A 144,179-nucleotide genomic window follows, 5' to 3' on the forward strand; every position below is an offset into this window, starting at 1 on the left:
GCTCCAAAAAAGGAGCGTAGAGCATATTTACCGCAAATGCAACTCTCGATACCAGAGTTGCTTACGGACGCGGCCGGCATCAAAAACGTGCTCGTGCACGATTCTCCCATAGGAAACAATGGGGCAGTTTGAGCTGAAAAAAAAACCTAACACCTGCAAAAAAGCAGCGTTCAGCTCCTAACGCAGCCCCCATTGTTTCCTATGGGGAAACACTTCCTACGTCTGCACCTAACACTCTAAACATGTACCCCGAGTCTAAACACCCCTAACCTTACACTTATTAACCCCTAATCTGCCGCCCCCGCTATCGCTGACCCCTGCATTACACTTTTAACCCCTAATCTGCCGCTCCGTAAACCGCCGCCACCTACGTTATCCCTATGTACCCCTAATCTGCTGCCCTAACATCGCCGACCCCTATGTTATATTTATTAACCCCTAATCTGCCCCCCACAACGTCGCCGACACCTGCCTACACTTATTAACCCCTAATCTGCCGAGCGGACCTGAGCGCTACTATAATAAAAGTTATTAACCCCTAATCGCCTCACTAACCCTATCATAAATAGTATTAACCCCTAATCTGCCCTCCCTAACATCGCCGACACCTACCTTCAATTATTAACCCCTAATCTGCCGACCGGAGCTCACCGCTATTCTAATAAATGTATTAACCCTAAAGCTAAGTCTAACCCCTAACACTAACACCCCCCCTAAGTTAAATATAATTTTTATCTAACGAAATAAATTAACTCTTATTAAATAAATGATTCCTATTTAAAGCTAAATACTTACCTGTAAAATAAATCCTAATATAGCTACAATATAAATTATAATTATATTATAGCTATTTTAGGATTAATATTTATTTTACAGGCAACTTTGTAATTTATTTTAACCAGGTACAATAGCTATTAAATAGTTAAGAACTATTTAATAGTTACCTAGTTAAAATAATAACAAATTTACCTGTAAAATAAATCCTAACCTAAGATATAATTAAACCTAACACTACCCTATCAATAAAATAATTAAATAAACTACCTACAATTACCTACAATTAACCTAACACTACACTATCAATAAATTAATTAAACACAATTGCTACAAATAAATACAATTAAATAAACTATCTAAAGTACAAAAAATAAAAAAGAACTAAGTTACAGAAAATAATAAAATATTTACAAACATAAGAAAAATATTACAACAATTTTAAACTAATTACACCTACTCTAAGCCCCCTAATAAAATAACAAAGCCCCCCAAAATAAAAAATTCCCTACCCTATTCTAAAATACAAATATTACAAGCTCTTTTACCTTACCAGCCCTGAACAGGGCCCTTTGCGGGGCATGCCCCAAGAATTTCAGCTCTTTTGCCTGTAAAAAAAAACATACAATACCCCCCCCCAACATTACAACCCACCACCCACATACCCCTAATCTAACCCAAACCCCCCCTTAAATAAACCTAACACTAATCCCCTGAAGATCTTCCTACCTTGTCTTCACCATACCAGGTTCACCGATCCGTCCTGGCTCCAAGATCTTCATCCAACCCAAGCGGGGGTTGGCGATCCATAATCCGGTGCTCCAAAGTCTTCCTCCTATCCGGCAAGAAGAGGACATCCGGACCGGCAAACATCTTCTCCAAGCGGCATCTTCTATCTTCTTCCATCCGATGACGACCGGCTCCATCTTGAAGACCTCCAGCGCGGATCCATCCTCTTCTTCCGACGACTAGACGACGAATGACGGTTCCTTTAAGGGACGTCATCCAAGATGGCGTCCCTCGAATTCCGATTGGCTGATAGGATTCTATCAGCCAATCGGAATTAAGGTAGGAATTTTCTGATTGGCTGATGGAATCAGCCAATCAGAATATAGTTCAATCCGATTGGCTGATCCAATCAGCCAATCAGATTGAGCTCGCATTCTATTGGCTGTTCCGATCAGCCAATAGAATGCGAGCTCAATCTGATTGGCTGATTGGATCAGCCAATCGGATTGAACTATATTCTGATTGGCTGATTCCATCAGCCAATCAGAAAATTCCTACCTTAATTCCGATTGGCTGATAGAATCCTATCAGCCAATCGGAATTCGAGGGACGCCATCTTGGATGACGTCCCTTAAAGGAACCGTCATTCGTCGTCTAGTCGTCGGAAGAAGAGGATGGATCCGCGGCTGGAGGTCTTCAAGATGGAGCCGGTCGTCATCGGATGGAAGAAGATAGAAGATGCCGCTTGGAGAAGATGTTTGCCGGTCCGGATGTCCTCTTCTTGCCGGATAGGAGGAAGACTTTGGAGCACCGGATTATGGATCGCCAACCCCCGCTTGGGTTGGATGAAGATCTTGGAGCCAGGACGGATCGGTGAACCTGGTATGGTGAAGACAAGGTAGGAAGATCTTCAGGGGATTAGTGTTAGGTTTATTTAAGGGGGGTTTGGGTTAGATTAGGGGTATGTGGGTGGTGGGTTGTAATGTTGGGGGGGGGGGTATTGTATGTTTTTTTTTACAGGCAAAAGAGCTGAAATTCTTGGGGCATGCCCCGCAAAGGGCCCTGTTCAGGGCTGGTAAGGTAAAAAGAGCTTGTAATATTTGTATTTTAGAATAGGGTAGGGAATTTTTTATTTTGGGGGGCTTTGTTATTTTATTAGGGGGCTTAGAGTAGGTGTAATTAGTTTAAAATTGTTGTAATATTTTTCTTATGTTTGTAAATATTTTATTATTTTCTGTAACTTAGTTCTTTTTTATTTTTTGTACTTTAGATAGTTTATTTAATTGTATTTATTTGTAGCAATTGTGTTTAATTAATTTATTGATAGTGTAGTGTTAGGTTAATTGTAGGTAATTGTAGGTAGTTTATTTAATTATTTTATTGATAGGGTAGTGTTAGGTTTAATTATATCTTAGGTTAGGATTTATTTTACAGGTAAAATTTGTTATTATTTTAACTAGGTAACTATTAAATAGTTCTTAACTATTTAATAGCTATTGTACCTGGTTAAAATAATTACAAAGTTGCCTGTAAAATAAATATTAATCCTAAAATAGCTATAATATAATTATAATTTATATTGTAGCTATATTAGGATGTATTTTACAGGTAAGTATTTAGCTTTAAATAGGAATTATTTATTTAATAAGAGTTAATTTATTTCGTTAGATAAAAATTATATTTAACTTAGGGGGGTGTTAGTGTTAGGGTTAGACTTAGCTTTAGGGGTTAATACATTTATTAGAATAGCGGTGAGCTCCGGTCGGCAGATTAGGGGTTAATAATTGAAGGTAGGTGTCGGCGATGTTAGGGAGGGCAGATTAGGGGTTAATACTATTTATGATAGGGTTAGTGAGGCGGATTAGGGGTTAATAACTTTATTATAGTAGCGCTCAGGTGCCGACTCGGCAGATTAGGGGTTAATAAGTGTAGGTAGGTGTCGGCGACGTTGAGGGGGGCAGATTAGGGGTTAATAAATATAACATAGGGGGTCGGGCGATGTTAGGGGTAGCAGATTAGGGGTACATAGGGATAACGTAGGTGGCGGCGATTTGCGGTCGGAAGATTAGGGGTTAATTATTTTAAGTAGCTTGCGGCGACGTTGTGGGGGGCAAGTTAGGGGTTAATAGATATAATACAGGGGTCGGCGGTGTTAGGGGCAGCAGATTAGGGGTACATAAGTATAACGTAGGTAGGCGGTCGGCAGATTAGGGGTTAAAAATTTTAATCGAGTGGCGGCGATGTGGGGGGACCTCGGTTTAGGGGTACATAGGTAGTTTATGGGTGTTAGTGTACTTTAGGGTACAGTAGTTAAGAGCTTTATAAACCGGCGTTAGCCAGAAAGCTCTTAACTCCTGCTATTTTCAGGCGGCTGGAATCTTGTCGTTAGAGCTCTAACGCTCACTGCAGAAACGACTCTAAATACCGGCGTTAGGAAGATCCCATTGAAAAGATAGGCTACGCAAATGGCGTAGGGGGATCTGCGGTATGGAAAAGTCGCGGCTGAAAAAGTGAGCGTTTAGACCCTTTAATCACTGACTCCAAATACCAGCGGGCGGCCAAAACCAGCGTTAGGAGCCTCTAACGCTGGTTTTGACGGCTACCGCCGAACTCTAAATCTAGGCCATAGTTTTCCTAAACAGTGTTATTTACCATATCTACACATTGAATAACATTAGTTAATACATTCATATAAATATATACTGGTGTGCATAACATTGTGATATTCAGCTCCAAATTCAAAACTTCATAATATATCCTATTCCTAATTATGTTACCATATTTATTCTTGGCTACATTTGAAAAAACATGCGTTCCTCATTCAATTATAACTCACTTTTAAATTAGCCTGTAGGAACAGACACAAACCCATATATATATATATATATATATATATATATATATATATATATAATATATATATATATATATACATAAAGAAGCCAATATGAATGTTTATGTAAGGAAGATATATAAAAGGAAAATATAAATATTGGAATATGTTTAAATACGAAAAAAAAAAAAATGAATATAAAAATAAATGTAAAAAATAAGCAAATATATTCGAATGAAGAATGGAGAGAATAGAGCTGAAAATAAATATGGACATAGAGATGTGAACAGACAATACTTTGTTATTGCTATACAAATCCTGTTCTTTACTCAACATATAACTTTTACATTCCCAATCCAAATTTAGACCTCTAGGGACCCTTGTATTCAATTGGACTATCCAATATACCTCTTTTTGACCTAGAAGCTTAATTCTATTACCACCCTTAATATGCCTTTTCACATGGTGTATACCCTGGAATAACAGTGATCTGCTGTCTCCATGGTGTTGGTTGCGAAAATGTAAAGCAACATGGGTATTCGATTTGTTATCCCCTATTGATCTTAAATGTTCTAGGAACCCCTTTTTCAGGGGCCTTGTCGTTTGACCGACATACTTTCTATTACAAAGTTTACATGTCAGTAAATATACGACATACGTGGTATTACAGTTAATGTAATTACTTAATTTAAAACATCTTTTATCATCTGTGGATGTAAATGCGTCGCCTAAAATTGCATGAGTACAAGATTTACACCTTCGACTACCACATTTGATAAAACCTTGTTTTGGAGTCAACCAATTACTTATATCTTCTGTGGGTAACATTGATGGAGAAAGAATGTTTGACAGAGTCCTTGACTTTCTAGTCACAAATTTACACCCTTTCTCCACAATCCTATCCAGAGTTTCATCCACTCTCAAAATTGGCAGTGTTTTTCTAATAATATCACAGATAATACTTTGTTCCCTACTGTAAGCTGTAATGAAAACAGGCTTCTTATGGAAGTCATTTTTTACTTCTATTTTCTGTTCCATCATGTCTTCCCTTCCCTACCTGTTCTTTAGCTTCAGTCAAATGTTGCAAGGTATATCTTCTCTCCAAAAACCGCTCTGTAGTTTTATTAGAATGTAATTCGTATGCCTCTTGTGTGCTACAATTAGACTAGTCTTCATATACTGGCCTTTTGGAATGGCCCTGATTACATGTTTGGGGTGACTTGAATTAGCCTTGAGAAGAGAATTACCGGCACTCTGCTTCCTGTATAACTCCACCTCCATTTTATTTACTAATGTGTTCTCAACAAGGTCTGAGAAGGTCTCAACAACACATCAAGGAAAGGCATCTGCTCCTTACTCATCTCCATAGTGAATTTTAAATTTAACTGATTCTGGGATAGATAAACAAAAATGTTTTATACCTGTGCCTCTTACCCCTTAAACAAAAACACCAAATCATCAATGTATCGACCGTAGTGTATAATGTTCTCCCTGAAGGGATTACCATCGCCAAAGACCCTGGACAGCTCCCACCAGCCAAGATATAAATTGGCATACGTGGGGGCAAATTTTGCCCCCATGGCTGTCCCCTGTCTTTGTCGATAGTAATCCCCCTCAAACAAGAAAAAATTGGAAGTTAACAGATATTCAATTAACTTCAAAATAAACTCTTTACAATTTGCATCGTAGTCCGTGTATACATCCAAACAGGATTCTATTGCTAACATGCCTTTATCGTGAGGGATTGCTGTATATAGGGACACTTCATCTATAGTGACAATATAGCAAACATCTGACTACTCCACCTGTTCTATTTGTCTAATTAGATCAGTAGTGTCCCCTTATATAACATTTCAGGCACAAAAGTATAGGTTGTAAAAAGGCATCAATCATTGCACAAAGGGGCTCATTCAAGGATCCAATTCCCGCCACTATTGAGTGACCAGGGGGAAATGTAATACTCTTGTGTATTTTGGGTAGGTAGTGAAAAATTGGTACAATCAGGTGTGCTACCAATAAGTAATCAAAATTCTCCTTAGTTAATACACCAATCATGACACCCCAGTCTAAAAGATCATGCAGGATCTTTCTATATTTAAAGGTTAGATTGGTCTGCAACTTCTGATACACATCTATATTATGTAGCTGTCTGTGTGCCTCTATCATGTAGTCGCCTTTATCAAGGACAACTACATTGCCACCCTTGTCCGAGCTACGTATGACCAATGTCTGATTTGATTGTAATTGTTTCAAAGCGATTATTTCCCTGTTTACTCAGATTATCATGTTTAAAAGCATTCTGCTTACTCATCACTCTCTCATGCAATTCAATTAATTCCTTCCCAATAGTTTTTTGGAACACCTCTACACTATTATTCCGTGCCTGTGTGTGATAAAATGAAGATTTCATCTTAAACCTTTTTAGATACAAATCAGTATTCTCTACATTACTGGTAACACATGAACCACATTTATCCACAAAAGAAAAGATATTATCAGTCACCATTTCATTATCAATCGCACTCAATGCTTCCCTACTCCCTGAAGTCTCAATGTTATTTCTAACTGATTCAGATGAATAAAAAAAATGTTTTTTCAGCAACAACGATCTCACAAATTTATTGATATCTATGATCGTCTGAAATAAATCAAAATTTGACGAGGGAGCAAAGTTAAGACCCAACGACAGAATCTTAATCTGTGTGGCAGTTAGATTTACCAAAGATAAATTAATTACGTTTTTGGACTCTAGATATACTTTCGACTTTGATTCCTCCTCTGCCTCCGGGGATAGCAATGCTGTTTCCCCTGTTGATCTACACTGTCCCCTCTGCTTGTTCCTGTGTTTGCCACCCCTGCGTACCTTTTGTCTTTTCCTTTCACATTTGCCTGCATTATACCCTTCGGGTTTTTTGAAATCCGGGAAATTATTGCGGCTGTTCCTTCACTAATGTCTGGAGTTTGTAATACAAAGGTGGTCGTGCTATTTGATTCTTCAGTGCTAACATCAAAATCTGAAGAATCATAGTCATACTCTGTGTCTGTGTCATTAAACCTTACTTTCTTAGTGTCCTGTCTACCTAGGGCACCCCTAAACCTTTTCCTCCCTGCTGTATGTGTCCATCTGTAAACATTACCTTTCTCATAGTCCTCCTTTTCCCTAGATATCTTTATCTTTTTGAAATACCATAAATTCTCTTTGAACTCATCCATTACTTTTCTAATTTTATCATCACACCCCTTAAATTCTGGCTTAACAGATAAAGTTTTTATCTAAAACTTTCTCTCCATTGATGTCTATGGGGGAAAATGTGCACAAGCACGTCAAGTCAGGCCTTGGCTTTTGTGCGGGATGGAGATTAACGCACAGCACAAGAAGGTTTATTTGAAACTTGTAATGGCAGCGCTATGTAGAGTGCGATACCACTAATTTTGTTTGCGTTATTTATGCACCGGGTTTAGCGCACAACTTGTAATCTTGGTGAATATTAGTTACCAGAGTTTATATTTGTGCTTTAACTTTGAGACACATACCATTCTGAAATCTGTATTGTTATTATGTTTGTCATTGTCACTACATTGTGCTTTAATGTTATTATGCAATTACTCTAATGTTTCTCTTTTATGTGCATTTTAACTGTATGCCTAGATAAAAACGTCAATAAAAAATATTAAATAAAAAAAAAAAATAGGAGGAGGTATTTTTCTTCCCATACCCTATGTGGAAAGCAAATTGTCATCATCCAATCTTAAAACATAATTATATGCATTTACAATATTTGAAGGGAAATAGCCAATACTATCCAACTATATTTTTCCAAAATCCACAACTTAATGGAACATAAAAATCCCTACATATAATTTAAGTGTCTTTATAGTGAGTCATTGGTGGTACACAAATAAGGTACCTATATTGGCTACTAAAGTGGCTACAGGCAATATGGGAGTAATTCACATGAGCATACATTTGGAGCATGCATTTAAAGCGCTGTTAAATTTAATGGAGGCAGTTAAATTAAAGGGACAGTGTAGAAAAAAATTAAACATTCATGATTAATATAGGCCATGCAATTTTAAACAACTTTCCAGTTTATTTATATCATCAAATTTACATTGTTCTCTTGGTATTCTTTGTTGAAAGCTAAACCTAGGTAGAGACTCATATGTAAATGTTAAATCCCTTGAAGGCCACTTCTTATGTCAGTGCATTTTCACAGTTTTTCACAGCTAGATATTGCTAGTCCATGTGTACCATATAGATAACATTGTGCTCACTCCCTTGGAGTTATTTATGAGTCAGCACTGATTGGCTGAAATGCAACAGAACTGAAATAATAGGGCAGTCTGCAGAGGCTTAGATACAAGGTAATCACGGAGGTAAAAAGTGTATTAATATAAAGATGTTGGATATGCAAAACTGGGGAATTGGTAATAAAGGGATTAGCTATCTTTTTAACAATAAACATTTTCAATAGACTGTCCCCTTTAAGTAGTTTATGTACAGTTAACAACTAAGACTTAATAGGCACCCTAATCTAATATAAGATCTTGTATGCCCATTTCAAAATGCATACAAAAGAAGCATTACACAACTAATACATAAACTGCCCCTGCAATTAAGCTTGATAAGGATCATGACAATGGATGAAGAGGCATATTATTAAAGGGATAAAAAAGTGCAAAATGAAAATGCTCCTATGTGTTAGAACATATAACTATTACACTATTGCTTACATATATCTATGTGTTTCACCCCTGTAAAGCGGTAAACACAGATAATGGGCTCCATTTATGCTGCTTCGGAGGCCGATCGGAGGCCCATTATTTTCAGGCTTGCCTAAAACGGAAGTTACGAAGCATCAGTCATAAGACCACTGCTCCTTTACCTGTCGGTGGCGGAAGTAAAATCATCCCAATCCAATCGGGATGATTGACAGCCCGTGCTAGTGGCCACCAGTGAGCAGGGGGCGGCATTGCACAAGGATTTCACCAGAAATGCTTGTGCAATGATAAATACTGACAGCGTATGCTATCGGCATTTATTGATATCGAGTGGACATATGATAAATCAACCCCATTATGTCAGATCCAGAGCAGTAATTCAGTGTTGGATGCTATCTAAATACAGCTGGTGATCCAAAGACAATGAAATGTTTCTTAACCATGAACCATGAAGTTTTGATTTTGATTTTTCAGGTGAAAATAATGTTATCTACATAGTGCTGAAAAGCACATGATCTCTAGAAAGATTAATGTCTCCAAAAATGACTGAAACAACCCACTAGTCCATATGCAGGGTGCCCGATAGCTAACCATCACTTATATTTAAAGGGACATAAAACCTAGAATTTTTCCTTTATGATTCATATAGAGCATACCATTTTAAACAACTTTCCAATTTACTTCTATTATCAAATTTTCTTTCTCTTGTTATCCTTTGTTGAAAAACAGGAAGCTAAGCTCAAGAGTGTGCACATGTCTTCAGCACTATATGGCAGCAGTTTTGCAAGAATGTTATACATTATCAAGAGCACTAGATAGCATTATAATGATAATAGAAGTAAATTAGAAAGTTGTTTAAATTTGCATGCTCTGTATGAATCATGAAAGAAAATTTTGGGGTTTCATGTCCCTTTAAGACAAAGAAAATATTCTAAAGCGAATGTTACAAAGATACATCAGAAGCCATAGAAACAGTTTGCTGTATCAATGTGTAGGTACAAAAAATGCACAGTAACTGCAATCCATGTATGGATTTCAAGCCAGGAAAAATCATTCCTAACAGATAAACAATATACTTTAGTCGTAAAGGGAACTGGAGAACAAATCAATGCAAAAGGACATTTCAAATTAAGCAATACTCAAGGCTATACACATGATATATGGATCAGTGATAGATATGATTAAATGTAAGAGGTATTTGATGTACCATACATAAGCACTTCTAAATATCCTACCCAAGTTGTCAGTTAACAGTAGCACTTGTGCATGACTTGCCAAGGGTTATGGGCATCTAGAGAGGGTAAATGTCCCTTCATTTTTGCTGAGGCAAAGTTTTATTTTTGTTTTTTGTACCCCCATGGAAAAATGTATGCAGAAGCTGATCCCAATGGTATATATGAGGCTAAAACATTGCTTATTTGAAGACTGCTTATACCAACTGACAATGGGCCAGATTACAAGGGGCACTTTAATGATAGCATGGATGAGATAACCAATATTGCTAGACCGTGCTACCATTACAGCTCAACTTTGATATTAGAAGTCCATGGTAAAGTGCGTTAACCAGAGAAGGGTTAGTTAATGTGGCCGGCTTCGATCAAGCGCAGCTTATACTTTCAATGGATCTTGTGACCGCGCTAATTTGTGGTGGTATTACAAGTTGGTACTTATAGTGTGCAAACGAGCGAAAGCCAAAACTGCGCTTAGAATATTTAGTATGACTTCAGACCTGAAGTAAACTGGTAAGAGGCCCATTTATCATGCTCCGAATGAAGCTTGAGGGCTAAAGACCACTGCTTCATAAATCGAGTACGATCGGGTTGATTGACACCCCCCTGCTGGCGGCCGATTGGCCGCTAATCTGCAGGGGGCGGTGCTGCACAAGCAGCTCACAAGAGCTGCTGGTGCAATGCTGAATACGGAGAGCGTATTGCTCTCCGCATTCAGCGAGGTATGTCGGACCTGATCAGCACTGTTGGATCAGGTCCGACAGACCTTTATTAAATAGACCTCTAAGGGTTCATACAAATTGCACAAAACACATCAAAAACAGATTAAAATAAAGTTGTATACACATATATAAACTTTTTGTTAAAAAAAATATATAATATATAAATATATTTATATTATATATAAAGGGATATGTTATATGGCAAAGTGTCTAAATATGTGTATATGTACAAGCCATATATATATATATATATATATATATATATATATATATATATATATATATATATGTGTGTGTGTATATGTGTAAATATACAAAAGTATACAGATATATACACATGTATACACATATATAGACATATACAGTATATACACTTTTAAGATCTTCACATTCAAATACCTTGAAATATGCAATATAATTGTATTCATTTTTTATGTGTTTTTAATAGAAATACTATGGGTGTCACGCCGCACCGCTCTAGCTGTTGCTAGGCAAGCGGCGCCTGCTGTTCTGCTCGTTGTCTAGGGTAGAGGCGGCTCCTGTATGCGTGCGGCGGTGACGTCATCGTCGCCCGCTCCTTTCACTCTGAAGCCGGTCAGGATCTCCTGTGGCGCGAATCCTGCGCCTATGTAAATTGCTCACTTTCTCCTATCACTGCCCAAGTATAGGTGTTACTTAGTGTGCTCCTGGGTGTGATAGCTTACTGTATACTGGATTGCCTTACTGTTAGTGAACTCTGCCTGTCTGACTACTCTGCTTGCTTAACCCCTAAAGAACTAGATTGCCTTAACGTTATTGAACTCTGCCTGTCTGACTACTCTGCTTGCTTAACCCCTAAAGTACTGGATTGCCTTACTGTTATTGAACTCTGCCTGTCTGACTACTCAGCTTACTTAATCCCTAAAGAACTGGATTGCCTTAACGTTATTGAACTCTGCCTGTCTGACTACTCTGCTTGCTTAACCCTAAAATACTGGATTGCCATACAGTTGCTGAACTCTGCCTGCCTGACGACTCAGCCTGTTTAACCCTTGAACAATTGAATTGCTAGACTGTTACCGAACTCTGCCTGCCTGACCATTCAATTGGTTTATTCCTGAACTGTAATTATTGGATTCCCTTTGTTGCAGATTCCTGCCTGTTTCTGGTCCTTCTATTGGTTTACCCTTGAACTGCCATACCGCTGGATATCCTACCTGTTGCCGCCAAAGACTACCCTGCCTACTGTGAGTACCGCTTACCTCATTTTGCGAACTTTCTCTGCTATGGGATATTCCCTATCATTCCAGCTTGACGCCTGGATAAGAAGACTACTGGCCATGGACACAGGCACTCCTCCTATTGCTAGGGATATGGCAGTGTAACTGCAGCACGGTGATGACATCATCACTGCCCGCCCTGTCTTCCCTTTGTAAAGGCCTCAGTCTCTCTCATCTGTGCCCAAGTATAGGAGTTACTTCTTGTGCTCCTGGGTGCTGTATATCTGTATGCTGAATTGCTGTATTGATTCACTGTTGCTGAATTCTGCCTGTTTGACTACTCTCTTTGCCTTAACCCCTGAATTGCTGGATTGCTTAACTGTTGATGAACTCTGCCCATTTGACTACGCTGTCTGCCTTAACCCCTGAATGGCTGGATTGCTTTACTGTTGATGAACTCTGTCTGTTTGACTACTCTGCTTGCCTTAACCCTAAAATATTGGATTGCCATTCTGTTGCCGAACTCTGCCTGCCTGACCATTCTATTGATTTACCCTTGAACTGCCTTACCGCTGGATTCCCTATCTATTGTCGTCAGAGACTATCCTATCTGTTTCCAGTCCTTCAAGTGGTTTAACCTTGAACTGCCTAACTGCTGATTCCCTGCCTGTTGCCATCAAAGACTATTCTGTCTGATTCCAGTCCTTCAAGTAGTTGACCCTTGAACTGCCTAATCACTGATTCCTACCTCCTGCCACTAAAGAGTACTGCTTACCTCATTTTGCAAACTTTCTCTGCTCTGGGATATTCCCTATCATTCCAGCTTGATGCCGGGATAAGAAGACTACTGGCCAAGTTTAGTCTGATAGTGGAATATCCCACAAGAATTACATTATACTTGGGCCATGGACCCAAATGAGGTAGCAAATGCAGTTACTCGTTAGGGTCTGACGCTGGGATAACATACTGCACAATTGCAGAGTGTGGATTCAAAACTACAGGCTATAACCACTTTGCTCTCCTCACTGGTTGCTGAAAAGAACGCTGCTCCTGTTGTTACACAGCCAGTACCTGCTGCTAGTGCCGCAGCTCCTTCCCCTGCTTCTGGAAGTATACCCCGGATACCAGTGCCTGACAAGTATGATGGTACTACCGACTGTAGGGGTGATCCCCACACCTTCCAGTCTCATTAGTCAAAGGTAACTTTTATTATTTCCTTACTGAAAGACAAGGCCCTAGCTTGGGTCTCTTCTGAACAGAGCGCTCAACTTCTGAACGATGCTGATGCCTTAACTTCTGCATTATCCTCTGTATCAGGACCTCTGACCACGCTGCTGCTTGCAGAGTACTCACTCTTGGACCTCCACCAGAGTAATAGAACTGTGGCACAATACGCCATCGAGTTTTGCACTTTGGCACTTGAGACCAGTTGGGATGGCAGTGCTCTCAAGGCAGCCTTTAGAAGAGGTTTGCATGAACGCATCAAGGACGAACTTACCTATAGTGATGTCCCTACTTCCCTGAATGAATTCATAGCACTTTGTATTACTCTGGACTCTTGCTTTCAGGAAAGACAAGCTGAGAGAGACAGAACTCTTAGAATCCTTCCTTCCGTCCTCCACTCGTCCGGTCTCTTAGACCATCCCTCTACCCCCTTCAGCACCTCCAGTTACTCAGTAGAGGAACCCATGGATCTCTCCTCCCTCAAACCCACAGAATCTGAAAGACAGAGATGAAGGAGATGGAGATGTGCTTCTACTGTGGTTCTAACTCACAGCAGCTAAAGAACTATGATACCCTGCCGGGAAAAGCCAATGCTTAAGAGGATAAAACTGGGGTACCTCTAAGCATGGTCACTACTAAATCCCTCAATCTTCTCAAATCCTGGTACCTGTTACCACCCTCTCCTTTCTTCAGAATTCTGTCCATCACTCAAGGCCTTTATTGATTCAGGGGCAGGCTGGAATTTTTTATTGGATCACGTTTCATGATTCAGCAGGGTTACCTCTTCTGCAGAAAAAACACTGTCTTAAAATAACTGCTCTGGATGGCACTCCCCTTGGATCAGGTTTAATCCATTTTGAATCAGCACCCTAACCATGACTGTAGGAGTCCTTTATATCGAACAGTTGCAGTTCATGTCATTCATTCTCCAGCACAACCAGTAATCCTTGGTTCTTCCTTGGGCTCCATATACACAATCCACAGTTGTACTGGACTGAGGGACAGTTGGCCTCCAGGGGGTACATCCTGCTTCCACTCCTGTCTGGCTAAAGTTACTCCTTTATGCCACATTCCCCATTGCCAACCTACAGACCCCTTCAAGTCTTCCCTCAATTTACGCAGATTTTACTGATGCGTTTGAAAAGAAAGGAGCTGATGTGCTGCCACCCCACCGTCCTTACGACTGCAAGATTGAACTTCTTTCCTGAGCTCCACTTCCTAAAGGGAGACTTATCCACTCTCCAAAGCTAAAACAAGGCCATGGAGGAGTATATTCAAGAGAACGAGCTAAAGGTTTTATTCGCTCTTCCTCTTCTCCTGCTGGGGCTCACTTCTTTTTGTCAGTAAGAAGGATGGTGGCTCAGACCCTGTATCGACTACAGAGCCCTTAACAACATCACTATCAAGAATCACTATCCTATTCCGTTAATCACTGAACTTAACGATTCGCTCCAGAATGCTCGCTACTTCACTAAGTTGGATCTACGTGGGGCATATAATCTTGTTCGTATATTCCCAGGGCATGAATGGAAGACTGCCTTCAACAAAAGATCAGGGCATTACGAATACCTTGTAATGTATTTCGGGCTGTGTAATGCCGCTGCTGTCTTCCAGGCATTTGTCAACAATGTCTTCCATGACCTCCTCAATCGCACTGTCATCGTCTATCTGGATGACATCCTTATTTTCTCCTCCACCCTTGAGGAGCATCATGAACATGTGAAACAGGTACTTCTTCGCCTCAGAAACAATTCCCTGGTAGCCAAACTGGAGAAATGTGAATTTGACCAAGTTCAGATGCAGTTCCTTGGCTATGTTATATCGAAGGAGGGTTTTGCCATGGATCCTTCTAAGCTCACCGCAGTCCTGGAATGGCCTCAACCCACCTCACTACAGAGATTCTTGTGGTTCTCTAATTATTACCGCAAGTTTATAAAACACTTCTCCCAAATAGTTGCTCCCCTCACTGAGTTAACTAAACGGAACAGAGACTGCAAAAACTGGCCTCCTGAAGCCGTGGATGACTTCTCTCACCTGAAAAAGGTATTTTGTTCTGCTCCTGTGCACCGCCATCCTGACCTGCAGTTCACTTTAGAGGTTGATGCCTCTGAGATTGGAGCTGGAGCAGTCCTAACCCAAAGGGATCCTTTATCCTCCAAGTTGCACCCTGTAGCCTTTTTCTCCAAGCGCTTTATTCCTGCAGAGCAGAACTATGACGTAGGTTATCGTGAACTCTTAGCCATTAAAGGGACACTAAACGCAAACATTTTCTTTCATGATTCAAGTAGAGAACACCATTTTAAACAACATTCCAATTTACTTCTAATATCTAATTTGCTTCATTCTTTAGATATCCTTTGTTGGAGAAATAGCAATGCACAAGGGTTAGCCAATCACATGAGGCATCTATGTACATCAACCAATCAGCAGCTACTGAGCCTATCTAGATATGCTTTTCAGCAAAGTATATCAAGAGAATTAAGCAAATTAGATAATATAAGTAAATTAGAAAGTTGCTTAAAATTGCATGCTCTTTCTAAATCATGAAAGAAAAAAGTTGGTTTTCATGCCCCTTTAAGATGGTTTTGACTGAATAGTGTCATTGGCTAGAGGGTACAGACAAGCCCATTCAGATTCTCACTGACCACAATAATCTGATGTACCTTGAGACTGCTCCTAGACTCAATCCTCGATAGGCCAAGTGGGCCTTGTTCTTTTCCCGTTTTAACTTTGTGGCCTCTTATCTTCCTGGGACCAAGAATAAAAAGGCTAACGCCCTTTCCTTTCAGTTTCCTCAGTCAACTGATTCCTCTGATGCTCCTATAGAACACATCATACCCCCCTCCTGTGTGGTTGCTCAACTTAACACCTCTCTTCTTCAAAGACTGCAATGTGCCCAGTCTCGAAAACCTCCTGAAGCCCCCATGGCTCCTGATATCTTCTTTGTACCTCTGAAACTACGCACCCCTTTGCTATCCTGGGCTCATGATAGTAAACTTTCAGGACATCCTAGTTTAGTTGAAATAATTTTTATTGAGTATAATACAAAATGAAAAAGATTTCAATGGCCGTACCATAATCAGCCACCCCAACACTGGGTATTATATATCAATAGTCTCTCTAGTATCTTATAAAGTCCCATGTATACAGTAGACTCATGGTAAATTATCCGATTGCAACTCACAGGACATCCTAGTTTAACAAGAACTTTTAAGCTTCTTTCCAAGCATGTATGGTGGCCTACCATGAAGACTGACACTCAGGATTATGTGAAAGCCTGCACGACTTGTGCTGCCAATAAGACTCCTCAATCCTTGCCTCCTGGCTTACTCCAGCTATTGTCCATTCCCAAACTACCTTGGACACACATAACAATGGATTTCATTGTGGACCTCCCTCCTTCTGATCATCATACAGTTAACTGGGTTGTGGTAGATTGATTTTCCAGACTGGCTCATTTTGTACCCTTAAAGAAACTGCCATCTGCCCAAGAGATATCATCTCTTTTTCTGTTACATGTGGTACGACTTCATGGCATTCCCGTGAATATTGTTTTCGACAGAGGTCCACAATTCATCTCTGTCACACTCTTCAAGGGAGCAGGTTCAGGTGTTGGAAGCTGTTGTGCAGAGGTGTCAGGTTCTGGGGTTAAAGTTGTGTTTTGTCTGCGTGAGCCTTTCCTTTTTGACATAATTAAACAGGTACAACGTTTTAGGAAATAAAGGTGAAGGTTTTATTGATAGGTTAATTAGCAATGCAGAGAGATGCAAACTAGATAAAAGTCAAACTCTCTGTGTAGTCAAGAATACAAAGTAACTTGATTTAGACAGTCTTTAAGCAGGCAAAAATGTAAATAAACTATAGACAAGAAACTTGGCAATAGCAGGCCGGATACGTAGATATGCTGTAGACCAAAACTTGGCAGTAACAGGCAAGATATGAAGAGATGCTGTAATCAGGTAACTGTAATAACAGGCAGAATACTTGCATAGGCTGTAAACTGGAACTCTATAGTAACAGGCAGGAATGTAGATCTTTGTAATAACAGGCAGGATACTTTCATAGGCTGTAGACTGGAACTCTGTAGTAACAGGTAGTAATGCAGATTTGCATAGGCTGTAGACTGGTAAGTTTGTAGTAACAGGCAGGAATGCAGGTCTTTGTAATAACAGGCAGGATACTTGCATAGGCTGTAGACTGGTAACTTTGTAGTAACAGGCAGGAATGCAGATCTTTGTAATAACAGGCAGGATACTTGCATAGGCTGTAGACTGGTACTCTGAGGCAGTCCTTAGGAAATATCAGAGAATTAGCCAAGGTCAATTGCCAGCAAATCAGTCCAGAAATGAAACACAGTGCCAAGGGAAAATCCAGAAGAGTAGTCTCAAAATGAAGCAGTAATCAGGCACCAGGAAATCCAGCAAAGCTGAATTCAAACAGGAATCTGGCGCAGAGGCTCTGTCATTATGCAACACACAATCTCAAGGCCCAGAACTGAAAGTAAACCTGCCTAATATAGCAGGCTGCTGATTATATGATGTGTTACAGCTGGTAGGCAGGTGGAGCAAATAGAAAACCAATATTCTCAGCCTGTGACCAAGCTATCTGGTGGCGAAGAGGTAAGCCAGCAGACTGGGAAAGAATGGCAGCAGAAATAGAAAAAGATCCCAGGTTCAATTCTAGGCTGGATCTTGACAATCTCTGCCATTTGGAGAGCCTATTGTATTGATTCACTGTTGATGAACTCTGCATGTTTGACTATGCTGCTTGCCTTAAACTCTGCATTGCTGGATTGCTTAACTGTTGATGAACAATGCGTGTTTGACTACGCTGCTTGCCTTAAACTCTGCATTGCTGGATTGCTTAACTGTTGACGAACTCTGCCTGTTTGACTACGCTGCTTGCCTTAACCCCTGAATTGCTGGACTGCTTAACTGTTGATGTCCAGAAATCTGCGTAAGTACAGATTTCTGGAGTCGCCAGTGACTTACGCATTAAAAACCTGACTAAGTTATTAAATCTCCCATACTGTCTAACACGCCTCCCAAACATAGCCCGACGCGTATACCCCTCTATCCGCAATCCCCCCTCTCACTCCTAACAATAAATATATTAACCCCTAAACCACCGCTCCCGGACCCCGCCGCCAGCAAAATTATCTATATTACCCCCTAATCTGAGCCCCCTACACCGCCGCAAGCTACATTAAATGTTTTACCCCCTAATGTGAGCCCCCTACCCCGCCGCCACCTACATTAACTATGTTACCCCCTAATATGATCCCCCTACACCGCCGCCACCTATTTAAACTATATTACCCCCTAATATGATCCCCCTACACCGCTGCCACCTATTTAAACTATATTACCCCCAATATGATCCCCCTACACCGCCGCCACCTATTTAAAATATATTACCCCCTAATATGATCCCCCTACACCGCCGCCACCTATTTAAACTATATTACCCCCTAATATGATCCCCCTACACCGCCGCCACCTATTTAAACTATATTACTCCCTAATATGATCCCCCTACACCGCTGCCACCTATTTAAACTATATCAACCCTTAATGTGAGCCCCCTACACCGCCGCCACCTATATTAAAATTATTAACCCCTAATCTAATTCCCCTATACCGCCGCCACCTATATTAAATTAATTAACCCCTAATCTAATCCCCCTATACCGCCGCCACCTATATTAAATTAATTAACCCCTAAAATACTAAAATTTCCCTACCACTAAACCTAAGTCTAACCCTACAAATAGCCCTGAAAACGGCTTTTTGCGTGGCATTGCTCAAAGTAACCAGCTCTATTGCCAGCCCTTAAAAGGGCTTTTGTGGGGCATTGCCCCAAAGTAACCAGCTCTTTTACCAGCCTTTAAAAGGGCTTTTTGTGGGGCATTGTCACAAAGTAATCAGCTCTTTTGCCTGTAATCTAAATCCCCCTACACCGCCGCCACCTATAATAAATGTATTACCCCCTAATCTAATCCCCCTACACCGCCGCCACCTATATTAAATATATTAACCCCTAATCTAATCCCCCTACACTGCCGCCACCTATATTAAATATATTAACCTCTAATCTAATCCCCCTACACCGCCGCCACCTATATTAAATATATTAAGCCTAATTATATTAGGGTTAATGTAGTTAATATAGTTATTATATTATATATATTAACTATATTAACCCTATCTAACTCTAACACCACTAACTTAATTATTATTAAAATAAATCTAAATAATATTAATAATATTAACTAAATTATTCCTATTTAAAACTAAATACTTACCTATAAAATAAACCCTAAGATAGCTACAATATATTTAATAATTACACTGTAGCTATTTTAGGGTTTATATTTATTTTACAGGTAACTTGGTATTTATTTTAACTAGGTACAATAGCTATTAAATAGTTAATAACTATTTAATAGCTACCTAGTTAAAATAATTACCAATTTACCTGTAAAATAAATCCTAACCTAAGTTACAAATACACCTACACTATCAATAAATTAAATAAACTACAAATATCTAAACTAAAATACAATTAAATACACTAAACTAAATAACAAAAAAAACAAAACACTAAATTACAAAAAATAAAAAAAATTACAAGAATTTTAAGCTAATTACACCTATTCTAAGCCCCCTAATAAAATAACAAAGCCCCACAAAATAAAAAAAATTCCCTACCCTAATCTAAATTACAAAAGTAAACAGCTCTATGACCAGCCCTTAAAAGGGCCTTTTGTGGGGCATTGCCCCAAAGTAATCAGCTCTTTTGCCTGTAAAAAAACAACAAGCCCCCCATTACAACCCACCACCCACATACCCCTACTCTAACCCACCCAATCCCCCCTTAAAAAACCTAAGTCTAACCCCCAAGTGCTCCTTACCTGTCCTGATGACCAGCGGAGAAGGTCCTGTTCCAGACGGAGAAGTCTTCTTCCAGGCGGCGACATCTTCTTCTTCCAGGAACCAGCTGGCGCGGAGCGGAGCAAAGGAGTTGAAGACCGATGACCGCCGAGCTGAAGACCATCCATCTGGAACTGAAGACCGGCGATGCTGGAACTGAAGATCGCAACGCTGGAACTGAAGACCGGAGCCGGAGCGTGGAAGATCCTCTTCATACCATCGCCGCCGTACACTGAATAGGAATTCAAAGTACGCGATTAAAAATGGCGTCCCTTGAATTCCTATTGGCTGATTTGAGCTTTCAAATTCAAATCAGCCAATCGGATGCGAGCTACTTTAATTCTATTGGCTGATTTGAATAGCCAATAGAATAAGAGCTACTGTAATTCTATTGCTGATTAGAATAGCCAATAGAATTACAGTAGCTCTTAATCTATTGGCTATTCAAATCAGCCAATAGAATTAAAGTAGCTTGCATCCGATTGGCTGATTTGAATTTGAAGGCTCAAATCAGCCAATAGGAATTCAAGGGACGCCATTTTTAATCGCGTCCCTTGAATTCCTATTCAGTGTACGGCGGCGATCTTATAAAGAGGATCCTCCATGTTCCGGCTCCGGTCTTCAGTACCAGCGGTCTTCAGTTCCAGCATCACCAATCTTCAGTTCCAGCATCGCCGGTCTTCAGTTCCAGATGGACGGTCTTCAGCTCCGCGGTCATTGGTCTTCAACTCCTCCGCTCTGCGCCAGCTGGATCCTGGAAGAAGAAGATGTTGCCACCTGGAACAGGACCTTCTCCGCCGGTCTTCAGGACAGGTAAGGAGCACTTGGGGGTTAGACTTAGGTTTTTTAAGGGGGGATTGGGTGGGTTAGAGTAGGGGTATGTGGGCGATCTTAAGTTCCAGCATCGCCGGTCTTCAGTTCCAGATGGATGGTCTTCAGCTCCGCGGTCATCGGTCTTCAACTCCTCTGCTCCGCTCCGCGCTGGCTGGTTCCTGGAAGAAGAAGATGTCGCCGCCTGGAAGAAGACTTCTCCGTCTGGAACAGGACCTTCTCCGCCGGTCATCAGGACAGGTAAGGAGCACTTGGGGGTTAGACTTAGGTTTTTTAAGGGGGGATTGGGTGGGTTAGAGTAGGGGTATGTGGGTGGTGGGTTGTAATGGGGGGCTTGTTGTTTTTTTTCAGGCAAAAGAGCTGATTACTTTGGGGCAATGCCCCACAAAAGGCCCTTTTAAGGGCTGGTAATAGAGCTGTTTACTTTTGTAATTTAGATTAGGGTAGGGATTTTTTTTTATTTGGGGGGGGCTTTGTTATTTTATTAGGGGGCTTAGAATATGTGTAATTAGCTTAAAATTCTTGTACTCTTTTTTTATTTTTTGTAATTTAGTGTTTTGTTTCTTTTGTAATTTAGTTTAGTGTATTTAATTGTATTTTAGTTTAGATATTTGCAGTTTATTTAATTTATTGATAGTGTAGGTGTATTTGTAACTTAGGTTAGAATTTATTTTACAGGTAAATTGGTAATTATTTTAACTAGGTAGCTATTAAATAGTTATTAACTATTTAATAGCTATTGTACCTAGTTAAAATAAATACCAAGTTACCTGTAAAATAAATATAAACCCTAAAATAGCTAGAGTGTAATTATTAATTATTTTGTAGCTATCTTAGGGTTTATTTTATAGGTAAGTAGTTTTAAATAAGAATAATTTAGTTAATATTATTAATATTATTTAGATTTATTTTAATAATAATTAAGTTAGTGGTGTTAGAGTTAGATAGGGTTAATATACACCTAGATTTAGAGTTTTGCGGCCGAAGGGGTGCGTTAGCTACGCGTCTTTTTTTTCTAGCGCTGCTTCTAAATAACGCTGGTATTTAGAGTTCTTTGAAGGGCTGCGTTAGGCTCCAAAAAGGGAGCGTAAAGGCATATTTACCACCACTTCAACTCTCAATACCAGCGTTGCTTACGGTAGCGGCTAGCTGGAAAAATGTGCTCGTGCACGATTCCACCATAGGAAACAATGGGTCAGTTTGGGCTGAAAAAAAACTAACACCTGCAAAAAAGCAGCGTTAAGCTCCCAACGCAGCCCCATTGTTTCCTATGGGGAAACAGTTTCTAAATCTGCACCTAACACCCTAACATGAACCCCGAGTCTAAACACCCCTAACCTTATACTTATTAACACCTAATCTGCCGCCCCCACTATCGCTGACACCTGCATTACACAATTAACCCCTAATCTGCCGCTCCGGACACCGCCACAACCTATATTATCCCTATGTACCCCTAATCTGCTGCCCCTAACATCGCCGACACCTACATAATATTTATTAACCCCTAATCTGCCCCCCAGCGTCGCCGCTACCTAACTACACTTATTAACCCCTAATCTGCCGACCGGACCTCGCTGCCACTATAATAAATGTATTGACCCCTACACCGCCGCACTCCTGCCTCACAAACACTATAATAAATTGTATTAACCCCTAATCTGCCCTCCCTAACATTGCCACCATCTAACTTCAAGTATTAACCCCTAATCTGCCGACCGGACCTCGCCGCTACTCTAATAAATGTATTAACCCCTAAAGCTAAGTCTAACCCTAACCCTAACACCCCCCTAAGTTAAATATAATTTTAATCTAATTAAATAAATTAAATCTTAATAACTAAAGTATTCCTATTTAAAACTAAATACTTACCTGTAAAATAAACCCTAATATAGCTACAATATAACGAATAATTATATTGTAGCTATTTTAGGATTTATATTTATTTTAAAGGCAACTTTGTATTTATTTTAACTAGGTACAATAGCTATTAAATAGTTATTTACTATTTAATAGCTACCTAGTTAAAATAATTACAAAATTTCTTGTAAAATAAATCCTAACCTAAGTTACAATTAAACCTAACACTACATTATCAATAAATTAATTAAATAAATTACCTACAATTACATACAATTAAATAAACTAAACTAAATTACAAAAACAAACAAACACTAAATTACAAAAAATAAAAAAAGATTACAAGAATATTAGGCTAATTACACCTACTCTAAGCCCCCTAATAAAATAAAAAAGCCCCCCAAAATAATAAAGGTCCCTACTCTATTCTAAATTAAAAAGTAACCAGCTCTTTTACCAGCCCTTAAAAGGTCTTTTTGCGGGGCATGCCCCAAAGTAATCAGCTCTTTTGCCTGTAAAAAAAAATACAACCCCCCCCAACATTAAAACCCACCACCCACATACCCCTACTCTAACCCAAACCCCCCTGAAATAAACCTAACACTACATCCCTGAAGATCACCCTACCTTGAGCCGTATTCACCCAGCCGGGCACCGATGGACCAAAAGAGGACATCCGGAGCGGCAGAAGTCTTCATCCTATCTGGGCAGAAGTGGACATCCGGACTGGCAGACATCTTCATCCAAGCGGCATCTTCTATCTTCATCCATCCGACAAGGAGTGGCTCCATCTTCAAGACCTCCGGCGCGGAACATCCTTCTTCCCCGACGACTAGACGATGAATGACGGCGTCCCTCGAATTCCGATTGGCTGATAGGATTCTATCAGCCAATCGGAATTAAGGGAGGAAAAATCTGATTGGCTGATTGAATCAGCCAATCAGATTCAAGTTCAATCCGATTGGCTGATCCAATCAGCCAATCAGATTGAGCTCGCATTCTATTGGCTGATCGGAACAGCCAATAGAATGCAAGCTCAATCTGATTGGTTGATTGGATCAGCCAATTGGATTGAACTTGAATCTGATTGACAGTAGACGACTGTCTACACATGCGTTCTAGTGTGCTTGAGTTTACTCAAACGCATTCAGATCAGGAGCTCCATGTCTGACTTCACTGTTTTTGCGATCAGGTGACCACAGTGATTCCTGAGTTGTAGTCGGAGCCTGCGGTGCAGCAACCGCAACATTTATTGAAGGTCGATAGCGGCATCATATTGAAAGTAAGTATCAATCAATCTCCCCTAGATATACGAGCATTTTAAAAAAGTTTTAAAAGTCATATAACTTTGCATAATAATGATTTCAAACTATTACCACTGTGTAAACTATCAAAGTCAGAAAATAGACAGTGTTTAAATCACCCATTGACAAACGAGCATAATAACATTGTAACGTTATATTGATGTATTTCACAATTTTTCTATATACAAAAAGGACAAGGTGCAACACCACATCAAGGTAGCCAAGCAAATTTAAAGGGACACTAAACCCAAGTTTTTTCTTTCTTGATTCAGATAGAGCATGTAATTTTAAGCAACTTTCTAATTTACTCCTATTATCAATTTTTCTATGTTCTCTTGCTCCCCTTTAATGTAAAATAAGCGGTTAAAAACACTTCCAAGAAAATGGAAGTGTAAGTCTCATAAAATCACACAGCAGACTTCAGTCAAGGAGCAATATCTCACTACAAGTGTCCAGTTCGATCTCCTTTAAGGATAAACCGGCACCCTGCACCTGCTGCTGTCAGAAACCACTCCACAAACTTCTTATCTCTACACCTTTCATTTGCTTCTACACAAACTTTCTCAAGAGTGACATAGTGGTATAAGTGCCTAGGCAGCTTGCCGGGTTATTTAAAACAGAAATGCACGCCTCTTCCACCTTATTTTCATCAATTGTGAGTGATTACACAATACACACTTCCCATTTAATGACACAACAACATAATCATCTATGTCATTAACTCTTTCTCCTGTCTGATTGGCTTATACATGTGGTTGTGTTTTGTTTACGATCCAAATAATAGTTGTGGTGTTAGTGGAGGTTCGTGGATGTAATGGTCAAATTTACATAACATTAGATTGCCCTATAATATTACAACAGTATTAACCCCTTTCTTTGTTACATTTTTAACACTTTACCTACTACACATTGTTATACCAGATGATACTCCAGTGTACCCAATTTACACTGGAATGGATAGTATTGATATAGTAAAAACAATCTGTTAAAAAAATAACGGTAATGGACTAAAAAATAGATCTGGAAGATCTGTCCTCACTAAAAGATTATTAGCTATATGCTCAGTATTAAGTGTTTGAATGTCTTCTACATAAAAGTACAATATTCCTGTTATATTATGAACCGTTGCAGGTCGAGACCTACATTCAGTCCCCTAGGGGTTAATACAACTATTTTTAACCCCCTGGGATGTTGACTGTGGCATGATCTGAAGTGTTCTGACACCCTATGGTTCTTGAAACCATTTTTTATATTTTCTATGTGCTCATAGACTCGTTGCTTTATTTTCCTTTTGGTTCTCCCTACGTAAATTTTGTCACATAAACAGGTCAAAGCGTATTCTGCATATGTTGATAGGCATGAGGCCATACACTTAATTTTACATTTACTAGATTTGTCCCAGTTGTTGATCATTTCTCCTTTCATTATTAAGCCACACATATAACAATTGAGACACCCACATCTATAAGTTCCTACACATGGAATGCACCAGGATGATAAGGTACTGAGGGTCTTATTCTCTTCTACCCTCTTTTTAACTGCTCTCAATTTGGAGGGAGCTAGTATATATATATTTTTTATTCTTCCTTAATATGACTCTAGGGTTAGCTTCCAAATGTGCCCCTAATACCGGAAATCCACCTGTGCAGGGGGTATATCTCCATTAAAAGAACCGAATTTCCAAAAAGCTTCTACTCTACTAATTTATGAGAGATACTCATGTTCAATGATGGCACATCACATGAGATGTACTTTATTTGATAGTTTTTCAAAATAAAGTCTGAAATCTTCATTAACTAATTTGTTAAAAACTGATATATACTCCCCTTGAGCATGAACCAGGTTTAATGTGGAGGGACGATTGAATTGACTATGTATTAACTCATCTGCCACTTCATGGACACTCAAGTCCAAGAGATCCTCCTCATTTATAGGTGCATTATAACCAATGAGGCAATCTCCCTCCAGACTTTTGAGAGTTCCCAAAATTACATAATCTTTGGCATCTAAAGCCATTGCTTGTGGTGCAACAGTATGTTTGGACTCATCAGACTTCAAAAAATATCACTGCAGTGTTAGCTTTCTAATTAATTTTTGTAGGTCTATAACGGTCTAGTAACTATTGGGTACTCTATTAGGTGCAAATTTCAAACCTTTTCCCAACAGTTCCCCAAGCCTATCAACATATGCAGTATACACTTTGACCTATTTATGTGACAACATTTTCCTAGGCAGAACCAAAAGGAAAATAAAGCGACAAATCTATGAGCACGTAGAAAATATAAAAAATGGTTTCAAGAACCATACACCTAGATTACGAGTTTTGCGGTAACAGGGGTGTGGTGTTAATGCACAGTTTTCCCAATCAGCCAATAGAATGTGAGCTCAATCCTATTTGCTGATTGGATCAGCCAATAGGATTGAAGTTCAATTCTATTGACTGATTGGATCAGCCAATAGGATTTTTTCTACCTTAATTCCGATTGGCTGATAGAATTCTATCAGCCAATCGGAATTGAAGGGATGCCATCTTGGATGACGTCACTTAAAGGTACCGTCATTTAGTGTTAGTCATCGGAAGGAAGAGGATGCTCCGTGTCGGATGTCTTGAAGATGGACCCGCTCCGGATGGATGAAGATAGAAGATGCCGCCTGGATGAAGACTTCTGCCCATCTGGAGGACCTCTTCTGCCCGGATAGGATGAAGACCTCGGACCCTCTGGAGGACCATTTCTGCCCGGTTGGGTGAAGACGTCTCAAGATAGGGTGATCTTCAAGGGGGTAGTGTTAGGTTTTATTAAGGGGGGATTGGGTGTGTTTTAGAGTAGGGTTGGGTGTGTGGGTGGTGGGTTGTAATGTTGGGGGGGTATTGTCTTTTTTTTACAGTTAATAGAGTTGATTACTTTGGGGCAATGCCCTGCAAAAGGCCCTTTTAAGGGCTATTTGTAATTTAGTATTGGGTAGGGATTTTTATTATTTTGGGGGGCTTTTTTATTTTATTAGGGGGATTAGATTAGGTGTAATTAGTTTAAAAAAACTTGTAATTATTTTATTATTTTCTGTAATTTAGTGGGGTTTTTTTTCGTACTTTAGTTTATTTAATTTAATTGTAATTAATTGTAGTTAGTTTAGGTAATTAATTTAATTATAGTGCAGTGTTAAGTGTAATTGTAACTTAGGTTAGGGTTTATTTTACAGGTAAATTTGTAATTACTTTAACTAGGAAGTTATTAAATAGTTAATAACTATTTAATAACTATTGTACCTAGTTAAAATAAATACAAACTTGCCTGTAAAATAAAAATAAATCCTAAGATGGCTGCAATGTAACTATTAGTTATATTGTAGCTATTTTAGGGTTTATTTTATAGGTAAGTATTTAGTTTTAAATAGGAATAATTTATTTAATTGTAGTAATTTAAAGGGACAGTTTACTCAAAATTTTTCTCACCTTTAATTTGTTCCCAATGATCCACTTAACCTGCTGGAGTGTATTAAATAGTTTACAAGTAGCTCCTTTATCCTTATATTGGCATTTGAAATAGTTGATTTAGCCTGTGGTATCCCCACCAATTCTGAAAGTTTGTAGCCGCAGGTCCAAACTATAGATAAGCTTTGCAAACACAGCCAGCAAAATAAATAACACTCCCAGTGGGATATAGCAGAGATAAGGTAATAAAATGTTGATTTTCCATTGTTCTCTCCAAGTACTGGTGATTGTTTTATGGGCAGATATAATATAAAGAAACAGGTATATGTACACAATGTGATAAAGTAATGAGATCCGATTATACCTACAAGCTCAACCCATTTTATTAGGTTGTGGCTTCAAAACACAAAATAAGAGCTTTAATATACACAAATAAACCTTAAAAAGCTAATTTTCATACATTTTTTACTCTGCAGTTGGTAAAAAAAGCAATTGTAAACACATTGAAGGAAAAACTATTTTACAGTATACTGTCCCTTTAATTTTGATTTATTTAAATTATATTTAAGTTAGGGGGGTGTTAGGGTTAGGTTAGACTTAGATTTAGGGGTTAATAATTTTATTATAATGGCGGCGACGTTGGGGACGGCAGATTAGGGGTTAATAAAATGTAACTAATGTTTGCGAGGCGGGAGTGCGACGGTTTAGGGGTTAATATATTTATTGAAGTGGTGGTGATTAGGGGTTAAAATTTTTATTTAAAGGGACATTAAACCCAAACATTTTCTTTCATGATTCAGACAAAGAATACAATTTTAAATAACATTCCAATTTACTTCTATTATCTAATTTGCTTCATTCTTTAGATATCCTTTGTTAAAGAAATAGCAATGCACATGGCTGAGCCAATCACATGAGGCAAATATGTGCAGCCACCAATCAGAAGCTACTGAGCCTATCTAGATATTCTTTTCAGGAAGGAATATCAAGAGAATGAAGCAAATTAGATAACAGAAGTAAATTAGAAATTTGTTTAAAATAGTATTCTCTATCTGAATCATGAAAGAAAAAAATTGTGTTTAATGTCCCTTTAAGTGTTTGCGATGTGGGGGGGGCCTCGGTTTGGGGGTTAAAAGGTAGTTTATGGGTGTTAGTGTACTTTTTATCACTTTAGTTAAGAGCTTTATGTTACGGCGTTAGCCCATAAAACTCTTAACTACTGACTTTTAAATGTGGTATCAGTCTTGACAGGAGAGGCTGTACCGCTCACTTTTTCCAAGACTCGTAATACCGGCGTTAGGCAAATCCCATTAAAAAGATAGGATACGCAATTGACGTAAGTGGATTTGCGGTATGCTCGAGTCGCAGAAAAAAAGTGAGCGGTACACCTGTACCTGCCAGACTCGTAATACCAGCGGGCGTTAAAAAGCAGCGTTGGGACCTCTCAACGTTGCTTTTTAAGGCTAACGCAAGACTCGTAATCTTGGAGATAGTGTGTCAGAATACTTCAGATCATGCCACAGTCAAAATCCCAGGGGGTTAAAAATAAAGCGACAAGTCTATGAGCACATAGAAAATATCAGAAATGCTTTCAAGAACCATAGGCCTAGATTTAGAGTTCGGCGGTAGCCGTCAAAACCAGCGTTAGAGGCTCCTAACGCTGGTTTTGGCCGCCCGCTGGTATTTGGAGTCAGTCAGGAAAGGGTCTAACGCTCACTTTTCAGCCGCGACTTTTCCATACCGCAGATCCCCCTACGCCATTTGCGTAGCCTATCTTTTCAATGGGATCTTCCTAACGCTGGTATTTAGAGTCGTTTCTGCAGTGAGCGTTAGAGCTCTAACGACAAAATTCCAGCCGCCTGAAAATAGCAGGAGTTAAGAGCTTTCTGGCTAACGCCGGTTTATAAAGCTCTTAACTACTGTACCCTAAAGTACACTAACACCCATAAACTACCTATGTACCCCTAAACCGAGGTCCCCCCACATCGCCGCCACTCGATTAAAATTTTTAACCCCTAATCTGCCGACCGCCACCTACGTTATCCTTATGTACCCCTAATCTGCTGCCCCTAACCCCGCCGACCCCTATATTATATTTATTAACCCCTAACTTGCCCCACACAACGTCGCCGCAAGCTACTTAAAATAATTAACCCCTAATCTTCCGACCGCAAATCGCCGCCACCTACGTTATCCCTATGTACCCCTAATCTGATACCCCTAACATCGCCGACCCCTATATTATATTTATTAACCCCTAATCTGCCCCCCTCAACGTCGCCGACACCTAACTTTAATTATTAACCCCTAATCTGCCGACCGGAGCTCACCGCTATTCTAATAAATGTATTAACCCCTAAAGCTAAGTCTAACCCTAACACTAACACCCCCCTAAGTTAAATATAAGTTTTATCTAACGAAATTAATTAACTCTTATTAAATAACTTATTCCTATTTAAAGCTAAATACTTACCTGTAAAATAAATCCTAATATAGCTACAATATAAATTATTATTATATTATAGCTATTTTAGGATTAATATTTATTTTACAGGCAACTTTGTAATTATTTTAACCAGGTACAATAGCTATTAAATAGTTAAGAACTATTTAATAGTTACCTAGTTAAAATAATAACAAATTTACCTGTAAAATAAATCCTAACCTAAGATATAATTAAACCTAACACTACCCTATCAATAAAATAATTAAATAAACTACCTACAATTACCTACAATTAACCTAACACTACACTATCAATAAATTAATTAAGCACAATTCCTACAAATAAATACAATTAAATAAACTAGCTAAAGTACAAAAAATAAAAAAGAACTAAGTTACAGAAAATAAAAAAATATTTACAAACATAATAAAAATATTACAACAATTTTAAACTAATTACACCTACTCTAAGCCCCCTAATAAAATAACAAAGCCCCCCAAAATAAAAAATTCCCTACCCTATTCTAAATTAAAAAAGTTACAAGCTCTTTTACCTTACCAGCCCTGAACAGGGCCCTTTGCGGGGCATGCCCCAAGAATTTCAGCTCTTTTGCCTGTAAAAAAAAACATACAATACCCCCCCCCCAACATTACAACCCACCACCCACATACCCCTAATCTAACCCAAACCCCCCTTAAATAAACCTAACACTAATCCCCTGAAGATCTTCCTACCTTGTCTTCACCATCCAGGTATCACCGATCCGTCCTGGCTCCAAGATCTTCATCCAACCCAAGCGGGGGTTGGCGATCCATAATCCGGTGCTCCAAAGTCTTCCTCCTATCCGGCAAGAAGAGGACATCCGGACCGGCAAACATCTTCTCCAAGCGGCATCTTCGATCTTCTTCCATCCGGTGCGGAGCGGGTCCATCTTGAAGCAGGTGACGCGGATCCATCCTCTTCTTCCGATGTCTCCCGACTAATGACGGTTCCTTTAAGGGACGTCATCCAAGATGGCGTCCCTCGAATTCCGATTGGCTGATAGGATTCTATCAGCCAATCGGAATTAAGGTAGGAATTTTCTGATTGGCTGATGGAATCAGCCAATCAGAATCAAGTTCAATCCGATTGGCCGATCCCATCAGCCAATCAGATTGAGCTCGCATTCTATTGGCTGATCGGAACAGCCAATAGAATGCGAGCTCAATCTGATTGGCTGATTGGATCAGCCAATCGGATTGAACTTGATTCTGATTGGCTGATTCCATCAGCCAATCAGAAAATTCCTACCTTAATTCCGATTGGCTGATAGAATCCTATCAGCCAATCGGAATTCGAGGGACGCCATCTTGGATGACGTCCCTTAAAGGAACCGTCATTAGTCGGGAGACATCGGAAGAAGAGGATGGATCCGCGTCGCCTGCTTCAAGATGGACCCGCTCCGCACCGGATGGAAGAAGATCGAAGATGCCGCTTGGAGAAGATGTTTGCAGGTCCGGATGTCCTCTTCTTGCCGGATAGGAGGAAGACTTTGGAGCACCGGATTATGGATCGCCAACCCCCGCTTGGGTTGGATGAAGATCTTGGAGCCAGGACGGATCGGTGATACCTGGATGGTGAAGACAAGGTAGGAAGATCTTCAGGGGATTAGTGTTAGGTTTATTTAAGGGGGGTTTGGGTTAGATTAGGGGTATGTGGGTGGTGGGTTGTAATGTTGGGGGGGGGGGGTATTGTATGTTTTTTTTTACAGGCAAAAGAGCTGAAATTCTTGGGGCATGCCCCGCAAAGGGCCCTGTTCAGGGCTGGTAAGGTAAAAGAGCTTGTAACTTTTTTAATTTAGAATAGGGTAGGGAATTTTTTATTTTGGGGGGCTTTGTTATTTTATTAGGGGGCTTAGAGTAGGTGTAATTAGTTTAAAATTGTTGTAATATTTTTATTATGTTTGTAAATATTTTTTTATTTTCTGTAACTTAGTTCTTTTTTATTTTTTGTACTTTAGCTAGTTTATTTAATTGTATTTATTTGTAGGAATTGTGTTTAATTAATTTATTGATAGTGTAGTGTTAGGTTAATTGTAGGTAATTGTAGGTAGTTTATTTAATTATTTTATTGATAGGGTAGTGTTAGGTTTAATTATATCTTAGGTTAGGATTTATTTTACAGGTAAATTTGTTATTATTTTAACTAGGTAACTATTAAATAGTTCTTAACTATTTAATAGCTATTGTACCTGGTTAAAATAATTACAAAGTTGCCTGTAAAATAAATATTAATCCTAAAATAGCTATAATATAATTATAATTTATATTGTAGCTATATTAGGATTTATTTTACAGGTAAGTATTTAGCTTTAAATAGGAATCATTTATTTAATAAGAGTTAATTTATTTCGTTAGATAAAAATTATATTTAACTTAGGGGGGTGTTAGTGTTAGGGTTAGACTTAGCTTTAGGGGTTAATACATTTATTAGAATAGCGGTGAGCTCCGATCGGAAGTTTAGGGGTTAATAATTGAAGGTAGGTGTCGGCGATGTTAGGGAGGGCAGATTAGGGGTTAATACTATTTATGATAGGGTTAGTGAGGCGGATTAGGGGTTAATAACTTTATTATAGTAGCGCTCAGGTCCGCTCGGCAGATTAGGGGTTAATAAGTGTAGGTAGGTGTCGGCGACGTTGTGGGGGGCAGATTAGGGGTTAATAAATATAACATAGGGGTCGGCGATGTTAGGGCAGCAGATTAGGGGTACATAGGGATAACGTAGGTTGCGGCGGTTTACGGAGCGGCAGATTAGGGGTTAAAAATAATATACAGGAGTCAGCGATAGCGGGGGCGGCAGAATAGGGGTTAATAAGTGTAAGGTTAGGGGTGTTTAGACTCGGGGTACATGTTAGAGTGTTAGGTGCAGACGTAGGAAGTGTTTCCCCATAGGAAACAATGGGGCTGCGTTAGGAGCTGAACGCTGCTTTTTTGCAGGTGTTAGGTTTTTTTTCAGCTCAAACAGCCCCATTGTTTCCTATGGGGGAATCGTGCACGAGCACGTTTTTGAGGCCGGCCGCGTCCGTAAGCAACTCTGGTATCGAGAGTTGCATTTGCGGTAAAAATGCTCTACGCTCCTTTTTTGGAGCCTAACGCAGCATTTGTTTTAACTCTCGATACCAGAGTTAAATTTATGGTGCGGCCAGAAAGAAAAAAGCCCGCGGAGCGTTAACAGCCCTTTTACCGCCGAACTCCAAATCTAGGCCATAGTGTGTCAGAACACTTAAAATCATGCCACAGTAAAAATTCCAGGTTAAAAGTAGTTGTATTTGAAGTTATTCCAGCATCGGCATTAGTTCATAGCAGAGACTAATTTTTTAGTCCATTACCGTTGTTTTTTTAACAGATTGTTTTTACTATACTGCTGAGAACTATATCAATACTATCCTTTCCGGTGTAAATTAGGTACACTGGAGTATCATCTGGTATAACAATGTGTAGTGGGTTAAAGGGACTTGAAACCCAATTTTTTTATTTCATGATTTAATCAGAGAATCTAATTTTAACCAACATTCCAATTTACTTTTATTATCTAATTTGCTTTATTCTTTAGATATCCTTTGTTAATGAAATCGCAATGCACATGGGCGAGTGAATCACATGAGGCATCTCTGTGCAGCCACTAATCAGCAGCTAGTGAGCCTATTTAGATATGCTTTTCAACAAATTATATCAAGAGAATGAAGCAAATTAGCTAATAGACGTAAATTGGAAAGTTGTTTATAATTGCTTGCTCTTTCTAAATAATGAAAGAAAAAAGTTGGGTTTCATGTCCCTTTAAGTGTTAAATATGTAGCAAAGAAAGGGGTTAATACTATAGCAATGTTATAGGGCAATCTAACATTACGTAAATTTGACCATTACATGCTCGAACCTCCACTAACACCACAACTATCATTTGGATTGTAAATAAAACACTCCCACATATATGAGCCAATCAGACAGGAGAAAGAGTTACTGACATAGGTGACTATGTTATCGTGTCATAATACAGGAAGTGTGTATTGTGTATTCACTCACAATTGGTGAAAATAAGGTGGAGGAGGCGTGTATTTCTGGTTTAAATAACCCGGCAAACTGCATAGACACTTATACCACTATATCACTCTTGAGCAAGTTTGCGTAGAAGCAAATGAAATACGTAGAGATAAGAAGTTTGTGGAGTGGTCTCTGACAGCAGCAGTCGCAGGGTGCTGGTGTTCTAAAGTAATCTGTCTACCGCGTAGGAATGTGACTACCGAGCTACTTCCGGTGACTTGAATCAGCTGCTTGAGGTTTGTGGCGCTCACTGCGCATGCGCTAGAGGCCCAACCTTCTTAAAACAGTTGATGACAGACGGATGCATGACCGGGTTTTAGCTATGAAGTGTCACTATGAGATGCTCGGTGTTCGCAGGGAATGCACTAATGATGACCTCAAATAGGTCGCGTTAACCCCTTGGCTCTCCGCTCACCCTGAATTAAGTAACAATAAATTAACAAGCCGCAACCTCACAACTATCACTGACGTGGAGGCAATAAACAACAGCCTCATGTTTACCCAAGCCTTACATCTACCTCGGTCATAAGAACAGAATAGATTGTGTGATGTAGATACAAGTTTAATTAATTAACTTTAAGGATGTGTGTGTAAAACATAAGAACCTCTGTCTTACATAACCTGAGAAAACCGATATGTTCCTCGCCATCCACTAAGACTCTGGCACTGCTCACCCAATCCTGCGGCCTGACACCTGGAACCACAGCGCGACCCTCCACCTTGAACTTATCGCCGTTAGAGCTCACTATATCTGTGTCGGCACTACATAAGGAAAGCAAACTAAGCATACAAAAAAGGTGATGGCCCCAAACGGCAGCGTAGACACCAGACACCGGTGTTTTAAAATAAGTTGTCTACCAATGAGCTAATGCAATATCTGTTATCTCTGTATCAACTGTTTGTAGGAGGTTGGGCCTCTACCGCATGCGCAGTGATCGCCACAAACCTCCAGCAGCACACGTCACCGGAAGTGACGTAGGTCGCGCATTCCTATGGTAGACAACTTAATTTAAAACACTGGTGTATCCTCAACGGAGATCGAACTGGACACTTGCAGTGGGATATTGCTCCTTTACTGAAATCTGGTGTGTGATTTTATGAGACTTACACTTTTATTCTCTTTTACGTGTTTTTAACCGATTATTTTGCATTAAATTTGTTTGGCTACCTTAATGGGGGTTGCGCCTTGTCCTTTTTGTATATACAAATCGATTCCTTTTTAAGAGGGCGGGCAGCTTTCCTCAGAACACGGCTGCATCCCATAACTGACAAAGCGTCAAGATTCTGAAGTGGGAACAACAGGACATTGTACCTCTTCAGACTGATACTTTGTTTTTCTCCATTGAAGCACTGAACTATCATGGGAGAGATTTGAATCATATGACATTAAGATTGTTTTTTCCCATTTTTTGAAACTTTTTCTGCTGGATTCTAGTGCTTTCATTTTGAAGGAAAAAAGGATTTTATACATTATTCCCAACACTAATATTTACATTTTTTATTACTAATATTGTGGGTGTTTTAAGTATTTTATTTTGTATTGCACCTATATGTTTTGGGTTGATTCTCAAGCATTTTTCTCCTAAGATTTAAGTTTGCTAATATATGCAGTAGAGGCCAAGTGATTGTCAGCGCTACTATATTTGTGTGTTTTTTTCATTATTTTTATTTTTATTGCACATGCGTTGGTGGGAGTCAACATATTACTTTATCATTGGAACATTGTGTATATTAGTACCTGATGATTTTATGTTGACTTTTCTAATCCTTTAAAGGGATAGAAATGTCAAAACTGAAATGCGCATGAATCCATTTAAATTTTAAATAAAAGCATTTTAGCAATATACTTACATTAGCAAATATTTTTACTGTTTTAGCAAGATATGATATTTTTTGTATGTGTATATATGTGTGCACATACATATGTACACATACAGAAGATATAAACACATATATACATACACCCATACAAATATATTCACATTTATATACACCTTTGAGCCCTTCCCTGTAAAACACCTTCTTTGAAACTCTTTTTATACATTTATTTAAATATTAAACTTATATTTGATGTTTAATATGCATATGCTTTTTTTAACAATGTTATGTAATGTTTCACTTGTAATATAGGTGATGTTTAGCTCAATATTCTTTGGTTATTCCGTTTGACCATGGACTTGTAATACCAGATAGCACCCGAATTCTAGTGCGGTCTAGCAATATTGATATCAACAGTGTTACACTTTTAATCTAGGCCTGTGTGTTTTGTTACTTATTCCTGTAAAATGCTTTTTTTTCTGTAAAATTAGATCTTATCAGGGGCGCGATTACATATACGGCACAGGCTTCAGTGCAAGCGTTGCAACCTGCGCCGCCCGTAATTTCACTTCGCACATTGGGGTATCCAATAAACCCCGCCAGCAGTTCATAAAGTGCTGTAAGTCGGATAAACTAGCGATGTCCAGAAATAAGCGTAAATACTAATTTCTGGAGTCGACAGTGACTTACGGCACTTTAGAAACTGCCGGCGCCTAAGAAAAGTAAAGAAAATAACAAATCTCCCGTAAAAGTCTAACACGCCTCCAAAAAATAAGCCCTGCCGGTAAAAACCCCTATATCCGCAATCCTCCCTCTCACTACTAATAATAAATGTATTAACCCCTAGACCGACAACTCCCCACAGAGCAATAAGCCTAATTAAACTATTAACCCCCTATATCCGCCGCAAGCAATAACTAAATTATTAACCCCTAAATCCACCAACCCCAACATTGCAAACTACCTATTAAAACTATTAACCCTTAATCCACCATTAACGCACAGAGCAATAAACCTATTAAAGTTTTAACCCCTAAACCACCATAGCCCACAACGCAATAAACCTAATAAAGTATTAACCCCTAAACTGCCATAGCCCACAATGCAATAAACCTATTAAATTATTAACCCCTAAACCGCCATAGCCCACAACGCAGTAAACCTGATAAAGTATTAGCCCCTAAACCGCCATAGCCCACAACGCAATTAACCTATTAAAGTATTAACGCCTAAACCGCCATAGCCCACAACGCAATAAACCTAATAAAGTATTAAACCCTAAACCGCATTAGCCCACAACGCAATAAACCTAACCCCTAACCTAACCCCCCTAACCTAACACCCCCTAAATGAACCCAAATTACCTAATTAACAAAATACTAAAGTTACCATTAAATTTAAAAAACCTAACACAACTTTAAAAATACAAATAAACTAAGTATAAATTAAAGGGACAGTCTAATCAAAATTCTGGAGTAGACTGTCCCTTTAAGCTACAATTACAGAAAATAAAAAAATCTAAGATTACAGAAAATAATAATAAAGAAAATTATACCTAATCCCTATGAAGATTTATATGCGGCGCAGTATATAGGATACCAAACCCACGCAAAACCGGCGTCGCCGGATTTTGCGGGCAACGCTGCATATGTTATGGAGCCCCTGATGTATAGTAGCTAAGCTTTGTAGCTTCTTCAATGGTGCAGATCAATGGTGAGGAAACAGTCTATCTGAGAAACGCGTCGCAATGTTTCTCCACTAGCCATAATTTGGCACTGAGATGAGTGGTAAATCTTTTTATACCTTTTAATAAATATGTTTTTATGTAAATCCACTCTGAGCGCTGTGTATGGTATATTGCTATGCTACTTCTAGAGTGTTATTTTTTGATACCCACACATTGCCTTTGTACCTTGGATCAGCCAGCTGGATTGCTGTTAAAATCCAGCCTGTCTCTATAGGCATAAGTGATTGCCTTTTACACATGTGAGTACCCTGTGTATCACTGGTTTTAAGTGTTACTGAATCACCATTGATCTGCACCATTGGCGCCTCTATCTATTGCTTTCATTTATAGACTGTCTCCTATTGGATGTTGATAGAGAGCTGCCTCCACGATCAGCTAGCTGGACTGCTGATGAAATCCAGCCTGCTCCTATTGGCATAATTGATTGCCTTTTTTACATGTGAGTACCCTGTGTTCATCTAATATCGGCTACCTATAAGAACCACCATTGATCTGCACCATTGGCGCCTCTTCCTTGTTGTTTTTTCTTTGTAGCTTCTTCGACTTTGTGAGTTTCAGCTTCTTTAGGGACTATGGGAGAAGTGAAACTTTTTACAGCAAAAATTGTATTTTACAGCAAAACCAAGCAAAATAAATAACTTTTGCAATGTTTTATTTTCATTCATTAATTAATTTATACAGAATTACATTTTGATTTTAACGTCCCTAAAGTTTATTGACCTGAAAAGGTATTTAATATCCCTAATATAAAGAAAACTGTCTGCCCAATTCCTTATTTAATTATATAGGGAATAATTATATTGCGAGACCCTCTTAAAGGGATATGAAACCCAAATTTTTTATTTCATGATTCAGATAGAGCATGCAATTTTAAGCAATTGTCTAATTTATTCCCCTTATCAGTTTTTCTTTGTTCTCTTGGTAATGTAGCCACCAATCAGCAAGCGCTACCCAGGGTGCTGAACTAAAAACGGGCTGGCTTCTAAGCTTACATTCCTGCTTTTCAAATAAAAATACAAAGAGAATGAAGATACATTGATAATAGGAGTAAATTAGAACGTTGTTTAAAATGACATGCTTTATCTGAATCATGAAAGAAAAAATTTGGGTTTCATATCCTTTTAAGCTCTTACTAATATGCAATGATGCTATATAGTGGGCAATACACTACAAGTTTTGGGAGGTGTCCAGTATCATAATATCATTACACTTCTATTAACACAGTATTATTATAGATGTTCGTGCCATTGAACTTAATGTAGCGCAATTCTGGCAATGTTATAGGCAGGTTACAAGTCAGTTATGGTTACAGCACAGAATATGTTTGTGATATTCACTGCTGCGGCTATTTGTGAATACCACAAACTTCATAACAGAATATTTACAGTTACTGTTAGTTACTATTGATTATTATGCAAGAGGCAGGCAAAAAGAAAGCACTTTACACTGGGACTCCGGTGTGTATGAATTTATTTGTGGCCAAAAGAGAGGTAAAATGTAAAACAATGCTATGTGTATTTCTATGTAAAGGATCATGGGTCACAAAATAAACAGAAGATCATGCAACTGTTCATCTGAATGTTGTTATTCTCCACATTTTTTGTTTTAAATAGGTGTCTCATTTGATTTGTTAATGGCTAATCTAGAGGCGTAACTGTACCTAACTGAGTCCCAGAGCAAAGCACAGTGGTGGGACCCTTTTTCATTAGTTCTCTTTCTGTCTGTCTGTAATCAACAGTCTGAGTGACTACCCTGATTAATTATCCATGCGAGAGAATATGCACTTGTGCAGCCTTCCTGTACAAATATGGTGGCAGCTTTTTTTGTACAACGATACTGTGGTTGCCATCTTGAAAACCTTGCCACTACATTTGTATTATTATTAGTATCGGTTATTCGTAGAGCGCCAACAGAGTACAACTGTAAACCCTATTTTGCAGGTGGGGGTCTACACAGAGGCTAGAGAAGTTGCAGGTAAAGCCCAAGTACCCCCCCCACATAGCATTGATGCTATTATTAGCAGGTGGGCCCCCTAGATGTGTGTGGTAGTTCATTTGAGACTTCTGACACCCCTGTATTTACACATCTGCTAATCCTTAGTACCAATCTTTGTAAGTGTTTATGTTTCTTGGGGGGGGGGCACTTACTGCAGTTAGTGGCTATTTTCTTTTGAGTAAGAGCAGGTTTTATGTTGTTGATTACACAGTTTTTTTAATCAGAAGATAAATAAATAAACAGAGAGCAGAATGGTAAATAGTATAGTAAATGTAATGTGCAAGTGTGGCTTTTAGTAAAATGATTATTTCCTATTTCTATACATTAATGGCTTTGTACATTCAAAGCTTCAATAAAGGTTTCCTGTTTATTACTGGAGACTACTTAAGAGAGCTGTTCTCTTAAGTTGATTGATTCTTACTTACTCAAATGGGCCTGTTCTAATTCCCTGTGATGGGAAATGGTTTTTGAATGGATTCCAGCGAGTGATTTTGCAAAGAAAAAAAAAAGGATTAAGGAGTTTAAGTGAAATCTAGCAGCTTTCATGTGTCAGTTAATGTCAGTGCTTACATGTTTTTATTGTCAAAGTGGTGAATTTGGCACCTAACTTATGAGGAATTGTTACTTTCAGAAATTAAGCTATAAGTTGTATGTAATGTTTCACTTATTGTTAATGTTGTTATTATCTTTCGGCTAGATTACGAGTTTTGCTCTATTACTGCCCAAACCCTAATCTAAAACTAAAACCCACCCAATAAAACCTTAAAAAAACCTAACACTAACCATAGAAGATCCACTTACAGTTTTGAAGACCGGACATCCATCCTAAACGAAGCCGGGAGAAGTCTTCAGCGAAGCGGCAAGAAGTCCTCAAAGAAGCCGGGAGAAGTCTTCATCCAAGCCGGCAAAAGTGGTCCTCCAGACAGGCAGAAGTCTTCATCCAGACGACATCTTCTATCTTCATCCATCCGGAGCGGAGCGGGTCCATCTTCAAGACATCCAGAGCGGAGCATCCTCTTCTTCCGACAACTAAGGACGAATGAAGGTTCCTTTAAGTGATGTCATCAAGATGGCATCCCTTTAATTCCGATTGGCTGATAGAATTCTATCAGCCAATCGGAATTAAAGGTGAAAAAATCCTATTGGCTGATGCAATCAGACAATAGGATTTAGCTTCAATCCTATTGGCTGATCCGATCAGCCAATAGGATTGAGTTTGCATTCTATTGGATGTTCCAATCAGATTTTGTATAGTGATATTTTAAGAGACAAGACTACCTATTATGTATGCCTACTGCAATTCTTTTATAAGCTAAAAAAATTATAAGATTTTCTGTCCCTTTAATTTATTATGAATATATTTATGAAACATTACATTTGTAAAATTGCATAGCAGATGGTCATTAAAGGGACAGTAAAACCAAAATTAAGCTTTAATTATTCATATAGTGCATGCATTTTTAAACAACTATTCTCTTTACTTTTAGTATCTAATTTGCTGTATTCTCTAAGAATCCTTTGTTGAAAAGCATACATAGGTAGGCTCAGGAGTAGCAACCGATTGGGGCTAGATGCTGATTGGTGGCTGCACATATATGTCTCTTGTCATTGACTCACCCAGATATTTCCAGCTGGGTCCCAGTAATGTATTGCTGCTCCTTCAACAAATGGCAATAAGAGAATTAAGCAAATTTGATAATAAAAATAGACTATTACTGGGGGGCAGAGCCGACTTCCAGTATGGACGGTCGCAAAAATTAAGAGCTCCATCGATCAGCAAGCTAAACTAATCTTTTTTCACATGTACAGCACAGATAATCACTCGTCACCAGCCTCAATCAAGCACCAGCCTGCTTTGTATCCTATGGCGCCTTGAAAACCCAGCAGCCTTACCTCGAAGGAGGTGAAAATACCGTAAGTTGCGGAGGCCACTGTCGGAACCACCAGACTCACCGGATTCAGCCGCCGACACAAGCCTTTAGCGAACAACAACTATCAACCTCAGGTGAGCGACTGACCAGCACCCTGTCCCCGCAGCAATTTAAAGGAATCACGCTTGCACGGAAAACAATCTCGGGGATGCTGGGGACGCAGAGACATAGGCCCAAATAAAAACGGTGCAAAATAGTGCAAACAGCTGAGGCTCCTAAAACAACTGCTACATAAGTAAGGGATGACTTATATACATCTCAGACTATTAAGTCGAAATAAAATAAGCAACCCATAATATTATAGCATTCCCTATTGAATTACCCACCATTACTAGCGGAGGAACAGCTGCAGGACTTTAACTCTCCCTAAATATCAGCTATTCAAGTTCACGCATCATCTTACCACACAAAAGGGCCTTTATTCCCTATATACAATATGGCATCAAGAAAGGCATTTAAAGGAGACAAACCACCTAAAGCCACCATGCCTGCAGCTACTAAACTGAACTCATACTTTAAAGCACTAAGCTCTTCACAAGGATCTGACGCAGACCTAGAAAACAACGACTCAATGGTTGCTCAAACACTAGCTGAAATGGCATTAGAAGATAAAACCCATTTAACCAAAGAAGATATTAGCTCATTAGCCACTAAGGCCGACATTAACTCTTTCCTTCAGCAAGTGGGTAAGATGTTCAGGGAAGGCCTCGCTGAGGTTAAAAAGGATATTGCAGACCTCGGAGAACGAATCGAATATGCAGAAGAACAGACCACCAACATCATAAACACCGTTGAAGGTCACTCCAGATGTTTAACCTCCCAAGATTCTCAAATCCAGCAGCTCAAAAGTCAATTAGAAGATCTGGACAATAGAGGATGACAACAGAATCTTCGCATAAGGGGAATCCCCAAAACAGTAACCTCAGATCTCCTTCCACAATACTTGCAAAGGCTTTTTCAATTTCTAATTAAGTACGAATACCTCCCTCTCATATCAATCAATAGAGCACATTGAGCACTCCGGCCAAAGCCGCGAGAGTCCGAACCACCGAGAGATGTAATCCTTAAATTCCATAAATACCAGGACAAAGAACAAATTGCTCAGGCTGCCAGAAAAAGCTCACCCTTTTATTTTGAGGGGACCCCAATTCAGATCTACGCAGACTTGAGTCCTATGATTCTCAACAACAGAAAAGATGCTAAGTTCCTAACGGAGCACCTCAGAGAGCACAAAATTCCATATAGATGGGGTTTTCCATTTAGCATTAGAGTCCTCAAAAACATCAAAACTGCCACCTACAAATCAATCGATGATATTGAAGACTTCTGCAAATTTCTAGATATCCCTCAACCTTCCTTACCAAGACTTCAGGGAAATACCACCACACAAAGAGATCCACCTGATCTTCCACCACAACCGCCATGAGCAACATGGAACACTATGAATAGAAAATGGCATAGAAATCCACCTGCTTAGCCCGAAAGATATAGAGGATCTGGGATTTCCAATATTAATTCCAAGCGGCACCTCTCTGTCCTTGGAATGAGAAGTCTGATGAAAGAAAGGTACAAGATCCTTTATATACACTCTAATAATACTAATTCTTACAGTAGTTTTTGCAAAACTGTCTATGTGTCTCTTATTCCTGTCCAGATGTATCCGTTGCAACAAATGTCTCAACCACAGATGAGTCATTTGTTCTTTTAGTTTACATATTGTTTTGTTTAGCATTTATTCAATCAAAACAAGTTATATATAAGCTTCAAGTCTATGCAATGTCAGCAACTCAGGATTTCTTTAATCTATATAGATTCATTAAGGCCAAGAAGACTGGTTAACATTCATCACACTCTATATGGCCTGCCATATCAATATACAAATTAGGATTGCTATCACCAATACTGGGTGAATTATCCAATTTAGCATCTAAGTAGCTGATTGTGACTATCCCATAACTAAATCCTGTCCAATTATAGTTGTGTATATAACTTGATGTTGCAAAGTCTGAATCAACAATTTTATATGTGTCTTTATCAATTCTGATCTACTCAAAAGGTAATGTAATGCTGAAAAAGATAAATTCCAATTGGGAATCCTTGTTATATTTGGTAGCCACAGGGAACTCACATTTATATGAAGTTCTGGATGTAATATATAGGTCCTATTTTCCCATTTAAAAATAGTAGGATTAGACATACATCCAGCAAAAGGTAATTGCATATGAGGTATCACCTCCTCATTAGTAACTATACATGTTTGCAAAGCTATTTCAATCAACATTTTCCATTGTATAGGTAGGATTGTCCAATCACAGACATTAATAGTATTTTGCAATAAACATGGTTCATATAGTCTGAAATGAAAAGTACATACCACTCCTATCATCTCTTCACATAAATTTAAATCATGTGTTAAATTATTAATATCAGTATGGGAATCTTTAAACTGAGGCATTCAATTTGCACCTCCTAAAATCATAGGTAAAGCTATAAATTTGCACATAATATCTGTCAGGGTGCCAGGAATCAAACTGAGACAAGAAGTGCAAAAATAATCACACCTTTATTAATAGCAAAAAATAATAAAAGTCCACAAGTCAAATAACAAGCCAGGAATCAAAACCAGAACTGGTAGTCAGACGAGCCGAGTCAGGAGCCAAAGCTAATAGTCAGACGAGCCAGAATCAGGAACAAGGAGAACAGCAGAGTCAGGAACAAGCCAGGGATCAGGAACCAGGAGGGACATCAGACAGCAAGGTAATACACAGGAGCTCTCACAAACAGGTCTGAGACAACGCAAGGGCAAAGCATACTGAACAGAGGCCCTTTAAATTATAACTGATGACATCACAATTCTGAGACTGCATCCTGTCTCACACGTATGATGTACACCAGTCTGGCCATAAAAGGAAGTGCAGGAAATGAGCAGCATCACACAGTATGCACCAGAATCAGCAAGAGAGGTGAGTAAAATGGCTGCCTGCTGCAAATGGCAAACAGATCAGGGAAAAAACCCTGACAGGATCCTCCCCTCAATGACCCCTCAATGAGGACAAAAGGCTTATTGGGGAAACGGGCATGGAAGGCACGGAGGAGGGCGGGAGCATGAACATCAGAGGAGAGAACCCATGAACGCTCCTCTGGACCGTAACCCCTCTAGTGAACCAAATACTGTATGCGGCCCCTGGACATACGAGATTCAATAATGCTGCTGACCTCATACTCCTCATGGTTGTCAACAAAGATAGGGCAGGGACGAGGCAACACAGTAGTAAACTGATTACAAACCAATGGTTTCAAGAGGTAGACATGAAAAACATTGGAGATGCGCATTGCAGGAGGAAGGTCAAGAGCGTAGGCCACAGGATTGACCCGTCGGAGTATTCTAAAAGGACCAACATAACGGGGAGCCAGTTTATTGGAAGGCACACAAAGGTTCAAGTTGCGGGAGGACAGCCAAACTCTCTCACCAACCTGGTAGGAAGGCGCTTGGAGGAAACATTTAATAGCACTATTACGAGCAAACTCTGCCCAAGGTAACAGTTCAGGCCAATTATTGTAGTGATCTGAGACATAGCAACGGAGGAACTGTTCCAGAGCTTGATTAGACCGTTCCGTAGCCCCATTGGATTGAGGGTGATATGCAGAGGAGAAGGAAAGCTGGATGCCCATTTGAGCACAAAAGGAACGCCAAAATCTGGAGACAAACTGGCTACCCCGCTCCGACACTATCTCCTTGGGTTACCCATGTAAACGGAAGACCTCCCGGGTCAAAATTGAAGCAAGCTCCTGAGTGGTAGGCAGCTTCTTCAAGGGAATGCAATGTGACATTTTAGAAAAACGGTCAACCACCATAAGGATAACAGTATTGCCATATGAAACAGGGAGCTTGACAATGAAGTCCATGGAAAGATGTGTCCAAGGACTCTCACTATTAGCAATAGGTTGAAGAAGACCCACAGGAAGACGTCGAGGAGTCTTATTCTGTGCACAAACTGAGCAGGAGGCAACATACACAGCAAAATCAGAACGAAGAGCTGGCCACCAAAATTGTTGCGTGACAGACCAAATCATTTGGTTCTTGTCTGGGTGACCTGCGGCTTTAGGATAGGGGTAAGTGTGCAAAAGTTTAGTTCGAAGATTCTCAGGAACAAAACACTTACCACTAGGCTTCTCAGGAGGTGCATTGGTTTGTGCAGCCAGGATCTCCTCCCCCAAGGGAGAAGTCAAATTAGTACGTATGGTAGCCAAAATATGGTCAGGAGGTATAACTGGAGTAGGTACAGACTCCTCCTTGGACAGAGGCGAAAATTGCCGAGAGAGGGCATCAGCCCTAATATTCTTAATACCAGGCAGGTAGGAGACCACATAATTAAACTGAGACAAAAATAGCGCCCATCTGGCCTGTCGAGGCGACAAATGTTTTGCTTCAGATAGATAAGTTAAATTCTTGTGGTCAGTAAGAATGAGCACTGGCACGCTAGTACCCTAGAGAAGATGCCTCCATTCCTTGAGTGCCAAAATTATGGCCAGTAATTCCCTGTCGCCAATTTCATAATTGCACTCCGCTAGAGACAATTTCTTAGAGAAGAAACCACATGGATGCAAGGAACCGTCAGGCGTAGGACGTTGAGACAAGAGGGCACCAACTCCAGTCTCAGACGTATCGACTTCAAGAACGAAAGGCAGGACAGGGTTAGGATGAGCCACGAATTAGAGCGGCAGCAAAGGCAGTCTTAAGACTATCAAAGGCCTTATGGCAATAGGTGACCAATGGAGTGGATCATTCTCTTTACGGGTCATGTCTGTGATTGGTTTGACCAAGGAAGAAAAGTTTTTAATAAACTTTCAATAGTAATTGGCGAAGGCCAAAAAACATTGAATAGACCGAAGACCAAATGGGCGAGGCCACTGCAGAACTGCAGATAACTTGTCAGGATCCATGGAGAACCCTGCAATGGAGATAACATAACCTAGGAAGGTTACTTGAGTCTGATGGAACTCACATTTCTCGAGTTTACAAAACAGGCCGTTCTCACGTAGTCTCTGAAGAACCTGTGTAACATCAGAACGATGAGCCTCAAGTGTGGGTGAGTGTATGAGGATGTCGTCTAAGTACACCACAACACACTGTTGCCCCATATCTCGTAGGACATCATTAATAAATTCCTGGAAAACAGCAGGAGCATTACAATTATTAATATTATATTACTGTATCATTACAATTGATTAAAGCACTTAACAACTTTATCCACTGTTGGAATTTTTTATGTTCAATAATTGTTTCAATAATCCTAAATTACCAGTCATCAATCTAGTTTGAGCAGCATTTTTTTGTTGGATTTGAGTTAATGTTTTAATACTACACACTGTCCAATGAATAAAGGAAGATCAATTATGAGTTAAATCCTCCCCCCAATAAGTCATGGCATTATATAATTTCAATACATCAAAACTAATATCTAATTGTTTTTGTTGTGTCTTAAAAGTATTAGGCACCCATCTAGCCTGATATCTTAAAGCCTTGTTCATGCCTTGCCCCACATTATGTAATCTATTTGCTAAAGTTTCTATATCAAATCCATTCAGTGTTCTTGCAATTGTACCGTATGATCCTAACAAGGTATCATACCATGCCCTTTGGGTTCTTATTTTACACTCTGTGGTTGGTGGAAATTGAACTTCTACATCTACAAAGATCTTTAGATCTTTTGTACATTTGTTATACACCTGTTATCCACTTGCTATACACTTGTTATCCACCTGTTATACACTTTTTATCCACTTGCTATACACCTGTTATCCACATAAGGTAGATCTGTGGAACTATTTTGTGCTAATGTCTGTATAGTTTGTATTCTTTCTTGAACAGTTGTCCATAAATACCCCAAATCGACTCCAGCACACCGTATTGAAGTTAGATTTTGTATATGTATAGTTCCGGTATCATCATATAAACAGTAATTTAGTTGATACTTTTCTCCTGATGGGGGTGTCCAAAGATATCCTGGATTAACAGTCACATTAGCTATATTACAATAGGTGTTGCCATCACTTGTGTAATTATCCTGTTTTCGAATTTGTGTTCAATTCAGCCATCCCCACCTAACAGTTTGACTTTCTTTCTGTACAAGCTTGTCTCCTGGTGTTACTGCTTGTGCCCCAAAAAGCTTTCCATGGAGGCCAAAAATAAGAATCCATATACTGAATGTCAGCCATATCTGTAAAAGGAAAAACACAATTGTATTCCCTTAGTTAATATTTTTCCTCAGGTATATATTCCCATTATTGTTTACCTGGTCTCATTACTAATTAATTTTCATCATTGCCTACAGCAATTACTTCAGCCGCTTTTAAATCCATATTTTAGCACCTACATTTTTAATATTTAATTAACCAAAGCCCTTATCCCCTCTCACTGTTGTTGTAGTTGGGGGTTCACCCTCTTTCATAGTTGCCATGAACAATGGAATTATCAACAACTGAGCTATTCTGTTCCCTTCTTGAATATGTAATATTTGTTTTCCATTGTTCGCTAAAATTACTTTAATTTCTCCTTGATAATCAACATCTATAACTCCTCCTAGTACTGATATACCTCTCATAGCTAAGCTAGATTTTGAGGCCAATTGCCCATAGTGTTATTATTATTATTATTATCGGTTATTTGTAGAGCACCAACAGATTCCACAGCGCTATAAACAAATGCGGAGTACAACAAAACAATTATAGGGATCAAATGGGTAGAGGGCCCTGCCAAGAGTCACACTGTTGTAGTCAGCCCTTAAGAAGGTGATCTAAAAACAGCTGGACTCTTAGGCATACATGCTAAGGGGGTTCAGGGGATAGCAATGGAGGAGAGGAACTGGTATAAAGAAAGGTTAGAGTAGGTTGTATGCATAAGAAGAAAAATACGGCAGGCTCTCACTCCAGAACTTAGAATAAAACTGCAAAATTTATTGAGACATTAAAAATTCGTGACAGACATGGCAAATAAAACAAGCAGGGAAATCTAGGTTGTATGCATCCCTGAACAGTAGAGTCTTTAGGGAGCACTTGAAGCTTTCAAAACTAGGGGAGAGTCTTGTGGAGTGAGGCAGACAGTTCCACAAGATGGAAGCCAGTCTGGAGAAGTCCTAAACATGAGTGTGATGAGGTAACAAGAGAGGAGGAGAGTAGGAGGTCATGAGCAGAGCAAAGGGGACGGGAGGGAGAGTATCTGGAGACAAGGTCTGAGATATAGGGGGGAGCAGTGCAGTTGAGGGTTTTGTATGTCAGAGTGAGAATTTTGTGTTTGGTCCTAGAGGCAAGAAGAAGCCAGTGAAGGGATTGGCAGAGAGGGGCAGTAGATGAATATCGACGTGTAAGGAAGATGAACCTGACAGGGGCATTCATTATGGATTGTAAAGGAGCTAGGCGGCAGGTGCTGAGACCAGAGAGGACAGAGTTGCAGTAATCGAGATGGGAAAGGATGAGAGAGTGGATTGAAATCTTAGTTGTGTCTTGTGTAAGGAAGTGTCTAATTTTAGAGATGTTTTTCAGGTGGAAGCGGCAGGCTTTAGCCAAGGACTGAATGTGAAGATTGAAAGAAAGATCTGAGTCAAATGTGACCCCGAGACATCGGGCATGCAGGGTAGGGGTAATGATGGAGTTGTCGACAGTTATAGAGAGATTGGGGGTGGAGATTTTGGAAGAAGGGGATGAAAATAAGGAGCTCAGTTTTTGAGAGATTTAGCTTGAGGTAGTCAGAGGACATCCAGGAAGAGATGTGAGAAAGACAGTTAGTGACATGGGTTAGGAAGGAAGGAGATAGATCTGGTGCAGAGAAGTAGAATTGGGTGTCGTCGGCATACAAATGATATTGGAAACTGTGGGACTTTATTAGGGAACCTAGTGATGACATTTAGATTGAGAAGAGAAGTGGACCGAGGACAGAGCCTTGCGGTACTCCGACAGAAAGTGGTGACGGGGCAGAGGAGGCCCCAGAGAAGGCTACACTAAAGGTACGGTTTGACAGGTAGCAAGAGAGCCACAAGAGGGCTGTGTCACAGATGCCGAAGGATTGGAGGGTTTGGAGCAAAAGAGGGTGGTCAACAGTGTCAAGGACTGCGGACAGATCAAGGAGGATAAGCAGAGAGAAGTGGCCTTTTGATTTTGCTGTAAGTAGGTCATTGGTAACCTTAAGAATTGCTGTCTCTGTGGAGTGGTGGGTACGAAATCCAGATTGCAGTTGGTCAAGGAGGGAGTTTAATGTAAGGAAGTGGGATAGGCGTGCATATACTAGTTTTTTGAGAAACTTTGAGGCAAGAGGGAGGAAGGAAATAGGGCAGTAGTTGGATGGGGAGGTAGGATCAAGGGAAGGTTTTTTGAGGATAGGTGTGACCATTGCATGTTTCAGAGATGAGGGAAATATACCAGTGCTGAGGGAGAGGTTGAAAATGTTCATGAGTATAGGGGTAAGGAAAGCAGAGAGGGAGGGGAGAGGAGTAGCTGTGAGGGGATAGGTTCAAGGGGACAGGTAGTGAGGTGAGAGCGCAGTATAAGTGGCAAAACTTCTTCCTCAGTAACAGGGGTGAATGAGCTAAGTTTAAGGTTATGTGGGTTGTGTTTGATTGAGAGCATTTGAGGGTGTGAGAGAATGGAATTATGTTGAGAGCTGATTTAATTTCTGATGGAGTCTATTTTGTTAATGAAGTGGCTGGCAAAGTATTGAGCTGAGAAAGAAGTTGTATTAGGAGGTGGGGGAGGGCGGAGAAGAGTATTGAAAGTGGAGAACAGACGTTTTGGGTTTGAAGAAAGATTAGAGATAAGAGTAGAGAAGTAGTGTTGCTTATGGAGATTAAGGGCAGAATAGTAGGAGTTCAAGATGAATTTGTAATGAAGAAAATCAGCTGAACTCCGAGATTTTCTCCAGTACCGCTCAGCAGTACGGGAACATCTGCGTAGGTACCGTGTCAGAGGAGTATGCCAGGGCTGAGGTAAGAGGGGCCAGATTGTCAAGGATGGAATTATAGTGGCAGATAGATTTTTCAGGGCAGGAAAAGGAGGAGAAGGATCAGAGGAGAGGTTTGAGGGAATTAGCAAACTGTTGCTAATCTAATGACATAATGCTTCTGTGAAGTTTTGTGTGAGGAGTAGAATAAGGGAGAGTTGTAGGGAGGGATGAAATGTTGCAAGTAAGGAGATGGTGGTCAGAAAGAGGAAAGGGGGAGTTTGTGAAGTTTGACAGAGTGCATTGATAGGATCAGGTCAAGGGAGTAACCGTCTGTGTGAGTGGGAGAATCAGTCCATTGTGACAAACCGAAAGAGGAAGTGAGTTGCAGAAGTTGTTTTGCAGATGAGGCAGTGGGATTATCAAGAGGGATGTTGAAGTTGCCAAGAATGAGGGCAGGGGTGTCTGAGGAAAGGAAATAAGGTAAGCCAAGTGATCTAGAAATTGAGTTGAGGAGCCAGGGGGTCGGTATATAACTGCAACACGTATAGAGAGAGAAGAGAAAAAGCAAATCATGTGGGTTTCGAATGAGGAAAATGTGAGGGAAGAGATGGGATGTATTTGTTGAAAGGTGCAACGAGAGGAAAGTAAAATACCTACACCACCTCCTTGTCTATTACCAGACCTAGGAGTGTGGCTGAAGTGGAGACCCCTTGTGACAGAGCAGCAGTGGATGCTGTGTCTAGGGGAGAGAGCCAGGTTTCTGTTAGGGCCAGAAGGTTGAGGGAGCGAGAGATAAAGAGGTCATGTATAGAAGTGAGCTTGTTGCAAACAGAGCGAGAGTTCCAGAGTGCACAAGTGAAAGGGGTAGTGACTTTTGATGCAAGAGGAATGTGAGTAAGGTTGGCTGAGTTTTTTTTTCTGAGTCTATGGGACGGTACACATGGATGTGCACGGCTAGGCAGTTGTTGTTGGGGACCAGGATTAGGGGAGATGTCACCAGCAGTTAGTAAAAGTAAGAGGGAGAGTGACATGAGATGAGATACAGATTTGCAGTAATGAGACTACATTTTAGACGAGGTGCAGGGGGGAGAGAGAGTGTTTAGGAATAGGTAAAGTTCATGAGTACAAAAGTAAGGTGAGTTTAAGAGAGATGGGCTAATGAACAGTGCAGGTGGAGAGGGAGAAGGAGTAATTGAATAATGTAGTTTGTTATAGAGACAAGAGGCAGCAAAAAGGAATGTGAATATATTGAGCATTTTACAAAAGTGGGAACCAATTAAACACATAAGACACAGTATTATAGTAGCAATTACATAAGGAAACAATGAGATACATAGAACATAATATTACAGAAGTACTTGCCTTGTGTCTTGTCCCTTGCCCAATCCTTGTTCAATTCTTGTATAATTCTATTGTTAATGCCTCACATAAAATGTTCACTTAATTCTTGTATAATTCTTTTGTTAATGCCTCACTTATAAAATGTTCACTTAATTCTTGTATAATTCTATTGTTAATGCCTCACTTATAAAATGTTCACTTTAAAAATGTGAACATATGTTGTAGCAATGCACATCCCAAGCTGATGTTAAAATATATAGGCAGGGAAGTCAGCTGTGTCCACTAAATTACTTGATTGATAAATCAGAGACAAATTAAAGGCCAATTTGAAAGTTAGGTTCTGGTCTGGTCAGGGTGAGTTAAAGGGACACTAAAGTCAAATTCTTTCTTTCATGATTCAGATAGAGCATTTTGAGCAACTTTCTAATTTACTCCTAATATCAATTTTTCTTTGTTCTCATGCTATCTCTCTTTAAAAAGCAGGAATGTGATGCATAGGAGCCGGCCCATTTTTTATTGAGAACCTGGGTTATGCTTGCTTATTGGTGGGTATATGTAAGCCAATAAGCAAGCACTATCCATGGTGCTGAACCTAAAATAGGCTGGCTGCTAAGATTTACATTCCTGTTTTTAAAATAGATAGCAAGAGAACGAAGAAAAATTGATAATAGGAGTAAATTAGAAAGTTGCTTAAAATGTCATGCTCTTTCCGAATCTTGAAAGAATTTTTTTTGGTTCCCTTTAAGTAAATAGACAATAAAATTCGGAGGAGATTAAAACTATGGTATAAGACAGCTATACATTTGAGAATAATAGCAAGTATTGATAAGGATTGAACATCATATGGCAATTAGCAAAACATTAGAAGTAAGACATTGGATAACAGTACAACAAATGTAGGACTAAATTAACAACCTAAAATCATTTGCTCTATGTAAATATACACATACCAAGAGAGAGTTACAGGAGAGGAAAAACACCAGAGTGCAGTGAATACTTTGCAGATTGACAGGGAATATATTCACATACCAAGAGAGAATTACAGGAGAGGAAAAACACCAGAGTGCAGTGAATACTTTGCAGATTGACAGGGAATATATTCACGTACCAAGAGAGAGTTACAGGAGAGGAAAAACACCAGAGTGCAGTGAATACTTTGCATATTGAAAGGGAATATATTCACGTACCAAGAGAGAGTTACAGGAGAGGAAAAACACCAGAGTGCAGTGAATGCTTTGCAGATTGACAGGGAATATATTCACATACCAAGAGAGAGTTACAGGAGAGGAAAAACACCAGTGTGCAGTGAATACTTTGCAGATTGCCAGGGAATATATTCACATACCAAGAGAGAGTTACAGGAGAGGAAAAACACCAGAGTGCAGTGAATACTTTGCAGTATGACAGGGAATATATTCACGTACCAAGATTGAGTTACAGGAGAGGAAAAACACCAGAGTGCAGTGAATACTTTGCAGATTGACAGGGAATATATTCACGTACCAAGAGAGAGTTACAGGAGAGGAAAAACACCAGAGTGCAGTGAATACTTTGCAGATCGACAGGGAATATATTCACATACCAAGAGAGAATTACAGGAGAGGAAAAACACCAGAGTGTAGTGAATACTTTGCAGATTGACAGGGAATATTTTCACCTACCAAGAGAGAGTTACAGGAGAGGAAAAACACCAGAGTGCAGTGAATACTTTGCAGATCGACAGGGAATATATTCACGTAAAAAGAGAAAGTTACAGGTGAGGAAAAACACCAGAGTGCAGTGAATACTTTGCAGATCGACAGGGAATATATTCACGTAAAAAGAGAGAGTTACAGGAGAGGAAAAACACCAGAGTGCAGTGAATACTTTGCAGATCGACAGGGAATATATTCACGTACCAAGAGAGAATTACAGGAGAGGAAAAACACCAGACTGCAGTGAATACTTTGCAGATTGACAGGGAATATATTCACGTACCAAGAGAGAGTTACAGGAGAGGAAAAACACCAGAGTGCAGTGAATACTTTGCAGATTGACAGGGAATATATTCACGTACCAAGAGAGAGTTACAGGAAAGGAAAAACACCAGAGTGCAGTGAATACTTTGCAGATTGACAGGGAATATATTCACGTACCAAGAGAGAGTTACAGGAGAGGAAAAACACCAGAGTACATTGAATACTTTGCAGATTGACAGGGAATATATTCACGTACCAAGAGAGAGTTACAGGAGAGGAAAAACACCAGAGTGCAGTGAATACTTAAACACTTTTAGAGAATCTTTCAGTATATATATATATTTAAGACAGTTCATTAGTGAAATCAACTCTATCCAAGAGCCCCACTATTGCGGATGTCACTAAATCAGGACAGTTCATTTATAAACCAAGTTATAGTATATAGTATATAGCGTAAGGACTCACCACGGCGTAGATATCCGGTACTCACGGGGTATCCAATCCACGAAATGCTGTCACAGCAACTTAATGCTTCGGCGTCTTCCCCTTTGTACAGAGCAATTGTTTGCTGAACAATACTACAAACGTGTAGCCTTACCAGGCCCCGGACAAAAGCCAATGCAGCTGCACTACCATTCCAACAGCTCGGGCTCTCCAGAAACCCCTTTTTTTTTTTTACATCGGTTACTGATAAATGAAGCAAATTGTAGCAGCGGTAATGGAGAAAGGACCGGGAGAGATTGTAAAGTTAAAAGTCAAATTTTATTCCATACTAGTGTTAAAATTCAAACAAACAGGCACAGCAAACAAATGTACATCCCAGCTGACGCGTTTCCCGCCCTACAGGCAGTTCATCAGAGCTGAAGAGAGAGTGTTACTGACAGCTGTTAATTTTCAAGAGAACAGACTATCTAGCCTATCACTATTCAGTAGCTATCAAGGGATTTTTAACCCCTTGAACTCTGTACTCTCAAAATAACAATTTAATCAGTACTATTTACTCTTCAAACACTACTCACTTTTACATACTTATAAAAATATATTAATACAAAATGGAAAAAAAATAAAAAGATTAGATTTAAGAGGAACCCGATAACATAGCAATATTTTGTTTCCAGCAGCAACAGATCTTAAATAATATCTAACCGTCATCATAAATCGCAACATGTAGCAAATCCAGTATAAAAGTTAAATGCAAACATAATATATTTGTAGCCATTGCAAAATATGACTAACGGCATATCCTTTGTTGCTAAAAACAAAACATCAAGAAAATACATAATCACCGTTATTTAAAGGTATAGTACAAACAACCATATCTTTGGTTTCTTTAAATGTGAAATATAATTTAAACAAATAGAACACCAAGTAAGTTCCAGAGATAAGTGTATCTTAATAATTATGATGTCACTCAGAACTATAGTACAGATTCATACTTTTTCATGGAAAAACAAGAACAAAGATTAATTATCTATGAAAAGTTTAATGTCACTAATCTTATTTATTCCTAAGGGGGAACCTGTTTTTAATGTATAGATCCAATATACTTCCCTTTTACTTAGGGCCTTATATCTATCTCCTCCCCTTTTATTTAACTTCACCTGTTCAATACCTTGAAATTTGAAATATTTTAATTTGTCAGTGTGTTCAAAAAAGTTTTTAGCTACTGGTCTTTTTGGCACCTCTGCCTCTAAGGACAGTATGTGCTCTCTTATTCTATCTTTGAGACCCCTAGAGGTGAGCCCAACATATTGAAAATTTCAACAACTACAGGTAATAAGATAAACAATAAACGTTGAGTTACAATTAATGCGTTCTTTTATATTGTAAATCTTTCCAGTATTAGTGGACTGAAAGGTATCACCTACTAGGGCATAATCACAGCTTTTACATGATCTTCCACCACACTTGTAAAAACCTACTTTGTATGATAGCCAATTCCTATTACTGTTAGTCATAATGAGAATAGAATTACTGTTTCTATTAATCTTATCTCCAATGGTATCAGACCTATATGAAACAAAATTACAATTTCTAGATATTGCTTTGAGGTCCTCATCTCTCTCCAACAAAGGTAGTCTTTTTCTAATTATACTGCAAATATCATTATATTGATTACTGAACTTTGTGACAAAATTTATACCTTTAGTCCCTTTAGTATGGTTTTTAGGTACCCTATCCTTATCTTTGAGTAATTTACTCCTATCAAATCCTGATACTAAAATTGCCAGTTTGTTTAAATCTCTCTGATCATAACCCCTCTCAACCAGGCATAGTCTAAGATTATTAGCATGCTTCCAGTAATTATCCAAATCAGTGCAATTGCGCCTCAGTCTAATGTATTGCCCCTTGGGGATCCCTTTCTTCAAGTGTTTGGGATGTAATGAATCAGCCCTTAGTATAGTATTGCCTGAAGTTTTTTTCCTATATACTTCTGTCACTATTGTACTTATGTTGTGACTGATTAGTACATCCAAATATGGTATCTTATCAGTTGCAGCTTCAAAAGTAAACTTTAAGTTATCATCGTTGTTATTCAAATAATCCACAAAGTTACTTAAGTCATTCCTACTACCTCCCCAGACAATCAAAATATCGTCTATGTACCTAGTATATAGCCTAATGTCATTTTTAAAAGAATTATCATCACCAAAGACTTCTCTAGATTCAAAATCTGCAAGAAACAAATTTACAGATTCACAGGGAATATATTCACGTACCTGAAAGCAGAAGAGAGTAGGGTTAGCTTGATGTAGTGTGCATTTCTTTAGCAGATGTGTCAGGGTGCCAGGAATCAGAGACGAGAAGTGCAAAAATAATCACACCTTTATTAATAGCAAAAAATAATAAAAAAAAGTCCACAAGTCAAATATCAAGCCAGAAGTCAAAACCAGAGCTGGTAGTCAGACGAGCCGAGTGAGGAGCCAAAGCGAATAGTCAGACGAGTCGGAATCAGGAACAAGGAAAACAGCAGAGTCAGGAACAAGCCAGGGATCAGGAACCAGGAAGGACGTCAGGCAGCCAGGTAATACACAGGAACTCTCACAAACATGTCTGAGACAAGGCAAAGGCAAAGCATACTGAACAGAGGCCCTTTAAATAATAAGTGATGACATCACAATTCTGAGACTGCATCCTGTCTCACATGGATGATGCACACCAGTCTGGCCATAAAAGGAAGTGCAGGAAATGAGCAGCATCCCCCACAATGCACCATAGTCAGGAAGAGAGGTGAGTAAAATGGCTGCCAGCAGCACATGGCAAACACAACAGGGAAAAAACCCTGACAGTACCCTCCCCTTAACGACCCCTCCCCCGCGGGAGGACAAAAGGCTTATTGGGGAAACGGGCATGGAAGGCATTGAGGAGGGCGGGAGCATGAACATCAGAGGAGGGAACCCAAGAACGCTCCTCCGGGCCATAGCCCCTCCAGTGAACCAAATACTGTACACGGCCCCTGGACATACGAGAGTCAATAATGCTGCTGACCTCATACTCCTCATGGTTGTCAACAAGGATAGGACGGGGACGAGGCAACACAGTGGTAAACCAATTACAAACCAATGGTTTCAAGAGGGTGACATGAAAAACATTGGAGATGCGCATAGCAGGAGGAAGGTCAAGAGCGTAGGCCACTGGAATAACCCGTCGGAGTATTCGAAAAGGACCAACATAAAGGGGAGCCAATTTATTGGAAGGCACACAAAGGTTCAAGTTGCGGGAGGACAGCCAAACTCTCTCACCAACCTGGTAGGAAGGTGCGGGCAGACGCCTACATCAGCTTGGAACTTTTGGCGCTGCATAGAACGATGAAGGCAATCCAGAATCTGCACCCACATGGAACGGAGTTGCCGTAGATGCTCCTCCAAAGCCGGAATACCCTGAGACATGAATGAATCAGGCAACAAGGATGGTTGAAACCCATAATTCGCCATGAACGGGAATAACTTGGAGGAAGCATTAATAGCACTATTACGAGCAAACTCTGCCCAAGGTAACAGTTTAGACCAATTATTGTGGTGATCTGAGACATAGCAACAGAGGAACTGTTCCAGAGCTTGATTAGACCGTTCCGCAGCCCCATTGGATTGAGGGTGATATGCAGAGGAGAAGGAAAGCTGGATCCCCATTTGAGCACAAAAGGAACGCCAAAATCTGGAGACAAACTGGCTACCCCAGTCCGACACTATCTCCTTGGGTAACCCATGTAAACGGAAGACCTCCCGGGCAAAAATTGAAGCAAGCTAGTGAGCAGTAGGCAGCTTCATCAAGGGAATGCAATGTGACATTTTAGAAAAACGGTCAACCACCATAAGGATAACAGTATTGCCATTGGAAACAGGGAGCTCGACAATGAAGTCCATGGAAAGATGTGTCCAAGGACGCTCACCATTAGCAATAGGTTGAAGAAGACCCACAGGAAGACGTCGAGGAGTCTTATTCTGTGCACAAACTGAGCAGGAGGCAACATATGCAGCAACATCAGAACAAAGACCTGGCCACCAGAATTGTTGAGTGACAGACCAAATCATTTGGTTCTTGCCTGGGTGACCTGCGGCTTTAGGATAGTGGTAAGTGTGCAAAAGTTTAGTTCGAAGATTCTCAGGAACAAAACACTTACCACTAGGCTTCTCAGGAGGTGCATTGGTTTGTGCAGCCAGGATCTCCTCCCCCAAGGGAGAAGTCAAATTAGTAAGTATGGTAGCCAAAATATGGTCAGGAGGTATAACAGGAGTAGGTACAGTCTCCTCCTTGGACAGAGGCGAAAATTGTCGAGAGAGGGCATCAGCCCTAACATTCTTACTACCAGGCAGGTAGGAGACCACATAATTAAACCGAGACAAAAATAGTGCAGATCTGGCCTGTCGGTGCGACAAACGTTTTGCTTCAGATAGATAAGTTAAATTCTTGTGGTCAGTAAGAATGAGCACTGGCACGCTAGTACCCTCGAGAAGATGCCTACATTCCTTGAGTGTCAAAATTATGGCCAGTAATTCCCTGTCACCAATTTCATAATTGCACTCTGCTGGAGACAATTTCTTAGAGAAGAAACCCCATGGATGCAAGGAACCGTCAGGCGTAGGACGTTGAGACAAGAGGGCACCTACTCCAGTCTCAGACGCATCATCCTCAAGAATGAAAGGCAGGACAGGGTTAGGATGAGCCAGAACTGGAGTGGCAGCAAAGGCAGTTTTAAGACTATCATAGGCCTTAATGACAGTAGGTGACCAATGGAGTGGATCATTCTCTTTCCGGGTCATGTCTGTGATAGGTTTGACCAAGGAAGAAATGTTTTTAATAAACTTTCTATAGTAATTGGTGAACCCCAAAAAACGTTGAATAGACCTAAGACCAAGTGGGCGAGGCCACTGCAGAACTGCAGATAACTTGTCAGGATCCATGGAGAACCCTGCAACGGAGATAACATAACCTAGGAAGGTTACTTGAGTCTGATGGAACTCACATTTCTCGAGTTTACAAAACAGGCCATTCTCACGTAGTCTCTGAAGAACCCGTGTAACATCAGAACGATGATCAAGTGTGGGTGAGTATATGAGGATGTCGTCTAAGTACACCACAACACACTGTTGCCCCATATCTCGTAGGACATCATTAATAAATTCCTGAAAAACAGCAGGAGCATTACATAGGCCAAAGGGCTTTACAAGCTACTCATAATGCCCGCTCCTGGTGTTAATTGCTGTTTTCCATTTGTGCCCTCCTTAATCCTAAGGAGATTGTACGCTCCTCTCAAATTAAGTTTAGTAAAGATCCTAGCTCCCTTGAGGTGGTCAAAGAGTTCCGTAATGAGTGGAATAGGGTAAGCATTCTTAATGGTAAGATGATTAAGACCCCTATAATCGATACATGGTCTTAACTCGCCACCCTTTTTCTTCACAAAGAAGAAGCCAGTCCCTGCAGGAGAGCAGGATTTGCGGATGATCCCCCGCGACAGAGCATCGGCAACATACTCCTCCATAGCACAATTCTCTGCAACAGACAGAGGGTACAACCGGCCCCGAGGAGGAATGGCTCCAAGTTGCAGGTCTATGGCACAATCGTAAGACCGGTGAGGAGGCAATGTACCGGCATGCACCTTGTCAAACACGTCTAGGAACTCTTGGTACTCCTCTGGCAATTGAGATACCGAAGAAGTGCACAAGACTTTAAATGGTTTCCGAAGACAAGTGGAAATACATTGCAGGGACCATGACAAAATTTCGGACCTGCACCAGTCGAGACTGGGATTGTGCTTTTGGAGCCAGGGATAACCCAGAACAACCGGAAAATGCGGAGAGTTTATCACCTGGAACTGGAGGGTTTCAAAATGGAGAGCCCCAATAGCCATGGAGAACGGAGCAGTTTCGTGAGTAACAAGTGTGGGCTGAAGGGGCCTGCCATCAATGGCCTCAATAGCAAGTGGAACGGACCGAGGCAAAACAGGAATGGAGTGCTTTGATACAAAAGCACTGTCAATGAAATAGCCCGCAGCACCGGAGTCAACAAGAGCCTGAGTGACTATGGAGGAGTCCACCCAGGAAAGGACAACCGTGACCAAAGGTTTCTCCTTAAGCGGTTCTGGGGACGAGGATAAACCACCCAAGGTCTGCCCCTGACAGAACCTTAGGTGTGAGTGTTTCCCGGGTGTGTAGGACAAGACTTCAAAAGGTGGCCCTGTAACCCACAATAGAGGCAGAGCCCCTCCCTCCTCCTAAAGGCCCTCTCCACCGTGGAGAGATGCATGAATCCCAACTGCATCGGCTCAGCAGTACCTGGTGACTCGGGACCAGGAGGCATGGGAGATGAGGGAGGTATGGGTGGGAACGAACACGTAGGAGACAACAGGAGGCTTCCGCAAGCGCTCCTTGAAAGAGGGTTCTCTCTGAGTCTGATGTCAATTAGGATAAAAAAAGACACCAATGCCTTGAGATCCTCTGGTAAATCTCTGGCAGCAACTTCGTCTTTAATCGCATCAGAGAGCCCATGAAAGAAGGCGGCAACAAGGGCTTCATTGTTCCAACCTACCTCTGCGGCAAGCGTTCGGATCTCAATAGCATACTGAGCAACAGATCTTGTACCTTGCTGAATGGACATGAACATGGACATGTCGTTTAGCAGCAGAGGAGGAGCGAGCCGGAACATCAAATACCCTTCGAAAGGAGGCCACAAATTCAGGGTAATTTGAAATCACAGGTTTATTAGTCTCCCACAAGGGATTAGTCCAGGCAAGAGCTGTGTCAGAGAGTAACGAGATGAGAAATCCCACCTTAACTCTGTCAGAGGGAAACGCCTGAGGTAACATCTCAAAGTAAATGCCCACCTGGTTCAAAAACTCTCTGCACTGAATAGGATCGCCTTCATATCGCTGAGGTAGAGGTGCAGAACCGGACATGCTCCTGGTAGGCATAGGTGCAGCAGCGGAAACAGGAGCAGCCATAACTTGCGGGACACTTTGGTCCAAATGTGCAGGTTGAGTCAGCAGGGTTTGCAGGGCTAGTGCAAATTGATCCAAGCGGTGATCCTGTACACCCATCCTGGAAATGATGGCAGGTAAAGGTGGATAATTAGCAGCATCAGGATTCAAGGAAAACAGCAAAGTCAGGAACAAGCCAGGGATCAGAAACCAAGAAGGACGTCAGGCAGCCAGGTAATACACAGGAACTCTCACAAACAGGTCTGAGACAACGCAAAGGCAAAGCATACTGAACAGAGGCCCTTTAAATAATGTGATGACATCAGAATTCTGAGGCTGCATCCTGTCTCACATGGCTGATGCACACCAGTCTGGCCATAAAAGGAAGTGCAGGAAATGAGCAGCATCCCCCACAATGCACCATAGTCTGGAAGAGAGGTGAGTAAAATGGCTGCAGCAGCACATGGCAAACACAACAGGGAAAAAACCCTGACAAGATGTCAATAGGCAGCATGGTGTCTTAATAAGCAGCACTGTGGTGAGTACTGAGTAAAATTCTTGTATATTTCTATTGTTAATGCCTCACTGTGGTGAGTACTGAGTAAAATTCTTGTATAATTCTATTGTTAAAATGTTCACTTTAAAAATGTGAACATATGTTGTTGTAGCAATGCACAGCCCAGTGTTCAGGAGGTATCAGGCATTCTATTCCAGTTTTAATTAATTATACCTCTCCTGGTTTCAATTATGCTAACTTCTGCCCCTTTAATTTTTTTTTAATTTTTTTTAGGATTGCCATAAATTAAAGTAGCCTCTGCCCCAGTATCCACTAAAGTGGGGACTAGTTGTACATTACTGCCCTTTCGGATGGTTATTAATAATCTAGTAATGCCTTGTGAGAGATTATCTCTCCATCGTCCATATTCTCCCTTATTTATTTATTAATTTTTCAAATGCTGTTTTAATACAAACATTCATTCGCTCTACCAAACCTGCTGTTGCGAATTATATTGAACAGTGATTATAAATGAAAATGACACCACTGCTGCCACTCAGCAAGTTCAGTAATTTAATTGATTAATTCAAACATTCTTAGAAGAGCTCAGCTAAATATAACAGCACATTTTCCCTGGCAGCATTAAAGGGACAGTTTACTCAAAAAAAAATTCTCCCCTTTAATTTGTTCCCAATGATCCACTTTACCTGCTGGAGTGTATTAAATTGTTTACAAGTAGCTCATTTACCCTTATATTTGCATTTGAAATAGTTGATTTAGCATGTGGTATCCGCACCATTTCTGAAAGTGTGTGGCCGCAGGTCCAAGCTATAGATAAGCTTTTGTAAACACAGCCAGCAGAAGAAATTACCACTCCCAGTGGGATATATACACAGATTAAAGTAATAAAATGTTGATTTTCCATTGTTCTCGTCCCAAGTACTGGTGATTGTTTTATGGACAGATATAAGATAAAGAAACAGGTATATGTACACAATGTGATAAAGTAATGAGATCTGATTTATACCTACAAGCTCAACCCATTTTATTAGGTTGTGGCTTCAAACACAAAATCAGAGCTTTAATATACAGAAATAAACCTTAAAAAGCTAGTTTCATTTTTTACTGTGCAGTTGGTAAAAAAAGCAATTGCAAACACATTAAGGAAAAAACTATTTTACAGTATACTGTCCCCTTTAACGTTCACTGATAGTTTATTGTCAAAACATTCATAAATTAAAAATAAACACATATATAACCTATGCATCTAAGAAGAAGCCTCTCTGGCTTTATACACACTTCCAATGTACTATAATTAGAGCACCTGAGCAACTGTGTGGGGTGGGGTGCTAGAAACCATGAAGATTGTTAGTCTTCCTTTAAATACAAATACAAATGTTTCTGCACACCTTACAAAATTATTTTATTACTATTACTTCTTAGGGGTGCAAGCAACCAACCAAATAATTATACAAAAGAGAATATTGCCGCACATCCCCTTCTATATTATCAAAACATTTTAAGTATTGCAAAATAAAAAAAGAATTCACCTAAGCTCATATTTTGCTTAAAGGGACACTGAACACAATTTTTTTTTCTTTCGTTGATTCAGATAGAGCACTGAAATTTTAAGCAACTTTCTAATTTACTCCTATTATTAAATTTTCTTTATTCTCTTTGTAGCTTTATTTGAAATGCAACAATGTAAGTTAAATGCCGGCCCATTTTGGTAAACAACCTGGGTTGTCCTTGCTGATTGGTGGATAAATTAATCCACCAATAAAAAAGTGCTGTCCAGAGTACTGAACCAAGAAAAAAGCTTAGATGCCTTCTTTTTCAAAATAAAGATAGCAAGAGAACGAAGAAAATTTGATGATAGGAGTAAATAAGAAAGTTGCTTAAAATTGCATGCTCTATCTGAATCACAAAAGAAAAAATATGGGTTCAGTGTCCGTTTAAGCCAGTCACCAACTTACAAGTTGTTCCAATGTTGACTGGTTCTAACACTGCAATGTGATGCCTTTCTGGGCCCGTAACATCCTGCTGTAACTATATATTTCCTGATTTTAACTTTACTATCTTTCCTTTTTCATTTTTTATATTTATTAGCTGCTACCTTCATCACAGCTACTTCAGCTACATGTTGATAAGTACTCAACTATCTGACAGCAACCTATTGTTGCAATTGCGCTACCATAATATTACCCCTCTAATTCAGAAGTATGTATTTCTAATTTTAAATTACACTGATGCCAATCTTCTTCTTTCTTATGTAGTTCCCTATATGCTGTACACAGTATCCATAGCCTCCGTGCACTGGGCCACGTAGAGCTTAAGCAGCACCCCTGGGTGGCGCTAGCTCTCGCGGCTCATACCCTTAATGAGCAAGATATCCATGTTGCGCATCGGGAGGGCAGCTTAACAACTCACAGCCTCTTCTTTGCGCAATATGGATATGGATGTAGTAGGCAGCCTTTAATAATTACAATAATATGGTAGCGACTGTGGCGGAGTCGGGGGGTACATTTTGGGGTACATATTTTTTTTATATAAATATAAACTTACATTTTTTATTTTTTTTATTAAACATAATTTAAAAGTGTAATACACACATAGGACAGGTGAGGCGCTGCCTCACCTGCCTCCTATGACTGCACATCCCTGCCGTGCAGTGGGCTGTTCTTTTCCTCTCTCTCAACAATCACTTCCTCTAATGTTTTAACTGCATCAACAAGATTAGCTTCTTTAAGAGTCAAGTCCCATTATTCACACAACCACGCTCCTTTAGCTACCTCATGTGCCACATCATTATAAGGTAAATCATCTCACCCGGGAATAGTAAAGTCTTTGAGAACGTTAACTATTTTGCAAAACATCGTTACCCCTAAATAAAAAAAACTATTTTCTTTTGTGAATAAGTTCATTATTTATTTATGATTTGACAGCATAACACCCTCAACCCACACGAGTATTTCAACAGTCAAATACTTAAATATCCCATCCTCGTCGCCAAATTGTATTGCCTAATAAAATGCATACTTTATTACATATGCTAAAAGCAATAATTGAACTCCTTGCTATACTTAATAGGTATAATACTTTATTCACAAAAGAAAAGAACAATCTTAAACAATAATGTATAATAACAACATGTTAATATAAAAATAAAATACTACATAACCAGATTAATTCATCATATATGTTCCACTTTGGCTGGGGATTCCCGTCAACTTCAGCCTGAACGATATAGAGGATCTGGGAGTTTCAATATTATTTCCAAGCGGCACCTTTCTGTCCTTGGAATGAGAAGTCTAATGAAAGAAAGGTATGAGATCCTTTATATACACTCTAATCATACTAATTCTTACAGTAGTTTTTGCAAAACTGTCTATGTGTCTCTTATTCCTGTCCAGATGTATCCGGTACAACAAATGTCTCAACCACAGATGAGTCATTCTTTTAGAATACATATTATTTTGTTCAGCATTTATTCAATAAAAACAAGTTATATATAAGCTTCAAATCTATGCCATGTCAGCAACTCAGGATTTCTTTAATCTATATAGATTCATAAATGCCAAGAAGACTGGTTCACATTCACCACACCAATGCCATATCACATTTGTATCACACCCAGTAACAGACTGTAATAGTCATCGACCCAAAGATAGGCGGTATCCTTTTTCAAATATTGCTCACTGAACTTTATGTTATGTACCCATAAGATGTAATCCTGAGCAGCTGAATCTGCCATACCACACACACCTTTACACACTTACACACCCTAATGCATTTACACTCATACATTACGCACTACCAACATCCCATAACACACTTACACTCACCACCTTCTTTTTCTTCTTTCCCATACTTTACATGATTGTGCACATTTCACTTTTATCTATTGCTCATATACCAATCTCTACCAATGCCACCATCAGTCTTGCTAAGACGTGATCTACGACTCATTTACCTCCATTTATTGCATGGCCAACATCCATTGGATTATGCCGTTATGTTTATTTGTATACTGTTATGTTCATGTTCATTGTTCAATGTTTTTTTGTTACTTTGGCATCTTGAATGTTATTATACTAGGACAAACTCTACTCAAAAGGACTGTATGTTCTAGATTCTCATTTTCAGTGACCCATTACCTTCTTCACTGGCCTTGTTCTTGTGTTGCAGGGCTAGCGGGGACCCTCTGAGTGACCTCAAACAATTCAGTTACCCATCATCCCCCACCTCTATATAGCTCTACTCCTCAGATAAGAACACTATGGCTATGAACCAAATTACATTTATCACACAAAACTGTAGGGGTCTAAATTTGCCAATTAAACAATCTATTGCCCTAAACTACTTTAAGAAATTAAGAGGGGATATAATATTTATTCAGGAGACCCACTTCCCAAGAGATAAGCAACCTAAATTCTCCCCACCTGACTACCCCACGGGCTACTTCCACACACACCCTACTTCCGGAAGGAAGACTGTTGATACTAACTGGCCTTTTATTCAACACACAAGTGACTGTAGTCTGCATTTATGCCCCTAACTTTAATCAAAACCGGTTCTTTAAGAGAACTAACGATAAACTGCTTGAGTCCAAGAAGGGCATTCTAATTGTAGGGGGGGACCTAAACATCACTCTCAACCTTCACATTGACAGTTCCTCTACTAAAAGACCTTGGAAACACCATTATAACAAAGCAATTTTAGACAGCCTTAACAATAATATATTAATAGATGCTTGGAGACTACAGCACACTAAATCACGTGATTATACCTTTTACTCACACACCCAAAAGTCATATTCCTGAATTGATTACTTCTTAATAGACCACAACCATATAGCACTGGTGACACACGGAACATGGGCCAACAGCATGGTCGGATCACTCTTCTGTAATCATGGAACTAGACTGGCATAATAAACCACACAGACAGGGATGCTGGAGGTTAGACGAATCCCTCCTGCACAACCCCATTACTCTAACTGACGCCAGGAAAATCCTAACGGAATACTTTTGACACAACACAAACTCGGTAGATAAAGCTGGCATCCTTTGGGAAGCTCACAAAACTGTTATTAGAAGGAGTTTCATCCAATATAAGGCGAACTCTAATAGAGCACACATTCAAGAATACAATACCCTTCAGCACAACCTCAAAACAGCTGAGGACCTACACAAACTAAACCCACACCTAGCAGACACCTTATCCAAACTCACAGAAGCTAGATCAGCCTTAAACGCCCACCTACAGAGAGAAGCACACAGAAAAGCCCTTTACCTCAAAAAAGTTTATTTTCACGGACGTAACAAAGCAGGCCCCCTCCTAACGAAGGCCCTAAACAAAAAAAATCTCAACACCACATATATAACATCGATGATGAATCATGCATTCAAGTATGCGAGTACCCTAAAATTGCAAAAGTGTTCAGAGATTATTACGAGCATATATATAATCTTTCTGCTTTGGGGCCCACCCCTACTGAAGCAGAGATTAATGCATACCTAGAATCTATAGACCTCCCCTCACTAACTGATAAACAAAATAGCCCCGAAGTGACAGAACTGTACCCCCTATACCTGAGTGTATTCTCAGTATGGGATGAGATCCAAAGGACGCTTCCACATATCTCCACACCCAGATCTCCCCTCTCTCCAATATCCCCCAATGCAGAATTTATGGGCAGACTTGAATACGAAAATTGTACACATTTACACCAGGAACTAGGTTTCACAATCCCTATTTGTAAATTGCTGAATGGCCCACATATAAAACCCATCAATGAGCTGACAGACATCATGAACGGGGCCTTCGCTAAATTGCTGAAATACAGACAGTTGCAACACTTACTTAAAACCTCTATCCACAAACAAGACGGGACTAGGCCACTCACACCCTTTGAATCTCTGTGTATAACAGAGGGGAAGCTACGACACTCTTTAGCTGGAGCAAAAACAATCTTAATAGCAAGTCAGAACTCCAAGCTCCCATCCTTTTCCCACAAATGGCAATTAGAATTGGGCACCAATATAGATCACCAGACATGGAATAGAATATTTCAACTTACCAAAAAATCCTCTACATCCTGACCCCGGCCCGACTTAAAAGCATATACCCGACCTCATCAGATAGATGCTGAAGAGGATGTGGGTTAAAGGGAACCGTGACTCATATGTGGTGGTCCTGCCCCAAACTTGCCATTTTCTGGAAAACCTTGAAAAAATTCTTTATTACCCCCAATTTACCCTCACCCCAACCATAATATTACTAAACTCTCTCCCCCAGGGAATGTGCAAATTGCGCACTCGCCTTTTACAGTTTTCTCTGAACTCAGCAAAGATATTAATAGCTAGAAACTGGAAGAAGCCCCTTAGCCCTACCATATCAGAGTGGTTTGTACACATGGAAAACTCCCTTTTACTTGAGGAATATGGGTACTTTAAAACCCAAAGACTCGACACCTTTGCTGAGGTTAAGTTCTATTGGGAAACCACCCGTTACGAATACTTACACTCTGGGGGTTCTTCCGCCGGCCCTGGAAAGGGGCTATAGCTTGATAGTGGACACTCCCCTTCTCTGGTGGAGATGGACATTGACCTCTGTTATGATAATTAAGGACATGGAAATCATGAAAATTGGCCTACATCTGATTATTTGATCCATCTTACTATGGATCCTTAGAAATTGTCTTAACTGAGATCTCAAAAATCGACAACATGCCAATTGTTTGTTTGTTTGTTATATTATTTGTTTGTTTTCTTTCTGTTTTAAAACCTCAATAAAAATCATTAAAAAAAAAAAAGTAAACTATTACTATATATATATCAAGTATGCAAGCAATGATATGTTTCCTTAAAAATAGTCTTTTCCTTTAGTCTAAGCCTTTTTTTTTTTTTTTAAATAATTTTTTATTGAGGTAATAAGTTATAACAAAGGAACAAACAATATGTCCAGGCACAGATCAGGAACAATAAAAACACCTATACATTTCTCATACAAGGAATAAATGTGGGCTTAAACATTGGTGCACCACTGAAGTAGTTGTTCTCACAATATCTATCCCATATAGGTGCCATATATACATATAAATAGTAGAACAGTTGATAAGCGTTATAATACCACTTCTGTCACCATGAAGGGAAAAGGTATAATGAGATATAAGAAACACAGGTGGCTGGGACATATATCAATGAGACCTCGATTTTTTAAATTATTCAACTGATGATCCCTATCTCGGGATAAGAAGAGCTTTATGAACTATGAATGAAAGGAGATAGGGAGTTCGCTTTTAATCGACCTCTCAGAGGTCTGAGTGTGTGTGTGGGGGGGGGGGTAATGCAGCGGGCAAGAGCCGCTCGTAATGAGGGGAAGTGGAGGGCGGAGCTAATTAGGGTACTGGGAAAATAATGACTACAGGGCCAATGATCTTAATAATTGTATGAGCGCTAAACTAACTGGACTATATACAATAAAATATCATAGTGAATATGGGAGCAGTATTAGGTATAGTTGAGCTCAATATATCAAAGGTGGCTTAAATAACTAACAGGTAACAGCTAAAGGACTGCCACTGTCAAAGAGGTACAGAAGAGGACTGCAGCACTGAACTAACAGTTGCAAAACTTGCCAGGAGCAAGCAGTATGCTATACTAAGATGATGAGTGGAATGAACAGTGGATGGGTTTATGGGATAGGGTAGCATACGTTGTGACCTAAACAAGAGGTGGCTCGACATAGTCATTCTACAGAGTGCTACAAAGGTATTGTAGGCAACCCTTCAGTGGAGACATGTCCTGATAGTCTTAATGATACGGGGCCGAAAGCCACTAGATTATCCTGTGGTAACCAGACTTAAGTGATAAAAACATAAATCAGAACCATGAGTAGTACAGAGATACAAATGGGGCTTAAACAGATCTCCACTGACTGCTATGGGAAGCTGGGACAAAGTAATATGGCTATAATTTCAGTGTTATATACATTCAAATTGCCCTTACCCATAGTGTTCCAAACAGATGTACATATGTGGGGGCATTATCAACCTTAGACATGAGTAGAGCAAGCAAATAAGAGTGCTGTTACTTAACAATAGTAAGCAGTGGCAGTCAATAATATCTTGAGTATATAGGATAAGAAAAAATAAAAAAATAAAATATACCTGCTCCTAGCGTATAGAGGAACGTTAAACACATACAAACACCATAACCTTAGTCCAATGTAGGTTGCCATATATGGAAATAAACTGGAGCAGATATTTTACCTTAAGTGAGAGGCTCAATTACTATTCCTGGGGAAAATTTAAATAAAGCGTGTCATCTTTAAGCGTGAGACATGGAAAATTATCGGAGGATAATAAGGTAACAAATGAGTAGGGGTAGTTCCTGCCAAAGTTATGTGTGAGGGGGTTATGAAAATATATGAAATGTAGAGGACTGCGGTACGGACCCCTCTCCTAGGGGAATGCCAACTATAGGCGATGTGGGGAAAGGGAATAGGGGTATGACCCGCAGGCAATGGATACCGGCGGGAAAGGGAGGAGAGGGACCTAGCAGAGATAGTTTGAGATATCTAAAGATACAGGTGCTCTAAGATACAAATGTCGTCCGACTTCAGTAACGTAACATTAGATACTAAAGAGATCAATGCAATATATTAATGTACTGTAAATTCCATGACAAGCTGATTACCCAAATTTTTTTTTTTTTTTTTTCTAACCAACTCTAGTTCACAAAGCATGTAAGATGTTGTCAGTGAGACATAACTGTAAGAGTCTCCTACGTGTCTGTTGATTCATGCAAAATTTGCAATCTGGAGACAGGAATCTAATGAAAGTTGCTGAATATACAGTAATAACTATCAGTACAAAATGTGGATAGAGTTATAGTTACTGCCCATAGGTATCTTTAAAATATATATTTCTAGCTATTTATATCTCTGATAATGTCTTCTCACATAAAAACTTGGGTCAGCTACCTCATTTGGTGGTAGATTAATTATGTGTGCCATGAGAGCAGCAGCTCTATCATCTGAATATGTAACCAGCTTACTCCACCCGCCCGTATTGCTGAGGGGCAAGTGGGGCTTAGTGGTATTATATACAATTTGTAATATCAGTATGTCTTGTAAACATGGATCAGTACCCGTTATTGCAGCTGTAAATTTTGTGCAGTATATCTTATCAAGAACATTTCACAGTCCCATATAGTAATTTAACCAATAAGTAAAGGCATAACATTCGAGAGGGAGAACAAGGAAACATCAACTTTTTTTTTTTTTTTTAGAACTCAAGCATGAATCAAATATACGGAGCTGCTCTGTAGGTTTAACATATAATGTTTGCAGTAATAGTTGAGTAACATCTCGTAGCTGTGAGATTCATATTAAAGTTTCAAATGTGGGGGCATAGCAGGAGAGATAGCAATATTCAAATCAAATCGTTCCCCAGTACATTTGTAAGTGGAAAGCAAATGTGGGGATTAGTGAAAAGACGGCTAACCAATGCCCGTAACTGTCGTTGTACATGTTCCTAGGAGCCGTCCTGGGAAGCAGGGACCATAGTACCAAAATGATAGGCTCCATGTAGCACCCCTGCTAGTTGAGATTGGGGATCTGCCCATCTAGAAGGCGAAAGACCTGGGGCAACTCCGGGAATCAGCTTGTGCGATCCCGCTCTTGTAAAGTCCTTCAGGTAGGAACGTAGCTCCGCTTCTTCTACTGACAGTGTCTCCGATGCAGAAGGTCCAGGTCTCCATGGTTTCAGGCTGACTGTCGGGTGTTCGGCACACAGGCTATAATGCTGTCTGCGACCTTCTGTTAGTACGGCAGATGTTTTCTGGGAACCGGAGGTTTCGGGTCCCTTTAAAGCTTGCATGCCAATAATGCTAGCGGTTCCTTGTTTTTCGCCGCCATCTTGCGGGTCCTGTGGCGTAGAAAATTGTTTGTAAAGCTGAATAAGCAAAAGTCTCATTTCTGAGAAGTGGGCTTCCAGGACACCACAAAAACGATCCTCGAACTTGCATAGTGCAGCTTCTGGGTCCATTCTGTGACTAGTAAGATAGGGACTTTTCAGCCGTATTAGAGAAAGTTATGTCCAGACTGCTTCATCAAATAAAGTAAGCAGGCCCCGAACTGTATCGCTACTGAGGTAGCTGCATAATCCTCAAATTAAAGGTTTATTTTTGGCCAAAAGTTAAGAGACAGGATTACCCTTTGCTCCTAAGGTGTTGGGAAGTTGAGATCATTAGTTAATTATATATTTTCTCGTCTTAATTTAGTGGTAGCATAGGAGCTCCATGAGCACACGTCTGTTCTCCTTGGCAGCCAGCTCCGCCCCCCCAGTCTAAGCCTTTTTAAAATGTCACTATTTTGACTCATTTGAGACACTGGGTAATATTAACTAGAGCAAATGTAAAGGCTTGAACTTCAGGGAAGGGGATATTAAAAGTCCGACATATAAATATTTCCATCAATCCCCACAAATTACATTACATGTCTTCCTTTCAGATTAATCTGTGTGTTTATGTGTGTGTATATATGTTTTTGTGTGTATTTATGTGTGTGTATGTATTTGTGTGTATATATGTATGTATTGTACATGTGTGTATTTATAAGTGTGTGTGTGGTGTGTGTATGTATATATGTGTGTGTGAGTGTGTATGTATGTATTAGGATTAGGGTGTGGGTATATGTATGAGTGTGTATGTGTGTATATGAGTATGAGTGTGTATATATGTATGAGTTATGTATGTATGCATGCATGCATGTATGTATGTATGTATGAGTGATTATGTATGTGTGACTGTGTATGTATGTATGAGTGATTATGTATGCATGTATGTATGTATGTATGAGTGATTATGTATGTGTGTATGTATGAGTGATTATGTATGCATGTATGTATGTATGTATGAGTGATTATGTATGTGTGTATGTATGAGTGATTATGCATGTACGTATGCATGTATGAGTGTATGGGTATATGAATAAGTGTATGTGTGTATACGAGTATGAGTGTGTATGATTGTATGTATGAGTGATTATGTAAGTAAAAAACAATGAGTAGCAATAATGGACCAGCTCAAATCACACAAAGACCTTGGGGGTACATCATGAATGATGAGTGTCCCAAGCTGAGCTCAAATGCGGTTATATGCTCCCACTCCACAGCATGCAGATATGATCCCCAAAACAGCAATCAAAAAGCCTCCTTCCACAAGACCGGTTACTCACCGCTATTCGTAGTTTAAAACCATGCTGTCTGATCTTAAACCCCTCGCTCTGCTTGCTCCGTCAAACTTCCAGGTACTCCGTTGAGTCACGGACACTCCTCCACCATGTGACCAATGGCACTCCAATCAGCATCGGCTGAACCTCAAAAAGAAAGGTGCCTGGCTGGCAGAGAATGTCAATAGCAATGATAAGAGAGGTGATGCCAGCACACTTCTGATAAAATATCCTATATTTATTGAGTCACATTAAAAACAGCAAGATCACGCCTTACATGTTTCGTAATTTATGTCTAAAGGTGGACTATTGCTATTACATTACTTAATTTAGTTTAATACTGAGATTGACAGATATAGAGTTGGAAGAAAATCATTTATAATGATACAATTGCCTAAATTCATAAATGGAAAAAACATTCACTCATATAAACCATTGGTTAGTATTTGAGAAACACACACAGGACTAGACTGAGAATAATTACCTTAGCCATACCACATTTGCAACTGGAGGTAAGATGACAGAATCACTTAATAAAGAGTGATAAATACATGTAAAAGTGTATAAGTATATATAATATAGAAGAAGGCAAAGATTGTGTTTAACAAAAATAGACACTAATGTGATGTAACACTACATAGCATGCTATAGTTACTCCCAGAAATTAATGAGATCAAAGGCTGAATTAAAGACTTTTGGTATGCGTGTATCAAGGGTGAAAGTCCAGAATGATTCTCTTTTAAAAAGTAATTTGCTGATGTTGCCTCCCCTTTTGGGATGTTTGACTTTTTCTACTACCATCCATCTTAACTTAGTTTACATTAACATTTTGATGTTCTATGATAAAGTGTTTTGCTAGTTCTGAACACTTATCCAATCTTTTAATATCAGATAAGTGTTCTCTTAGGGGTCAATTTATCAAGCTCCGTACGGAGCTTGATGCCCGTGTTTTGGGCGAGCCCCATAACCTGTTCGCCTGCTCTGAGGCGGCAAACAGAAATCAACCCGATCAAATATGATTGGGTTGATTGACACCCCCTGCTAGCAGCATTGCACCAGCAGTTCACAAGAACTGATAAATGATAAATGCCGACAGTATATGCTGTCAGCATTTATCGATGTGCAGCGGATCATGTCCGCTCGCACTTACATTAATTTACCCCTTACTCTCTCTCTGACCTCGCATGAGGTGCAACCAATATACTGCTTGTTGTTGCAGGTACAACAGATCATATAAATTACATTCTTTGATCTGCTATACATTTAGTATACTCTCAGACTAAGGCCTAGATTTGGAGTTTGGCGTTAGCCGTGAAAACCAGCGTTAGAGGCTCCTAACGCGGGTTTCTTACGGAATCCGGTATTTAGAGTTCATTTACCGACACTCAAAAATCACCCAACGCACAAATCTTTACCGACAGCTCAAACCCAGTAGTAAACATATACCGACAAAATAAATATCCACGAATCACAAAACAAATATTACACAAACTACACTAACACTCATACAAACACAACACTATATTCATTTTTATGATTTAATAATTTTTCATCCAAATACAAAGGATCAAAGTTGCGAGATCTCGGGTGTTAGAAAAAAAACAACACAAATCCATTTTACCATTGACTTACATTGACACACGGGAAAAGACCCTCATATAGCTACATCTAACTAATAAGCTTATCACAAATATACACTCATCGATGCATACAAACAATATACACCACATTACATACACAAACAAGTTATTTATTATAAAATGAACACGATTTAGTTACTTTTTCACACAAGCTCATGACGTCACTCACTTTACGAGGAAAACCAGTCTTAGAAAAAAAAATTGACCAAAATTTGGAGCCTCCATTGACTTCTATGGGGAAGACGTGCTCGTGCACGCGACAGACCGATTTCCCTAACGCACGCAAATAGCGTAGACAAAAAAACTCCAAATACCAGCGCTAGAAATAGGAAAAAAATACATGCTTTTCTGCCTTGCACCCAGCTATGATAAATAGATCAAGAAATGACTATTTCCCTTTGGTGGACTTAGGGATTTTACTTATTGAATATTCACAACACCATTAAATTGTTTCAGACTTTTATATTACATCAACTACAAATCAACATCACTAGTAACAAATTTTTTTTAAAAAAATATTACATTTAAACGGACACAAAAATAATTTAAACTTTTCAGGATTCACAAACAGTACACAATGGGAAACACCTCTCATTTACCTTTATTATTGCATTTCATTTATTCAACTCATATGCTTGCAGCAACTGCATATCTACATAGGCTTAACACATGATCAGTCATGGATGCACATACATTACTTCTAACATTCACTCATACGTGTGCATTCAAATGATGGGGGAAAAACACATTACATTCTCTATAGGAATCACAAAACACAACATATGGATTTTAATGTACTTTTAACATCATGATTCACTCACAATAAACCATTAGGAATTACGTACAAGAAGAACATCATTACACCAGATTACAGATGTCACTTTATGGGAAGGAACAACAATGCCAGACCGCTATATAGAAGTCAGCATATGTGGGACACAATCACAATATATACGTAGATGTACATAACACGCATCACGCAACCACAAAGCACACATTTATATTTTATTCAGCACACAATAACAATGTAGCACAATACAACAACACAATGAGGATTTCAGAACTACATAGGCAGGTTAATAATATGATGACGTCATTAGAAGATTCAACCATACACATCACAGATTCACGACTGTTCCGCCCCTTTATGAACTTTAACACTCAATACTACAATACAACATATACGTAAATAACAGTTTGGAACAGCATTATTAGGGAGATTTGAATGGGACAATTAATAAATATTGTCAGATCGCAAATCACTTAAATATATAATACTACAGATGACAGCCGGAAGTTATTCAGTATTAGTGCCATTTGAATGGGACGCATACAATATTGACAGCTCGGCAATCACTTATATATACAATACTACAGATGGCAGACGGGAAGTTCGGAATTATTATTGCGATTTGAAAGGGACGCATACAATATTGACATCTCGGCAATCACTTATATATACAATACTACAGATGGCAGACGGGAAGTTCAGAATTATTATTGCGATTTGAAAGGGACGCGTACAATATTGACAGCTCGGCAATCACTTATATATACAATACTACAGATGACAGCCGGAAGTTATTCAGTATTAGTGCCATTTGAATGGGACGCATACAATATTGACAGCTCGGCAATCACTTATATATACAATACTACAGATGGCAGACGGGAAGTTCGGAATTATTATTGCGATTTTAAAGGGACGCGTACAATATTGACAGCTCGGCAATCACTTATATATACAATACTACAGATGACAGCCGGAAGTTATTCAGTATTAGTGCCATTTGAATGGGACGCATACAATATTGACATCTCGGCAATCACTTATATATACAATACTACAGATGGCAGACGGGAAGTTCTGAATTATTATTGCGATTTGAAAGGGACGCGTACAATATTGACAGCTCGGCAATCACTTATATATACAATACTACAGATGGCAGATGTTACTTTATCGTTTTCAAACAATGTTGCAGCAACATTGATCGATCACATTCGATGCACATTATACACAACTATGCACTTTCATTCATGTTAGCCTGGACGTGTGCTTGTTACTATAAGATCGCGTTTAAGAAATATTGATTACGCATATGAACAAACATTACAAACATGCACTGTATGTGTGATATTTGACACTTTCACATTGAGATTCATTGGGGGAAAAAAACATTTCAGCAAAAAAAACAAAAACGCCCACTTTGAAAGCATTCGCGCCGCTCACATACAAACAAGTGAATACAATCAGCAATCATTACAAACTCACTACCATTGGACTAATTGTACTATAAATCCCCCAAACAACATGGCCAAAGCATCACTTGTGATCCACATCAGATCAAGTGCTTACCTTGTTACGCTGTTTTGAAAGATGGATGACGATGACATGGTAGACGCTGCTGGTGCTGCTATTGGCGAACTAGCTGTTGATCGAATCAGGCAGCCTCGGCGGCTCAGACTGAGACGAAGGGGTCATCTGGTTCGAGGTCCTCGTGTCTACAGGGTGAGACCCACCTTGGAAAACATGAGCGACTTTGAGGTTTATGATAAGTATCAGCTCAATCGCGAACAGCTCATTGGCCTTTACGATCTTCTTAAACCTCATCTGGAGCCACGTATAAGAATAAGGACTGCTGTTCCCGGCATGAGTAAGATGCTAAGTTGTCTATACGTCCTGGCCTCCGGGAGTTTTCAATCCGGAGAAATGTACATGCATGGCCTGGCTCAAGGTACATTCTCTGTGGTGTTTGATAACTTTCTGGACGCCATGGTACGTATCAGTAAGCAATACATAGGATTCCCACAAAATGATGGTGATTGGAGGCGCCTGAAGCGGGAATTCTTTGATATTGATCAATTGCCCAATGTCTTGGGAGCCATAGATTGTACCCACATTGCGCTGCGTGCTCCAGTTGATGACTTGCCCTTCAGAAATCGCAAACATTTTCATAGCCTCAACGTGCAGTATGTTTGTGACGCACAGATGAGGATTATGCATGTGTGTGCGAATTTTGGAGGGGCTTGTCATGATGCCCGCATCCTCGCTCAGTCGTCCCTGTGGAGACCGTTTGAGGAAAGACGAATGCCCCCTGGTTATCTCCTTGGTGAGTATTTGTGCACAACATGGTTAATTAGTTAGACAATTGCCACTGTAGTTTTAAAATGTTAGCGTAATGTTCAGCTATAGGATGCAATTTAACCATTTATTTTTATTTCCGCAAATGTCTAGTTTTAGTTCAATGCAGATATGTAGCATGTCTTACCTTAAATGCTCAGATAGAGAATGCAATGTAACCATTTAGTTTGCATTTTACACAAGGTTTGGTTTAGGAGAAATACGCATATGTAGCATGTCTTAGCTGAAATGGGAAGATATTAGCTAATGCAATTTAACCATGTCATTGTCTCTTTCCGCTAATGTCTACTGTTAGTTCAATGCAGATATGTAGCATGTCTTACCTTAAATGCTCAGATAGAGAATGCAATGTAACCATTTAGTTTGCATTTTACACAAGGTTTGGTTTTAGGAGAAATACGCATATGTAGCATGTCTTAGCTGAAATGGGAAGATATTAGCTAATGCAATTTAACCATGTCATTGTCTCTTTCCGCTAATGTCTACTTTTAGTTCAATGCAGATATGTAGCATGTCTTACCTTAAATGCTCAGATAGAGAATGCAATGTAACCATTTAGTTTGCATTTTACACAAGGTTTGGTTTAGGAGAAATACGCATATGTAGCATGTCTTAGCTGAAATGGGAAGATATTAGCTAATGCAATTTAACCATGTCATTGTCTCTTTCCACTAATGTCTACTTTTAGTTCAATGCAGATATGTAGCATGTCTTACCTTAAATGCTCAGATAGAGAATGCAATGCAACCATTTAGTTTGCATTTTACACAAGGTTTGGTTTAGGAGAAATACGCATATGTAGCATGTCTTAGCTGAAATGGGAAGATATTAGCTAATGCAATTTAACCATGTCATTGTCTCTTTCCGCTAATGTCTACTTTTAGTTCAATGCAGATATGTAGCATGTCTTACCTTAAATGCTCACATAGAGAATGCAATGTAACCATTTAGTTTGCATTTTACACAAGGTTTGGTTTAGGAGAAATACGCATATGTCGCCTGTCTTAGCTGAAATGGGAAGATAGAGAATAAGATTGAACTAGATTATTCTTTTAAAAAATAAACATTTGTTAGTGGATTATCATGTACAAAAACTTTTATTGGAATCAAAATACTATTTTGAGGATTCAGTTTGAATTATGTTCTGTTCATAATTTATAGGTGATTCTGGGTACATGAGCCGGCCTTGGCTTATTACCCCCTTGCGTAGCCCGACTGATGTGTCTGAGGAGCGCTACAATAGGGCTCATAAGAGAACCAGGGCGGTGGTTGAACGGATGTTCGGGCTCCTGAAGATGAGGTTCAGGTGCCTGGACCGGTCGGGAGGAGCCCTCCAGTACAACCCAAAGAAGGTGGCTAAGATCGTTGTAGCCTGTAGTGTCCTGCATAATATTGCACAGCGGGCTGGGATGCTGCAGGGCGTCCAGGCGCACCGAAACCTCCTCAGAGATGAGGAGGATAATCCTGTTCTAGAGGGGCCATTCCGGGACGAGGGGCTTAATGTCAGAGCAGACGTCATCAACCGCAACTTTAGACGGTAAATAATAGAAATTAGACTGGAGTATTGTCAATAGATGTGAACTCTAGGGAAATGACAAGTAGAGAATTGTGCAAACATGTTAGGATTGTTCATCAAATGCTAAAAATGTGTTTGATTTATTAATATAGGTGATGCTCTGGTCATTGGGTCCTGTAGCGAGTCTTTGCCACCTGGTTTTTAAAGAGGACATCAGCTGGTAAGTATAAATGTATGGACTGTTGCTGGCATGAATTGTACACAAATACATCATATGGCATACATTTTAAAAACTAGTATTTAGTTTACACATTACTTAAAATGTACATACTCAGAAAGGGATCCTCTAGCATAACTATCCTCTAGCATGGCTATGGTTCAATGTCACACATTAGAGGTTCGTTCTGCTCAATATGACTCATCTTCACACTTGATAGAACAGAACACAAGATGCTACACACGCTTAGTAAGCTAGTGACAGAAATTGATTCAGAAATGGGGGATGGGAGAGGGGTACAGAACTGATTCCCACACTTGTAGTATTATTTTTTTTAAAAAATGTTCTGCCATTAGGGAGTTGACTTAATCTAAAGACTGAAAGGGAAGAATTCGAAGCCTGACAGTGAAGATTGCCCAGACTGACAGTGGAAAAAGCCAAGATTGAAATTGAAGTATACCAATGGGATCATGTCTGGCATTATCTTTCCAATCTGCTGACCTTGAAAACCATACAAAGACATGTTCACATGGTAAGTGCCAACTATTTGATAGAATAAGGCTGTGGAGGCATCCTATTGGAGACACTTATATTATTTTCTAATTTTTAGATGGTATTTCACAGTCCTCTATTTTTGAAATGATGAATAAGGCACCTATTGAAGATCAACTGTTTACCCCTGAATTGACTTTCAAAGACCATGCATTATCCAGGTTGGTGTACCAATGCATGCTAGTGAAGACTGTTGAATATTAGTAGCTTACATACATTAGTCATATTTAGTTCATAATTAGATATTTAGGGATCACAATCAGACACTTAGATGATTTTACTTTTTTAGATGGTATTTCAGTCCTCTATTTTATGAACTGATGAATAAGACACCTATTGAAGATCAACTGTTTACCCCTGAATTGACTTTCAAAGACCATGCATTATCCAGGTTGGTGTACCAATGCATGCTAGTGAAGACTGTTGAATATTAGTAGCTTACATACATTAGTCATATTTAGTTCATAATTAGATATTTAGGGATCACAATCAGACACTTAGATGATTTTACTTTTTTAGATGGTATTTCAGTCCTCTATTTTATGAACTGATGAATAAGACACCTATTGAAGATCAACTGTTTACCCCTGAATTGACTTTCAAAGACCATGCATTATCCAGGTTGGTGTACCAATGCATGCTAGTGAAGAATGTTGAATATTAGTAGCTTACATACATTAGTCATATTCAGATATTTAGGGATCACAATCAGAAAAAGGAATACATATTATAGTTGATATAGAGGTATTTGAATGGACATGAAATATTACATTTATGTTCAGCATACATATATATTTATTATTGGAATGTGATATACATTGTTATGTATAATTCGACATTCTGATATTTAAATTTAATTTTTATTACACAATATAATGGTGTATGTTTATTTTATTTATTTTAAAATTTAAATCATAAATATCTTGATAAAATGTTGAACAAAGTTAGAGCATAGACACAAGATGATTGTAAATGTATTTTATGAATATTTGACAACGTGTGTATTAACTTTGTAAAATTTTGTTTTTTAATTTCAGATTGTCATCTGATGACTTCCCGGAATATTTTTTTGTTTTTGTTTCAAAAACTTTTAATTTTTTAAATGGTAATAATCAACATTTTATTATTAAATACACTCTTTTGAACAGATTATAATAAATATCCATATAATCTGTCAATAAAAAACAATTTGACTCCCATGACTGCTAGTTGTCTATTTGACAAGCACATGCATAAGATCAAATAATGCATTAATTTTAGAAAATCCACTGATTCAGAGAATATTAAATTAAACTATCTTTTTTAAATTAATTGGGGAGTGAGATCCATCGATGCTTTTCTTTTGAAATTCTTAGATGTTAAAATAATTTCGGATATGTAGTCAAAATTTGACATAAATTATTTTGTTTCACTTTTAAGAAGGGGAAGTGGTTCACTTACATTAAAGTGACAGTGTTGTTGAATGTAAAATTAATTTTATAAGATTTTGTATCTTCCTTAGGTATCTCAAAACATTATTTTATTAAATTTATAAATTTTTACATTTATAAATGGTAGGTCATTTAACTTCATATTTTTCACAAGCTAGTTATTGGATGCCATGTTAATAGATTGTATTTTCTTGTGGAGTTATTTAAAGGGACATTTTACTATAGTTATTAATATTATGTAGTTTTTAAAATCTTACCTCTTGGGTTAGACATCACATATCTATATATAATTTTCATTCCCCTTTAGTTTCTTTTGTCAATGTTAAATCAACATTCAAAATGTTTTGGTCCTTAAAGGGACATTCACAAAGTATATTGTATCTTAATTTTTAAAAAATCATAAAAGAATTTAACCCCTTAACGACCGAGGACGTGCAGGGTACGTCCTCAAAAAAAAGGCAGTTAACGCCTGAGAACGTACCCTGCACGTCCTCGGTGTGGAAAGCAGCTGGAAGCGATCCTGCTCGCTTCCAGCTGCTTTCCGGTTATTGCAGTGATGCCTCGATATGGAGGCATCCTGCAATAACCTTTTGAAGCCATCCGATGCAGAGAGAGCCACTCTGTGGCCCTCTCTGCACCGGAGATCAGTGGCTTCCTTCGTTGATGGGTGGGAGCAGTACCGGGAGGCGGGTGGCGGCCATCGATGGCCCTGGAGATGTGGAGGGGGGCGGGATCGTGGACGGGGATGCCCGGGGGCGCGCACGGACGTGCGCGCGTGCACGGGAGGGCGGGGGCGGGCGCGTGCACGGGGAGGGAGCGGGTGGGAACCGCTACACTACAGAAAAAGGTTTAAAATAAATCGGTTAAAAAAGTAAAAAAACAAAAACGATAAACGATCAATGAGGTGGTGGGGGTTTGTGGTGGTGGTGGTGGGGGGGGGTTTGGGGAAGCTACACTACAGAAAAAAAAAACCTAAGAAAAAAAAGCCCTTTTTTGTGCAAGCTGGGTACTGGCAGACAGCTGCCAGTACCCAAGATGGCCCCCAATAAGGCAGATGGGGAAGGTTACAGAGCTGTTTTGGGGGGGATCAGGGAGGTTGGAGGCTAAGGGGGGTCCTACACAGCAGAAGAATTTTTTTTATTTATTTTTTAAAAACCTAAACCCCCCAAAAAGCTTTTATTTTAGTACTGGCAGACTTTCTGCCAGTACTTAAGATGGCGGGGACAATTGTGGGGTGGGGGAGGGAAGGGAGCTGTTTGGGAGGGATCAGGGGGTCTGATGTGTCAGGTGGGAGGCTGATCTCTACACTAAAGCTAAAATTAACCCTGCAAGCTCCCTACAAACTTCCTAATTAACCCCTTCACTGCTAGCCATAATACACGTGTGATGCGCAGCAGCATTTTGCGGCCTTCTAATTACCAGAAAGCAACGCCAAAGTCATATATATCTGCTATTTCTGAACAAAGGGGATCCCAGAGAAGCATTTACAACCATTTGTGCCATAATTGCACAAGCTGCTTGTAAATAATTTCAGTGAGAAACCTAAAATTGTGAAAAATTTAACGTTTTTTTTTTATTTGATCGCATTTGGCGGTGAAATGGTGGCATTCAATATACCAAAATGGGCCTAGATCAATACTTTGGGTTGTCTACTATACTACACTAAAGCTAAAATTAACCATACAAGCTCCCTACAAGCTCCCTAATTAACCCCTGCACTGCTGGGCATAATACACGTGTGGTGCGCAGCGGCATTTAGCGGCCTTCTAATTACCAAAAAGCAATGCCAAAGCCATATATGTCTGCTATTTCTGAACAAAGGGGATCCCAGAGAAGCATTTACAACCATTTGTGCCATAATTGCACAAGCTGTTTGTAAATAATTTAAGTGAGAAACCAAAAGTTTGTGAAAAAATTTGTGAAAAAGTGAACGATTTTTTGTATTTGATCGCATTTGGCGGTGAAATGGTGGCATGAAATATACCAAAATTGGCCTAGATCAATACTTTGGGATGTCTTCTAAAAAAAAATATGTACATGTCAATGGATATTCAGAGATTCCTGAAAGATATTAGTGTTCTAATGTAACTAGCGCTAATTTTGAAAAAAAGTAGTTTGGAAATAGCAAAATGCTACTTGTATTTATGGCCCTATAACTTACAAAAAAAGTAAAGAACATGTAAACATTGGGTATTTCTAAACTCAGGACAAAATTTAGAAACTATTTAGCATGGGTGTTTTTTGGTGGTTGTAGATGTGTAACAGATTTTGGGGGTCAAAGTTAAAAAAAGTGTGTTTTTTTCCATTTTTTCCTCATATTTTATAATTTTTTTTATAGTAAATTATAAGATATGATGAAAATAATGGTATTTTTAGAAAGTTAATTTAATGGTGAGAAAAACGGTATATAATATGTGTGGGTACAGTAAATGAGTAAGAGGAAAATTACAGCTAAACACAAACACCGCAAAAATGTAAAAATAGCCTTGGTCCCAAACGGACAGAAAATGGAAAAGTGCTGTGGTCATTAAGGGGTTAAACATATTTAGAAAGTACTATAGAATTACATTCAGTCTTTAAATATACTTCGAAAAATATACATCAATGCACATATCTTAGTCAATTACATAAGGCATCTATGTGCAACCAACAATCATCATCATCAAAATAGCCTATGTAGATATGTATTTAATCCAAGAATATATATAATTACAATCTAATGATTGAATACCAAAACATATTAAGTTTTTAAAATATTATAATCTTATCCAAAATGCATACATAACATATAGCTTAATGTCCCTCTAAGCTGAAGACTGCGAAATACATCCATTACAATATATATTTCAGTCAGTGTGTAAAACAATCCAGAAGTTAATATAAATATGCTTTACTCATATGTTATACTAATTTAGCAAAAGGAAGGTGCCTAGGTTTATGATTTTTCAAGCATTATTGTGAAATGTCTCTTTAAAGGGACATGAACTCAAAATATACTTAAAGGGAGACAGTTAAAAAATTAATGATTTATACATTCTGAATGAGTATTCTATTTTAAGCAACTTTAAAAATTGTCTCATATTATCAATGTTCCTCGTGATGTTGCTATCATTACTTTAAAAATAAGGCATTAAATAGATAATTTATTTGCTTCAGTACTCATCAAAGACAACCCAGGTTTTTTCCAAAAATTGTCCGTAATCTAAAATATCATTATTGATTTGCAAAGAAAGATAACAAGATAATTCTTAACATTTGAGAATCGGATTAAATTATAAAGTTGCTTAACATTTCATGCCCAATCTGAATCACGAACGCTAAATTTGTTTGGACAGTGTCCCTTTAAGAGATTTAAAGAGTGTATTTACTTCTCTTCTTATCTTGACATACTTTGCTTGAAAAGCATATCGAGATAGGCTCAGTAGATGAAGATTGGTGGATGCACAGAGATGCCTTATGTGATTGGCTCAACCATGTGCATTTAAATTTCTTCTGTTGAGGATATCTAAATACTAAGATAAATTGAGTTACATTTTAAAGTCTAAACAATTTTATATCTCTACAGATCATTTGATACAATTGTTTGTTTGTAATGTCTATTTAAAAATAAAGATGCCATTGCACAATAACATATATGAGCAGTTCAGACAAATACAAGCTCGAGGTTTATTTACTAATAACAAACAAACCTGTAGTTTAACATTTATAAACAGATTATCCAAGTTACTGACATTATAACCTGAATTTGAACATTCAGAAATATTGCGTGGGAAACGGATCTTGAAACAACAGATTTGCATCTTTAAACATTAGAGTCTAATGTCACGCAATAGCACACAATCAATGTGCATTATGAAATACATTTAATAGAGCAATGTCAATACTTCACAATAAGTCAACAAATTGATTTTATGAACAATAAAGACATACAATATTAAATGTGTATTTGTATTAAAGAAACAGACCGTTATTAAACCGAAAAATGTATACAACATTTAATAATGTGACAGTATTAGATTGTAAAGAGAATTTAAACATTAATATTTAACGGATCACGGATATTAAATCGGTGTCACACATATCCGCATGACAGGCCCATGAGTTACAAATAAGTCTACATGAAAAATGAAGTAACAGCACCACCAGGCGGTATGTGTAAGGAAGTTACTAAGATATGAAACATTAAGGAACGGCCAATCCGAGTTCATCACACAAACACAACTTGAGTCAGGATGGTCTCACAGACATTCTAACAATATTTCAAACTTTTATCCAATCAGATGTACAGATAACTTGTCCCATGGTGCATCTCATGTTTACTTCACCATATAAAAGTCCATTACACGTTGCCATCTTTGTCAGTTCTCTAATGCCTGCAGGCGTACTGTATATATAATTTATATATATATTATAAGAAAACCCAGCAGGCATGACGTCTCCCAGGTTCACCAAGCCAGAGAGTGCTGCACTGGTCCACGCCGTCAAGGACTTTTATCCCCAGCTGTTTGGGAACAAGAGGAGGTCGACAGATGCGCCTGTTAAGAAGGCCCTCTGGGAGTCTATCACCAATGCGGTTCAATTGGTGTGTGACGTCCAGAGGAGCCAGGATCAAATCATGAGGAGATTCGGAGATATGAGGTTGCGCTTGACAAAAAAAGTCAACCTCATAAGGGAGTGGGTACAAGCCCGTAAAAGAGGGGGCCAAAGAAAGGCCCCGCGGAAACTATACCTACTCCCTTATGAGGTGACTTTATGCGAACTCCTCAATCTCCGGGTCCCCAAAAGATTTAGATCTTCGCCATCCTCGGCCTCCTCTTCTTCCCTCCCAGCTGCGGGATCTGAAAGTCCTGACGTGGGGGCCAGGGCAGCTGCTTTTCCGTCCGGTGGCCTGGGAGGAGCTGATAGAGAATCTGAACCAGGTAACTATCCAACTTCATATAATATCTTAATATTTGATTATTTATTTAAAAATGTGTATATAGTCAGATACTAAACCTATCCAGATCTCACAACATACACTACATATGATGTTTAGATATCTGATTTTAGATTAGTGACACATGAAATAGGAATGATGTTTCTTGCGCTCTACAGAATATGTGTCACAGAGCGAAAATTGAATTGCGCATACACGTTAACATGGGTTTGCTGTAAGTGGCATTGCTTTATACATGTTGGTCAAATGACGGATGCGTAATTCCGCTTGGAATCATTGCGCAATGATCGCGAAAATTGAATTGCGCATACACGTTAACATGGGTTTGCTGTAAGTGGCATTGCTTTATACATGTTGGTCAAATGACGGATGCGTAATTCCGCTTGGAATCATTGCGCAATGATCGCGAAAATTAGAATTGCGCATACACGTTAACATGGGTTTGCTGTAAGTGGCATTGCTTTATACATGTTGGTCAAATGACGGATGCGTAATTCCGCTTGGAATCATTGTGCAATGATCGCGAAAATTAGAATTGCGCATACACGTTAACATGGGTTTGCTGTAAGTGGCATTGCTTTATACATGTTGGTCAAAATGAAATGTGAATTATTATATATGTGAAGAATACAGTATTCTTCTTTTCAATATTATACATAATAAAAAAAAAGCAGAATCCAAAAAAAAAAATAACATATGCCCATCAATTGATGAGAATGAAATAACACCAAAAAATAATTAAAGCTACAGTAAACAACACAACTGATTGAAAATAAGAGTACAGGATATATTTATCATGAATTTAATTGAGGAAACAATTAACTCATGGGACTACCAAAAGATTAATAGTTTTTAATTGATTTGCTAATAATGTAAAGATTTTAAACATGGCATGATTTGTATTAATGATATCCAATCCTCATTTAATATATTACAGATATGGATGTTGGTGCTGGATCCTCAAGCCAGGGCTTGTCACAGTATGGTATGTCTCATTTTAATTGACATTTGTCTTAGAAACATGGACAGAACATTACATACTAAATCCACATTGTTCAATATTTATATGTATCTGCAAAATGGATTAGTAAAATATTTACAAATAAGAATTTAAAAAAAATTAACAGAGGATTACATTGTAAGACTACTCTGATTTTTTATCAAATTTAAAATATCCCATCTATTCTGGATATCTTAATTTTAATGTAAGATTCTTTGAATGTCCAATTTATATTCTTCCCTTGTGTATTGCTTAATCTTATTTGTATACATTTTTAAAAAAACTCACACATATGCATATGATTTGTTTTTAAAAATATAGATTCCATTTTTGAAATTGATCACGTCATTTAAGGGACATGCCAACGAAATTTTGCATTGAATGATTTGTAAACGTGATTTTATTGTTTTGTTTAAACATTTTATGATCTACATTGGTTCAGTCTATTGTTTTAGTTCTTCTAAAAACATATTGATTTTGGTTTAGGTTAAACAATGCATTACTGGTATTATCCGGCTGTTTTTTTATGCATAAATTGGCATTGGGTCAAAATTTAAAATCATGAGATAACAGTAGTACATAGTTTCAAAAAGTATACAATTACACATTTAGAGCTTCATGTCCCTTTAATAGATGAAAATTAAATAATTCAAAGGATATCCTTAAATAACATATTAGATTCAAATTGCATGCTCAATCCCATTCATTACATTAACATATGGAGTAGAGAATTCATTAACACCAACCTTGTCAAATCAATATATTTTTATATTAAAGGGACACTGAGCTAAAATTATTAATGTTGTCATTCAGATAGAGCATGCAATATTAAGCAACATTTAAATATAATACTATAATCATATGTGAAATATTCTATTGCTAAATGTATTTTAAAATCAAGAATGTACGTTTATCTGCAGCTCAATTTTGGTTGACCAACCTGGGTTTTTATTGATGATTGGTGGATACCTTCAACAAACAATATTTATTGAATCCAATATTGCTTATCTGCCTTTAAGATTAAAATGTAGCAACATTAAAATTATAATAGGAGTCAATGTTAAATCATTTGGAACAGTTTGAACAGTGAAATCAATGATTGAAATAAATCATGTCAGTGTCCCTTTAATAAACAATAGATTCATTAATCCTTCCATTCTTTGGATTAGACAATATTGATATATAATTCACATATTCACTGTTGGAGTTACTTTCTAGATATAAGCATACTCTAACAGCACCATGATTACATATTTGTACTAATCAATTTGGTTTGGTATTGTGATCAATATGTGTTGTGTCCTAAACAAGATTACTGTACATTGCACAAATGGCTCGATGTGCCACATGTCTTTGTTTATATTTGTCAACAGCTGTTATTCAAAATGTGGTTTGTGTGTATTCTTTGAAGAACATTGATCAATGGGTATATTTAGATATGCAATAGCATCGTATGAGATGAGTTTGATATCTAATATAGTCAGAAATTAAACATATGTTCAATACATTATTTTTTACAGAATCCCCTTGATTCAATCAAGCATTTTATTTTATAATGACTGCTCTATTCTTCACATTTTCAAGTTGATTATTCTTATAAATCGATACAGATGTGATTTAGTGCTATCCCAAATGTGTTCACTAATATATATCTATATCATTCATAGAGAGAGTTGGTGTGGGGAGCCCAGAGGAATCCAGCACTGACACAGAGCCGCCTTTGCGGTCTTCTGGTAAGTCCATTGACTCATTTATATGTCATTGAAGGTGTATTGGTAATCAATATTATGAGCATGATTCTGATGAAGCATAACATTTGAAACAAACATATAATTGACTCCTCTGATTATATATTAATTTTATTTGAATATTGAAAGATTAAGAATTAAAACTTTCTTAGTCTACACCTTTGTTATTCAGAAGATGTATAGCATATGTTTGTTTCCAGGTTCATTTTTGACAACAATCATCAAGTGATACACACATGAGAAATCTTAAATGTTCAATGTACTATGCTTTTATGATTTGAAAATTAATACAAACAATAAATAGAAAATCTGAATCATTGATAATAACAAATATAATGTCATTTGTATGCTCCATCAAAATGATGTAAATCATAACTTTGGGTGTGTATATCTTTAATGCAACATTGATGTGTGTCTTTGAGCAACAGTAACATATGTTATAATATCTGATCTTAACGTGTACACAACATGTTATGTTTTACAGAGATTGATTTAACATGTGGGACGGAGGAGGAAGAGGCTTCCTTGGAGTCTGATGGTATGTGAAATATATCTAACATGTATCCAACATGTTTTTTTATTGGAAATCATTTTATTGAAGACATTTAAAGTCTACAGCTTTTGCACTTTAAAAAGGAATATTATTTGTCTGTTCAAATACACTACTGCCCCCTTTATATATCAGGCAGCATGAAGATATGCTTGGATTAGTTTAAATATTTGGATTTGAAATTCATGCCATCATGATGTCACATGCATATTCTAGGCCAAACCACAATAATAATTTTTGAATTGTACAGACAGTCATTGATATTCATCTGAGTGCCTATATGCATACCATATACTCATGTCATCATTGTTTAAAAATTCAAACACACTTCTAAGTATATTGCAAACATAATCAAGTTGAAATGCGTTGATTTGATTTCATGATGTATGAGATGTTAATATATTTATTATATTTATTTCAGATGGATCCTCTGCTTCTGGTCATCATTGTTCCTCCCCTGCCCAGTCCCCTGCCCAGTCCCCTGCCCAGCCCCCTGCCCAGCCCCCTGCCCAGCCCCCTGCCCAGCCCCCTGCCCAGTCCCCTTCCCCTCCCGGCCCTTCCCATTTGTCCTGTCGTATCCCTCCCAAAAAATGCCCCTTCGTCCCCCTTCGCCGCTCTCCCCGTCTTTTGGCCCGTACAGCTACCCCAGCTGCCCAGCCCCCAACTCACCACTCCCCAGCTGTACGGGCTACCCCAGAGCAGCGGCCCATCCCTCCCCAACCCAATCCCATCCCTCCCCAACCCAATCCCATCCCTCCCCCCTGTCTCAACCTTCATTGTCCTGGGTGTCGGATTGTCCTTCCCAGGCACAGCTGTAAGTATCATTCAAAATCAACATTATAAGATACTTAAAGGTACACTGAAGGCAAATTGTTTCTATTGTGATTCAAATAGAGCATGCAATGTTAATCAAATTTATAATTTACTACTCTTATGAATTATTCTTCATTCTCTTGCTATCTTTATTGAAACAAAGAAATGCCTAGAATTAATTTTAAATCGAAAATATGTCGGGACATCATTTCTTTATTGTTGGATGAATGTATCCATCAATCAGCAGGGACAACCAAAGTTGATAAACAAATATGGCCTGCCCTATAAACCTACATTCTTGCATTCAAAATCTAGCTAGAGAATTCTAACATTTAAAGAATATGTGTAATTTTTTATTATTTGTAATGTCATGCTCTATCTGAATCAGTCAATTCAATATTTAGGTTCAGTGTCCCTTTAATTTGATATCACTACATATACCTATCACCACTACTTGGATCCAACAATTTATGTACAAATGTTGATACATTATCTCTTGTCTAACCCAGTGGGAATGTAATTTCTTCAGGTTGCTATGTTTACACAGCTTGTCCTCAACGCCAAAATGTTTAAGGATAGGTGTGCCTACCACAGTATAATTAAAATATTTAAATTGCTAATGTAAGTACAATGTAAATCCTTTAACAAGATTATATACACTCAAGCTGTATAAGTGGATCATCGAAAACCAATTAAAGGGGACAACATGTTTGAGTAAACTGTCCCTTTAATGATTTCGGTCTGTCTGAATAACATATTTAATGTGTAAAGAATCAATTTCAACAAATTGATGTAAAGAATGATTTGTCTTTATGATGACAATGTATCTTTGCTTATTTTTTCTTCGGTTGTGTAATTATCCTTAATATTTTATTTATTCTTTATTTTAGGCTGTGACTCAACATGGCTCATGCTAGAAGGTATAGCACGTGTAGAGCAGGCCATGTTGAGGAACGCAGCTGTCCTGAGAGGGATGAACGACACCATGCAGGCCCAGCTCCAGGTTCAGCATTTGACTCTGTGGCAGATCATGCGATTACATTCAATGCCTGAATCTGGAGCTGGACATGCACAGGACGATGAAGGGGATGACCAGTAAGTGGAGGATCTGGAGATGCTCCAAGGGCGCAGATAAGAATCCTCCATCCACATGTTGATGTTTTTTTTATGGTTGCCATTTGGCCTTTTTTTCTGTTTATTGTTGTGCCTGTTGCACTCTTTTACCTTGTCATATATCTACAATGGGGCTATGCTGGCCCTTGGCAACTCTCTTCATGGACTGTGATTCACTCTGTTACCTTATCATATGGCTCAAATGGGGCTATGCTGGCCCTTGGCAACTCTCTTCATGGACTGTGATGCACTCTCTTACCTTGTCATATGGCTCAAATGGGGCTATGCTGGCCCTTGGCAACTCTCTTCATGGACTGTGATGCACTCTGTTACCTTATCATATGGCTCAAATGGGGCTATGCTGGCCCTTGGCAACTCTCTTCATGGACTGTGATGCACTCTCTTACCTTGTCATATGGCTCAAATGGGGCTATGCTGGCCCTTGGCAACTCTCTTCATGGATTGTGATGCACTCTGTTACCTTATCATATGGCTCAAATGGGGCTATGCTGGCCCTTGGCAACTCTCTTCATGGACTGTGATGCACTCTGTTACCTTATCATATGGCTCAAATGGGGCTATGCTGGCCCTTGGCAACTCTCTTCATGGACTGTGATGCACTCTGTTACCTTATCATATGGCTCAAATGGGGCTATGCTGGCCCTTGGCAACTCTCTTCATGGACTGTGATGCACTCTCTTACCTTGTCATATGGCTCAAATGGGGCTATGCTGGCCCTTGGCAACTCTCTTCATGGACTGTGATGCACTCTGTTACCTTATCATATGGCTCAAATGGGGCTATGCTGGCCCTTGGCAACTCTCTTCATGGACTGTGATGCACTCTGTTACCTTATCATATGGCTCAAATGGGGCTATGCTGGCCCTTGGCAACTCTCTTCATGGACTGTGATGCACTCTCTTACCTTGTCATATGTCTCCAATGGGGCTATGCTGGCCCTTGGCAACTCTCTTCATGGACTGTGATGCACTCTGTTACCTTATCATATGGCTCAAATGGGGCTATGCTGGCCCTTGGCAACTCTCTTCATGGACTGTGATGCACTCTCTTACCTTGTCATATGGCTCAAATGGGGCTATGCTGGGCCTTGGCAACTCTCTTCATGGACTGTGATGCACTCTGTTACCTTATCATATGGCTCAAATGGGGCTATGCTGGCCCTTGGCAACTCTCTTCATGGACTGTGATGCACTCTGTTACCTTGTCATAGGGCTCAAATGGGGCTATGCTGGCCCTTGGCAACTCTCTTCATGGACTGTGATGCACTCTGTTACCTTGTCATATGGCTCCAATTTTCCTGATATTTACATGATTATTTATAAACGTTGTTGATGTTTTTTGACATACTAATAAAAGACATGTCATTGCACGATTCTTTGTCCTCCTTATTCATGTCATTGATTGAAATCTCTATTTTATCTGGTTGATCCTTAAAGGGACCTTAACAAAAAAATGGTGTTTCCTGAATCATATATGTAATACAATTGTAAATGACTTTAAGATTAACATCTCCAATGTAATTTTATTATTTGTCTTTATATATTTTTCGAAAAGCTTTATCATTGCATGATTATGATTAGCATAGTAATTGTTTATATATGTCTATATAGATAGTTATTTGTGTATATATATGTATATTTCAAATTTCACATCCATGTGTGTATTTATAAACTCTGCATGAATTGATGCACCTTTAACAAATGATCTGAGGATTGATACAATGATATAATCCCTGTAAAGTGTTCATGTTATTGAATTAGTATTGTCTCTGTGTATCCTCTTTTTATAAATAAAAATCATGTCCCTTTAAGTGATCGGGAGCACAATTGTTAATGAATGTATTTCCATTTCTAAAGCGTTTTTGTCCTTTTTACATGAACAAGGACATATAATCTTATTAATAAACAATCTTATTGTAATGTTGACAGCACATGTATTTCATTTTCAATTCTATCTTATTGTAAAAGTGTAACCAAATCAATCTATGTGTGTAATGCGCATATTTTAGATGAGGAATATTTTTCCCCAAATATTTTTAAAAAATACTTCTCCTCCCATATATGGCTATAGGTAGGCTGACCATATTTCAACTTGAATAAATGACACGTTTGATCAATACATGTGTCATTATTGTTATTCCAAAGCAATCTAAACATATCTTAAAACATCAATGGCATATGTATTTCTCATGTGTATCTTTTAAATGTTAAAGATATACACCATAGCTATAGTTAAAGGGACAGTCAAGTCCGAAAAGATGCTTCATGATTTCGTGACATTCCTAGATAGCAATCTAGACACATACTAGTTACTAAAATATAAATACGTTTCTTATTGATATGCCAAGCTGTCAACTGAGTCCTTGTATTGGCTGCGGTTTTTCAGCGATCTCGGATGCGCCATGTTGCTTAAGACGTCACCTGCCAGGCTGTCCAATGATTCCTTGTATTGAGTGACGTTTTTACGCGATCAAGGATGCGCCTTTTTTTGGTTTGCGTTCTTACGCGATCAAGGATGCGCCTTTTTTTGGTTTGCGTTCTTACGCGATCAAGGATGCGCCTTTTTTTGGTTTGCGTTCTTACGCGATCAAGGATGCGCCTTTTTTTGGTTTGCGTTCTTACGCGATCAAGGATGCTCCTTTTTTTGGTTTGCGTTCTTACGCGATCAAGGATGCGCCTTTTTTTGGTTTGCGTTCTTACGTGATCAAGGAAGCGCCATGTTAATTAAGACGTCACATGCAAAGGTAAAAAAACGTCTGATTGTATTACGTATTCCCGCAATATTAAACACGTTTGTGAATGAGAAGACAGGTTTAAAAACATGGCGAATATGGATTTTTTGCATCATGTTACATTGTTGACCCATAGCTGATAAATACCACCATATTCTCTTTTGCTGGATGTCTGGTTGAATAAACGAACGAAAGCAAAATGTTTTCATGCATAAGATATTTCGAGGCAAGTGCAAATCTCTATAGTCCATGTTGTTTAATATGTTTGTCAACAATATGTTCCTTTTTATGAAAAATGACTGTTGTGTTTAATGTTAAAGATATCTAATTCATAAATATGCGCTATTGTGTTAGAATAAAGTAATCAATATGCGTTTATCTTTATCATATGCTAAATATATGATGCCGACTTCTTCTAAATGTAATTTCGTTGTATATTTTATTAAAGGTTCATTAGACACTCACATTATAAATCAAAATATTTTATTTGGTCTCTAGTTAGATAGTCCATTGTTTTCCAAATACACGTCTCATTTTCCTTCTGTTCAAATAAAATGTAAGTAATTTTCAGACTCCTCCCCAAGCCTCAAAGTTTCATGTGAGTACCATCTCCAGCTTTCTCCTGTTTGTGTAAAGGGTCTTTTCATATGTTAATGATGGGGTATTGTCTTGTTTTGTAATGGGGGTTCATCTATATTTTCAAGAGAGCTAACCCGATTTTCTTTAAAAGTGTTTAAAGCTTTGTAATATTGATATCAGTATATGTTATTCTTGTTGTTTCTAGTAGTGTCTATTATATACAGTTCTGTTAAAAAGATAGTATACTGTCCCTTTAATGCAAATGTTGATTTTTGTATCATGTATGAGTTCCACATTGGTTAATCTCCAAATATATTATTGTTAGCATATTTTCACCCCCCACTCCTAAAAGGACTTTAAACCATATTCATTGTTAAAACAAATGTCTTTATAAAAATAAATTAACACAATAATGTCTCTTTAAGAAAATAGACTTTATTTAACACGTCAATATAAATCTTTTTTCAATATTTATTGTTTGAACAAGTACATGTAGATATACCAACAATCTGCAAATATATGTTAGCATATGTAATTTTGTTAAAGGGACAGTTTATAAAACAAATCATGTTTTGCATTATTATAAAAGTCAATTTTGTAATTTCAATGATATCAAAGGTTTCTCACCAATTAATCATTTGTCTGTGTTTATTTTAATTTGCTAGCTAAACCTATGAGGTTCGTGTGCTCATTTCTTAGAGCTTGAAGAGTGCATTTAATCATTATGCAATTTGACCACTAGAGGGCATTTGGATAGCATTTGTATATCTAAAACCTTGTGCTCATACAGCATATTATTTACCATGTATTGATCATTGATGTCTAAAATGTTTTTATGTCAGAACAACAAATAAGTGGTCATTTTTCATAGTCATAGATACAAGGGTAAGCACATAAGTCACACGTATTTCTCCATGTTTTGTTGTTTCCAACTTGATAATGCGTAATACAGTGTTTTCTTTGTAATCAATAATTTTTTTACTGTCCCTTTAAGCTGTGTTATTGGCATTCAAACAGTAATATGCCATCATGGATAATTGTAATGGTAATTTTGTTTGCGATTCGGGAAACAGTTTGGACATCACATCACAGAAACCAATCAATATCATGAACAAGGATAGGTATGTGATGTGGGTTTCACACACTTATAACCCACACTCTGCAAACAATCTGCCTCCATGGACCCGGTCCCATAGAAGTCGATTATATACAGAGTGTGGTCCACAAGTGTATGAAAACCACATCATTACATACCTATCCATTACACATTAAATAAAAATAACATTAAACATGAAAACAAATACTTACTTCCTCTTCCTTCCCCTCTTCCCATGGGGCTGAGGCTCTGGGAGGGTCAACTGCTGACTCCGACGAGTTCTCATTGGATATGTTGTGGGAAGAGTGGAAGGAAGAGTACTGGGACGACCAAGGTGAGGAGGAGGAGATGGCCCGGCAGGAGGAGATGGCCCGGCAGGAGAAGATGGCCCGGCAGGAGAAGATGGCCCGGCAGGAGACGATGGCCCGGCAGGAGAAGATGGCCCAGCAGGAGAAGATGGCCCAGCAGGAGAAGATGGCCCAGCAGCAGGAGGCCCAGCAGCAGGAGGCCCAGCAGCAGGAGCGGACCAGGAGGCAGACCAGCATGCGCCTCTCGGAAAAAATTAAACATCTCTTGGTGTAGATTAAAAGGTTCTGTTTTGCCCTTCTTCTATTCGAGTAAGTATGTTTATTATTTGGTTTTGGCCTTCAATTATTTGGTTTTGTCCTGCAAGAATTCTAGTTCGGCCTTCTATATTTTGTATCCGGGAGTTACGCATCTGGTCTATGTAGTCTAGTAGAACCCGCACCTCCACTATTTCCTCTTGTTGTGCTTGGCGGGGTACCCGTGCACGGCGGGGTGCCCGAGCACGGCGGGGTGTGGGTCCTTGAGGGGCCTCTGGTTCCGCAGCCTCCTCCTCTGCTTCCGGGGCTTCTTCATCTGCTTCCGTGCCCTCTTCGTCACGGGGGTCCTCTTCCCTCCGAGGTGGAAATTCCTCCCCACCACTCTCATCCCGGGGAGAAGGAGGAGGCTGTATTTGCTGTGCTGCCTCCTCCCCAGACTCTGTATATTTGAAAAAGAAATAAATGTATATATTAGCATATTTCCAAATAAAGCTTTAAATTACTTAGCTTACGATACAATTACAAATGCAGCCTCATTAATCCAATTTAAAATCTAACAATCAATACGATTTCCGCATTTTCTAAACCGTGTTTGTGATATCTGTGGTCAATCTGAATGTTTTAGCGTTTGTTTTCAGTCTGTTTAAATGCACACCTAACCTATAGCCTAGATACTGATGTTTGAAAAGTGTGGTGGGGGATGGTAGGAGTTAGTCAGTAATTAGATGTTGTACCTATTATGTAAATCAGAAAAGGTATATAATATACCAATACTTAGTAGTCACTTATAATAATTATGGTGCACATCTAATGTGGATTCTTAGAGGGTAGAACTAAACAACTAGAAATACTAATTGTACAAAGAGATACACTTAGGATTATTAGAAAAGAATACCACAAAGAAAATTATTATTTCTTTAACTCCAAATGATCATATGAATATGAAAATTACTCTATTTGTTTAAAATGTTCCATTACATTCATACTTTAATACTTTATTGTTACAACTAGGAACAAACATTCACACAGAAGTAGCCTGAAAGGGTTAAAAACACTTAAACCCAGTTAAATTAAATTGATATAGTCAGCAATGCTCTATGTATTCAGCCTGATGCCCACAAAATTATAGTGCAGGATAAGCTAAGCCCTTACAATCCGAGGGCTATTTTACTTTTAAATAGTTATATTTTTAAAGGTAAATAGTAGGCACCAGGATTCAACAAATATATAGGTATATACAGATTCTATTATTCACTAGGCAAGCAGTTAGTGTCTGTCGCTTTTTTAACTGCTTGCCTAGTGAATAATAGAATCTGTATATACCTATATATTTGTTGAATCCTGGTGCCTACTATTTACCTTTAAAAATATAACTATTTAAAAGTAAAATAGCCCTCGGATTGTAAGGGCTTAGCTTATCCTGCACTATAATTTTGTGGGCATCAGGCTGAATACATAGAGCATTGCTGACTATATCAATTTAATTTAACTGGGTTTAAGTGTTTTTAACCCTTTCAGGCTACTTCTGTGTGAATGTTTGTTCCTAGTTGTAACAATAAAGTATTAAAGTATGAATGTAATGGAACATTTTAAACAAATAGAGTAATTTTCATATTCATATGATCATTTGGAGTTAAAGAAATAATAATTTTCTTTGTGGTATTCTTTTCTAATAATCCTAAGTGTATCTCTTTGTACAATTAGTATTTCTAGTTGTCTAGATACTGATGTAACCGCAAAGTAATTGTGAATGCGTGTAAACAGCGTAATAGCATTAATCTGATCCTTAAAGGGACATGAAACCCAATGTTTTATCTTTCATGATTTAGAAGCATATAATTATAATCAACTTTCTAATGTACTTTTCTTATCTAATTAGCTTCATTCTCTGGATATTCTTTGCTGAAAATCATATCTAAATATGCTTAGAAGATGCTGATTGGTAGCTGAATATAGCTGCCTCCTGTGATTGGTTCACCGTGTGCATGGCTATTTCTTCATTAAAGTATATCTAAAGAATGAATCAAATTAGGTAATATAAGTAAATTGGAATGTTTTTGAAAATTGTATTCTCTACCTCAATCATGAAAGTAAAGGTTTGCGTATAGTGTCCCTTGAAATACATTCGTATGTGAATTTATTCTTAAATGAGCTTACCGTCAGATGAGAATGGCAGGTTCCCGGTATCAATTCCTCCGATACCGACTACATCCACCTCGGAGATGCTGGGATGCAACATTTCCTCCCATCAGCAGTACTCGATTTCCAGTGCAGGGCCGCCACCGGTTCCTGCGGCATGTCGGGCTTCCAGGCTTAACTTTTTCTTGAGATCCATTTTGCAGTCCCGATATCGATGTTTTATAGAGTCCATATCTCTATTCCGTCCACCCACGGCATTGACTGCATTCCTTATCTCATGCCAGAGCTTCCTCTTCTCAGTTGGGGTGGTCTTCTGATGCTGCAGCCTCCTATACCTGGCCATATAGGCTTCTACGAGGGCCTCCTTCTCCTCCATAGAAAACCTCGCCTCCCTAGTCACCTTGGCCTTCCCCTGTGACGATGCCCTCTGTTTCCCGGACTGTGAAGCCCTACTCTGTCCGCCACTGGGCCCAGCCACTTGTTCATCTTGAACCAAGTGGCTGGGTCCACCCACCGCTTCCACCCCCGCTTCCTGCCCCCCTTCCTGCCCTGTTCCTCTCCCCCTCCCTCTCCTCCCCCCTCTACCTCTCCCCTGCCTGCCCTCCATCTCTTCCCTAAACTAAACCCCAACTAAGCAAACCAAAAGTGAGTGTAATCAAATGAAAGGGGGTCAAAATAAAGAACTAAAAAGACCAAAAAAGTGCTGAAAGTGTGAAAGGGATATAAATAAAAGAGGGTAAGGATTTAAATGAACAAAATGAAGAAGAAGACAAAAAGGAGGATATGTAAACTAAATGTAACTAGGGGATGGGTATGGGATGGGGTATGGGATAAGAGTAAATGGGATTACAGGGAATGGGACTACAGGGAATTGGGTATGGAGTGTAGTATGAGAGGGTATGGGGTATGGAGTGTATGTAGTGTTATTGATAAGTGTATGTATGTATTGAATGTGTTTGCGTGTAAATGTGTTAAGTGTACAGAAAAAGCACTCGCTCGCTAACTCACACTACTACTAATTCTCACTAACTCACACTACTACTAATTCTCACTAACTCACACTACCACTAACTCTCACTAACTCCCACTAACTGATACTCTATCACACTACCACTAACTCTCACTAACTCCCACTACCACTAACTGACTCTCTCCCACTACCACTAACTCCCACTCACTCACTCACGATAACACTAACAACTGACTCTCTCACACTAACTCACTCACAATAATGCACAAACTCTCTAATCTTAAACCTCCAATCTCCAAAGACCCACCAGCAACACAGTCAAAGAAGCCATGCTTGTGTGGTGCTTATATACCCTGTGTAAATGTTTAATGATGTACCTATTTGCGTTGTAAATTGTGTTCATGTGTGTTTTATTATTAATTAGTATTTGTGCAATGTGTATTAGGTGTGTGAATTTGCGCATGCTCATTTTGAGTTATTATTTGTGGAATGTGTAGAATGCGATGATGTCATAGTGGTCGTTTTCTATAACATTGACCAATAGTATTATGTTTAAATGTGAATTTGCGATGGTGTGGTATTAGTGAAGTGTTGTATATGTATGTTTGTCCTAATATATAGTGATATTGAATGCGATTATTTTGCTAGTGTATGTATTTTTTATTTTTTTTTCCTTGTTGTTATTTTGCGTATTTCCGCATCTTAAAGTATATGCGTATTCCGTGTATTTTATTAAAATAAAATTCCCCCCGCTTCTGAATGTGTAATGCTTGTGTGCTTTGTTTATTGATTGTTGTTGTGACATTTGCGGCGTGTTATTGTTGTGCATGATGTGGTATGCGCCATATGACCGAGCTGTGCGTATTTCTCGCGAGATCGAGTGTTAGATGAAAAAAGCGTGTTTGTTTGCATTTCCATTGATCTCTATGGGAGACTGTCTAACGCGGGCAGGATTCCGCGTGTGAAATACACGCGTTAGGAGTATCGGTAGAAGGTTTTTTTTAACTCTAAATACCGGAGTCAAACAATGCCGTGCGTTAGACATAAACCACGCGTAGCGTTAACACCCCATCTACCGCCAAACTCCAAATCTAGCCGTAAGATTGCTCAATGTTTGAAATGAGACAGGTTAACTTAACACTGTTCAGTTTACACTACTGCTGACTTAATTTTGAAATACATACAAACAAGCCTAAATCCTGCATTTAACCAGATCTAATGGTATGAGACTGAGTACGACAGCTTATGATTCCACCAAGACCATATAGAGTACAGCATTTTCAAAATCCAAAAAAGTACAGCTGACAGATGGGAACATTTGTACACCATATTTGAAGTGGTGCTCTTGGTTGGGGAAAAGGGGGAAAAACAAACAGACATATGTCAACCTTTCAAAAGTACTTTTCTTCATCTAGCCATTTACCCAGATCATTAATGTACAATTTTGAATTCACAGAATTATTTTTGTTTGCACATTTACAAATATGATTCTTTAAAAAGTGATTTTTTTTATCATGCACACTGTTGATTTAGGGGATGCAATGTGCAGAAATTTTACCTCCTGTGAGTGTTTCTGTGGGTGTCTGTGTTTATGTCTTTGTGCTTTTGTTTGTGTCTCTATGAGTATGTATGTATTTTCTTTCTGTGGGTCTCTATGTGAGGGTGGGTGTGTATGTCTTTGTGCTTTTTCTATGAGTGTCTCTGTGAGGGTGTGTGTATGCATGTATTTGTGTATTTTCTCTGGATGCCTCTGTGAGGGTGGGTGTGTATGTCTTTGTGTGTTTTCTGTGGATGTCTGTGAGGGGGTGTGCGTATGTCTTTGTGCTTTTTCTATGGGTTTCTCTGTGAGGGTGTGTGTATGCATGTCTTTGTGTATTTTCTCAGGATGTCTCTGTGAGGGTGGGTGTGTATGTCTTTGTGTGGTTTCTGTGAATATCTCTGTGAGGGTGGGTGTGTATATGGATGTATTTCTGTGTTTTCTGTGGATGTCTCTGCGAGTGTGTGTGCATATGTCTGCATTTTCTGTGGGTGTCTCTGTGAGAGTGTGTGTATGTCTTTGTGTGTTTTCTGTGGATGTCTCAGTGAGGTTGTGTGTGTGTATGTATGTCTTTGTGTGTTTTATGTGGTTGGCTCTCTGTGTGTGTATGTCTTTGTGTGGTTTCTGTGGGTGTCTCCCTGTGTGTGTATATACCTTTGTGCGTTTTCTAAGGCTGTCTCTGTTGCTGTTTCCTTGGGTGTATGTGCAAGTTTGTGTGTGTGTGTGTGTGTCCATTATCTGTTCCTTTATAGAATATTTTGACTTTACTACTGATTATTCACATCTTTTACAGACTTTGAGACTAATGAGACCTTTCCTGGAAGTCACCAATCCACCATTTAACCTTTAAATGATTGTTTAGGCAGTTCAGGGTCCTTCCTTTCAGCCACTGCATGCTGTTGTCATGATTTAGTTGGCATCTTCCTTGACAAAAATATAATCAGAACTCCATATTTTGTTTTGTAAATCTCCTTTTTTGACAAAACTGTAGTCTACCTCATTACTTGTCAGGTCAATGTTAACAAGTGCTGAGTGTCTTTTTGGGTGTCTGTGTTTGAGTGTGTTTGTGTGTTTCTTTGCATGTCTGCTAGAGTGTGTATATGTGAATCCTTATGTGTGAGTGTGTGTTTCAGTGTATGAGTGTGTCTGTGTGTTTATGTGTTACTACCTTTACAACATTTCCAAGTTTGACTACACTTAAGAATAAAGTGCATATATGTTTTAGTCACTTGGTCAAAAATTGCACATGTCAAAATGGGGGGGGGGGGGAGACTGATCAATGTTTAAGTCAGGGGCCTCAAAATTTCTAGTGGCGGCCCTGTGTATGGGTGTGTGTGTATGTATGAGTGATTATGTATGTGTGTGTATGTATGAGTGATTATGTATGTATGTGTGTGTGTATGTATGTATGAGTGATTATGTGTGTCTGTGTATGTATATATATATATATGTATGAGTGATTATGTATGTATGTGTGTGACCTGATATCCCGTGGCAGCCTAACCAACAGTACCTGCTGGGTAGCCTGTGCTTGCTGAGTCTCGTGTTCTTGCAGTAACAATGGTAGCTTACCTGAATCCTGCTGTACCCGCAGCACCTACCTGGTATCCCATGGCAGTCTCACCAACAGTACCTGCTGGGTATCCTGTGCCTGCTGTGTCTCCTGTGCTTGCTGTAACAGTGGCAGCTTACCTGATTCCTGTTTTTATTACTGCATCTAGCTGGTATCCTGCTGGACATTGCTCCTGTTTTACTCATTTGGTGCTTAGTTGCTGGACTGATCTCAAGGTACCGAACCTCTGCCCTGTTCCTGGACTCTGCTCTCATTTACCCCTTGGCACCTAGTTGCTGGACTGATCTCACGATATCTGATCTTTGGCCTCTTCCATGACTTTGCTCTTGTTTGCCCCTAGGTGCCTAGCTGCTGGACTGATCTCACGGTACCCAACCTTTGGCCTGTACCTGGACTCTACTCTTATTTTAGTTGAAAAACATAGGTAGTGCATAAAGTAGGCCAGAATATTATATGTGTTCACACTATATACAGATTTTTAATCAAATATATATGGTACATAAGGAATAAAAACAAAACCTGTAGTGCTGAAATACCAATAATTGATAGTGCCGGCACTCAAATATGGTAAAATTCAAAGTCCAAAGTATAGCAAAAAGTCATAATCTAAATCTTCCAATATAAAAAAAAGACAAAATATTTACTGCCAAAATCCAATTCTATGGAGTCCCACAAGAGTTCACATAAAAAGGGTCATAGACAATTACATTCAATGGACAGAACAGTTACTGCCAATGATTTATAAGATCAAAAACAGAATTAAAGCCTTTTGGTAAACATGTCTGCAATTTAAAACATAAGTTTTTCTTTTTTGAGGGGCAGTTTTATCTCTAAAGATGTGGAACGGCGATGGGAGCAAAGTTTGCCCCATCCTACGCCAACCTGTTCCTAGGTTAGTGGGAGGCCGTACACATATTTGGAGATTAAAATTCATACAGGTCATCTATTAAGGTCTTTAAAAGGTTCATAGATGACCTGTCCTTTAAATGGACAGGTGCAAGGGATGAAGCAGCTTCATTTGTGGAGTATTTAAACAATAATACTGTATGATTGAAGTTTACTATGTGATCTGCCTAAATACAATATAACATGCTCACTATTTAGCTATAATGTTGCAATGTATATGCACTGTTTCTGTTTCTGTATAAAATGGTAGCAGATATTAAAACGAGGCTAACACCTGTTCAACAGGTTTAAAAGCCAGAGGGAGACGCAGTATGAGTGTCTACAGTATGATTACAGGAAAACCCGAAACGCATCAGTGATGTCAAATGGCCCCTTGGTCGTAGCTTTTTGCTGGTTTTTACTGATAGCAGTCTTCTTTGTATCTGCTTACTTGTAGTGGTCTGTATGGTATTTTTCCAATAAAGACACCCATTTTTAACCTCAGAAGGAGCCGGTCTGGAATAATTGTTTGTTTGCTGTTGTATCCGGTCATTGAAGTTTTCCAAAGGGCTCTACGTAGGCAGCAAAAAGGTCTATTACACCAGGTTTGTGCAAGACATGCTTGAGCATTACATACATATGTAGTATGAGTTTATTTCATTGGAAGCTTGCTAATAAGAGCAACTTTCTATCACACCATTCCATTCAAAATGCCAAAGATCACAGAATTTGACAGACATAAATTCATACTTTTGTATCAGCAAGGCCACTCTCAAAGGGAAATCAGCAAACAATCTGGATACTCCAAGTAGTTCTAAATACATTTGAAGAATCAGGAGAGGTCAAGGATATAAAAAGGACTGGAAGGCAAAGATAACTTTCAAAATCTAATGAGAAGTTTCTCAGAGTAGCTTCTTAGAGAGCCTACAAGAAGTCCAGCAAGGACCTGGCTCAGCATCTGGTAGTTTCATTGGGATGCCAAGTTGACCCTTCTACAGTTCAAAGAAGCTTGATCAGGAATGGTCTTTGTGGAAGGGTAGCACCTAGGTAACCACTTTTTCGGAAGGGGAACAGGGTGAAATGGCTAAGATACGCTAAAGCTCACAAAGATAAGAATCAAGATCAGTGGAGAAGAGTATTATGGAGTGATAATTCCAAGTTTGACATTTTTGGGTCCAATCGTCGACAATATGTGAGAAGAAGAGTTTCTTGCGTCTTCCAGTGAAACATGGGGGAGAGTCTGTCCTGGTTTGGGGCTGCATTTCTGTCAGTGGTGCTGGCGGTATTGTCCAAATTGATGGGATCATGAATGCTGAAAAGTACAGATAGGTGTTAATTAATCATGCCATTCCTTCTGGAAAGTGTCTGATTGGGAATGATTTTATTTTTCAGTATGTTAACGATACCAAGCACACTGCTAATGTGGAATCATATTTGAAGAGAAAAACAGCTGGAAAAAAAACACTGACAGTCATGGACTGGCCACCACAGAGTCCAGACCTGAATATTATAGAGGCAGTATGGGATCACCTGGACAGAGAAAGAAATAAAAAAACAAGCTAAATCTAAAGAAGAACTCTGGGAAGTGTTGAAAGAAGCCTGGTATAATATACCAGAAGATTACTTCTGAAAACTTCAGGATAGTCTCCCCAAAAGAGTTTAAGATGTGCTTAGTGCCAAGGGAGGTCACACTAAATACTGACTTTTGCCTGAAGAAGCCATTTTGTTGTGAAAATTGTGTTTTTTTATATTTTATGTACGTTTCCTGTATTTTCAGTTTGTATCTTAATAAAGAGACCGGAAAATAAATATGGATGGTCAGTAAAACTTTGCTAAAACAACTCATCTAATGGTGGCCTAAGACATTTGCACAGTACTGTACATACACACACAGTTATGCATTCATACACATAACACACACATTGTATAGATGCATACTCATATACATACTCATATACATACACACACTCATAGTTATACATACAAACACACACAGTTATATTTACATATTCATACACACACACTTGGGGGCTGAATTATCAAGCGGCGGGCGGAAATGATTCGCTGTGACGAATCAAGTCTGCCGGACATCGCTAAATGTCGACAGCATATGCTGTCAGCATTTAACACTGCACAAGCATTTCTGGTGAATTGGCCGCTAGCAGGGGGTGTCAATCATCCTGATTGCAGCATCCGCTGCTTGGTAAATCATAGTATAGATACACACACACATACACACACTCATAGTTATACACACACTCATCGTTGTACATACACACAAGTAATACATATATAAATGTCAAATATTAAATACTGAATGTGAAACACGATTAATCTGTAATATGGGCTATATTTATATTTATTTATATGTATGTAGATAATTAGTTTGATTTTGAAATATAAGTATAACTCTATGACTGATGTAGATTCTGCTAAATAAGGCTATATTGTATAGTTTTTTGCTAAATGAGCAGGGAAAAATGGAACATAAAACTTTATAATATGTGATCTGACTAAATACAATATAACATGCTCACTATTTAGCTATAATGTTGCAATGAATATGCACTTTTTTTGTATAAAATGGTAGCAGATATAAAAACGAGGCTCACACCTGTTCAACAGGTTTAAAAGCCGTTTTTTAATGATAGCAGTCTTGTTTGTATCTGCTTACTTGTAGTGGTCTGTATGGTATTTTGTTTTAATTTTTCCAATAAAGACACCCATTTTTAACCTTGAAAGGAGTCGGTCTGGAATAATTGTTTGTTTGCTGTTGTATGTACTGTATGTATGTGTGTGTATGTATGATTGTGCTTTTGCGTCTTTATGAGTGTGATTGTGTGTGTCAATGAGAAAGTCCTCATTAGTGTTTCTAGGATAGGCCCAAATAAGGCCAAAATAAGTATTTTCAAAGACTGTTGATGCTTTATTGAAAGTCAAACTTGATAAAAGCATGCAAATTCAATAACATCAAACTGCAATAACTGGTAATTACAGTGTGTTACAGTATATGTAAGGTGACAATTAGTCACATATTTTGAGCGGCCCAGCAGTGAAACAGTTACGGCTAGATTTGGAGTTTTGTCGGTAACGACCCGAAAATCTAACGCCGGCTTTTTTCTGGCCGCACCATAAAAATAACTCTGGTATTGAGAGTCCACATAAAGGCTGCGTTAGGCTCCAAAAAAGGAGCGTAGAGCATTTTTAACGCATCTGCAACTCTCGATACCAGAGTTGCTTACGGACGCGGCCAGCCTCAAAAACGTGCTCGTGCACGATTCCCCCATAGAAAACAATGCGGCTGTTTGAGCTGAAAAAAAACCTAACACCTGCAAAAAAGCCGCGTTCAGCTCTTAACGCAGCCCCATTGTTTGCTATGCGGAAACACCTCCTAAGTCTGCACCTAACACCCTAACATGTACCCCGAGTCTAAACACCCCTAACCTTACACTTATTAACCCCTAATCTGCCGCCCCCACTATCGCTGACACCTGCATTTTATTTTTAACCCCTAATCTGCCGCTCCGTAAACCGCCGCTACTTACATTATCCCTATGTACCCCTAATCTGCTGCCCCTAACACCGCCGACCCCTATATTATATTTATTAACCCCTAATCTGCCCCCCACAACGTCGCCTCCACCTGCCTACACTTATTAACACCTAATCTGCCGAGCGGACCGCACCGCTACTATTATAAAGTTATTAACCCCTAATCCGCCTCACTAACCCTATAATAAATAGTATTAACCCCTAATCTGCCCTCCCTAACATCGCCGACACCTAACTTCAATTATTAACCCCTAATCTGCCGACCGGAGCTCACCGCTATTCTAATAAATGGATTAACCCCTAAAGCTAAGTCTAACCCTAACACTAACACCCCCCTAAATTAAATATAATTTTAATCTAACGAAATTAATTAACTCTTATTAAATAAATTATTCCTATTTAAAGCTAAATACTTACCTGTAAAATAAACCCTAATATAGCTACAATATAAATTATAATTATATTGTAGCTATTTTAGGATTAATATTTATTTTACAGGCAACTTTGTAATTATTTTAACCAGGTACAATAGCTATTAAATATTTAAGAACTATTTAATAGTTACCTAGTTAAAATAATAACAAAATTACCTGTAAAATAAATCCTAACCTAAGTTACAATTAAACCTAACACTATACTATCATTAAATTAATTAAATAAAATACCTACAATTACCTACAATTAAACCTAACACTACACTATCAATACATTAATTAAATACAATACCTACAAATAAATACATTTAAATAAACTAACTAAAGTACAAAAAATAAAAAAGAACTAAGTTACAAAAAATAAAAAAATATTTACAAACATAAGAAAAATATTACAACAATTTTAAACTAATTACACCTACTCTAAGCCCCCTAATAAAATAACAAAGACCCCCAAAATAAAAAATGCCCTACCCTATTCTAAATTACTAAAGTTCAAAGCTCTTTTACCTTACCAGCCCTGAACAGGGCCCTTTGCGGGGCATGCCCCAAAAAGTTCAGCTCTTTTTCCTGTAAAAAAAAAACATACAATACCCCCCCCAACATTACAACCCACCACCCACATACCCCTAATCTAACCCAAACCCCCCTTAAATAAACCTAACACTAAGCCCCTGAAGATCTTCCTACCTTGTCTTCACCCTGCCAGGTTCACCGATCGGTCCAGAAGAGCTCCTCCGATGTCCTGATCCAAGCCCAAGCGGGGGGCTGAAAAGGTCCATGATCCGGCTGAAGTCATCATCCAAGCGGGAGCTGAAGAGGTCCATGATCCGGCTGAAGTCTTCATCCAAGCGGGGCAGAAGAGGTCTTCCATCCGATTGAAGTCTTCATCCAAGTGGGATCTTCTATGGTCATCCATCCGGAGCGGAGCGGCAGGATCCTGAAGACCTCCGACGCGGAACATCCATCCTGGCCGACGACTGAACGACGAATGACGGTTCCTTTAAATGACGTCATCCAAGATGGCGTCCCTCGAATTCCGATTGGCTGATAGGATTCTATCAGCCAATCGGAATTAAGGTAGGAATATTCTGATTGGCTGATGGAATCAGCCAATCAGAATCAAGTTCAATCCGATTGGCCGCTCCGCTCCGGATGGATGACCATAGAAGATCCCGCTTGGATGAAGACTTCAATCGGATGGAAGACCTCTTCTGCCCAGCTTGGATGAAGACTTCAGCCGGATCATGGACCTCTTCAGCTCCCGCTTGGATGATGACTTCAGCCGGATCATGGACCTCTTCAGCCCCCCGCTTGGGCTTGGATCAGGACATCGGAGGAGCTCTTCAGGACGGATCGGTGAACCTGGTATGGTGAAGACAAGGTAGGAAGATCTTCAGGGGCTTAGTGTTAGGTTTATTTAAGGGGGGTTTGGGTTAGATTAGGGGTATGTGGGTGGTGGGTTGTAATGTTGGGGGGGGGTATTGTATGTTTTTTTTTACAGGCAAAAGAGCTGAATTTCTTGGGGCATGCCCCGCAAAGGGCCCTGTTCAGGGCTGGTAAGGTAAAAGAGCTTGTTTTATTAGGGGGCTTAGAGTAGGTGTAATTAGTTTAAAATTGTTGTAATATTTTTCTTATGCTTGTAGATATTTTTTTATTTTTTGTAACTTAGTTCTTTTTTATTTTTTGTACTTTAGTTAGTTTATTTCATTGTAGTTATTTGTAGATATTGTATTTAATTAATGTATTGATAGTGTAGTGTTAGGTTTAATTGTAGGTAATTGTAGGTATTTTATTTTATTAATTTAATGATAGTATAGTGTTAGGTTTAATTGTAACTTAGGTTAGGATTTATTTTACAGGTAATTTTGTAATTATTTTAACTAGGTAACTATTAAATAGTTCTTAACTATTTAATAGCTATTGTACCTGGTTAAAATAATTACAAAGTTGCCTGTAAAATAAATATTAATCCTAAAATAGCTACAATGTAATTATAATTTATATTGTAGCTATATTAGGGTTTATTTTACAGGTAAGTATTTAGCTTTAAATAGGAATAATTTATTTAATAAGAGTTAATTAATTTCGTTAGATTAAAATTATATTTAATTTAGGGGGGTGTTAGTGTTAGGGTTAGACTTAGCTTTAGGGGTTAATCCATTTATTAGAATAGCGGTGAGCTCCGGTCGGCAGATTAGGGGTTAATAATTGAAGTTAGATGTCGGCGATGTTAGGGAGGGCAGATTAGGGGTTAATACTATTTATTATAGGGTTAATGAGGCGGATTAGGGGTTAATAACTTTATAATAGTAGCGGTGCGGTCCGCTCGGCAGATTAGGGGTTAATAAGTGTAGGCAGGTGGAGGCGACGTTGAGGGGGGCAGATTAGGGGTTAATAAATATAATATAGGGGTCGGCGGTGTTAGGGGCAGCAGATTAGGGGTACATAGCTATAATGTAGGTGGCGGCGCTTTGCGGTCGGCAGATTAGGGGTTAATTATTGTAGGTAGCTGGCGGCAACGTTGTGGGGGGCAGATTAGGGGTAATAAATATAATACAGGGGTCGGCGGTGTTAGGGGCAGCAGATTAGGGGTACATAAGTATAACGTAGGTGGCGGTCGGCAGATTAGGGGTTAAAAAAATTTAATCGAGTGGCGGCGATGTGGGGGGACCTCGGTTTAGGGGTACATAGGTAGTTTATGGGTGTTAGTGTACTTTAGAGTACAGTAGTTAAGAGCTTTATGAACCGGCGTTAGCCCAAAAAGCTCTTAACTACTGACTTTTTTCCTGCGGCTGGAGTTTTGTCGTTAGATGTCTAACGCTCACTTCAGACACGACTCTAAATACCGGAGTTAGAAAGATCCCATTGAAAAGATAGGATATGCATTTGACGTAAGGGGATCTGCGGTATGGAAAAGTCGCGGCTGAAAAGTGAGCGTTAGACCCTATTTTGAGTGACTCCAAATACCGGAGTTAGCCTAAAACCAGCGTTAGGAGCCTCTAACGCTGGTTTTCACGGCTAACGCCAAACTCCAAATCTAGGCCTTAATTAGGGAACTGCACCCTGCAGTTAGCAAACACTACACATTGCTAAAAGCATGATGCAGTTCCCTTATTAAAGGGACAGTCTAGTATAAATTAAACTTTCATTATTCAGATAGGACTTTTAATTGTAATCAACTTTCCAATTCACTTTTATCATCAAATTTGCTTTTTTCTCTTGGTATTCTTAGTTTAAACTAAACATAAGTAGGCTCATATGCTAATTTCTAAGCCTTTGAGGGCTGCCTCTTATCACATGCTTTTTAAATCTCTTTTCAACACAAAGAGACAGAAAGTAAAAAAAAGGTAAAAAGTATATTAATATAACTGTATTGGTTATGCAAAACTGGGGAATGGGTAATAAAGGGATTATCTATCTTTTAAAACAATAACAATTCTATGGTAGACTGTCCCTTTAACTGTTTCACTGCTGAGTCGCTCACTAAATGTGGCCTTAGAGAGAACACTGGTGACAATGAGCATTTGCAGCATACTGCACATGCCTATAGTATCTCTCTATTGTGTGAGTGTGTTAGGGTTGCCACCTCGGCCATGTTTTCCTGGACACATATGAGTTACACCTGCTGCAGGGTGTGCAGGGAGCAACATGAATAGTGCTGCCTAGAGTCACTATTTTTGTGCTGTACAGCATCACAAAGCTTGTTTCCCTCCACACACCCTGCAGCATGTGTAACTCATATATGTCCAGGAAAACATGGCCGAAGTGGCAACCCTAGTATGTGTCTTTGTGTGTTGTGTATGCGTGTAAGTATGAGTAAAAGCATGCATGTCTGTGTGTGTAAGTATCTTTGGTTGTGTGTTTGTGTCTTTGTCAGTGTCTGTGTGTGCAAGAGTGAGTGTCTGTATGTAAAAGAGAGTGTGTGCGAGAGCATGAGTGTCTGTGTGTGTGTTTGAGAGAGAGAGAATGTGTAAATTAGTGTGTAAACTAGAGAGTGTGTGAGTATGAATAGAAATCTATGTGCGAGAGAATCTTCTGTAGCTGGGACTTCCGGTAGGAGGGGCTAGGTGCACAGTCGCGTGTGGAGAACGCTGTCTGTACCTGGAGGCCTGAGGCAATATCGAGAAGCTGAGTGCCTATAGGCGGGTGAAACTAATCCCATCCAGGATTCGCAAAGGCCAAAACGGAGACCGGAGGCTACCGACAGCTGGCCTGATCCAGGCTGAGAGAACTCGCTGAGGAGGTAGCTGCCTGATCACCGGGAGGTACACGCCAGCCGCGGGGACCCACGAAGGGAGTGGCGAGCGGCAGTAGCGGTGAGAGCGCCCAGGCACCAGGATCCCGCCCCTGGGGAAAACAGCAAGGTGACAAGACAACCGGGTCACCGGCGCAGAAGGTCCCACGGGAACCGGAGCGTAAATATTAACTGTGCCTACCGTTAAGTCCCTATTGTAAAAGGGAAACTAAGGAGGAGAGAGCTTGCGGCTCCAGAGAGCGACGGAGGCTGAAACCACTCCACGACTAAGATAAGTGAAAACCTATTAACTGTTAGTTTGCTTTTGGATCCTGCTTCTGTGTTTTTTTTTTGGGCCTGCTTGGAAATTTGGGCAGAGAGAGGGGGGGGGAGGGCCAGGTGTATAACCACAGTTAAAGCATTAAGGGGTTCCTGCGAGAGTAGGACCTGGCAACGACTGTCTTTCCCCCCCCCCCCCGACCCTTTGCTACCCATAGTGAAAGACTTTGTACAACATCTTTAAGAAACCAGGGATTAAGCAAAGCAGAGACTGTTGCTGGGATAAGCATTAAAAACACTACATAAGTAAAGAATCGTCAGAGAAGAACCGGGCAAAAGGCCTAAGATACACCCAAGGACTTTAAAAGAACCTTAAAACTTTATGGACTTTAAGAGAACTCTGCAGCATAGATACTGAGGATTCAGTGATTAACTGTAGTAATGTATATATTCTATCTGTGGCAATGCTGATGAGTATTATTGATAATGATGACATGACTTAGAGAATAACTGAAGTACTGTGTATAGTTCACATATGACATTGTTGCTGATCAATAGTGATATCGATATGGAGATTAATGATAAGACACTGAAGCAGAACCTACTACTAAGTTAGGTGGATAAATGTGAGATAAAACTCTGAAAATATATGTGAATCTACCATAGTAAAAAGGTTTTGCATTTGTAAGAATACATGTGGATCCCCAGACATAGGAGTGGTTAAATTATTATATAAGGTGATTTATATTAAATCCTGCACCGCGGGAGGGTGAGCAGAGTATAGACGGAGTGCGGGAAGGTTTAAATTTACTGCTCAGCTGGAGATAAGACTACAAGGGGAATTTTTAGAAATTAAAACTTATCATTTATAGCAAAATAACAGAGAGGTAAAAGGACTCAATACCAAAAAGACCTGATAGATACATATTGAGAGTATTATTTCTGTATTGAGGTTTAAGATAGAGTAATCTTATACACTTTATACACAAGGTTTAAGGGGAAAGAAAAAAAAAAAAAAAAAAAAAACCAAAAATAAAGGGGGAAGAAGGGAGGGTAAAGGGGGGAAAAGGGGAAAGAAGAAGAAAGAAGGAAAGGGGAACACACGAGGAAAGTAGAGTTAGATTACACCAACACTAGAAGTAGTGAACACACGGGTTAAATAAAAAAAAATTCATTTATTTTTTTTTTTCTTTTTGACCAAGAGGGTCTGTGAATAATTAAAATACTCAAGTTGATGATGACACTGTGAGATAGGAAAGTGCACTTCTTTCTTTTTTGTCTCTCAAAAAGAGAGAAAAGGAAGAATTAGGGGAAAGGGAGAGAGAAGAGAATAGTTAAAATTTACGAGTCACTAGTAAATATAATCACTATAATTTTGTTACTCAATTTTAGATGTATATATGGAAAAATACTTAAATAAAAGCAAAACTACCTCACCAAATATGTCCTCTAGAAACAAAAACCAGGAAAGAAAGGGGAGTAGAATTTCATTAGAACCCCATGGGGGAGCAGTTGAAACAAGTCTTATTCAGAACTCGAATAATGAAGAGTTAATAAAACAACTGGACGCATTATTTACGCCTAAATTTGAGATGATACAAAATAATATTTCCACACTAACATTAGAGATCAAACAGTTTGCAAACAGACTAAACAATGTAGAGCAAAGAATCTCAGACATTGAAGATGGGGCTATACAGAGGGAACAGGCCTTCCAATCCATGTCCATTCAAATTGAAAGTATGAAAAATAAAATAGAGGACATAGAAAATAGAGCCAGGAGAAATAACTTACGCCTTATTGGCTTAACGGAAGAAATACAAGAAAAAGACCTTAAAAAATTTGTTGAAGTAGAACTAATGGGACTATTAAAGATTAGAGCAGAAGATCACGAGATATTGATCGAACGAATTCATAGAATAGGCCCAGAGAGGAATGAGGAAGGGAGAAATAAAGGGAACAGACCGATTATTATGAAATTATTAAATTTCCAAGGAAAGATCCAAATTATGAATGCTTATAGAAAGGCAAATGGCGAAATTAACTATAAAGGAAAGAAAATCTTACTATTTAATGATTTTTCATATGAAACATCAAATAAAAGGCGCACATTAGCTCCGATTTGTACGAAATTGATCCAGGAGGGATATAGAGCCAGACTCCTGTACCCAGCTAGACTCAGCATTCAAACTAGGCAAGGAAACAAAATTTTTACTGAAAGTGAGGAAGTTAATAAATTCTTAGAAAATAATAGAGATAGTCTGGAGAAGTAGGAAGATTATTGTAGGTCTAATAGGTTTTCATAGTGAAATAATGGCTATAAACTTAAATAGCCTGAGGGTGTGTTTTTATTGGAGGGTTACAGTTAAAGTTATTTTAAGGAAACTCAAATGTATAAGAATTAAAATATGGGATTTATGTGGGGTTTTTTTTTTGGTTTTTTTTTGTTTGTTTTTTTCTTCCCCCTCCCCCTCTCTCTTCCTCTCCCTGCTATGTGGGTTTCTTTCCCCCCCCCTTATTTCCCAACTTTTTCTCCTTACCTTAAGTAAAATGGAAAAATGAGTTTGAAAATCGTTTCATGGAACGTAGATGGAATTACATCACCCATCAAACGCAAAGCCATCTTAAGGTATGCAAAAAAACTGGGAACTCAAATACTACTCTTACAGGAAACTCATTTGAAGGGAGAAGAGGCGGCTAAATTAAAAGGAGGATGGGTTAAAGAGGTCATATTCACCTCAGGATATCAAAGGAAGAAAGGAGTAGCTATACTATTTAGTAAAAACTTAGAATATAAAATAGATAACTTAATCCGAGATGAGGAAGGCAGATACATTATAATGGAAGTGGTAGTAGAGGAAAAAAAATTTGTTATATGTAAAGAAATCTATGTGCGAGTTTGTACTCTGCAAATAAAATAATAATTCTGTGCTGTGCACAGCACAAGAGATCTGGTTTGGCATGAACCCTAAACTAGTATGATATACAGAATTAATTTTTATTTATTTTTTTATTTCCTTTTTATTGTTAAAAATGTGAATAAACAATGAATGAAAAATACAGAGTCTCATATGATTATTACAGTTAGGCAATCCTCCTATAATTGTCTATAGGTTTAGTCTACCTTCAATATTACAATTAGTTTGGGGGTCGATCTACCAGATAATAACGACCGTGACAGTGTTAAATCCTATGGCAACCATAAGCTCGTTTGTCCTTTTATATCCTATGAGTTAATGCCACACCAATAATGTTTATCCAGCTCAGGGTATAACTAATAGAGTTATATACAACAAAATGGTATCCATTTTATATATCTATTATTCTTGAAAGGAGAAGAAAAGAAGAAAAGAGGAAAGAAAAAAAAACTCATATATATCGTATTCCCTCCTCGTGGGCCCTGATTCTTCTATATGGGCTCTAAAAGGTAATTATTTTCGATTTGAATATATTTTAAACTTAAATAATATGAAAAACCTTTTTCTCTTTCTCATCCCTCCCTCTCCCCTCCTATTCCTCCTCTCTTCCTTCTCCTTTCCCTTTGGAAATATCTTTATCACTAGTTCAAACAGTCTAGTTCCAATCTCCCCTTATTTGTGCTTTTAGAAAATATTCTGTGTTTTTAAAAGGATTTAAGATTTCCTTTTGGATATCCCCAGATTGGGTTTTTATATAAAGGGACCATTTTTCAAAGAAAACTTCGATCCTGTTGTTAATATCGGCTAAAACATCTACTTTTTCTGTTTTTATCGGATGCATTATAGTTTCCTTTAACAGCCTAATCGTGGGCCTCTTTTTTTTTTTTCTATCCATAATTTGAATATAAGCTTTCTTGCCAATAGGATGATCATTGTCACTAATCTTATTTCTTTATTTTTAAATTCTTTAGGTATATTGAAAATCATAATATTATTTAATTCTAAGTTTGTTTTGCGTTTAACAATCTTGGATAAAAGAAATGAAACTTGGCACCAAAATTGACAAATTTTTGGACATGACCAGATGTAATGTATTACATTGGGTGTAGTTTTATTACATTTTATACATATTGGATCAGTACTATTATTCCATTTTGCTTTCCTAGTAGGTGTTATATAATCATGGTGGAGAAGTCTTATATTGGATTCTCTTGTCCCCATGTCCAAAGTCGCATTTTTCACAATTTTTATACAATTTATAATCCCTTCTTCATTTATGTTTATTTCTGTTTCTTTGTCTCACTTCACTGCTATATCCCTTAAACATAATTTGGATTCTTTTCTTATTAACTGTTTGTATAAGACTGATAATTTATATTTTGATTTTCTGCTTCTGTCAATAATGCTTAACATTGTATTTTCTGGATGATGTCTCTCTAAATTCAACTCTACTGTTTGAATAAAATGTTTAATTTGCAAATATGGTAAAATTTGTCCCTTAAAGGTTTCAAATTGGCTAGATAATTCTATTATTGTTTTTATTTTCCCTTTCACCATATTCATTACTTCTTTTATATATCTGAGTACTGGAATTCCATTTTTCTGTGTGAAGGGGTAATAATTTCCTGGGTCAAACTTTGGGTTGCCTTGTATAGTTTGTTTTCATGTCCTGATTTTAACTGCTTATTTTTTTTTCCATGTCCATATAGTGTCTTTTATTAAAAAATTTTTTTTTTTTATTTAGAGATAATTCCTTAGCTGTTGCGAATGGTAAATAAGTTAGAGCCATTGGACTTACCATTTTCTGTTCTAGATCTTTCCATACTGTCTGTCCATTGCCTGTTATCCATTCTATTACGTATTTTGTTAATATCTTCCAATTGTAATATTGTATGTTTGTAAGTCCTAATCCTCCTTGTTCTTGGCCGGCTTGTAATTTCTTTAAACTTATCCTCGTTTTTTTGTCTTTCCAGATAAAATTTCTTATTATTTTATTTATACTTAATAGGTCTATCTTTTTCAGAAGAAACGGTAGCATCTGCATGGGGTATAATAATTTTGGTAGGATCATCATTTTTACTAACTGTATTCTACCTGTTAAATTTAAGTATAGTTTACTCCATATCCCCAAATCTCTTTTAATTTGTTTTAATAACGGATGGTACTTTATTTTATATGTTTTGATTGGATCATTATTTATTTTTATGCCCAAATAGGTTATATATTCTTCTTCTACTTCAAATGGGTATTTGGTGTTGTCGTTTCCTTTATACAACCAATACATTTTGGATTTTGTGATATTTATTCTGTAGCCTGAGAGTTCTCCATATTGTTCTATGCTTAAGATAATATGTCTTATGTGTTTTTGGGGGTTTGCCACAAACAACATCAAATCGTCTGCGTATAAAGCTGTTTTTACTTCTAGGTATTCAATTTTAATACCAAATGGTATTTGTTTCAACAGGTGTATTAATGGTTCAAGTGATAAATCAAATAATAATGGCGATAGAGGGCACCCTTGTCGGGTGCCACAGTGTAATGCGATGGAATTAGATACTTCACCATTTATTATTATTTGTGTTTCTGCTCTTGTATATAATTTTGTTATAAATTTTAGAAATGAGCCGTTAAAATTGAATTTGCTTAATGTAGTTAAGATATGAGCCCATTCGACTCTGTCGAAGGCCTTCTCTGCGTTGAGGGACAGCAGGAAGGCCTCCGGCAGAGCCCCATCAGGCCCCACCTCTTTATTTAGTCTGTATTTTTCTATTATTTGTAATATTGTTCTTACATGTGTTGTAGAGGATCTCCTGTTTATAAATCCCACTTGTTCTCTTTCTATAATGTCAGGTATAATATTGTTGAGTCTTTTAGCTATTATTTTCATTAAAATATAATTATTTTATAATCCGTATTTATCAATGACAGTGGTCTGTATGATTGTGGCAATGTTGGATCTTTTCCTTCTTTTGGTATAACAACTATATTTGCTGATTTGAATATTTGCGTTATTGGCCCTTCCTCGTTATATATATCTATAAATGTATTGTATAATGGATCTATTACTCTATTGGCTATTATTTTGTAAAAGTCTGTAGGTAATCCATCTGGGCCTTCTGCTTTTGCTGCTGGTAAGTTTTTATGGTTTTTATTATTTCATCTTTTTCTATTTTTGCATTGATTCTGTCTTGTTGCTCTTTCGTTATTTCAGGTAGTGTGATTTTTTCCCATATATTTTTACCATTATTCTCCGATTTCATTTCGGAGTTATAAAGTTTCTCATAATAATTTCTAAATATTTCCATAATCGACTCTGTCTCTGTACTTATATTATCTCCATTTGATAAAGCCTTGATATTATTCTTAGATTTTTGTTTTTTTGTTATTGCGGCTAAATATTTTCCCGATCTATTTCCCCATCTATAAAGTTTTCCCCTGATTCGCCTGATATCTAGTTGAGTTTGTTCCATTATATAATAATTTCTTTGCTTTTTTATTTGGAAATATTTAATTTGGTTACTTAGGGATGGTATTCCTCTATATTCTGCGTACGCTTGAGCTAATTCCCCTGCTAACTTTTTTTCCATATATAGCCTTTTTTTTTTTGTTCAAAATTACATACGATGTGATATCTGCTTTTAACACAGCTTTTGCTGCTTCCCAAAATAATTGTGGATTATTAATATGTTGTATATTGTTCATGCTGTATTCATCCCATTTCTCTTCTAAAAATTCCCTAAATTTTGAGGAATTATTCAGATAGTTTGGATAAAAGAATCTATTATTATTTTTCCTTCTTATTGCCTGGTTAATTGTAATTGATACTGGAGCATGATCTGAAATAGTCATTTCTCTGATGACAACATATGTGATGTTGCCACTAAAATTTTTGGATGTCAAGATGAGATCTATTCTCGAAAATGAGTTATGTGCTCTTGAAATATGTGTATATTCCAAACTATCCGGATTGGTAGTTCTCCATATATCTTCCACTCCCAATGTATTACATATATAATTTATTATTTTTTCCTCATATTTATTTATCTTTCCTTTTATGATTTTATTTTGATTTTTTTCCCAATCTAATTGTGAGATCGGAGCAAGATTGAAATCCCCTGCTATTATTATGTCAATACTTATACATTTTATTAATTCTTTATGGGTTTTTTCCCAAAATGTCCTATCTTTTTTATTTGGGCCATACACATTACATATTAATAATTCTCTTCCCTCTATTTCCACTATTATAATTATGTATCAGCCTTGTTGGTCTGTCTTAACCTCTTTTATCTTATATGTTAGGTTTTTACTAATCATTATAGCCACTCCTCTGGAGGATTTTTTTGAATGAAGACTAATATACTTCATTCACCCAATTTTGCTTTAATTTAATGTGTTCAGTATCATCTTGGAGCTATATCAATGTTGAGTTTTCTGAGTTGAGTTATGATTGCTTTTCTTTTAACAGGGGAATTAATCCCCCCTACGTTCCATGTTACTAATTTGATCATTTGTATATCTATTTTGTGAGAAAGGTCACACCATCCTGTTAGACTTCTCCATGATAGGGATAAAAATACCTGGACAACAAGGGGGAGGAGAGAAAAAAAAACAAACAAACAACGAAATATAAGGGATAAAATACATACAATTTTTTACTACAACCCAGTGTTTGTTGCCTTATGCTCGTTTACCTGTATCATCTAATGAAAATACAATAATATTTAAAAATAAATAAACGTCACATTTTTAATTATGTCAAATTCTTTATGCCAGCTGTTCTTTTACCAATGGCATTATCTCATCGAACTCCTGTGGCAAATTAAAAAAAAAAGGGCAAAAAATAAATAAAACAAAAGTAAAAAAGCAACCTAATGTTGTTGCCTTGTGCTCGTGTCCTGTGTCATACAGAAAGAGTGAGACAAAAAATGTTCAGAATAATGTTCATCTCATTTTAACTGGGTTATGCTTTTTATGCCATGTGTTCACTTGCATTGGCCAAAAAAAAACACGCTAATGTTATTACCTTATGTTCGTGTCCTATATCCTTCGAGAAAAAATAAAACAAAGTGCACAGAATAAAATACATCTCATTATTAACTGTGTCATATTCTCAGTGCCAAAAAAAAAAAAGCAACTTGGTATTGTTGCCTTGTGCTCGTGTCCTGTGTCAAACTGATAAAATACAACGAAATTAAAAAAGCAACCTAATATTGTCGCCTTGTGCTCGTGTCCTGTGTCGTACAGAAGGAGTAAGAAGAAAAAAAATGTTCAAATAATATGCATCTCATTTTAGCTGTATCATGCTTTTTATGCCATATGTTCACTTGCATTGGTCCTATCTCATAAAATTACTGTGGTAAAAAAAAAAAAAAAGTTTTTTTTTACCAAGGTGTATGGTATGATATGTCTCTCATTTAAACTGCAACATATTCTTTGTGGCATATACTCCTGTATTCAATTATCTCCCCTCCCTTCCCTTCCTGCCCGAGAAAAGTCCAACAGGGAATTTAAAAACAATCTATTTTAGTAATATTTAAACGGTCATATTTTTTTTTCTTTTTTGCTTCTTCAGAGTCTATATACTTCTGTGCATCCTCAGGATTATAAAAAGTCACTGAAGTATTTCCTGTAAAAATTTTAAGTCTAGCTGGGTGCATCAGTTCAAAAGGTTTTTTTTCTTCTACCAGCTTTGAGCATACAGATGAAAATTGCTTTCGTTTTTTTGATACCTCTGCTGTATAGTCCATTAACATTAGAAGCTTATTATTTCGAAATTGAAGACTGCCTTGATTCCTACAGGCTCTCAATATCTCCATCTTAGATTGGAAGTTTAGGTATTTTATTATTACCACCCTGGGTCTCCTCTCATTATTGTGGTCTCTTTTTATTCCCAGTCGGTGTGCCCTTTCTGCACTGAAGCCACCTTCCAGTCTCAGCAACTGTGGTAGGATGTTTTCAGCAAACTCCAGCAGTTTTTCAGATTGGAACGACTCTGGTAATCCTACAATCCTGAGATTGTTTAATCGTGAGCGATTTTCTAGTTCTTCAACTTTGGTTATTAATATCTTATTATCTTCAAAGACTTTCTCCAGTTTATTTTCCTGGTATCTCTGTTGGTCTTCTGTGTCTGAGATTATCTGCTCCATTTCTGTTATCTTTAATATTATTTGTCTCAGTTCTTGTATAATACATTCCAAACCCGTTTGAATTTTATCTATCTTTCCTGATAGATCTGTTAAATGTGAGGTGATAGAGTTAGTGTCTCCCTGTTCTATTAATGAGTTATCTATGGAGACATTTCCTATCTGTGCCTGTTGGTTTGCAGTTTTCTTTTTTTCTGCGCTTTTCCCCTTAGTAGGCATGTTGATAGGGATTGTATACTTTTCCATCTATCTTTCTCTGCTTCTTGTTTTCGAACTAACGTTTAGTCCATATCCTAGTTTTTAAGCAGGGCAGATCTTTATCTTCACGCTTTCTTGTCTAGCAGAATAGGTAAACAAACTTTATCCGTGCTTAAGAAGCAACGTTTGTGATAAAGAGACCAGGATTAAGACATAGACGGAGCTTGTTTTAGCCCCCCTATCTCTCTCTTGTCCTGTTATTTCTTGAACATTTACTTGCTGCTGTTCGTTTGTAATTTATTTTAGTAGCCCTTTTCAACCTTTAACCTCTTTGTTTTTCCCGGTATAATTTTCTTTTTATTGTCCCCAATATCTTTTATAGACAGCTTATGTACTGGTAACTTCCATTAGCTATCTTCTGGGTTTGTTTGTTTTTTTAAATATTTTTATTTTTGGTTGTCATCACAGGTGTTACAATAATGCATAGAGAAACAAAAACAAAAAAAGAACAAGGAGATAAAAAAAAGAAATATAACCATTCAGGTTGCATGTCATTACAAAAATAAGAAGGTCATATACACTGAAAGGAATCTTGAAGACATGACAGGGCACATTTTTACAAGTGTTTGTTCTTGTTTAGATGAATTGAAGATAAGTCCTGTGATAGACTACATTTTTAACATATATCAAACAAACTTTTCAATTAAAGTTAAATTTAAAACGAACTCACAGTGCGCTGCCCTCCGTCTGGTGCCCCTCCTGTCGTCCCTCTCTCTCCAAGATCAATTTGGTTGTATAGTTCCTCACCTCTCAATCTAGCGTTTAGGACATATTCTGTGTCTTGGAATGATGCAATTACTATTTCTCGTGTCCCTCTAGGCAAGCAACGAAGGTAAGGTTCCCACTTAGTTAGAAAGGATTTGACTCTTTTCAGTATGTCTCCCAACCCATCAAATTGTTCAATAAATAATTGTTTCAATAAGGCATTTTTTAGCTGTGCAACAGTAGGTGGATTTCGTTTCAACCAGTTCTGAAATATCAGATTTCTGGCAACGAGAATTATGTTATTAATACAGGCTCTCTAGAGCTTTGGAATATTAGCAGTATTGAGTAAGACTACATTCTGGAGAATCATAGTTAGCTCAGGGAGACGCATTGTAGTACGTACCCAATGTTCTAGCATTTTCCAGAATTTAATTATGTGAGGGCATCTCCATGTCATATGAACTATACCTGCTTCCAAAGATTCACATTTAGGGCATTTGTTCTCTCTCTCTCCCTTCCAATACTGGAAATACATTGTGTAGGAGCTTAATATGAGATTCTCTAATAGTTGATGATAGTGTGGCCGTTCGGACCTTACTGATACTCTCAAGAAACATTTCTTCCGGAATCTGTTCACCAAATATTGGTGTCCATATTTCCAGGATTTTGGCTGTGCATTTCGTGTTTATTGATTGCAGTAGTTTTTTATATATTGGTGATATAGAGGAGACGCCCTTTGCTGCTAGGTCTATGATCTGTGTAATTTGAGTTTGTGTTGTCGAGGTATTCGTCTCTGTGATGGAGTGTAGGTAGTGTCTTGCCTGTAGATATGCATAGTAGTGTGTCTGTGGAAGTTCGAATTTGGTCTGTAAGGCTGCAAATGTCATCATAGTCTTGTTATCATCAATTAGAGTTTGTCCTACTGTACACAGTCCCCTTTCCTTCCATAGTTTAAAGGCTTTGGTGGTTATGCCTGCCGGAAATTCTGGGTTCCCCTGCCATGGCAAGAGCTGGACTATTCTATGTTTTGTACCTAACCATTTGCTCATGAGTCTCCAGGCTCTAGCCGGTTGATTAAGGAGATCTAAACCTCCCGCCCACCTGTTCACCTGCGCTTGTGTCATATGGGGTAAAATCTGCAATGACCAGGGTTGGATAAGATTACTTTCAAGTTGAAGGTCTGTAAATTTCTCTAAACCAGTGAACCAATCTACCACAAACTTCACCTGGGCCGCCCAATTATAAAGTTCAAAATTTGGAAGTGCTAATCCTCCTGTCTCCCTTGAAGCTGTGAGCTTTAGGTAACTAATCCTATGCTTTTTGTCATTCCAGACAAACCCTAGGACCATTTGCGTTATAGTTTTCAAGTCTGTTTTCTTTAGTATTCCCGGGACCGTCTGGAAAAAATACAAATGTTTGGGGAAATAGACCATCTTTATGAGCCCTATTCTGCCTGATAAGGAAATCGGCAGTTGTCTCCAGTTGTCTATTAGGTTTTTGAGTTTTTTTCAGTAAGGGTGTGTAATTAATAGGGTACCATTTACGTGGGTCCGTGTGTAGCATGACACCAAAGTATTTAAAACTATCCCGCACAATTTTGAAATTAAAGCCAGGAATAGCCTCCACCCCCTTATTAAGTAGCCAGATTAGTTCCGTTTTATCTGTATTAATCGCATATCCAGATATTAGACTAAACTCTTTTATTATGTTCATTATTATGGGGATATTTTTTTGAGGCTCTTTGATGAACAGAATCATATCGTCTGCAAACAAATTTAAATGGAGATGGGTGTCACCTATCTTAAGACCCTCCAACTGTTGCCTAATTTTCCACGCCAGGGGTTCTATGGCTATATCGAATAGAAGTGGAGAAAGAGGACGTCCCTGACGTGTACCCCTAAAGAGCCGAAAGGGCTGTGTGAGCGTGTCATTGACTATTAATGAGGCTTGTGGGATTTTATAGAGGTTGTGTATTGCTGCAATGTATTCTCCCTGTATGCCTATATTCTCCAGTGTGGTGAAAAGATGGTCCCAAAGTACCTTATCAAAGGCCTTTTCTGTGTCTATCATTAATAGGGCGGCCTCTCTATGTTCTTTCCTGGTGACAACATCTTGATTGAGTGTCCAATAATGCTGGAGTACTGTCTGTACTTTTCTAATATTGCGGACAGATGATCTCCCTTTAACAAACCCTGTTTGGTCTTTATGAATTATGTGTGGTAAGATCTCTGCTAATATATTGGCTAAAATTTTTGTGAGTATCTTGTAGTCCTGGTTCAAATGTGATATAGGACGATAGGAATGTGCCAACAGGGGATCCCTGCCTTCTTTGTGTATAATACTTATATTTGCCTCCGCTAGTCTTGTAGATGGGTCAACTGAATTTTCTAGAATGCCATTGTAAAGTTGTTCTAGGGTGGGAGATATTTCCAACCCTAGGATTTTGTAGAACTCAGCTGGTAACCCATCAGGGCCCGGAGCTTTGTCCAGAGTCAACGATTTGACCACATCCAGAATTTCTTTTTGTGTTATTTTACTATTTAGATTATTGAGTTGGGACCTGTGTTCCCGCTAAGGCCAGTTTTGTGTGCGACACAGCAGTGAAACAGTTAAAAATGGAACCACACCTTGCAGTCTGAATTGTGTAGTGTTTGCTAATTGCTCTAGTTAACTGTTGGACCACTCACAAAACTGACCTTAGAGGGAACACTGGTTGGGACTGGTCTACTTTCGGCAGGTCAACTGACTGCCAGAAGTGTGTCTTATCATCTGGGTTTACTTGTTGCAGGGAATATAGGTCTTTATAAAAATCTAGAAAGGTTCTCTGAATATCTTTTTCTTCGTTCATAACTACACTGTCTTTTTTAACTGCCAGGATTGTGGTCTTTTTCTTTGTAAGTTTGGTTATATTAGCTAGGAGTTTGCCCGTCCTGTTTCCAAATCTATAAAATTTGGCTTGTGTTCTAGAGTGTGAGTTGTTTGCCTGCTGAAGTAAATAATTATCTCTGTTTTAATTCTCTGTATCTCACTCTATTCTGATCTGAGGAGTTTCTTAGGTATCTGTTTCTGGCATTTAAAAAGGAGATCAGATTTCTCTTTGTGTTTTTTCTTCGTATGTGCCGTGTATGCTGAGATAGCCCCTCTCAAGACCGCTTTTGCAGCTTCCCAGAATAAGAGAGGGCTGCTTGAGTGTGCTTCATTTAGCACTTTATAAGTCTGCCACTCCCCTAGTAAGTGTATAAAAAAGTTAGGGTCCTTGTAAAGATATCTCGGAAATACCCATTTATTACTCTTTCTCTGTGTCTGACTATGTTGAATCTGCAGAGTTATTGGGGCATGGTCTGAAACCGTTATAGGGTCAACTCCTGTCTCTGTCACTCTGCTACATATATTGGAAGAAAGTAAGAAATAATCAAGTCTCGAGAGTGTATCGTTTGTTGTTGACATGCATGTATAATCTCTATGTTCTGGGTACCTAGCTCTCCAAATATCTTGTAGATTCAAGTGTTTCATAAACATTTTAAGTATATTCGATTCTTTCCTAGAATTTTGAGTAGTTTTTCGGCTTCTCAGGGTTGTGGAACCTATCTGCTGGTGTTTGTGGTGCGATGTTGAAGTCTCCCCCAACTATGAGGGGCTGAGACGTGAACTGCACTATCTGTATCTGTAAGTCCCTCCAAAACATTTGTTTCTGCGTTTGGGGTCCATATATTCCTACCAATGTAAATGATAGTCCTTGCATCTCCAACTGTACCATAAGGTACCGTCCATTGGGGTCAATGAGTGTTTTAGTTATGGTGTATGTCAGGTTTCTCCTAAAAAGTATTGCTATGCCCCTAGCTCTGCTCTGCTCATATGTTGTATTAATCACCTCTCCTACCCACCCCTGTTTTAGCTTTTGATGTTCTACCCTGGAGAGATGTGTCTCTTCCAGAATGGCAATATCTGTTTTTTTTTTGCAATCTTAGGTATTGTAGGATAGATCTACGCTTCTGCGGCAATGTTATACCCCCTACATTCCAACTTACTATCCGTATATCATTAGCCATTTTGCTCTAGTGTGTAGGGTGTTTGGTGCTGTGGCATGTACCTCGTCTGAGTATAGGCATTGGGGACTTGTTTATCCGTGAACCAGCTTCTTCTTCTGCGATCTCAGAGAGAGAGGAGGGGCACCTGGAACTTAAGTAAGAGAGCGCGCATTAGCACAACAATAATAAACAAAAAATACACAAAACAATTTAATCTAACCTGCAAATATTTTCTACAACTATTGACTGGATGGGTCGTCCTTTGGGTCGTCCTTTGCTGTCTGGACTCGCCCGTCTCTAGCAATTCTGTACCAGACCTCCATATATATGTTTGTGAGGGGTCCAATCTAGAAAAGGCTGTTCTAAATATTGTCTGAGGCTAGAAGTATACATCTAACTATGGCAGTATTAGACCCCCTCCTTTCAAGACATTGTTTCCCCTCTCCCTTCACCTGAATAAATACAAAGGGTGGTTAGTTCCCTCTTTGATTATATAGTAAGGCAACAATTATGCTAAAGTGGAAAGTGGCTCTCAATTGTCCTTTTCTTTATCCATTCCCTCTCGTCTCAGGTAGTTTTTAAGTTGTTTAGGATCTTCAAAGAATTTGATGCCTTGCTCAGTTTGCAATTTAAGTTTTGCTGGAAACAAAAGTGAGACTGAGCGTCCAGCTTCTAGTAGTGATTTACAGTACGGTGAGAATTCTTGGCGTCTCCTTGAAATCTCTGCTGAATAGTCTTGGAATATCAAGATCCTCTGTCCTTCATAAAGCACATGGGAATGTTTTGGCGGAATGCTCTGAGGAATATATAGAAAATGAATTCAGCATCAGTCTATGTAGGGGTGCACGTACCAAGGTCCTGCCCCAGACCTCAAATAGACATCAAATCCACAAAAACAACAGCACCATCCAATGAGTATAATAAAAATCTTATTTATTGGGACATAACCAAAAACACAGCAACACGACGTTTCGGTCAAATGACCTTAATCATGTGTTATGAGGAGGTCTGAGGAGCGATATCTTATCTCTAAAGTTGAGGTACTTGATCATAACTTGTCGAGGTCCTTTTGCATTGCGTTTGTCTTGGCTCACATTGCCCACTCTATGAGCCCTTTCAGCTATGCATGGGATTTCATCTGTGTTTAGCTTCAATAAAGCAGGCAGGGTGCGTTCTGCAAAAACTTATAGTTCTGAGCTGGGGACATTCTCTGGCAGGCCAACAACCCGCAAATTGTTGCGCCGAGATCGATATTCCAGGTCATCTATCTTGTCAGCCAGCAGCTTATTTTGGGCTTCTAGAGACGTTACCTTTGTTGATGTTTCTCGTTGTCTTATCTCCTCATCGCTCACTCTTTGCTCTATATGCTGAAGTCTAGATGGAAAGCTTTTAAACTCTGATGATTGAGAGTCTAGGCCTGTCTGTAGCTGCTCCATCTTTGGGAGGAAAAATGCTGAAATTTGTGTGACAATTGGGTGAAACTCTTGCAAATGCGTTTCAGTTGTTTCCACTGAGATGTGATCTGCCACCTGCATATCTGCTGTTTTGTCTTGCGTTCCTGATTCTTTTGCCTATTCGCCATCTTGCCAGTAGTCTTTGCAAAAAAAGAATAATACTTCTGCATACACGTGTTGGAGGGTGCTGTCTCTCTCTTATCAAAGATCAAATAAAGTGCAGCAGAGCAATTGGGGTTATAGGCTGTTAGATAAAGTTCCCAAGAAATAGTTCACTTTTGGTTATAATTAAATAAGGAGATTAGGAGGGGAGACCCCTGTAAGGTTTGCTGGAAGTCCGGTACATACTCTTATTTTCAGCTATCCATATTATGTGATGGTTTTATCCGTTAGCCTGAATCTCAAAAGAGACTCAATTATGCTCATTCAGGGCTAAACTTGGTTAGGTTTGAGATATGTTGCAGTGCTGAACCCTGATATACTCTCTCCCTCCACCTCACCATTAGTGATGTCGCGAACCTAAAATTTTCGGTTCGCGAACGGCGGACTCAAACTTCCGGTATTGTTCGCGAACCCGCGAACCGCACGAACCGCCATTGAATTCAATAGGCAGGCGAACTTTAAAACCTACAAGGACTCTTTCTGGCCACAATAGTGATGGAAAAGTTGTTTCAAGTGTAGTAACACCTGGACTGTCGCATGCTGGAGGGGGATCCCTGGCAAAACTCCCATGGAAAATTACATAGTTTATGCAGAGTCTGCTTTTAAGCCATAATGGGCCTAAATCAACTAACATTCCCAAAGTGGCTGTCTCAAAACATCCCGGACAGAAGATAGATTGATAGATAGGATAGATAGATAGATATACATAGATTGATAGTTAGATAGAATCGATAGAAGAGAAATAGATAGATTTGTTAGATATATAATTACCCTAATAAAGTCTAATAATTAAACATGCGTTCTTGGACCCAACTAGGTTGTGTTAAGTAGTACTGTTCTTCGCACTTTCAGTCCTGTAACTCCCCCTATTGGTGGAGGTCTATATGGCGGTTATGATTACCCTGACAAAGTATAACAACAAGACACACGGTCTGGGACCCATGGTAATTTTGTTGTGTTAAGTAAAATTTTTCTTATCACTTGAATCCCTCTTACCCCCCTTTTGTTGGAGCTCTATATGGCCTGCATGATTAGCCTGACAAAGTATAGTAATAAAACATCTGGTCTTGGACCCATGGTAATTAGGTTGTGTTTAAGTAGTACTATTCTTATAACTGTATTCCCTGTTACTCCCCCTATCAAGGGAGGTCTATATGGCCTGCATGATTACCCTGACAAAGTATAACATCAAGACACACGGTGTTGGACCCATGATAACTAGCTTGTGTTAATTAGTACTTTTCTTAACACTTTAATCGCTGTTCCCCCCCCTATCGGGGGTGTTCTATATGGCCTGCCTGATTACCCTGAAAAAATATAATAATAAGACATGCGGTCTGGTACCCATTTTAACTAGGTTGTGTTTTAAGTACTACCATTCTTAGCACTTTAATCTCTGTAACTCCCCCTATTTGGTGAGGTCTATATGGCCTGGATGATTACCCATACAAAATATAATAATAAGACATCTGCTCTTGGTCTGCGACCCATGGTAACTATGTTGTGTTAATTAGTAATGTCCTTCGCATTTTAATAGCTGTTACTCATACTCACCCTATCGGTGGAGGTCTATATGGCCTGCATGATTACCCTTACAAAATATAATAACCAAACATATGCTCTGGGACCCATGGTAAGTAGGTTGTGTTAAGTAGTACTGTTCTTTGCAGTTTAATACCTGTTACAACACCAAATGGTGGCAGGTCTATCTGGCCTTCATGATTAGCTGCACCCAAACCCCAAAAAAAGGCGAGTGGTCTTAGACTAACACCCATGGCTAACTCGGTTGTTTCAATTAGTACTATTCTTAGCACTTTCATCCCTGTTACGGGCGGTCTACATGGCCATCATGATTAGCCGAACAAAATACTACAATCCAACCTTTGCTCAGTCTTCATAGACCCTTCATTGTCTGTATTTTGATAGTACAGTTCTTATTATTTTTATAGCTGATACAACACCGAATGGTGGCAGCTCTATATGGCCTGCATGATTAGCCGCACCCAATACAAAAATAAATCCAAGCGGTCTTGGATTAACACCCATGGCTAACTCTGTTGTTTCAAGTAGTACTATTCTTAGCACTTTCATCTCATCATCCCTGTTACTTCCAGGACTCTCGGTGGTGGTCTACATGGCCATCATGATTAGCCTAACCAAATACTACAATCCAACCTTGGCTCAGTCTTCCTAAGGCCCTTCATTGGCTGTATTTTGGTAGTACTGTTCTTATTAGTTTAATACCTGATACAACACTGAATGGTGGCAGCTCTATATGGCCTGCATGAATAGCCGCACCCAAAGCCAAAAAAAAGTCAAGCGGTCTTGCACTAACACCCATGGCTAACTCTGTTGTTTCAAGTTCTACTATTCTTCGCTCTTTCATCTCATCCCTGTTACTTCCAGGACTCTCAGTGGTGGTGGTCTACATGGCCATCATAATTACCCTCACCAAAATATAACAACAATACGTGCTTGCAGGGAACCATGGTAAGCTTACTTCCTTTCGCAAAATCGAGTATAACAGTTGCAGGCAGAGGTTCTGACCCTGCATTATGGCTGCACCTCTCCCTAAAAGAGGCATGCGTTACAGAGTCTGTGGGCATGTATGCAAAGAGCTGGCCTGCCTAAAAAGAGGAGCAAGGCTGTACAGGTTGTTCTCCTTCAGCCGTTTTATACGCTGTCCCACGGCCACGACCCTCAACAACCACAACAGAATGAAACACCACATATGCCATCCTTTTGAACAACAGAGTACAGGTATGGCATTGATTTTAGTTACACGGCGATATTTATTATGAACCGTGAAATTGAAAACAAAAACATGATTGGACACCAAGTACAGTACAGGTCGTTCTCCTTCGGCCTTTTTAGAATAGTGTTCCGGACCCCCAACAAAAACAACAGCAGGAAAGAGGACATATGGCATCCTTTTGAACAATAGATGACAGGTAAGGCATAGATTTTAGAAAGCCATAGATAATTTTTTTGCAACTGTGAAATAAAAAAAAACATTGATTGGACACCCAGCACACTTCTTTATCCTTAGGCCTTTTTATAAGAGGCTCCCGGAGCCTCAACTGAAACAACAGCATGAAAGAGGACATATGGCATCCTTGCGAACAATTGATTACAGTTAAGGCATTGATTTTAGAATCCCAGAGATCATTTATATGACCCGGGAAATAGAAAAAAACATTGATTGGACACCCAGTACACTTCTTTATCCTTAGGCCTTTTTATAAGAGGCTCCCGGAGCCTCAACAGAAAAAACATTATGAAAGAGGACATATGTCATCCTTTTGAATAATAGATTACAGGAAAGGCATTGATTTTAGAATCCCAGAGATCATTTATATGACCCGGGAAATAGAAAAAAACATTGATTAGACACCCAGTACACTTATTTATCCTCAGGCCTTTTGAATAAGAGGGTCCCGGAGCCTCAACCGAAACAACAGCATGAAAGAGGACATATGTCATCCTTTTGAATAATAGATTACAGGAAAGGCATTGATTTTAGAAACCCACAGATCATTATTTGCAACCGGGAAATAGAAAAAAACATTGTTTAGACACCCAGTACACTTATTTATCCTTAGGCCTTTTTAATAAGAGGGTTCCGGAGCCTCAACCGAAACAAAAGCATAAAAGAGGACACATGTCATCCTTTTGAATAATAGATTACAGGAAAGGCATTGATTTTAGAAACCCACAGATCATTATTTGCAACCAGGAAATAGAAAAAAACATTGATTAGACACCCAGTACACTTATTTATCCTCAGGCCTTTTTAATAAGAGGGTCCCGGAGCCTCAACCGAAACAACAGCATGAAAGAGGACATATGTCATCCTTTTGAATAATAGATTACAGGAAAGGCATTGATTTTAGAATCCCAGAGATCATTTATATGACCCGGGAAATAGAAAAAAACATTGATTAGACACCCAGTACACTTATTTATTCTTAGGCCTTTTTAATAAGAGGGTCCCGGAGCCTCAACCGAAACAACAGCATGAAAGAGGACATATGTCATCCTTTTGAATAATAGATTACAGGAAAGGCATTGATTTTAGAAACCCACAGATCATTATTTGCAACCGGGAAATAGAAAAAAACATTGTTTAGACACCCAGTACACTTATTTATCCTTAGGCCTTTTTAATAAGAGGGTCCCGGAGCCTCAACCGAAACAACAGCATGAAAGAGGACATATGTCATCCTTTTGAATAATAGATTACAGGAAAGGCATTGATTTTAGAAACCCACAGATCATTATTTGCAACCGGGAAATAGAAAAAAACATTGATTAGACACCCAGTACACTTATTTATCCTCAGGCCTTTTTAATAAGAGGGTCCCGGAGCCTCAACCGAAACAACAGCATGAAAGAGGACATATGTCATCCTTTTGAATAATAGATTACAGGAAAGGCATTGATTTTAGAATCCCAGAGATCATTTATATGACCCGGGAAATAGAAAAAAACATTGATTAGACACCCAGTACACTTATTTATTCTTAGGCCTTTTTAATAAGAGGGTTCCGGAGCCTCAACCGAAACAACAGCATGAAAGAGGACATATGTCATCCTTTTGAATAATAGATTACAGGAAAGGCATTGATTTTAGAATCCCAGAGATCATTTATATGACCCGGGAAATAGAAAAAAACATTGATTAGACACCCGGTACACTTATTTATCCTCAGGCCTTTTGAATAAGAGGGTCCCGGAGCCTCAACCGAAACAACAGCATGAAAGAGGACATATGTCATCCTTTTGAATAATAGATTACAGGAAAGGCATTGATTTTAGAAACCCACAGATCATTATTTGCAACCGGGAAATAGAAAAAAACATTGTTTAGACACCCAGTACACTTATTTATCCTTAGGCCTTTTTAATAAGAGGGTCCCGGAGCCTCAACCGAAACAACAGCATGAAAGAGGACATATGTCATCCTTTTGAATAATAGATTACAGGAAAGGCATTGATTTTAGAAACCCACAGATCATTATTTGCAACCGGGAAATAGAAAAAAACATTGATTAGACACCCAGTACACTTATTTATCCTTAGGCCTTTTTAATAAGAGGCTTCAGGACCCTCAACAAAACCAGCAGCAGGAAAGAGGACATATGTCATCCTTTTGAATAATAGATTACAGGAAAGGCATTGATTTTAGAAACCCACAGATCATTATTTGCAACCGGGAAATAGAAAAAAAAACATTGATTAGACACCCAGTACACTTATTTATCCTCAGGCCTTTTTAATAAGAGGGTCCCGGAGCCTCAACCGAAACAACAGCATGAAAGAGGACATATGTCATCCTTTTGAATAATAGATTACAGGAAAGGCATTGATTTTAGAATCCCAGAGATCATTTATATGACCCGGGAAATAGAAAAAAAACATTGATTAGACACCCAGTACACTTATTTATTCTTAGGCCTTTTTAATAAGAGGGTCCCGGAGCCTCAACCGAAACAACAGCATGAAAGAGGACATATGTCATCCTTTTGAATAATAGATTACAGGAAAGGCATTGATTTTAGAATCCCAGAGATCATTTATATGACCCGGGAAATAGAAAAAAACATTGATTAGACACCCAGTACACTTATTTATCCTCAGGCCTTTTTAATAAGAGGGTCCCGGAGCCTCAACGGAAACAACAGCATGAAAGAGGACATATGTCATCCTTTTGAATAATAGATTACAGGAAAGGCATTGATTTTAGAAACCCACAGATCATTATTTGCAACCGGGAAATAGAAAAAAACATTGTTTAGACGCCCAGTACACTTATTTATCCTTAGGCCTTTTTAATAAGAGGGTCCCGGAGCCTCAACCGAAACAACAGCATGAAAGAGGACATATGTCATCCTTTTGAATAATAGATTACAGGAAAGGCATTGATTTTAGAATCCCAGAGATCATTTATATGATCCGGGAAATAGAAAAAAACATTGATTAGACACCCAGTACACTTATTTATCCTCAGGCCTTTTTAATAAGAGGGTCCCAGAGCCTCAACCGAAACAACAGCATGAAAGAGGACATATGTCATCCTTTTGAATAATAGATTACAGGAAAGGCATTGATTTTAGAAACCCACAGATCATTATTTGCAACCGGTATATAGAAAAAAAAATTGATTAGACACCCAGTACACTTATTTATCCTCAGGCCTTTTTAATAAGAGGGTCCCGGAGCCTCAACCGAAACAACAGCATGAAAGAGGACATATGTCATCCTTTTGAATAATAAATTACAGGAAAGGCATTGGTTTTAGAATCCCAGAGATCATTTATATGACCCGGGAAATAGAAAAAAACATTGATTAGACACCCAGTACACTTATTTATCCTCAGGCCTTTTTAATAAGAGGGTCCTGGAGCCTCAACCGAAACAACAGCATAAAAGAGGACATATGTCATCCTTTTGAATAATAGATTACAGGAAAGGCATTGATTTTAGAAACACTGAGATAATTAGTTGCAACCGGGAAATCAAAAAAAACATTGAACAGACACCCAGTACACTTCATTATCCATAGGCCTTTTCAGCAGAGGCTCCAGGACCCTCAACAAAAACAAGAGCAGGGAGCTGGGCATAGGAGTACAATGGAGTGTGACAATAATAATGTGAAGGGGAAGATTGCGGAGTTGTGGCATTTTAATTTTGTTATCGTGGGAAGTACTTGCAATGACCTTGCTCTGGTGAATCCATATTGCAAATGTGTTTTTTAAGGCACTGTTTGTCTATTTTTTGAATATCAGCATTTGGTAATTGAAGCTCAACTTAAGGCTGGTGAGAACCGACCTTTCTTCTGGCTGTTTGCAAATGTTGTGGCTCTGGACAAACATGTGAATAAGGGGCCATCAGCCATATTCTGCACGCAACCCCTTTGATGATTGACGATAAACATGTGTCACCTGCAATCAGAGCCCGTTACTTCTGTCTAAATCATCTTCCTGGTATGGACAGGCCACTGTTTCACACAGCAAGTCCGAAGCTTGAACTACAAGATTGTCTTGAGTATGGTAGGAAACCAAAGTTTATTTAATTCTGTACTATCACCACAAAAGCTGAACTTCTTGAACCAAGGAAAATGCAAGCAATTTCATGTGCTTATGGATGACAAGGACGTCCTGTCCTGTGGTGCACAGAGATGGAGAGGATTTTGGGCCTCCCTGTACACTACCCAGATGTCTCCAACATCACCAGAAACACAAGACAGCGACTCTTGGGAAGTTCCTGGAGTGTTCCGGTAGCCATCTCTTTGCGCCCCGAAAGGAATACTTTATCAGTGTTTTTGTATACATCCGACAACAGCTTCGGAGACTGTGGTGACGCACATGTTATTTACTGTTGTTCCAGCTGTGGCAATATCAATTGGCATTAAAAAGGTAAGATTTGGGGGGGCGGAGCCTATAGCTGTTGCGGTAGGACGTGTGTTTGAAGAGCTCCAGGTCTTACAATTTACTTTGGAGTTAGTTTTCAACCTTAATTTAATTTTCTTTTTGGGATTCATAGTCACACTTTCTGGGGCTATCCAAGAGGAGCCTGGAGATACCTTACTCATATCGGCTTACCTATGTTCCTCAGCTGACTGCGTTACAGCTAGCCGCGACACTGAAAGGCCTCTCTAGCCTGATAGTGCTGTCAAAGCTGCCGCCAATATCTCCCCCCAGGACCCTGGGTTATCAAACCAGTTCTATAGTAACTGGACAACTCGTTAATCACAATTATTGACAAAGAGAAGGAAAAGCACTAGTCACCCCTTATATCAACGGGTACGTAGACCTGTTTTTTGCCTTTCCAATATGGCGCCGGACACCCCTGAATGAAAAAAAAAGGTAAGATTTGGACTAGTGACGCACATTTTATGCACGCTGTGGCAATTGCAATTTGCATTAAAAAGAATCTGCTAACAACCACTACCTACGACCACACCTGACTCCTGAAGTCATGCTTCAGTTATTAACTCATGTTAAATTAATTTTTTTTTTTTTTTATTATGCTCAGCAGATTCAAAACATACCATTCTTCTAGTCATATCACACGACATGTCAAAATGCTGCATGGAAAATGGCAGTGTGCAAAGTCATAATCTTAGTGAACCTATAAGTGCATTACATTTTCTAAAATAAACAAAAATACAGAGAAAAAAAAAAAAAAGGAAAGAGGACATATGGCATCCTTTTGAACAATAGATTACATTTAAGGCATTGATTTGAGAAACCCAGAGATAATTTGTTGCAACCGGGGAATCTAAAAAAACCTTGATTAGACACCCAGTACACTTATTTATCCTTAGGCCTTATTAGCAGAGGCTCCAGGACCCTCAACAAAACCAGCAGTAGGAAAGAGGACATATGGCATCCTTTTGAAAAATAGATTTCTGGAAAGGCATTGATTTTAGAAACCCGGGGATAATTTGTTTCAACCGGGAAATCTAAAAAAACATTGATTAGACACCCAGTACACATATTTATCCTTAGACCTTTTTAGCAGAGGCTCCAGGACCCTCCACAAAACCAGCAGCATGAAAGAGGACATATGGCATCCTTTTGAAAATTAGATTACAGGAAAGGCATTGATTTTAGAAACACAGAGATCATTAGTTGCAACCGTGAAATCTAAAAAAACATAGATTATACACCCAGTACACTTCTTTATCCTTAGGCCTTTTTATAAGAGGCTCCCGGAGCCTCAACAGAAACAACAGCATGAAAGAGGACATATGGCATCCTTGTGACTAATAGATTACAGGAAAGGCATTGATTTTAGAAACCCGGGGATAATTTGTTGCAACCGTGAAATCTAAAAAAAGATTGATTAGACACCCAGTACACTTATTTATCCTTAGGCCTTTTTAGCAGAGGCTCCAGGACCCTCCACAAAACCAGCAGCATGAAAGAGGACATATGGCATCCTTTTGAAAATTAGATTACAGGAAAGGCATTGATTTTAGAAACACAGAGATCATTAGTTGCAACCATGAAATCTAAAAAAAATTAGATTATACACCCAGTACACTTCTTTATCCTTAGGCCTTTTTATAAGAGGCTCCCGGTCGGAGCCTCAACAGAAACAACAGCATGAAAGAGGACATATGGCATCCTTGTGAATAATCGATTACAGGAAAGGCATTGATTTTAGAAACCCGGGGATAATTTGTTGCAACCGTGAAATCTAAAAAAACATTGATTAGACACCCAGTACACTTATTTATCCTTAGGCCTTTTTTTAGCAGAGGCTCCAGGACCCTCAACAAAACCAGCAGCAGGAAAGAGGACATATGGCATCCTTTTGAAAATTAGATTACAGGAAAGGCATTGATTTTAGAAACCCGGAGATAATTTGTTGCAACCGGGAATTTGAATCAAACAAATGATTCGATGGACACCCAGTACACTTCTTTCTCCTTCGGCCTTTTTATAAGAGGGTCCAGGACCCTCAAAAAAAACACCAGCATTAAAGAGGACGTATGGCATCCTTTTGAACAATAGAGTACAGGTACAGCATTGATTTTACAAACCCAGAGATAATTTTGGTCAAATGTGAAATAGAAAAAAAATTGAGTGGACACCGAGTACACCTCTTTCTCCTTAGGCCTTTTTATAAGAGGGTCCAGGACCCTCAAACAAAATACCAGCAGGAAAGAGAACATATGGCATCCTTTTGAACAATAGAGTACTGGTATGGCATTGATTTTAGAAACCCACAGATAATTGTTTGTAAAAGTGAAATAGCCCCAAAAACCATGCTTGGACTCCCACTCCAGGTCGTTCTCCTTCAGCTTTTTTATAAGAGGGTCCAGCACCCTCAACAGAAACAACTGCAGGAAACACCACCACATATGCCATCCTTTTGCACAAGCGAGTACAGGTATGGCATCCATTTTAGAAATTCAGAGATAATTGAGACGAACCAGGAACATTTTTCTAAAAATTTGATGGGGCACCCATTACAGGTCGTTCTCCTTCAGCCTTTTTATACCATGGGCCACGACCCGCAACAGGCACAACAGCATGAAACACCACATATGCCACCCTTTTGCACAATAGAGTACAGGTATGGCATAGATGGAACACAGAGATAATTTAGAGCAACCAAGAGATGGATAAAGATGCTTGGTTGGTCCTCCTCCTTCAAATTTGTGGCATTTTGCGTTCAATTTAATGGTCTACCAGATATGAGTGGTTTGCTAAGTTGTACAATTCGTAACAGTTTAATCACTAGTGTTATGTGCCTTATTTTTTTTTATTTGAGTTTTGTACCCACAGAGCTGCAGCAGAGGCCAGAAAAATTAGGAATGTACAAATGACTGAAAAAATTGGGTATTGTTGTAGCAACTGCTGTAGCAGCGGCCAGAAAAATTGATGTTTGTAAAACATTTATAAAGTACCCTAAAAGCTTGTGGCTTGAACACTAGTTGTTGGCGGATAAGTCAAGCAAGTCCTCCGGCTTTATAACAAAAAAAAAAGGCCAGCCTGTGTACCAGTTGTAGCCCAAGCCAGCTCATCTCATCATCAGGCCTTTTTTATTCAAATGTATCGCCCAATGTCAGTCCCTTCGGGATCCAGCCCTCATTGATTTTTATAAAAGTGAGATAGTCAAGGCTTTTTTCACCTAGGCGACTTCTCTTCTCAGTGACAAAACCTCCTGCTGCACTGAAAGTCCTTTCAGACAGGACACTTGAAGCGGGGCAGGCCAGAAGTTCCATTGCAAATTGGGATAGCTCAGGCCACAAGTCCAGCCTGCACACCCAGTAGTCAAGGGGTCCATCGCTCCTGAGAGTGTCGAGATCCGCAGTTAAAGCTAGGTAGTCTGCTACCTGTCGGTTGAGTCTTTCTCTAAGGCTGGATCCCGAAAGGCTCTGATGGTGCATGGGAGTTAAAAAGGTACGCATGTCCTCCATCAACAAGACGTCAGGAAAGCGTCCGGTCCTTGCCGCCGTGGTCGTGGGAGGAGGAGGAGGATTAATTTCATCTCTTCCCCTGTTACATTCCCGTGGTGCTGTGACATCACCCTTATACGCTGTGTAAAGCATAGTTTTTAATTTATTATGAAAATGCTCCATCCTTTCCGACTCCATCTGGAATTTGGTAACATTTCAGGCACTTTATGCTTATACCGGGGGTCGAGGAGCATGGACACCCAGTACAGGTCGTTCTCCTTCAGCTTTTTTATACGAGGGTCCCTCAACAGGCACGACAGCATGAAAGAACCCATTTGAACAAGGTTGGATGCCGAGCTAATCATGTCCCGTTCCTCGTCCTCACTGATCTCACTGAGGGTATCTTCTTCCCCCCAGCCACATACAACACCACGGGTACCAGAGAGGTGACAACGAGCACCCTGGGATGCCTGTTGTGCTCGGTCTTCCTCCTCCTCCTCCTCCTCCTCAAAGCCACATTCCTCCTCTGACTCCTCTTCCTCACAATCCTCTTCCTGCGTTGCCGCAGGTCCAGCAAGCGATGCTGATAAGGCTGTTTGTGGGGGTGATGGACACCACAACTCTTCCTCTTCACGCTCATCTACTGCCTGATCCAGCACTCTTCGCAGGGCACGCTCCAGGAAGAAAACAAATGGTATGATGTCGCTGATGGTGCCTTCGGTGCGACTGACAAGGTTTGTCACCTCCTCAAAAGGACGCATGAGCCTACAGGCATTGCGCATGAGCGTTCAGTAATTTGGCAAAAATATCCCCAGCTCCCCAGAGGCTGTCCTAGCACCCCGGTCATACAAATACTCATTAACAGCTTTTTCTTGTTGGAGCAGGCGGTCAAACATTAGGAGTGTTGAATTCCACCATGTCGGGCTGTCGCAAATCAAGCGCCTCACTGGCAGGTTGTTTCGACGCTGGATATCGGACAAGTGCGCCATGGCCGTGTAGGAACGCCTGAAATGGCCACACACCTTCCTGGCCTGCTTCAGGACGTCCTGTAAGCCTGGGTACTTATGGACAAATCGTTGTACAATTAGATTACACACATGTGCCATGCACGGCACATGTGTCAACTTGCCCAATTTCAATGCCGCCACCAAATTACTTCCATTGTCAGAAACAACCTTGCCAATCTCCAGTTGGTGCGGAGTCAGCCACTGATCCACCTGTGCGTTCAGGGTGGTCAGGAGTGCTGGTGCGGTGTGACTCTCCGCTTTCAGGCAAGTCAACCCCAAGATGGCGTGACACTGCCGTACCCGGGATGTAGCATAGTACCTGGGGAGCTGGGGGGGTGCCATAGATGTGGAGCAAGACGCAGAAGTTGAAGAGGACTCAGCCGAGGAAGAGGTTATGGAAGAGGATGGAGTAGGAGGAGTAGAGGAGGTAGCAGCAGGCCTGCCTGCAAGTCGTGGCGGTGTCACCAACTCTTCTGCAGAGCCACGCATTCCATGCTTGTCAGAAGTCAGCAGGTTTACCCAATGCACAGTGTAGGTGATATACCTGCCCTGACTATGCTTTGCAGACCAGCTATCCGTGGTCATATGGACCCTTGCCCCAACGCTGTGTGCCAGACATGCCATAACTTCCTTTCTCACAACAGAGTACAGGTTTGGGATTGCCTTTTGTAAAATGAAATTTCTGCCAGGTACCTTCCACTGCGGTGTCCCAATAGATACAAATTTTTTGAAAGCATCAGACTCCACCAGCTTGTATGGTAAAAGCTGGCGGGCTAAGAGTTCAGACAAGCCAGCTGTCAGACGCCGGGCAAGGGGGTGACTTTGAGAAATTGGCTTCTTACGCTCAAACATGTCCTTGACAGACACCTGACTGTGGGCAGATGACCAGGAACTGCTACGTAAGAGAGACTGAGTGGAGGATGGTTGAGAGGGGGCAAGGAGGACAGCACTGGTTGACGTGGCTGAAGATGCTGGAGCAGGAGGAGGAGGGCGGCTTTCACTTTGTGTGCTTCGCAAAGCAGTTGTACCTAGGTGGCTGTTGGACTTCCCACGACTCAGTTTCTTTTGGCACAGGTTGCAAATGGCATCGCTGTTGTCAGAGGCAGACACACAAAAAAAATGCCACACTGCTGAGCTCTGCGATGACGGCATTCTGGTGGTGGCAACAGCATGCGTTGACGGGCATCGGCGTGCTGTCTGGCTGACCCCTGGTGACGATGCATGCTGTCTGACTGTGCCACTAGCTCCTTGAGACGACCTCCCCATGCTTCCAAATCGTCTCCTCCTCCTCTCTGTCTCCCCATCTGAACTTTCCCCCTCTTCTTCTTCTCTTCTAGCAGGCACCCACGTGACATCCACCGACACATCATCATCAACCGCTTCACTTGTATCTGAAACATCAAGAAAGGAAGCAGCAGCGGGTACAACATCATCATCATCATCACACCGTACCTCCATGTCGGTAATGCTGCCTGACTGAGACTGATCACTATTATCTACATCCTCTGTCAATGATGGTTGCGCTTCACTCATTTCTTCAAAATGATGTGTCAATAACTCCTGTGACAGATCAAGTGAAGCGGCTGTGGTGCTAGTGTTGGTGGTGGCGACAGGCGGGGGAGTGTCACTGGTCACTTGAGACCTGCCCAAAGCACAGCTGGACGTAGATGGTGCGTCAAGGTTAGGAGGACTAGCAGCGGAAGCTGAAGAAGATTGGGTGTCCTGTGTTAGCCATTCAACTAGGTCCTCCTCAGAAGTTTTTGCGCCCCCCCTGGCACCCGGCGTCTGAACAATGTGCATATTTGTAGGGTCTAAAGGAATCACAGCACCACGACCACGAACACGGAACCTGCGGGGTGGCCTGCCTCTGCCTGTCATTTTTTTTAAAATGGACACTAACAATACTATTACACCAATTGAGTGGTGGCACTGTGAAAGTGGGCACAGTATACGCTGTGAGACTGACAACAACAAAAAAGACAGATGTTTTAAAAATCACAAATTGTTAATTTTTTTAAATATTACAAGTACTGTGACAACAAATATGATTGTTTGGCACTAGTTGGCAAATGGGCCTGTCTGGCACACACGCTGGGAGAAAGGAAACTGCAATTCAATGGCACTAGGAGACTGAAGAATCACAGTCAAAACAGTTATGATTAACAGAAATTCCAATCCTGTTACAATAAATATGATTGGTGGCACTAATTGGCTAGTTGGGACTGGCACACAGGCAGGCAGGCAGGCAGGAGTAAAATGCAATTCAAGGAGGGCACTAGTAGACTGCAGATTGACAGTCAAAACAGTGATGATTGACAAATTTTGCAATACTGTTAAAAGAAATATGATTGCTGGCACTAATTGGATAGTTGGGCCTGGCACACAGGCTGGCAGGCAGTAGAAAAGTGCAATTCAATGGCATCAGCAAACTGAGGATTCACAACAACTATTACCAAAAATTTTAATTTTTAATTATTAAGAATACTGTCACAATAAATATGATTGGTGTAAATATTTTTCAAGTAGACCTGGCACACAGGCTTGGAAGGCAGTACAAAAGTGCAATTCCAGGGCACGAGCAAACTGAGGCTTAAGATCATCAACAATCAAGAATTTTTTAATTTTAATTAGTAACTATACTGTGACAACAATTATGATTGGTGTAAATAGTTGGCAAGACGGCCTGGCACAAAAGGCTGGCAGGCAGGAGGTAGATGCAATTCAAGGACACTAGGAGACTGATTACTGACAGTCAAAACAGTGATGATTGACAATTTTTGCAATACTGTTAAAATAAATATGATTGCTGGCAATAATTGGCTAGGTGGGCCTAGCACACAGCAGGCTGCAAGGCAGGAGGAAAGTGCAATTCAATGGCACCAGCAAACTGAGGATTCACAACAACTATTACCAAAAATTTTAATTTTTAATTATTAAGAATACTGTGACAACAAATATGATTGGTGTAAATATTTTTCAAGTAGGCCTGGCACACAGGCTTGGAAGGCAGTAGAAAAGTATAATTCTAGGGCACGAGCAAACTGAGGCTTAAGATCATCAACAATCAAGAATTTTTTAATTTTAATTAGTAACTGTACTGTGACAACAATTATGATTGGTGTAAATAGTTGGCAAGATGGCCTGGCACAAAAGGCTGGCAGGCAGGAGGTAAATGCAATTCAAGGACACTAGGAGACTGATTACTGACAGTCAAAACAGTGATGATTGACAATTTTTGCAATACTGTTAAAAGAAATATGATTGCTGGCAATAATTGGCTAGGTGGGCCGGGCACACAGCAGGCTGCAAGGCAGGAGGAAAGTGCAATTCACTGGCATCAGCAAACTGAGGATTCACAACAACTATTAACAAAAATTTTAATTTTTAATTACTAAGAATACTGTGACAACAAATATGATTGGTGTAAATATTTTTCAAGTAGGCCTGGCACACAGGCTTGGAAGGCAGTAGAAAAGTGCAATTCTAGGGCACGAGCAAACTGAGGATTAAGATCATCAACAATCAAGAATTTTTTCATTTTAATTAGTAACTATACTGTGACAAAAAATTATGATTGGTGTAAATAGTTGGCAAGACGGCCTGGCACAAAAGGCTGGCAGGCAGGAGGTAGATGCAATTCAAGGACACTAGGAGACTGATTACTGACAGTCAAAACAGTGATGATTGACAATTTTTGCAATACTGTTAAAAGAAATATGATTGCTGGCAACAATTCGCTAGGTGGGCCTGGCTCACAGCAGGCTGCAAGGCAGGAGGAAAGTGCAATTCAATGGCACCAGCAAACTGAGGATTCACAACAACTATTACCAAAAATTTTAATTTTTAATTATTAAGAATACTGTCACAACAAATATGATTGGTGAAAATATTTTTCAAGTAGGCCTGGCACACAGGCTTGGAAGGCAGTAGAAAAGTGCAATTCTAGGGCACGAGCAAACTGAGGATTAAGATCAACAATCAAGAATTTTTTAATTTTAATTAGTAACTATACTGTGACAACAATTATGATTGGTGTAAATAGTTGGCAAGACGGCCTGGCACAAAAGGCTGGCCGGCAGGAGGTAAATGCAATTCAAGGACACTAGGAGACTGATTACTGACAGTCAAAACAGTGATGATTGACAA

This window comes from Bombina bombina, chromosome 1 (genome assembly GCF_027579735.1).
Source record: "Bombina bombina isolate aBomBom1 chromosome 1, aBomBom1.pri, whole genome shotgun sequence".
Classification (NCBI taxonomy): domain Eukaryota; kingdom Metazoa; phylum Chordata; class Amphibia; order Anura; family Bombinatoridae; genus Bombina; species Bombina bombina.